Source organism: Rhinoraja longicauda, chromosome 6, assembly GCF_053455715.1.
Source record: "Rhinoraja longicauda isolate Sanriku21f chromosome 6, sRhiLon1.1, whole genome shotgun sequence".
Lineage (NCBI taxonomy): Eukaryota > Metazoa > Chordata > Chondrichthyes > Rajiformes > Arhynchobatidae > Rhinoraja > Rhinoraja longicauda.
The window spans coordinates 38,114,976-38,259,154 of NC_135958.1; the positions used below are offsets into that span (position 1 = coordinate 38,114,976).

The 144,179-nt window shown below is 44.0% G+C and overlaps 6 protein-coding genes across 9 annotated transcripts in view; 3 read left to right on the forward strand and 3 right to left on the reverse strand.

Annotated features, from left to right (window-relative positions):
* Positions 1–12,685: 12,685 nt before the first annotated feature.
* Positions 12,686–20,205, forward strand: cog8 (component of oligomeric golgi complex 8). The gene is made up of 4 exons (XM_078400815.1): positions 12,686–13,252; positions 15,006–15,824; positions 17,478–17,646; positions 18,723–20,205. The coding sequence occupies exons 1-4, from the start codon at positions 12,710–12,712 to the stop codon at positions 19,037–19,039; spliced, it is 1,848 nt and encodes a 615-aa protein (XP_078256941.1). The 5' UTR covers positions 12,686–12,709; the 3' UTR covers positions 19,040–20,205.
* Positions 20,206–23,256: 3,051 nt separating this feature from the next.
* On the reverse strand, positions 23,257–40,587 carry nob1 (NIN1 (RPN12) binding protein 1 homolog). Its single transcript, XM_078400816.1, has 9 exons — positions 40,476–40,587; positions 38,027–38,159; positions 35,281–35,414; positions 34,194–34,265; positions 29,874–30,074; positions 29,432–29,641; positions 29,152–29,249; positions 26,978–27,122; positions 23,257–26,239 (listed from the first exon to the last, which is right to left on the reverse strand). Exons 1-9 carry the CDS (start codon positions 40,533–40,535, stop codon positions 25,973–25,975), a joined length of 1,320 nt encoding a protein of 439 aa, XP_078256942.1. The 5' UTR covers positions 40,536–40,587; the 3' UTR covers positions 23,257–25,972.
* A 5,587-nt stretch (positions 40,588–46,174) lies between these two features.
* Positions 46,175–72,649, forward strand: LOC144594389 (ataxin-1-like). 2 transcript variants are annotated; one of them, XM_078400817.1, is made up of 4 exons: positions 46,175–46,300; positions 56,458–56,531; positions 62,812–64,679; positions 65,780–72,649. In XM_078400817.1, exons 3-4 carry the CDS (start codon positions 62,916–62,918, stop codon positions 66,278–66,280), a joined length of 2,265 nt encoding a protein of 754 aa, XP_078256943.1. In that variant the 5' UTR covers positions 46,175–46,300; positions 56,458–56,531; positions 62,812–62,915; the 3' UTR covers positions 66,281–72,649. The 2 variants fall into 2 exon arrangements, with proteins under 2 accessions (XP_078256943.1, XP_078256944.1); XM_078400818.1 differs by lacking the exon at positions 56,458–56,531.
* An 18,321-nt stretch (positions 72,650–90,970) lies between these two features.
* Positions 90,971–103,546, reverse strand: znf821 (zinc finger protein 821). Of its 3 annotated transcripts, none has more exons than XM_078400822.1 (5): positions 103,254–103,546; positions 97,464–97,609; positions 96,584–96,756; positions 94,028–94,194; positions 90,971–93,104 (listed from the first exon to the last, which is right to left on the reverse strand). In XM_078400822.1, the coding sequence occupies exons 2-5, from the start codon at positions 97,555–97,557 to the stop codon at positions 92,594–92,596; spliced, it is 945 nt and encodes a 314-aa protein (XP_078256948.1). In that variant the 5' UTR covers positions 97,558–97,609; positions 103,254–103,546; the 3' UTR covers positions 90,971–92,593. The 3 variants fall into 3 exon arrangements, with proteins under 3 accessions (XP_078256948.1, XP_078256947.1, XP_078256946.1); XM_078400821.1 differs by having other exon boundaries at positions 97,464–97,767; positions 103,260–103,545; XM_078400820.1 differs by having other exon boundaries at positions 97,464–97,767; positions 103,254–103,545.
* A 3,459-nt stretch (positions 103,547–107,005) lies between these two features.
* On the forward strand, positions 107,006–127,737 carry aprt (adenine phosphoribosyltransferase). Its single transcript, XM_078400823.1, has 5 exons — positions 107,006–107,173; positions 121,677–121,780; positions 125,235–125,368; positions 125,469–125,547; positions 127,179–127,737. The coding sequence occupies exons 1-5, from the start codon at positions 107,082–107,084 to the stop codon at positions 127,316–127,318; spliced, it is 549 nt and encodes a 182-aa protein (XP_078256949.1). The 5' UTR covers positions 107,006–107,081; the 3' UTR covers positions 127,319–127,737.
* A 1,659-nt stretch (positions 127,738–129,396) lies between these two features.
* cdt1 (chromatin licensing and DNA replication factor 1) overlaps positions 129,397–144,179 on the reverse strand; it is an 18,813-nt gene continuing 4,030 nt past the window's right edge. Inside the window, exons 2-10 of the mRNA XM_078400824.1 lie at positions 138,793–138,879; positions 138,373–138,593; positions 138,062–138,256; positions 137,430–137,575; positions 136,922–137,025; positions 132,814–133,002; positions 132,252–132,398; positions 131,559–131,760; positions 129,397–129,990 (exon numbers count right to left, since the gene is read on the reverse strand). Coding sequence (XP_078256950.1) covers positions 129,827–129,990; positions 131,559–131,760; positions 132,252–132,398; positions 132,814–133,002; positions 136,922–137,025; positions 137,430–137,575; positions 138,062–138,256; positions 138,373–138,593; positions 138,793–138,879 — 1,455 coding nt within the window. The 3' untranslated portion in view covers positions 129,397–129,826. The remainder of the gene's footprint in view (positions 129,991–131,558; positions 131,761–132,251; positions 132,399–132,813; positions 133,003–136,921; positions 137,026–137,429; positions 137,576–138,061; positions 138,257–138,372; positions 138,594–138,792; positions 138,880–144,179) is intronic.

Below are 144,179 nucleotides of genomic sequence, written 5' to 3' on the forward strand. Positions count from 1 at the left end.
CCTGGCCACACAGTCATGTGTGTACAATGAGTACAGTAGGGGACTAAGCACGCAACCCTGGGGGGATCCTGTGTTCAGGGTGAGGGGGTTAGATGTGTGTTCCCCCATCCTGACCACTTGGGGCCTGGCGGTGAGAAAGTCCAGGACCCAGGCACACAGGGGAGTGTTAAGCCCCAGTTTCAGCAGCTTCTCAGCAAGTCTGGTGGGGACTATTGTGTTGAAAGCTGAACTAAAAGAGAGAGACTGAGTAGCCAAGTGAGTATAAAGGACAAGGGATTGAGAGACTGAGCGAGTATAAGGAGCAGGGGTCTGGACGAGTGACCACAGCAGATTCCTGGATGAGTGCTGGAGTGCGATTCACAGGACAGCAGATAGGTGGGTATTGTTTCCCAGTCTCTTCTGATTGACCAAGAGATTTAAAGCAGAGATCAATAGTAGAGCTATAAAATGCATATTAAAAATAATTAAATCCAAACTAGCTACTTTGAACAGAGGCTGTCAAAGGATGTTGGAACTGGTCGATCCCATGGTAGATAGACACAAAATGCTGGAGTAACTCAGCGGGACAGATCTATTGTAGGTCATAGTGATATTAGCAGAGCGTGTTGGCTGCTTAAGACACTTTGGCTCCAGGTTTTGGCTTCAAAAACTGTGATACATCAGGAAAAGGGAGAGTTAGCTGGATGCCCTGTCCCAGGAGGAAGTCACACCCCTTGGATAAATCATTTAAAATTTAATCAGGGATGCAAAGTGTTACTACAAAAGAAGCAGGGAAAGGGATGCAGAGGATAGCTCTGGAGGAGTCTCTGCACTCACCTCGACTAACGGACATGATGTTCTTGCTCTGTGTTTGGATATGTGTAGGGGCTGTGGGGCTGATGTGCAAACTATCCATTGCACCTTTGCACAATGTGGCACTCGTGTTCAGTGAGATAAGAATAAAAAGTAGTGGCCATGAAGCTTAGGATAGTTAGGAGAACAGACATTGTTCTCTCCGCTGCAAAGCATGGTTCTTCGCTGCAAAGACGAAGTCCCAAAGGCTGTATTGTTTATCCAGGATTATGTACATCTCATTTGGGCAGCAAAGCTTGGAGTGGAAGCAGGAAGATTCAGTTGTTATGATCCATGTAGGCACCCATCACTTGATAAGATATAAGGGAAGAGGTTTTGCTGAGGGATTATGATCAGCACTGGGCAAAATAAGAGTGATGATAAAAAGATGATAATCTTTGAGTTATTATGTGTTCCAAATGCAAATTGGCAGAGGGTAAATAAGATTAGACAAGTAACCCGTTGGCTCAGTTTTTTCCTGGATGCAAGCACCAGTATATGGGGAAGAGAGAGAGATGTTCTATATGACCTGCTTTATTTGAATGATGCTCGGACCAGTCTCCTGGTGAATTATATAACCAAAACAACAGATAAGGTTTTAAAGTAATTGGGAGTGGGCTCAAATAACAGAAGTTTAATAAATCAAAAATAAATGAGAGAGCAATAGCACGATAGTGGTGGGATAAAATTTTTAAAAAATCTAACTAGAAGGGGCAAAATACACAAACAGAAGTATGCAGCAGAAATTGAATTCCAGAGTAAAAGTTGTAAACTCAAGATTCTTTATCTGAATGCATGCAACATTTATGAGAGCAAAAGTAGGAAAAAATAGTATTCTTTCATATCTATTCAGAGACATGGTTGTAGGGTAACCGGGACTGGGAAATCAATATTCCAGGTGTTCCAAAATAGGCAAAAAGAGATAGGGAATAGTTTGGAATTGTTCATCAGTGAATCTCGGAGTAGTGAGATGGATTTATTGGATTGTGATGTGGAATCAATTTGTGTGGTATTAGGGAATAGCAGTGGAAAAAAGATAGGTGAGTATGCCCTGTAGGCATGTTTTCTCATGATGGAACAAAGAATAATTGGGGAACTATCAAAGGCAAGTATGAAAGTATTTTAATCTGTATATTGAGTGGACTAATCAAACTAGTAAGAGTATTAGGAAAAGAGGAATTTGGAGACTGCATACGATACGATACGATAGCACTTTATTTATCCCAGGAGGGAAATGGGTCTGCCAACAGTCATAAAACCCAACAAGATAAATGAAACATGAAATTAAAATGACGAGTGGAAAATCCAGGATTGGGGACGTGCAAAGATTGGGGAAGGGGGGGTGGGGGGAGGGGAGTCAGTCTACCCCATGACAGAAGGAGAAGGAGTTGAACAGTTTGATAGCCACAGGGAAAAAGGATCTCATGTGGTGTTCTGTGCTGCATCTTGGTGGAACCAGTCTATTGCTGAAGGTGCTCCTCAGGTTGACCAGTGTGTTATGGAGGGGGTGAGCTGTATGGTCCACGATACTCTGCAGTTTGAGGAGCATCTTCCCCTCCAAGACCATCTCCAATGAATCCATCATCAGGAATTGTTTCTGAAAGCAATGTTATGGAACCATCCCAGGAAAAGGCCAATTATAGTTTAGGTTGTGTATAATGAGGTAGGATTAAAAAGGGATGTTGTAGGGACATACGGATTAGCGGGGGGGTCTCGAACCCTCGGTTGGGCTAACGAGGCACGAGATGCGGGAGCACGGGATATAGTTGTGTCTGGCGACCAGCTGGAAAGATGAGATTAGATTATTATACCTAGTTAAGTAGTGTGTGTCCAAAAGCTGCAGTCTGTTTGCAAATACCTTTGAATAAAGACTTTGAACAAAGACGCTCGTTGTGGACTCACTACATTGGTGACCCGAACACGAAGAAAACACGCAGAATGTCGCAGGTGGGAGCGAGCGCGGGCGAGGTGCACCTACCGCCGTTCTGGGCCCATCAGCCGCACCTGTGGTTTGTACAGGCGGAATCACAGTTCCACATTAAAAAGGTGGATAGCGAACTGGAGAAGTTCCACCACCTGGTGAGCTGTCTGCAGGCGGAGGTGGCGGCGAGGGTCAGTCAGTATCTGACCAGTCCACCCCAAACGGAGCAGTACGTGGGGCTCAAGAGGCTCCTACTGAAGAAATTCGGCTGGAGCCAGAACCAGCGGGCTCTGAGGCTGCTCCATCTACCAGCGCTGGGGCAGCGGCTGCCGTCCGAGTTGATGACGGAAATGCTGATCTTGGTGGGCGACCATCAGCCATGCATGATGTTCGAAGCGGCATTTCGAGAGAAGCTACCCCAGGACGTCAGGCTGGTGTTGGCCGACGTCTCGTTCGACGACCCGGAGACGTTCGCCGAGAAAGCCGACGTGCTCGTCAGGGAGCGGCACAACCGGGACGACTCGGTCAATCGTGTCTCGAGGCCCAGCGGCAGTCGGGGGAGCGGCCGGGAGAGCGACGGCTCGACCGCTATTTCGCAGTCTGCCAGGCAAGAAGGGGCTGCAGAACATGTTTATTGGTCGCGAGCACAACCAGCACGGCAGAATAAAAGCGGCTGGTGTTTCTTCCATCGGCGGTGGGGCAGTGATGCCCGAAGTTGCAGAGCCCCATGTACGTTTCCGGGAAATGCCTGGGCCGATCGAACGTAGAGGCAGTTTCGATTGGCCGTAATCGCCGCCTCTACGTGAGGGACCAAGAGACCGGGATCGTGTTTCTGGTGGATACGGGAGCGGTTGTGAGTATTGTGCCTCCCTACGGCTGTGAAGTTCAAGCGGGGGGGAAGGGGCCGCCCCTTATTACAGTGAACGGTAGCGCCATCCGCACTTACGGTAAGAGGACGATGTCCCTGTCCTTTGGGTCTAGGACCTACCGTTGGAATTTCATCGTGGCGGATGTGGGCCAGGCCATTTTGGGTGCAGACTTCCTATGGGCGTTTTCGTTGGTCGTAGACGTCCACGGTAGCGGCCTGCAGCCCTCGGCCGACGTACGGCCCCGAGGTACGGGGCCTGCGGCCCCTCCAAGCGCCGCCCCACCCAGTTCAGCGATCCAGGCCATCACCACGGCCCCCGGTCAGTTCGATGCGGTCCTAGCGGAGTTCCCGCAGCTCCTCGTTCAGAGTTTCGATGCACCTTCCGAGAAGCATGGGGTGGTGCATTTCATTCCGACCGAGGGCCCGCCGGTTTTTGCCCGGGCACGGCGCCTCCCTCCCGAAAAGCTGGCCATGGCTCGAGAGGAGTTCTTGAACTTGGAGAGGCTGGGAATTGTGCGGCCTTCAAGTAGTCCGTGGGCCTCACCCTTGCACATGGTTTCCAAAGCATCTGGGGGGTGGAGACCATGTGGGGATTTCCGACGACATAACGCGGCCACACGGCCGGACCGCTACCCGATTCCGCACATACAGGACTTCTCAGCTAGCCTGGAGGGGGCTACAATTTTTTCAAAGATCGATCTGGTGCGGGGGTATCATCAGATCCCGGTCCATCCGCCGGACATCCCAAAGATGGCTACCATTACTCCGTTCGGATTGTTTGAGTGGTTGCGCATGCCTTTCGGCCTTAAAAACGCAGCTCAGGCATTTCAGCATCTCATGGACCGTGTGGGTCGAGGGTTGCCGTTCGTGTTTATTTATCTCGATGACATTTTGATTGCCAGCGTTCGGTCCAGGAGCACTTAGTCCACCTCCGCACTATATTCCAGAGGCTGCAGGACCACGGCCTGATTCTGCACCCGGACAAATGCCAATTCGGCCTGTCGGTGGTAGATTTTTTGGGTCACCGGGTTACATCGGCCGGAGCCACCCCTTTGCCAGCTAAGGTGGAGGCAGTCCGCTCTTTTCCACGTCCTACTACCATCAAGGGATTGCAGGAATTCGTAGGCATGGTGAACTTTTATCACCGGTTCGTGCCTGCAGCAGCTCGGGTCATGCGCCCCCTTTTTCTATGCCTCGCGGGGGCCCCGCAGAGTTGGTATGGTCCGCATCTGCAGAGACGGCTTTTGTCGCGGTCAAACAGGCCCTCGCCAACGCCACCATGCTGGTGCACCCGCGCTCCTCCGCCCCCACGGCGCTGACGGTGGACGCCTCAGACGTGGCGGTGGGTGGGGTTTTGGAGCAGCAGGACGAAGGTCAATGGCAGCCCCTGGCGTTTTTCAGCTGGCAGCTCACGAGCCGAGCTCAAATATAGTGCGTTTGATAGGGAGCTCCTGGCCCTCTATTTAGCAGTCCGCCACGTCCGCTATTTTTTGGAAGGCCGTTCTTTTGTGGCCTACACGGATCACAAACCTCTGACATTCGCTTTTGCTAAGGTTTCTGATCCGTGGTCGGCTCGCCAGCAGCGGCACCTCACCCTAATTTCGGAGTTTACCACCGATGTCCGTCATATTGCGGGTAGGCTTAATACTGTTGCTGATGCCAAATCCCGGCCGGCCATTCCCTCCGTTGCCGTGGTAGGCGGACAGGTGGATTTCCAGGAGCTAGCGGAGGCTCAGCGCCTGGAAAAAACGGCCAAGGTGTACGCCTCCACAGCCTCGGGACTGCGTTTGGAGCAGGTGGCATATGGCCCCACAGGTACCAAGTTGTGGTGTGACGTTTCCCTTTCACGCCCTCGCCCGGTGGTGCCTGCCGCCCTGCGGCGTAAGGTTTTTGAGGCCATTCACGGCCTGGCACATCCGTCTATCAGGGCGACTTCGGCCATGGTGGCCGCCCGGTTTGTCTGGCACGGCCTGCGGAAGCAGGTGGCAGCCTGGGCACGGGCCTATATTCCGTGCCAAACCTCCAAAGTTCATCGCCATGTCCAGCCCCCATACCAGAGTTTCGAGGTTCCCCCAGTCCGTTTTTTCCACATCCACGTGGATTTGGTGGGTCCATTGCCTTATTCCAGGGGTTATACTCATCTGCTGACGGTGGTGGATCGGTTTACACGTTGGCCGGAGGCGCTCCTATTGTCGGACACCTCGGCGGCCTCCTGTGCACGGGCCCTGGCGTTGCATTGGGTGGCCCGTTTTGGCGTACCGGCTATCATCACCACAGATCGGGGAGCCCAGTTCACCTCCTCCCTCTGGGCCGCGCTGGCACAGTTGTATGGGTCTCGTTTACAGCAGACCACCACCTACCATCCCCAATCCAACGGGATGGTAGAGCGCTTCCATCGGCAGCTTAAGGCGTCCCTCTGTGCCCGGCTGACCGGCCATGATTGGGCTGACCAGCTGCCTTGGGTCCTCCTCGGCATTCGTACGGCCCCAAAGGCCGAGCTAGGCACATCCTCGGCCGAACTCGTCTACGGTTCGCCCCTGCGGGTACCAGGTGACATCCTGCCTTCCGCCCCCGCTTTGCCACCACCCGTTACGTCGGTGTTGGGTTCCCTCCGGGCACGGGTAGGTTCTCTGGCTCCAGTCCCGACCTCCTGGCACGGAAGCACGGCCGTCCACGTCCCGTCGGACTTGCGGGACTGTGATTTCGTGTTCCTGCGGAAAGATTCCCACCGCCCCCCTCTTCAGCCGGTTTATCAGGGCCCGTTTCTGGTACTTAAGAGAGGGGCTGTCACTTTTACCTTACAGGTGGGTAATCGCCAGGAACTCGTTTCCGTATCCCGACTCAAGCCGGCCCATTTGGACCAGTACCTCCCTGTGTCGGTGGCCCAGCCGCCGCGCAGGGGCCGGCCAATGGCCGCCCCCCTGGTGCCGCCAGCGGCGTCTTGGTTGCCACCCCTCAGCCCCCCGCCGCCTATGGTTGGGCCCGGGCCCCCGTTCCCGATCAAGCGCTCTCCGTCGCCTACGCCCTCCACATCCATGGCCCCTCCATCGCCTCCGGCGGTGGCGGCCTTCCCGCCTCCCGTCACATTGGCGGTATCGGGTTCCCCCCTCCGTACGCGTTCCGGGAGGGAGGTCCGGGCACCCGTGAGGTATGGTTTCGAGGGTTCTGGGGGGGGTCATGTAGGGACATACGGATTAGCGGGGGGGTCTCGAACCCTCGGTTGGGCTAACGAGGCACGAGATGCGGGAGCACGGGATATAGTTGTGTCTGGCGACCAGCTGGAAAGATGAGATTAGATTATTATACCTAGTTAAGTAGTGTGTGTCCAAAAGCTGCAGTCTGTTTGCAAATACCTTTGAATAAAGACTTTGAACAAAGACGCTCGTTGTGGACTCACTACAATGTAGTAGTTAGACAATAGACAATAGGTGCAGGAGTAGGCCATTCGGCCCTTTTAGCCAGCACCGCCATTCAATGTGATCATGGCTGATCATTCACAATCAGTACCCCGTTCCTGCCTTCTCCCCATATCCCTTGACTCCGCTATCTTTAAGAGCTCTATCTAGCTCTCTCTTGAAAGCATCCAGAGAATTGGCTTCCACTGCCTTCTGAGGCAGAGAATTCCACAGACTTACAACTCTCTGACTGAAAAAGTTTTTCCTCATCTCCATTCTAAATGGCCTACCCCTTATTCTTAAACTGTTAAGGATTACCATAGTTATTTTTCAGGCTGGGAGGATGTAATCAGTGCCCCAAAGAGCATTTTGTATTCCTCATTTATATATTATCTATATTAAGGATCTGGAAGAAGGGACAGATTGGAAGTTGTTTAAGATAATTTGATATGGATATTAATATTCATACCACTGGGTTGTCAGGTGCTCAAGCAAAATATGCATAGTGGTATGAATATTGATTTCTCTAACTTCAAGTAACCCCCGCATTCCTTCTCTCTCCATCTCTCCCCCACCCAAGTCGCACCAGTTTCTCGTTCTCACCTAGCAAACAGCTAACAATGGCCTGCTTCCTTTATCATCGTTACTTTTTTGCATATCTTTCATTCATTTGTTCTATATCTCTCTACATCACTGTCTATATCTCTTGTTTCCCTTTCCCCTGACTTTGAAGAAGGGTCTCGACCCGAAACGTCACCCAAACATTCTCTCCAGAGTTGGTCCCACTGAGTTACTCCAGCATTTTGTGTTCATCTACAAAAAGATCTTGATGTTTTTATGCAAAAAAACAAAATATAGTCAATAGTTAAGGAGGCTATTGCAATATTGGCCTTTATTGCCAGGGGAACTGGAGTTTAAAAACAGAAAAGAATTGTTACAATTGTACAAGTGAGGTTGCACCTGGAATTTGGAGTGAGGTTGCTTTGTGCAATTTTGGTCCCTTTATTTATACCAGAATTGGAAGCAGCGCAGAATAGATTCACAGGGCTACCTTTTTGGAGGAGAACGTTGTCCTATCACAACTTTAGACCTATATTCCAAAGAGAATAATCAGGAAAGATCTCAAATAAACATCCTAAAAGAGAGCTGCTGAGAAATGTTCACTAGTTGGAGATTATCAAATGATGGGACACAGTTACAAGAAGAGAGAGCCATCACTTCAAACTGAGGTACATACTGTAGGCATTTATTCTCACAAAAGGTTTAGTTTAGTATTGTTTAGTTTATTGTCCCGTGTACCGAGGTACAGTGAAAAGCTTTTGTTGCGTGCTAACCAATCAGCAGAAAGACAAAACATGATTACAATCGAGCCATTTACAGTGCATAGAGATTTAAGAGTGTGGAGCGATTGTAATATGTGATTATACTGTAGATCTCTTTGCACGCAAATAATCGCCTGGGTTGGGCGCCATCTTGGGGCGCCATCTTGGATGAATCTCTGGAATTCTATCAGCTCAGAGGATTGTGGAGGACAGATCACTGAAGGTAATTAAAAAAATGAATATATATTTTCAATGATTGGGAATTAAGGGCTATGGGAAACTGACACAGAAGAGGAGTTGAGGCCTGGAACATATCAGCCATGTTTATATTGAATGGTGGGGCAGGCTTGAGGGGCCGATTAGTCCATCCATGCCTTTGATTCTGATCGTCAAACTTTTAATTCTTCCATTAAAGCATCTGTGCCCTTCAAAACATATTATGTACTTCCAGGTCTAACAATCTTCTACTACTAAAGGTCCATATCAAATATAATACTAGACAGATATGTAGACATGTAAAATATTTCCCGCCCTATACTTCTACTATACCCTAAAGGAATACATTGTTGTAGATTGTTTCAAAGGTCATCTGTGTAAATTCTATGGTTAGTTTTAAGGACCGAGTATGTCAAATTGAACCCACCATTCCAAGTTTTCAAGATCTTGAAGATAGCCATCAGCCTAATGGATGGGGAACTCGTTGATACAGCTGCACCTATGATTTCAGTTGCCAATTATTATATTATAAAAGACAAATTGGAGACTCTGATAATGTTAATGTAAAATGTAAAAGACATGGGCTGAAATCTGGTGCTCCTTTATAATAACTAACTAGACCAAATGGACCTGTTGGGCCCATTCCTCGAAGAGGGGGGACAGGGAAGGGGAGAGGATGTCACTCACCTCGGTCCCGTGGTGCCAGCGCTGCAGCCAGAGTGAGCCGTGGACTCAAAGCCTCTCCTGTACTGGTGTAGGACCCTCACCCCCTCCACTCAATCCCCCTTATCCCCCCCTCCTCCCCCCACTCACCCACTCCATACCCCCTACCCCACCCCCTTTTCCCCTCCCCCCCACTCCCCCCACCCACTCCCCCTCCCTCCCTCCCATTCCCCTCCCCCCCACCCCCTTCCCCTCCACTCCCCCCACCCCCACTCCCCCATCCCCCTACCCCCCACAGCACTCCTCCCCACCCCCATCCCCCCATACCCCCACCTCCCTCCCGTCCCATAACCCAGGCATCAGTCAGACCCCCCACATTGCCCTCCCCTGCAAAAGATGAATATATATTGAAAGATATACAATATAACCCGGAGGGAAGCGCAGCGGCGGGAGGCGCGCACAAGATGGTGGATCCTGAGGAGGAGAAGGAGGAGAAGAAGGAGAGCGGCTGCCATTTTTGTTGCAGTGGTCGAAGTGGATGCTGGAGGAGAGGCCGGAGGAGGAGTAGAAGCTGCCCACAGGGAGTTGAAGTCCGGTGATGGTCCAGGGCACTGGGCCTGGGCAGGAACAGGGACTCGACGACACCGTCGGTTGAAGTGGCCGCTGGAGGAGACGGAGGCGAATGATGAGACGACGGGGACGGCGGCCATCTGCCTCGTGCTTGGAATCTCCCCCGGGGCCGGGTGCGGGCGAGGGGGAGAGGAAAGGGGAGAGGGAGCAACTCACCCCGGCCCCGGGCGACCAGCAGCAGGAGTGCGGCCATCCTGCCAGTGGCCATCTTCTTTCGCCTTCTCTCTGGCGCCACGCTGCACCACCGGGGGGAAGCTCAGGCGCGGGGCATGCTGGGACATGCGGCCGTTCTCCTGCTGATCATCCGGGGAGGGGGCGCATTTGTTAAAGTCAGTTTATTGTCCGCGACTCCCTGGCCCCCCTCCCTCATTGGCTGGCTCTCGTGCAGGTCCCAGTGTGACGTCACACGCTGAAGATCAGAATGAAATCGGTTTAAAAGGTAATTTTTAAACTTTAAAATCTCTCTAACTTTAAAAATATAACACCAATTTGAATGAAACTTGTTTTAAAGGGTCCCCAGGACAATGGTGAGTAAGGTGAGCCTAAAATTGTTGCGCTATCCTGCAGCATTTTGGCTGTGTAGAGGGCATGGTACACACATAAACATATACAAACAAACAGACCGAGAGTATTAGTAATATATAGATGGTTCTTATTAAATATAACACACATGCACTTTGACCGATCCCTGTAACTTCCCTTTATAAGGGCATGTTGACTGCTGCATTATGGCTTGATTCAGCAACTTGAATGCCCAGAAATGAAGGAGATTACAAAAAGTGATGGACATTGCCCGGTCCATCATGGCTACTGACCACTCCACCAGGGGAAGGGGAAGGCATAGGGTTGATAGCAAAACGCTTAACAGCATTGATATGCAGTGGTCTGGGGGTTCAAGGTGATCAGTCTGAAGAAGGGTCTCGACCCGAAAAGCCACCCACTCCCTCTCTCCTAGATGCTGCCTGACCTGCTGAGTTACTCCAGCATTTTGTGATACCTTGGGGGTTCAAGGCGACAGCTCCCTGAAAGTGGCATCACAATCAATGGCAAACAAGGCATATAGTATGGGGCAGGGCATTGTGTATCAGAGGAGATGTTACACAGCTCTATAAGACTTTGGTTGGCCACATTTGGAGTATAGGGTGCAATTCTAGTTGCCCCATTACAGGATGAATGTGGAGGCTCGGAGACCGTGCAGAAGAGGTTTACCAGAATGCTGTCTGGATCAGATAGTATTAACTACAAGGAGGGGATGGACAATCTGAGATTGATTTCTCTGGAACGACAGAGGTTGAGGAGAGACCTGGTAGAAGGATATAAAATTATGAGCTTCTGAACTTTTTTCCCAGATTGGAAATGCTCTACAAGACCAGAGGGCATAGTTTTAAGGTGAGAGGAACAGAGTTTAAAGGAGAAGTGCAGGGCAAGGTTTTTTATACGCAAAAGGTGGTGGGTGTCTGAACATGTTGCCAGGAGTGCTGGTGAAGGCAGATGATATAGCGGCATAAAAGAGGCTTTTAGATAGGTTCATGGATATGCTGGGAATGGAGAGATCTAGATCATGTGCAGGCAGAGGAGATTCGTTTATCTTGGCAGCATGTTTAGCACAGACATTGTAGGCCAAAGGACCTGTTCACGTTCTGTACTTTCCTATATTCTACCTCTAATCACTAACATTAAAAACTGTTAGATATTTTGAAAATTACCTGTAGATGTAAAAATTCTCATTGTGCTGACTGACGTAAATAAACCTTTTTTTATCTCTTTCCTCGACGGAGATGTGACTTTTTCCTTATCATATCTCCGTCTGCATTGCAGCCTAACATCGTGGAGCTGGTGGCCTCTTGCTGGGGATTGACCTCGGGAGCTCCAACCGCAGGAACCTGTGGATTTAACAACGTGGAGCTTGCAGACCCTTTGTCAGGGATCGACCTTGGAAGCTTCAACTGCGGGAGCCTGCGGACTTTAACATCGTGGAGCTCAAGGTCCCTGGTTAGAGACCGGCTTCGGGAGCTCCAAGCAGCAGGAGCTTCGACCGCCCCGGTCATGGGAGCTTCGATCGCCCCGACGTCGGAGCTTCGATCACCGGCTGCGGGAGTTTCATTCACCCCGACTGCGGATGGTTCGACTCCCCCAACCGCGGGAGGAAAAGGAAGAAAGAAGATAAGACTTTATTGCCTTCCATCACAGTGGGGAATGTGGAGGAGCCGCTGTGATGGATGTTTATGTCAAATTTTTATGTAGTTGCGTGTTTTTTCGCTTTTTTGGTATCATATCATATCATATCATATATATACAGCCGGAAACAGGCCTTTTCGGCCCTCCAAGTCCGTGCCGCCCAGCGATCCCCGTACATTAACACTATCCTACACCCACTAGGGACAATTTTTACATTTACCCAGCCAATTAACCTACATACCTGTACGTCTTTGGAGTGTGGGAGGAAACCGAAGATCTCGGAGAAAACCCACGCAGGTCACGGGGAGAACGTACAAACTCCTTACAGTGTAGCACCCGTAGTCAGGATCGAACCTGAGTCTCCGGCGCTGCATTCGCTGTAAAGCAGCAACTCTACCGCTGCGCTACCGTGCCGTGACTGTATGGCAAACCAAATTCCTCGTATGATTTACATACTTGTTTTATTTTCATACTTGGCTAATAAATTGAGGTTGCAATTACAAATCTCGGTTAAGTATCTTGCAAAATCTTGTGAATAAAGACAAAATCTTGTAACAACTGTTGGAACTGTGAGATTGTCTTGAGCTGGATGGCATGACGTTGCCTGGCAACAGCAGCCCTGAGGAGAAAGCAAACTGTTGATAAAGCTGTGTTGTTGAAACCGGAAGTTGTTGCGGCCACCAAGATGGCGGCTCTGGGGGTTGACGTGGAGGACGAGAGTATCCTGGCTTCGATTTTCAGGGACTCTTTCTCAGAGAACTGGAGGGAGAATCCGGATTTCACGCTGTATCTGTCGGAGCTCAGTACGTACGGAGTGGACAAGCTGAACCGCGAGCCCGAGCGCCTGGCGGAGGAGCGGGCCCAGATCCTGCAGCAGACTCAGGAACTCGCTTTCTGCAATTACAAAACCTTCATCAAAACGGCGGAATGCACCAAAGAAATCTACCGGGACTTCGGGCTGGTGGAGAAACACGTCTCCGCCGTGTTGGACAAACTGCCTGGGCTGAGCGAGAAATGCAAGCAGTTCATCATGGAGACGGAGGAGACCGGCGCCAGCAGACGAATGAACAGCTTGACCCTCAACCGCCACACCGAGATCCTGGAAATCCTGGAGATCCCGCAGCTCATGGATACCTGCGTTAGGAACAGCTACTACGAGGAGGCCCTTGAGTTAGCCTCTTACGTAAAGAGATTGGAGAAGAAGTACTCTTCTATTCCTGTCATACAGGTACTGCTCTCCTTTTTTTAAATCCCACTGACTCCGCAAAGCCACTGACTCCCACAGCTATCGAGACGACACTTCTTCCCACTCTGCTTCCTGCAAAGATTCTATCCACTACTCCCAATTCCTCCGTCTATGCCGCATCTGCGCCAAAGATGAGGTGTTCAATACCAGGACATCCGAAATGTTCTCATTCTTTAGGGAACAGGAGTTCCCCTCTCCTCATCATAGATGAGGCCCTTACACGTGTCCCCTTGGTGCACCCCCCTTGATCTTATCTTTCCTTGTCTTTCACCCCATTAGCATACAGCACATAATCTTGACATTTTTGCCGTCTCCAACGGGATCTCACCACTGGTCACATCTTCCCATCTTCACCCCTTTCTGCCTTCCGCAGAGACCGCTCCCTCTGCAACTCCCTGGTTAACTCATCCATTTCCATCCAAACCTCCCCCACCCCCTCCTCCCCTGGTACCTTCCCGTGCAATCGCAGGAGATGCAACACCTGTCCCCATACCTCCTCCCTCAACTCTGTCCAGGGACCCCGACAGTCCTTTCAGGTTAGGCAGAGGTTCACTTGCACCTCCTCCAACTTCATCTACTGTGCCCGTTGTTCAAGATGTAGACTCGTATATCGGTGAGACCAAACGTAGACTGAGCGATCGTTTCACTGAAAACCTTCACTTAGTCCGCCTGAACCTACCTGATCTCCCGGTTGCTAAACACTTTAATTCTCTGTCCCATTCCCACACTGACCTTTCTGTCATAGGCCTCCTCCATTATCAGAGTGAGGTTAAATGCAAATTGGAGGAATAACATCTCATATTTTGCTTGGGCAACATGCAACCCAGTGGTATGAATATTGATTTCTCTAACTTCATGTAACCCTGGCATTCCCTCTCTCTCCATCCCTCCCCACCTAAGTCGCACCAACTTCTCATTTTGACCCAACAAACAGCTAACAATGGCCTGTTTCCTTTATCATTATTACTTTTTTTACATATCTTTCATTCATAGTTCTATATCTCTCTACGTCATTGTCTATATCTTCCCTTTCCCGTGATTTTCAGTCTGAAGAAGGGTCTCAACCCGAAACATCACCCCTTCCTTCTCTGCAGAAATGTTGTCTGTCCTGCTGTTACTCCAGTTTTTTGTGTCTATCTTCGGTTTAAACCAGCATCTGCAGTTCCTTCCTACACATTTAGTCTCCTTTTAAACTTGGCTAAGAATAACAATTTGTTTTGCTTAGATGTAAGACTGGAACTGGATACAATCGAGTTGTTATGACACTTAAGATAGGTTTATTCGACCCCAGACCCATAAGCCCACTGTGCTGACCACCAACTACTCATTTACCCTAATGCATCCTCTTTTATTGTCCCCAAGATTCCCATTAACTCCTCCAGTTTGTACCACTCATCCATGCACAGCATGTGCAAGTTACAATAGGCAATTAACTTGCAAACCCACACATCTTTGTGATGTGGGAGAAAACCAAAGCACCCAGACAATGTTTGGGTGGTCACAGAGAATGTGCAAACTCCACACAGGACCTGAGGTCAAGATTGAACCAGGGTCTCTGATGCTGTGAGATAGCAACTACACCAGCTGTGCCAATGATTGGCATACTGCGCATTGAAAGCTTTATCCGTTGCAGTCTTTTTTGCTCTCTTTGGTTATTCAAATAAGATCATGTAAATAAATTTATTATAAAATGTTGCAAAATTGTAAAACATCTTTTATAACGTTTCTCACACAGGGAATAGTGAACGAAGTATGTTCCTCTGCACAGTTGATGTTAAACCAGCTCATCCAGCAACTACGCACCAACATCCAACTTCCAACTTGTCTCCGGGTCATTGGCTATTTGAGAAGAATGGATGTTTTCACTGAAGCAGAATTAAGAATAAAATTTCTTCAAGCACGAGATGCCTGGTTGAAATCCATACTTGGTTCCATATCAGACAGTGATCCTTATTTCCACATAACTAAGACAATTGAAGCTTGCCGAGTTCATCTGTTTGACATCATCACTCAGTATCGTGCCATTTTCTCAGACGAAGATCCACTGTTGCTTACCAGCAATCACATTGTGAACGAGAGTGCCATTTTTCATGGCTGGGTGGTGCAAAAGGTTTCTGAGTTTCTGGGAATCCTGGAAATGGATCTTGAGAAGGGAGTTGGTAGCCGCTTAGATTCATTACTAGGCCAATGTATGTATTTTGGACTTTCATTTAGTCGTGTGGGTGCAGATTTTCGTGGACAGCTTGCCCCGATGTTTCAAAAGGTTGCTATGAATACTTTTGTGAAAGCTGTTCAGGAAGCTATGGAGAAGTTTCAAGAAGACATGAATTTGTATACCTTAATCTCTCCTCCATCTATGTTGGGGAGCACCATCCATATGACTCTGCCAACTGAACAGCCAGGAACTCTGCAACCTCCAATGGTGCTTCTCGACTTCCCTCCATTGGCATGTTTTCTAAATAGCAATTTAGCAGCTTTTAATGATCTTCGGCTCTGCTGTCCTATAGCACTTGCACAGGAAGTAACAATCTGTTTGGAGGAAGCCCTTGTGAAGGTATTCCGTCTATCATTGCAAAAGCAGCAGACAAATACTAATGCAAAAATCTTTTAAGATAACGTGCTAATGAGTAGGTTTGGACACACAAATGTTGCTGTGTTCTCATGTCTGCACCGATCAGCAATCCCCGCATATTAACACTACCTGACACACACTTGTGAGAATTTTTACATTTATACCAAACCAATTAACCTACAAACCTTTACCTGCATGGGAGGAAACTGAAGATCTCAGAGAAAATCCACGCAGGTCACGGGGAGAAAGTACAAACTCCACACAGACAAACACCTCTAGTCAGGATCGAACCCGGGTCTCTGGCGCTCTATGGCAGTAGCTTCACCGCTATACCACTGTGCTGTCCAAAATGATGGAGCCAGTGCAGTGTTTTTCTTTAAATATCAAACAATGGTTTCACTGTACTTTTGAATGAATACTTTATTATCTCATGTGACAAGTCACAGTGAAATTCTTTGCTTGCATACCCAAGGTATGCAAATAGTCACCCATAACGGGCGCTTACAAAGTACCCACGCACCATGTCCCCCTTTGTTCTCCCCTCCCTCACGGCGACCCCCCCCCCCCCCCACGCCGGGTCCTCCTTTGTTCCTTCCCATGGTAGCGGCGTCCTCATTTCCACGTCTGTCCTCGCCTATCGGTCAGTGCCGTCATCGACCACCGCACCACTAATGCTGCCGCCGAGTCCCCTCCATGGCGTTGACCCAGGCCCCAGCCGTGGGCTCCGCAGACCGCGAGGCTCCACCTCCGGCCCGCGAGACTCCGGCCTCAACTTCTCAGCGGCCCTCCAGAATGCATCGTTTAGAATGCACCATCCAAGAAATGTCATAACTATTCCAATTTTCTTCCCTGAATATAATTAATTACTAATATAGAATCTGTTTTCATCTTCGCTTGATTTGGCCACCTGCATGCCCCTGCATATTCCTTCATAGTCCAATCACACCTCTATCATTCATTTCGTAGATCCATTCAATAGAGCTCTCAGATATGAATATCTTTGCAGGATAAGTTAAACACTGTTTCCCCCAGTTTTTTTAATATACTTCGGTGAACTGTTTCCTGCTAATTGCCATCGAGAGAACTTCATTATGTTTCAAATTTACTTTACCTGATCTAATCCTTGATTTTTACTTTCTTGAATTTGTCCATCACTGCCATTGAATTTTCAGACTTCCACAACTTTCTGATTATAAAACCTCTTGGAATTCAATTCTCTTTGAGCTGTTCTGTCCATGATTCATCTGCCGGAACAATCCCATTCTAGAGTATTTATTCTTTTTGGCATACGGGGTCATTGGAAAAGCCAGCCAGCATTTGTTGTCTAAAATCCTTTCAAAATATCCTTCAGGACAGTAATTAAAGGTGACTTGATCTTGGGAATGAATTCCTTGAAGTTAGCATATTGTACCGTAAAACTGATCTTTAAAATTTTTTGATAAAATTTGAAGGTTTGTATAATCATTATGAACTATTTTAAGGGAATGCAGCGAGGAGGGGAGATTGCATACCTGACCTGGGCTGTATGCTCTCTTAATCAGCTGTAGCAATTGGAGCCACATGGAGCTGCTTTCCTTCAGTGTAGAATTTGAACAGTTTGCAAAAATTATTTGCTAATTCCTTTTTCCTTCCTAGGTTACAAAGCTAATTCTTGCTTTTCACCGAGCAGAGGAAACTGCCTTCAGTGCAAAAGAACAGGAGCTGTTTGTCCAATTCTGTATTACGTTTACCGAAGATCTAGTCCCCTATTTGAACCGATGCTTACAGCTGCTTTTTCCACCAGCACAACTAGCACAGATTCTTGGTATGTTCTTTCCTTACTTTATCTATATATCTATATACTAAAACTCTCATTTGTTTGTTCCTGAACTACAGCCAAAACGGTACACGATAGCGCAACAATTTTAGGCCCACCTTACTCACCGTCGTCCCTTTGGTGCTAATGGAAGAAGTTTCATTGAAATCGGTTATATTTTTTAAGTTATTCACATTTTAAAGTTTAAATCTATCCTAGGGAGGGAGGGGGTAGAGGGAGAAGGAGGGAGGGGGGAGAGAGGACGATAAGGGGGGTTGAGGGGGATGGAGTAGGGGAGGAGGGGGAGGGAGGATGGGGGGGAGAGGAGAGGAGAGGGTGCTGCACCAATGCAGGAGAGGTTTGGGCTAGTATATATTACAAAAACTCGTGTGTTTGTTTGGACATACCCGAAATACAGCCAAAATGGTACACGATAGCGCAACAATTTTAGGCCCACCTTACTCACCATTGGCCTGCGGTTCAAATGGTTGTTATATTTTAAAAGTTGTTCACTTTTTAAACTTAAAAAAACACCTTTTAAACTTTAATAAATCCCTTTTCAACTTGCCCTGCCCATCAGCTGCGCCTGTGCAGTAATACCTCCGTGTTCGACTTCACAAGTAAAACCCAACAGGTTCGCGCCTGCACAGTTGGGGCCCATCGATCTAAATCTTACGTACGATGGCAGCTGGATCCGCGCATGCACAGTTAGGGGAAGGTTGCCGCTCAGAGGGGGGCGGGACCCGCCCGAGTGACGGGAGTGGCAGCCAATGAGGGGGGGGGTTCTCCTGCTGCTGGCCGCCCCGGGCCGGGGTGAGTGGCTTCCTCTCCCATTTCCTCGCCCCTGGCCCTGGGGGAGTTTTAAGGGGGTTGAGGGGGGATGGAGTGGGTGAGTGTCGTCAGTTGGGGGAGGGTTGCAGGAGACGTTTGCACGGAGGGTTGCCGGGCCCGCAGGAGAGGGTTGAACCCAACGGGTCCACACCTGACTAGTAATGTATAATATTTCAGTTATATTGCATCAATGTACAGTAGTTTAACCGCAGTCCTGCAACATACTGGTAATTGTATATCTTATGTATTGGCAGGTGTTCCTCCCACTCAGATTCATAAATATGATTCCATTGGTTGCATTAATAAAGGCGTTATTCTGGATCTGCTTGATTTTATTCTCCCCAAAAAAGAAATTATAATTCCACCCAAGAAAAGTCTTGATGAGGAACTGGAAAAGATCCTGACAGCAGAAAGCACATTGCACAGGCCTGGATTAGAGACAACAAATGAGGTTCTAAGTGAACAATACTCTCCAGTCATGTCTTCGGTCGAGCTGAGTGACAGAACAGAGGAAATAAAGCCCGGCTTGTCTGATGTGGATGGACAGAGAGCAGAAAATGCTTTGTCGTAATCTTTGTTGGTGTCTGTTTTGGTTAGAAATTGTGACTGGTTATACCAATGATTGGGGTCTGAGAACACTGGCTCATTAGAATGCCGAAACTGGGAAATAAAATATGTTGGTAGATAGCCACGGTGAGTTACGAACTTATTTTTTATTCAACACATCAGATTTATTATAAGTTCTTAGTTGATAAATATAATTTTACTAAGTAATGAAATTAGACTCTTTTATAATCATCATTTATAAGCATTCTGGTATCAGTAATTGCATAAAATGTAACTGATTTATTGTCAGATTTTTAAAAAGTTGGTCTGAATTGTCTGGTGGGTGACTGTGACAGTGTGTTATACTACTCCTCTCCATTAGTAGGCGACACAAATGGTAGAATTGCTGCCTGACTACTCCAGTAATATAGGTTCAGTCCTGATCTCTGGTGCTGTGTGGTTTTTGCATGTTCTCCCTGTGATCACACGGGTTCCGTCTCCCCCAGACATTCCTAATATGTGCGAGGTAGGTTAATTGGCCACTACAGATTGCTCTAGTATACATTTAAGTGCTTGAATCTGGGAGAATAAAATGGTATCAGTGCAGGATCACTGCAGACCTATTGGACTGAAAGGCCCGTTTCCATGCTGTATGACCCTATGAGTTCATATTGGAGCACAAATGGGCAGTTTCCAATGATCAATACTACAGAAATGTACAATCTTGTGCAGACACCATGAAATTCTACAGTTGTGGAGCCAAAAGCTGGCACTTCCCTGCAGGAAAGTTGATATTTGAACAGATATTTCAAGCCCTTTATTTTTCCTTATTTGGGTCCTTTTTTTAAAGTCCTGTTCTTCCTTTTATAATATTAAATCTAATGCTCATGATAAAATATTGAATAAACAATGTTTGTGTTTTACCTCATGAAATCATTATTTGGGGAAAAAAAGTATCAACATTAAATCTGATTTAGATAAGCAACTAGAATGACACTGCATCTTTTTAATAATTGGTTTTGTGAGATTAAATTTACAGGGCTTTCTTGGAGCTGTTCTAAAAGCATTTTACAAAAGGGGGCTGGGAATTCTGAAATAAGTGTTAATTGCTATTAAACAGTTATTGTATGTAAGTGTGATATGATATGCAGCAAGATTGACATGAGACTTAATAAATTATGTTACTTAAAATTCCAGAAGCAATTTTTTTTTCAGTATTTAAATGTAAGATGGAAGATGTATTGAGAAAGTAGAACTAAACTATTTAATCATGCTAAAGAAACAAGCAGTTAAAATCAAGTTTGAAGGGCCTTCACCCGAAACATCACCCATTCCTTCTCTCCCGAGATGCTGCGTGACCCGCTGAGTTACTCCAGCATTTTGTGCCTACCTTCGAGTTAAACTAATTAGTTCTTCACCCGATGCAATAAAGCTACAGATTTGAGTTTTATCAATTGAAAAGTTTTATCTAATCAGATTTTCTCTCTAAATGTACTGTAAATGTCAGTTGTTCAGCCTTAGAGCAAGTATGTTTCATTTGTAGTTAAGATGGCACAGACCTCTGCCACCTATGTTGTTTACAGTCGCAAGGCCTCAGTTTCTTATGCTTATCCTAAATAACACAGAGCCACAGTCAGACAACAGTTTAAAAACAGTGCGGCAGACGGGTCTGTGGAGTTGGGGAGTGCATGGGAGACCAGATGTCACTGTACAAGCTGAGGAATGGTGGCTGCCAACTGTGGCAGTTCCATTGCTAGATGATGAACTTGCTTCCAATATCTGGAAAAGCATGCACTGAGACCCTCTGACCTCCCTACAGAGCCCTGGGAGACAACAATCCAAATCAAAAAGTATTGGGGAAGAGTTAACAAGCAGCTGAAAGTTCTGGAGTTTCCAAAGGTTTGGCAGGTCTTGTTTAGGACGATGCCTGAGTGACATTACAGGTGGGATGGGGAATGGCTTTGAAGGTGTTTAAATTATGTTTTATTTTTAATTGTCTACTGTATATTGTGTTGTTATCCTTGCGAGCAAAGCGCCAAGGCAAAGTCCTTGTATGTATACATATTTGACTAATAAAATTTATTCCATTCAATTCAAATTAATGTTGGAAAGTGCAAGCAACTAACAGCTGGAAAGTGGCAGAATCAAGAGGAATATGACTAAAAGAGCTTAGAATGACCAGAGGAGGAGTGACTGAGAAAAGGTGATCAGGGTAGGTATGAGCTGAGGAAAAGGACATGCATCTGTGTGCTTGTTATATCCTAGTGATGCCTGGCCTCCAAACCAGGGGTCAGGCCAGTGGATAGGTTTTAGGCTGGAATATGAGTGCTGTGTGCTTATATTTCCCACTTTGAACTCTGTTCACTGGAAAATTTTAAGCCTGTTACATGGTAGTGAAATTGGTTATAGTATTAAAAGTAGCATTAAATCTGGAAAAAATCTGCTAGTCTAGCACTTTCAATGTCTGACAGTTGCTAAATATTGGAGTTTCACTCTACCTCCAATCTAGATACACTTTCCTGGCTTCAATTTTTGGAAGATTTGCTATACATTGTTATTTATCCTTTAACTAAACATAGCACAAAAAGTAAGGAAATTTGTGTTTGGTAGATTATTTCTTTGTTGTAACAATGCTTCTTGGCAATAAATCTTATACCGTTGGAAAGCCTGTTTATTTCCCTTTTAAATGGGGCCACATTTGTAAGGAACATGCATTTGTGGGATGAGCAGCAGAGCTGAGTATGTGGGTTGCGCCCATGAAAAATCTGCCAAATCTTCTCTGCCAATGCCAAACAGCTTATTCTGCCATTGACTCTTGTTCGGTGTTGTTTGGTGGATTGGATGATTGAAGTCTGAAGAAACAAGCCATATTGGCAATTTAACAATTTATTCATTTAATAAACAGGAGCCTCAGTAGCGTGTGGAAGAACCATACACAGCCACAACAGCCTGGCACCTCCTCCTCATGCTGGTCACCAGCCTGGTCACACACTGTTGTGGGATGGCATTCCATTCTTCAACCAGCATTTGTCGCAAGTCAGCCAACGTGGTTGTGTTGGTCACTCTGGCACGAACAGCACGCCCAAGCTGATCCCACAAGTGTTCAATGGGGTTGAGGTCAGGACTGCTGGCAGGCCATTCCATCCTCTCCACTCCCAAATTCTGGAGGTAGTCTCTGAGAAACCCTGCTCTGTGGGGGCGAGCATTGTCATCTTGGAGGATAGAGTTTGGTCCCAGACTGTGGAGATATGGGATTGCCACTGGTTGCAGAATCTCATCTCGGTATCTCTCTGCATTGAGATTGCCTCCAATGATGACAAGCCTCGTTTTTCCAGTGAGGGAGATGCCGCCCCACACCATCACACTGCCTCCACCAAAAGATGTTACTTTATCGGTGCAGCAATCAGCATAGCGTTCTCCGCGTCTTCTCCACACTTTGAACTTATGATCCAACTGCCGTAGGCAGAATCTGGACTCATCGCTGAACATAACGTTCCTCCACATGTTCAGGTTCCAGTGCACGTATTGCCGACACCAGCGCAAACGAGCCTGACGGTGAAGGGCAGCCATGGCAGGCCTCCTGGCAGCCCTATGAGACCGGAGATCGGCTGCGTGCAGTCTGTTCCGAATTGTCTGGGCAGAGAGCCGTCGGCCATCTCGTCCTGCAAACCTTGACTGCAAATCTGTAGAAGACAGCCTACGGTTCCTAAGTGCTGACAGGGTGAGGCAACGGTCTTCTTCGGGTGTCGTCTTCTTGGGACGCCCACTTCGCGGCCTGTCTCTGACATCCCCCGTTATATGGAACTTGGCCTTCACTTTGGAGATGGTACTAGGGCTCACTCCAAATAATGCCGCAACTTGGTTTTGCGGAACACCAGCTTGAAGTTGCCCTATCGCACGGGCCCTATCCAGATCAGTCAAACGTGGCATGCCGATTCATGGAGCAGACACCTACTGACCACTGTAGCAGGGCCCATGCTCACAGATGCTGCCAATCAGACACCCGATTGTCAGCACCTGGGGGTACCAGAAGCTCAAAACAAGAGTCAAAAGCAACAGCAGAATAAGCTGTTTGGCATTGGCAGAGAAGATTTGGCAAATTTTTCATGGGCGCAACCCATATACTCAGCTCTGCTGCTCATCCCACAAATGCATGTTCCTTACAAATGTGGCACCATTTAAAAGGGAAATAAACAGGCTTTCCAACGGTATAAGATTTATTGCCAAGAAGCATTGATACAACAAAGAAATAATCTACCGAACACAAATTTCCTTACTTTTTGTGCTATGTTTATATTTGTCTCAAGTCCACTGTGTGCGCACCCATGCAGCAGTCATTTTGAAAATCCAAGTACATGGCTTGGAATGTAAGCACATGTTCAAAATTGCAGTACTTGCAGTTAAGATGTTTCCACTGTTATACAAGTCAGTAGCCAGGGAGCACGAATTTAAGTTTATCAACACCCAATTTAACCTAGTATAGCACACAGATTTTAATATCAACATGCGAAGCCAACATAATAAGTATTACTAACTTGATTTTCTAAATAAGATCTTTATTCAAATGCGGAGAGAACTGTGTTTTAAACATTACAGAACTGTAATCTCAAATGTATCAACAAATACCAATTTGCACTCAAATCTTCACTCACTTTACAAATAAAGATGATTTAAATTAGTTAAATTAACAATTTTCCACTACATATTAATCACTACAATAACTTATAGTGCACTGTAAATTACCTTTATAATGCAAAATGCTATCCTTTTTAAATTGGATCAATTGAGGATGGAAACTTAAATCTAGTATAAAATGCACTTATCTTATCAGTACCCTGGGAAAATATGGAATTATGTGCAGTAAGAGCCAGGGCTGTGGAGTGGGAGTCGGAGCAATTTTGTTGCTGCTGGAGGCTGTCGGAGTCGGATACACAAGAAATCAAAGAGTCGGAGTCGGGTGTTTTGGGTATCGACTCCACAGCCCTGATAAGAACTGCTTATATGATTAGAGTTCAATATAACCATAAAGACAGTGAAGTATACAGATGCATTGACTTATCTGATGGGATAGGACTGCATGTCAGACCCATGGCATGTTCAACACTTAAAGTTAATCAAAAAGTTGTGTACAACATTTTGGATAACATGATTGTATCTTGTTTATTTAATTAGAGCTACATGGTGGACCATTTGTGTATAAATATTATAAACACTATTGTCGCAAGTTTAGATGTCAGCATTTGGAAGCCGAATATCCAGTCAGAATATGCGTTAATGGATCTAAAAAAGTTGATCCATTACCAAAGCCATGCTTATTATCCTGCTTAATCCCTGCCTTGCCAAATATAAATTAAAGCTGTCCCTCAGAAGTATTGATGAAACTCATTACCTTAAACATCAGAATAGCTCATTGTCTATCAGACAACAATTACCCTTGTATTCCTGTATGTTTCCAGGGCATGGCTACCTACATCATGCACCCCAAAGCATTGGATAGCAATCACCATCACTACAAAATCTTCCAAATCCGCTGGTAGGTCAAGTGTCGATGCAAGGAACCGCAACTGCTGGAATCTTGAGCAACATATGCGCTGGATAAACGCAGTGGGTGAGCTAGCATTAGTGGGGGGAATGGATAGGCAACATTTTGGGTCAGGATCCTTCTTCAGACTGAGTAGAGGGGAAAAAGCAGGAAAGGAAATGGGAGTAGGACAAAGTTTGGCTCTTTCCTTATCTGACACCCTTTTGTCTCCTACTCCACCCCTCTCCTCCCCTCACTTACCAAGCTTTGTCCCATCCCCACTTCTTTTCCAGCTTACTCCCTGCTACTAAAATAAATCTAAAAGGGTTTTGACCCAAAATGGCATGTATTCATTCCCTCCTCAGCTGCTGCCTAAGACAGAGTTCCATCAGCGTTTTATATTTTGTGGTAGGATAAATGTGCTCTCACAAGGGCAGTCCCAGCCAGAAGCTTTCTTCTTGTGCCTGACACCACACTTCCAAAAGACACATTTTATGTTCATCAGAGCATGATGTCACCAAGAGGACAGAAGAACTTATTCAAATATGTTCTCAAAGCCTCTTTGAAAAGGTGCAACATCCCCAGTACCTCATGGGATTCTTGGCTCAAGTCCACTCAAAATGGGAAGCGCATTGAGAGGGAATTGGGAATCACTAGTCCCTTTGTTTGCAGCATGCAGAAGTCCAGCAAAAATTGTGGAAGGAACTCTCCACCTGAAGAAGGGTCTCTATCCAAAATGTCACCTATTCCTTTTCTCCAGAGATGCTGTCTGACCCAATGGGTTACTCCAGCTTTTTGTGTCTATCTCCTCTAACTCTCCTGCTGACCATCATCAGGCACCTCCTATAGCCTTCTGAAGGCCCTATTCGCCCTCATCAGCTACCTCAGAACCCACAAAAACACATTATCTTTGATTGCAAGGGATTGCTTAAGAGAAGCTGTAAGCCAAAATATTGCTTTCTTGGTATATTAATGTGATAAGCATCATGCAGTTTTGGTCAGCTAAATCCTATGCCCTAGTAGTACAAGTATAAATATATCCTTTAGAAAACAGTCTCGCATAAGGGGTTTCTAGTTTATAACAGCTTGTGTAAATAATTAAAAGAACCATTATCTAAAAGCACATTCAATAATGAACACTTCAATAACTCCCGATGAATTTACATGATACACACATACTTTTATATTTTCATATTTATTTTCATATTTCAGATACAGTGCGGAAACAGGCCTTTTTGGCCCACCAAGTCCGCACCGTCCAGTGATCCCCGCACATTAACACTATCCTATACACACTAGGGACAATTTTTACATTTACCCAGTCAATTAACCTACATACCTGTACGTCTTTGGAATATTTTCATATAGTTGAAATGTTTAATCAAAACTCTAGTAAGATATTGAAAATTGGGATGACACAGCTGGGAAGAAAAATATTTATTTCTTAGTGAATTTTTTTGATGCAGCATTTGGGTTCAACCTCCTCCTCCCACCTCCTAATCTGCCGTCCCGAATGTTTAAGTTCGCAGCTCTGCTGTAGATATCATTCTCCACAAATGGGGACACCCCAGCAATGTAATCTGGGTCAAAGACATTTGTCTTCTGCCTCGCTTTCTTGGATAGTCGTTGCTGAGGGAAGTTCTGGTCCTCACTCAAGTGCGGATTACTGGCATGTTTCCCACCGTGTGGTAATGGCAGAGGGTGCTATTGGAGAGGGGGAAATATATAATTTCACTCAGAGAATTGTAAGTCCAGAAATGTAAATGGATCATGCTAACGAAATCACAATTATTTTCAAATTATGATCAACCATGATTTACCAAAGAAAAGATTAATCTTAAAAAGGAATAGCTCGTTTCATCAGATGCATGACACTTATTCCCTCAAATATTTTTAAACATCTTTTTCTATTTTCTATAAAGCTTTACTACATTCCACAATACCGTTTATACCACCACACTTCAAGAGTTATTGTATATAATGTTGCAATTTTCCTTTAAAGGAATTGTGCTGTTAAATAGTTCTCCATCATCTCCCCTCTCACCTCCTTAAATCACTCGCATTAAAGGCACAAAGTGGAGGAGGTGAAATTATCAATTATACCATTTAGTGCACTACTTCTTTTCCCATCGAGTTTAATGAATTAACTCCCCACCCCTAAACCACACTCATCTATGGCAGAACGCACCACTTTAAACTATATTGTAAAAACAATGTCTAATTGACCCAGTACAATGGAATGTTAAAAAATGAAATTATCAATCCTGAAATATTGTTTTAAGGCTGCAACTCAATATCCATGCATCACTTTTAAATATGCAAACTATAATCTTTTCAATTTTGTATAACAATGTTAAAAGTAATTAGAGAGATAAATACCAAAATTCATGCAACCTCTCAACATATTTCATACTAAATAGTACAAAGGAATAGTGATATTACCCGTAGACCTCGTGGATTTAGCACTTTGGGGTTTTTTGACAAGTGGAAGAGAAGACTGCCATCCTCGTTCACAGTGACTGCAACCTTTTTTAGCGTCTTGTTACCACAGTTTGGGCAGAATTTCTTATTCATATTAGTTGTGGTCCTAGTTAAACAAAAGCAGAGATAAGATTAGTGCACAACTCAGACATTCAATTATCTTCATTGTTCCTTCGTGTTTACTAATAAATTAATTGAGCATTATATTTCTCTATTGCATGATTTTCCATGTTGCTTTCTGGTTGTCTTATTAACTTAGTCACACAGACTGAAGATTTAGGCTAGATTCCAGAATGCAAATTTCAGCTGTGTGGGGTGTGCTACAATTAGCCTTAGCAACAATAGAATAATAAGATATTCTAATGTGACAGTGCACATTATGAAATGGATGAATATGTAAATGGGTGTTTCCGTAAATAAATACCGCACTCAGTAGTGAAACTGAAGGTCTCCAAACGTCCAGGTTATTTTCCTGTTTTTTATGAAATATTCCCATTGTTTCATATCCTGTATTTTAAGTAGTATAGATCATGGTGTATAGCCAAAATAATAAGATGAAGCAAAAATAAATCTGTTTTTATAAAGAAAAATATCAGATGTGTCCCTGTGTTTTCTTGCCTTTTTATGTGACATTTTAAGCAGGATTTCATCAAATCCTTAGGCTAATTTAAACCAGAAAGATTACATTAATTTTGCAATTAAATAACTCTATACAACCCAAATTCTGATTATGCTTATGATTTTTATCATTAAACACCCAATAAGATGGTTTTCTGATGCCCCGTTTTTGCACCAGAACATGCAATTTTGCACCAGTGTCCCTTTGGTCATGTGTGTAATGTGTGAATTAAAAGCAGAGTAACCATTTTTATATTTATTGTCTCTCTTTTATTGTTATATTTTGTGTTTAAGCTTTCCATTGAAATACTTAATAATGAATAAAACTTAAAATCATGAAATAAAAATCTAGTTTGCTCACCTATTTTAGCGATGTCTCATTCAGTAGTTCCTCCCATTGAGTAACGTTGTCAATGCAATTTCTAGCGCTGTAACGCGTTTTTTTTGCACTCAACGCAAATTATAATAACCCTGGTGTGAACTACGGACCTCGTGGTGGCTTAGGTGCCAACATTTTGTAAGGGAGCTTAGAAATCAGTAAGTGTCCCATATGTCTTATAAATTTTATTTTTTCCCCCGTTTTCCCCCCAAATTTTGACGGTATTAAATTTTGGTCGATTTTGATCACAAATTAGCTCAAAAATATCATAGGTAGGCCCATTTTTAATGCTGTGGTATTTCATTATGAATCAATAACTTTCAAATTTGGCCACCTTTGTCACAGGTTGGTACCCTTATTTACGGAAACACCCAAATATGAAAAGTCAGCAATAACATGTCTGATATGAAAAATGTAAAACAACACTGTGCTCTTTGGCTTGGAGCTTGAACACAATACAGGACCAATAACTGGTTTTGCAGTTATCTATGCTCGTTAATGCTCACTGGATACTGCCTCCGAGTCCCATGAGAATAGAATATTTTCCCCTTGCAAGGACGAGAATTACAACTCAATTAAATGGATGTGGGTAAACTGGACTGGTTGGTGCTCAAGGTCAGTATGCCATGTCAGAACACCATGCAGGCAGAGTAGTCTATAATACTGGTGTTGGATTCTTATCTCTTTCAGAGATGCTGAAGGTTACTGCATTCTATCAAATTAGTGTGCTTCCAATTCTATGCTCAGATTCTCAAATGTTTTGAAAATGTATTTGTTTTCTCATGTCTTGTATTACTACATACTAATATCACGTCGGCTACTTAATCAATTCTTTATTCTCACTGATGTAGCCTCTTATGTATCTTTTATCTTGCCTTTTAAAAAAATATATTAAATTGTTCCCAAGTTCTACACAGGGTTTGACACATAATAACGTAATGAAAGCAAGCATTTTATGTGGTAATCTCCAATTACTCCTTGATATCCCTGGTCATTTATGCATCCCGTTTTTAGTTTCAGATACCTCAAAATATCTACAATGTATATTAATACTCAAATAAAAACAGAAAATGCTGAAAACACAAATCAGCCAGCATCTATAAAAAGGGAAACCAACCCCTCAGTCATTAATACTCACTTGAAACATGCATGACAGCGCAGAATGTAGTTCCTTACTTGCTTTATAATCATTCCATTCAAAGAAATAACATGAAGCCCCATTTGAATAAGGACATTCTAAGAAAGTAAAGCAATCGCAATTAGCATTTTGCATTGATCTCAATCTCCGCGATTTGCAAGAAAGGCAAATGCAGCAGTCAATTTACATATTCCGTGTGATCAGAAAAAATAATGTGAAATAAATTAATGGATTTTAAGTGACAGATGATGGATTAGTAGACCCAGAATCCAGATGTTACCTGCATAGCAAAATCTGTGGTCATACAGCCAACTTTGACATCCACTGCTGTCTCAGAGCAGCCCATATCTCGATAAATCTGCTGAATGTTACTTGGCGTTATCCACCCTTCATTGTCATCATCGTCATCCTCCTCCTCCTCACTCCCAAGTGCTCCTTCTTGGTCCTGGTTCAATGATCTCTCTCTTGAAATGCAGATATTCTCTTTGTTCTGTCAGTTTGTGAAAAGCAGCAAAATGTTACAATTAGAATGCCCAGAATTATTTTCAGTGCCTTGAAATTAATCTGGTTGATAAAGTTGACCTATATTTACTCATCTTGTACATGCATTGCTTGTATATGATAGAGAAAAAGCACCCCATAAAAATACTCTGAATGCTCAAAATGTCAGAATAGAAATGTAGACGTTTCACATTAATAATCCAATAACCAATAAAACTTACGAGCAAATTACTTGCGAAAAAATCTTGGATATCATCTTCAATATTCGGTAGTGGGTTTCTCCAGAACCGAAAGGCACCAAATTCTGATAAATCAGCTTCTTGAGACTCACTAGAATGTCCTGTTCCAGTTGGATGACCCGGCTCCTCTGAACTTAAAGGACGTACACAATCTTCTTTTGTGACACCGCTCTCAGAATTCCGCTTCATAAAAATAACAATGATTTTAGATTTTTCTTACATTTGTTGCATTGGCACAAACTTACATGTGTTTCTGAATGATCAAATACCTTTAACCTGTAGGTAGCATTCAATAATAAAATCTTTACTTGACTTGCATTGACCTGCAAGGCATGTTAAATCACCGAGGTACACAATTCAACAGAAAGTCAAGACTTGTACATATTAACTTCATTCCAACGTACCTAATCCATCATTTCAGTGAGAGATTGAAGTTTCAGATGAAACTAATAGTTCAGATTAGAATAAGAATCTGAGCCATTTCCACTCTCCTCCCACCTTGACACCAGGCAACAAAAACTAAACACATGGGCCAGATCATACTGGCTGTTACCTGTGGTCCTAGAGAATCAAAAGCAAATAAAGACCAAGTCTTAAAAAACGACATGGGCAGCAAGACCACTGTGACGTTGCAACTCGGTTTCCTATGGCAGCACATACTTACTGACCCAAAGATGATTGACCAATGGTCCTGGTGACTACCGCATCCCAACAAAGGAGGAGTCAAGATGTAGGGGCAACTAAATGTGTAGGAAGGAACTGCACATGCTGGTTTAAACCAAAGATAGACACAAATGCAGGAGTAACTCAGCGGGTCAGACAGCATCTTTGGAGAAAAGATATAGGTGACGTTTCGGGTCAAGACCCTTCTTCAGACTGAGAGTCAGGGACTGAAGAAGAGTCTCGATCCAAAACGTCATCTATTCCATTTCTCCAGAGATGGTCGGATCCACTGAGTTACTCCAGCATTCCGTGTCAATCCTCTGTAGGAATGACTAGACTGATTGTGACGTTTTTTTTTTTTAGATTTAGATTTAGAGATACAGCGCGGAAACAGGCCCTTCGGCCCACCAAGTCCGCGCCGCCCAGCGATCCCCACACATTAACACTATCCTACACACACTAGGGACAATTTTTACATTTGCCCAGTCAATTAACATACATACCTGTACGTCTTTGGAGTGTGGGAGGAAACCGAAGATCTCGGAGAAAACCCACGCAGGTCACGGGGAGAACGTACAAACTCCGTACAGACGGCGCCCGTAGTCAGGATCGAACCAGAGTCTCCAGCGCTGCATTCGCTGTAAGGCAGCAACTCTACCGCTGCGCCACCGTGCCGCCCTTATATTATCTACATCCCTGGGATGGAGTATAGATCTTGCCGATTATGGTTCCCGGTCAGGACTCCTGTGAGACTCAAAACGTTAATAATACGGGCCGGGAGACCAGGAGCAGAACCTGGACGAAGGTTGGAAGAACATAACGACAGGGCTTAGAACCTGCAGCCGTCCTCATACCGACTGGAGAAAGATAGCGGCCTGCCAAAAGTGAACAACAGAAGATGTCTCAAAGTACAGTGAATGATTCAAGGCCGTTTGGCAAGAACACTGGGGGGTGGTCGTCAAATAGGATAAGATGGATGACTGCTCTTTCAGTCCCCTGAAATCAGCCAGTCAGCCATTGTGGCAGGACTAAAACTGGAACTGTCCAAAATGCCAAAGGTAGAGTAGCTCAACTGGGAGAAGAGGGATACGTACATGGACAAGAATACCGGCGCAAAACGTCTGGCTACGCAGGCGGGAGGTCAAGACAACATGAGACGAGGGTAAAGCCAGACAGGTGACCTAAAAAATGCTATTGTTGCAAGGAAGAGGGTTACTGGGCCAACTTGTACCAGGCAAGGTTGAAGGCCCAGGGTTTCTCCAGTGGAGTACTAGTTAGAGTCTCCCCTTCCCTCAGCTCCTCCTTCTGATGAATTCAAGGAATGGCAAAGATTTATGCAACTCAAACCCATAGAAAGGAAAGAGCTCCGAGGCTCTACAGAATCCTGACCTGATCCTTTTTACAGATGACTCTTCCTTTGTTGATAACAGCATCAGGAAACCAGGGTGGGCCATTGCAAACCTACATGAGATCAGGGCACATTGTTGTGTGCCCACAGGGACGTCATCCCAACTGGATGAGCCGAGGACTCTGTCGGAAGCTGCTATTCGGCACGAGTTGGCTCATATCTACACGGACTCGAGATATGCTTTCAGGGTGGCCCATGACTTTGGACAGCAATGGAGAACAAGAAGATTTCTTTCTGCCACTGACAGTTCAATTTGGAATGGAAAAGTCCAAGGCCTATTAGAAGCCATCTGCCTGCTGCGAGAAGTGGCTGTTTTGAAGAGGAAAGCCCATGATAAAGGATGGTATGTGGGAGGTGCAGGGGAATGCACTAGGGGAATGACAAGGCCACTAAGGAAGCAATGTCAAATGTTACTCGTGACTTGTTCCGCCATCACCACCCTCAATCCTTGGGTCAAGTGGAACATGCAAATCGAACCTTGAAACAAAGGTGAGCTAAATACCATCAAAGAGGAATGCCATGGTCTCAGGTACTGGCACTATTCATATGCAGCATTAGGGCAACACCAAGTAGACCTATGGACCAAAGTCCCTTTGAACTAATTACTGGCAGGCCCATGTCCCAGCTGCGAACTATTGATTTGCTAAAGGTTGATTGTCACCTGAAGAGTGGCGCATTAAAATATAGAAACATAGAAACATAGAAAATAGGTGCAGGAGTAGGCCATTCGGCCCTTCGAGCCTGCACCGCCATTCAATATGATCATGACTGATCATCCAGCTCAGTAGCCTGTACCTGCCTTCTCTCCATACCCCCTGATCCCTTTAGCAAAAAAGGGCCACATCTAACTCCCTCTTAAATATAGCCAATGAACTGGCCTCAAAATATTGTCAAGTTCTAACAAAAAGCTGTCAGTTTTGCTTCCCAACAGGTATTGGCAGCCTAGGGGGACACAACATTGTCCTCACTGTTTGGGTCTACATGAAGAAACTACAAAAAGAATCATTGGGTTTTGCGTGGGAAAGACTTTTCCAGGTGCTACTGACCGCCCATGCAGTAGTTAAGGTAAAAGGAAAGAAAACCTGGAAACATGCCTCCCACATGAAATGAGCTTGGTGAAGCTGTTACTTGGTGCACGGACAACTAATATTGTGTGCCAAAATGTCTCAAATGATTATAGCAGCTGACTTTCTTTTAAACCTGTAGAGCCCAGGGACAACAAACAGGCTATGGCCTTGGGTAAGGACCAGCCTAAACCAATGGAATTGATAAAACCAAGGCAGAATTTTGAACAACAAGCCCTTATTAGTATGAAGGTAATGAGATAATGCCAAGTATCAGGACAAAAAAGGAAGGGACACAATCTGGTTGATTGGTTTTAAGCCAGTAAGAAGCACTGTAGGGATTGCTAGCCCAAATATCTTCTATAAATAAGAAACAATGTTCAACTGTTTTCTGTAGGCTTTCAGCTGTGTTCTGCAGGTCTTTTAGCTTGCCTTAGTAGTTCTTTTAGCTTGCCTTGGAGGATTCATTCTCTCTCTCCTGGAAATGTAACAACTGCAAGCTGTGAAAAAAGAAAATCTACAACCAAAGTGTGATTCACAACCACGTTCAATCTCAATCACAACTTCATTCATCATCTAATGTCATCTCATTTGTTATTTGAAGAATCCTGTGTGTAAATAGATTGTCACATTTTATCACAAGAATGCATTCAAGAGAAAGCTGGATAGAGCTCTTAAGGATAGCGGAGTCAGGGGGTATGGGGAGAAGGCAGGAACGGGGTACTGATTGAGAATGATCAGCCATGATCACATTGAATGGCGGTGCTGGCTCGAAGGGCCGAATGGCCTCCTCCTGCACCTATTGTCTATTGACTACAGTTCTTTTCTGTTAGAAACTTTGGTAATGGAAAATACAAAAGCAATATTTATGAAGCTATCAACTGGTATTTCCACCCACACCCACTCACTCCCCTCAAAAGCCACAAAATACAACAGATGCTGCAAATACTCAGCCAATCAGGGAGCATCACTGGGAACAGAAATGTTGTTTCAGGCCAATGGCCTGAAGTGCTTGAAGAGAGATCATTGATCTGAAACGTAACATTTTTCCCCCATAGTTGCTGCTTGACCGTAGATTATTTGCAGCATTTTTTGTTTCATGTTGTTGCTCAAAATAGAACAAATTCTTTACAATGTTCTAAACCATGTATTTGTAATTTTGTTTACCTTAGATGGCAGATGAAAGCCTGCTAGGTTGATGAGTGACTCAGGGTGTCTTAAAGTGCTGCTCACTTCAACCTAAAAAAAAAGAAGCAAAATTTGATTTTTTTTCACAATGCTTGTATCTAATTACATAAAATAATCACTGGATTACTGATGAGATGTGCATATTTTGAGGAAATGTGTGTTTTAGGCAGGATACATTCCGTGAATGTATTACCTTGCAAATAACCAAATTTTATGTAACACCAGTGACTTCTATTTATCCTCATATGCACATTCAATAGGAGCAATTTTATTCAGGTTGGGACCATTCAGGGATATTGTTTGCCCTTGTCGCAATGTCTAGAGCCAGGGGTCACACTCGCAGATTAAGGGCTGACCACTCAGGACTGTGCCGAGAAAAAAAATCTTCATCTACCATGTAAATATTTGGAATAGACTACCCAAGAGGCTGCGAAGAAATAAAAGTGCTCCTATTGAGTGTGCATACAGGATAAATACAAGTCACTGGTGTAAAATAAAATTTGGTTGGGAGACAAATCTCCTTGAAAAGGTGGATAATGGAAGCCCATTTTTAGATTGTTCTCTTGTCACCAGAACAGATCTTCATGACAAAATGCAATTATATTCTATAAATATGGCTGAATTTCTGGGGCATTGAGGGGTATTGAACCCGGGTGCTTCTCATTTTGATCGTGCTGCCAAAGGTCAATGATGCGTGATCAGGTGTTCCTTTCTTTCGCTGGCATTTGAAGTAATATTGATTTTCACTTTTCAGCACAAGCTTGGATGCTGAATGGATGTTGGAGCAGGTGGGCAAGAACTGCTATACTGCATCACTAAATATTCAGGTGTTGTATACGTTCAAATTCCAGTGTTTAATGTTTCTGGTACAACCCTTACTAAATGTAGAAACCTTCCTTAATAATAAAAAAAAATCTGCCCTCGGGGAACTGAAACAGGATATCAACTTACCTACACAATGAAAAGTTAATCTACAGTCCTGCTGTACAGCCATGGGCATCTGATTAGTTGCTTTTCCGACATTAAAGAACCCAGTAAAAGAAATTGAAACTGATAAATTACTTACTTTTTGTGTGGGTTCTTTTTTCAAGTGGCCAGCTCCCACAAACTCAGTTTCAAGTTGACAGGTTAGTGCCAGAACTTTAATGTCAGTTGCTGACAGACTGGGGTAGTCGCCAGTTTTCTTTGAAAATTCAGACACTATGAAGAAGATAGTGAAAATAAAAAAATGTTTTAACTATCTTTAAAATTAGATTTATGAACAAACTTGTATTAATAAAGTACTTTAAACATCCTCAGTGCTAACCCATGAATGATTTTGAAATATTTTGAAATATTGGCAAAGCGACCAATCAATTCCCACAAGGAGGTTCCACAAACATAAATAAGACATTTGTTTTTGTCACATAACCCCAGGAGACCCCTCCTGTTTAAAGTCACATGGGATATTTTACATTTGCTGAAACGAGAGGTTGACTCTGCTCTACCTTGACAACCAAGAGTAGCCCTCAAATAATGCAGCACTGCCTCAATGTTACAATTTAATGTTTAGTATTTCAATATCTGAATTCACAGAGTTGACTCAAGGGGCAAGACATAAACCAATAGCCCACACCATTGCACATGTATTCTGTTATAATTTAATCTCGCTATTGTTCTGGGAAATCAACAATGCACTCCTTCCAAGGATGAGGAGTTGAACAGATCGCACTAGCGGTGGTATAACCATTGTTCCAGCAGTACCAATATGTTTCTGGTTCTCATTATAAAGGCGAGTATCTAATAGCCTTTTTCCTTTTTTTTCCTTGGCCCAAATATATAATAATATACATGGAGGCCCAAGTTGTTTCGAATTTAGATTTAGATTTAGAGATACAGCGCAATAACAGGCCCTTCGGGTCTGCGCCGCCCAGCGATCCCCGCACATTAACACTATCCTACACACACTAGGGACAATTTTTTACATTTGCCCAGCCAATTAACCTACATACCTGTACGTCTTTGGAGTGTGGGAGGAAACCGAGGATCTCGGAGAAAACCCACGTAGGTTACGGGGAGAACATACAAACTCCGTACAGACGGCGCCCGTAGTCAGGATCGAACCCGAGTCTCCGGCGCTGCATTCGCTGTAAGGCAGCAACTCTACTGCTGCGCCACCGTGCCGCCCTTTGCACTATTAGTAACTTCACACTCACCATCCCATTTATTACCCCCAAAAGATCTCATACTTTACTTTAACAGATTACAGTTTTCGTTTTTAGAAATATAGCGAGGAAACAGGCCCTTCAGCCCACCGAGTCCGTGCCGACCAGTAATACACTAGTTTTATCCTACGCACTGGGGACAGTTTACAAAAGCCAATTTACGTACGTCTTTGGAATATGGTAGGAAACCAGAGCACCCGGAGGAAACCCACGCGATCACAGGGAGAACATAAGAATTCCATACAGACAGCACCCGTAGTCAGGATCGAACCTGGGTCACTGGCGCTGTAAGGCAGCAACTTTACTACTGCGCCACTGAGTCGCCCTGATATCACAACCGTATCTATTTACATCATCCATTGATATTTCATGTTTTGCTAGCTAGGCCTATAATTTGTCTTCAATTCCACAAATTTATTTTTCATACAAGTAACATCCATAGACATGCTCCTGATCATTACTTACATCATTCTGAAGAAAAATACAACAAGCATTGTCATGCATAGATTACCCCTTTAGAAAGCCTCGCTAGCTCCATCTAGGAGTTTCAAAATATGAATCAAATCCATCTTTGAGCTTAAACACCAGTACTTTGCCAGCAATAGAAGTTTATCCTACATTAGTTTCCTCGCGCATGCAATCTATTCAAAATATTGACACGAAATAATTGTTCAGTTTTCTATTTTCAATAGAATATCACCATTATTAGTTTACAAGGAACTTGCATTGCACCCATTCACCCCGCTCTTCCCTGATATAGCCATTATTGATATCTCTTGGAAGTTTAGTTTAGAGATATAGCATGGAACAGGCCCTTTGCCCCACCAAGACCGTGCCGACCAGCGATCACCCCATACACTAGCACTATCCTTCCACACACTAGGATTTACAATCTTTAACAAACCCAATTAACCTACAAACCTGTACATCTCGCGGTCGGTCATGGGGAGAATGTACAAACTCCATACAACTCCGGATCAAACTCGGGTATCTGGTGCTGCGAGGCAGCAACTCTACCACTGCGCCATTGTGTCTTTTCATATTTTCTTTGAGTTCTTTCTGCAACCATATTCTTTCATGATCTCAGACTGCTTTTTGCAATTTGTATCATTTTGTTTAATGTTCTTTTATTTTGTCATTGACTTTTTGTCGTAAATAGAAATACTGTCCTTGGGAACGTAGCTGCTTTTATGACATTAAAGCAACACGCAATAATTTTCTGTTGTTTCACTTGCTGAAATATTTGGCTAGTTCACTGTCAATGGTATTGGTCACATTGGTGGAAGCCAGCTTATCAAAATGTGTTTGTTTCACATGGTCCATCTTGAACTGTCAGAGACTAACTGCATCACAGCTAGATTAAAAAATAGCCACTGTGCACATCAACACAACTGGCTCATTTCAAGGCAATTGAATACATGAAAAGCATTTAGGGAGACATCTGGAAATATGATTGCAAGTTAGTACTTCACAGAAATCAATTTTGTATAAAAAACATAAAATTAAAAAACAATTTAATGCCAGCTTTATAAGAAACTGATTAAAGTTCCATACACATTTTTTTAAAGCTTTAAGTCAAGTGAATCACTAGGGCGAAGTAAAACTTACCTTGTCTGATGTATTCAGGAAAAGGCTCTTTGAAATGAAGCCGGTATGGCAAAACTGCCAGCCTTTGTTTTGTTTCCTTATCCCTTATTTCATTTACAACTTCTTTTAATGTGTAAATATTTTTTCCAAACTCCTTTTGAAACAAAAAGAAATATTGTAATAAAATCTTAGCGATCACTGTTAACGTGATAAAATCCTGGCCCAGATTGAAAGAGACCAAGCTAGTAGAAAATCTTCATACCCCTATGTCCACACCTCAATGAATTCATGATGTTGAGATCTTCTTCCTTTGCCTCCTGGCCAATTTCTCTAACAAGGAGTCCTTGCCTCCCAGTGAAGAACCCTCCAACATTCTTCCTCCACCTGGACTCAACCTGCCTTTCACCATTTTTGGCCCTTTTTATTTCTGCTGCCGGTGCGACATCAACCATCTTGACTTCACCACTTCCCTTACCAACTTCAATCTCACCCCTCTGAATGCAGAGCCTATCCACTGCTCAGTAACAATCCCAATATTGTTATCAAACCTACTGACAAGGGAGGTGCTGTTGTAGTCCGCTTGGCTGCACTCTACTGTGGTGAGGGACAGCATCAGCTTTGGGACATTTCCTCATACCTACCCCTTGACCATGACCCTACAGACAAACACCAGGCCACAACATTACCAATCTCATCACCTCTGGTGATCTCTCCCCTACATCTCCAACCTTATAGTTCCCTATCCCTGCACTGCTCATTTCTACCTCCTTCCCAAAATACACTAGCAGATAGACCGTGGTAGATGCATCGCTTCTGCCTGCTCCTGCCACACCAAACTCATTTCTAAATACCTCAATTCTATGTAGCGCCCCACCCCCCTCCCCCATCCCATCCAGTTGCTTTAGACCTCCCATGCTCTTCAAAACGTCAGCAAAGTTAAATTATTCGAATCTCATCGCCTCATCTTTACCATACCAGTACCTTTACAACTTCATCCCCCACCAGCAAGGTCTCAGGACTCTCTGGTTCTTCCTTCAATGGAGACCCAATCAGTTCCCCTATATTAACACTCTCCTCCACCTGGCGGAACCTCACCGAATTCACTTTTGACTCCTCTCACTTTCTTCAAGTCAAAGTTGTAGCCATGAGTAATCGCATGGGCCCCAGCTATGTCGGCCTTTTTGTTGGTTACGTTGAACAGTCCTTGTTCCAAACATATCCACCAACCCTTTCTTCACATCGACAACTGCATTGGTGCTGCCTCCTGCACCCGTGCAGAAATCATTAATTTAGTCAACTTTTCTACTAAATTCCACCCAGCCCTCAAATTTCCTTGGACTGACACCTCTCTTCCCTTTCTCCGTCTCCATCACAGCGGACAGACTATCGACTAACGTCTACTACAAACCCCTGACTTCCACTGTTAACTTGATTACAGTTTTTCCCAATCCGCATTATGTACGGATCCTTTATGCTCAAGTTCTCTGACTCCATCGTATCTGCTCCCTATTTGAGGCTTTCCACTCTACGACATCCAAGATGTCATTTTTCTTCTGCAAATGTGGTATCCCTCCAGCAGCTGTGGATGGGTCTTCAGACTGAGTCTGAAGAAGGGTCTCAACCCGAAACATCACCCATTCCTTCTATCTAGAGATGCTGCCTGTCCCGCTGAGTTACTCCAACATTTCGCGTCTATCTTCGGTGTAAACCAGCATCTGCAGTTCCTTCCTACACATTAGATGCAACATCTGTCCCTACTCCTCTTCCCTCAACTTAATTTGGGGGCACCCTTCCAGGTGAGACATTCACATGCACCTCTTCAAACCCTTTATTGCATTCGATGCTCCCGATGTGGCCTCCTTTGCATCGTGAGACCAAGTGTCGACCAGGCGACCATTTTGCTGAACGCTTACGCTCTCTCATCACCAAGAGATCTGCTGGATCTCTCCCGGTTGGCAAGGTTTTTAAGCCCTCTATCCGTTCCCATACGAACATTTCTGCCCTCCCTGTGGGTAAATCGCTCCCACAGCCAAGACTAGGGCACGGGTAACACTCAGAGTAAACGACAGCCGTGAATAAAACACCAAAAGGCTGGAATAACTCAGCAGCTCAGACACATCTCTGGAGAACGTGGATGGATGACGTTTTGAGTCGGGACCTCTCAACAGTCTGAGGAAGGATCCCGACTGGAAACGCCACGTGTCCATGATCTCCAGGGATGTGTAGGGAGGAATCGAAGTCAAGATAGACACGAAATTCTCAGCGGGGCAGGCAGCATCCCTGGGGAGAAGGAATGGGTGACGGTTCGGGTCGAGACCCTTCTCCAGAGATGCCGCCGCGCCGAGCTACTCCCGCATTTTGTGTGCTTTACTGAAGGCCCGGGCGTCTGCAGTTCCTCCTTGCATCCCTGACAACCGAGAGCGCTTCTTCCAGAAATTAAAAAAACAACAGACGAAGATGTGGCACCGACATGCAGGGGAGCGTTTCTGAGGAAAGCTCCAGCGTCCGCTACGACATGGTTCGCCGCCATCTTCAACCGCTGCTGTTGCTGCCGTCCAACCGCGAGCAACGTTACATGACGCCGTTCACCAAAGGTACTAGAGGAGCAAGATAGACCACTCGACCCTAAAACCCGCAGTACGTCACGACGCCATTTTAGTAGGCAGAAACTTGCAGAAACATTTTAAAAGAAAAATAACAAAAATCTGTGAATTGATAGAGGAGATATATTTTGCATTTTTATGGTATCATCACACATACTGTTCCCCCACAACACTGACTACACTGCGAGAGGCATAGCGAACGGCGAGTTTTGCCTACTAAAATGGCCTTTGCGTACTACACTTCAGTGCGATTTCGACAGAGTGGTCCATCTTGTTCCTCTAGTATCTTTGCCGTTCTCTGCATAAACCCTGCTGCTGATTAGCCAATAGACAATAGGTGCAGGAGTCGGCCCTTCGAGCCAGCACTACCATGCAATGTGATCATGGCTGATCATTCTCAATCAGTACCCCGTTCTTGCCTTCTCCCCATACCCCCTGACTCCGCTATCCTTAAGAGCTCTATCTAGCTCTCTCTTGAATGCATTCAGAGAACTGGCCTCCACTGCCTTCTGAGGCAGAGAATTCCACAGATTTACAACTCTCTGAGTGAAAAAGTTTTTCCTCATCTCCGTTCTAAATGGCCTACCCCTTATTCTTAAACTGTGGCCTGTGGCGAGTCTGGAAGCGGACGTGTGTTGCAGACGGAGTTTATTGCATAGGCAAACCTCCGTGACAATCGCAACACTCAAAACTGTAGACAACCAACAAAACGTCTTCATCAGACGGAGTTCAACACTAGACTGCTTGTCCCTCCCGCGCTGGCCCACCTCGTGACGTCGCTAGCCAATCCGAGGGTTCGAACTCTCCCAGCCAATCCCTATGTCCCTACATTACCCCCCCAGAACCCTCGGTACGGTACCTAACGGGCACCCGGACCGCCCGACGTGAACGAGTACGGAGAGGGGAGGCCGGTACCCCCGGCGACGAAGGAGGCGGGGAGGGCCCTGCAGGTGGAGGCGATGGGGGCGCAGCTGGAGGGGGAGTCAGGGTGGGCTCTGCAGGTGGAAGCGATGGGGGCGCAGCTGGAGGGGGCAGAGGAAACACGACCGGGGGCAGCGGAGGCTCGAGCGGTGGGAGAAGAGACGCAGCTGGGAAACCAGGTGGACCGGCCAGAGGGCGGCCCCGGTGAGGAGGTTGACCCACCAGAATGGGACGGTCCTGGTCCAAGTGGGCAGGTTTAAGCCGGGAGACAGAGACAAGCTCCTGTCGGGTGCCCACTTGCAAAGTGAAGGTGACCGCCCCTCTTTTCAGCACCTGGAACGGGCCCTGGTAGACTGGCTGCAGAGGGGGGCGATGGGAATCCCGCCGGAGGAAAACAAACTCGCAGTCATGTAAGTCCGCCGGTACGTGCGCTGCGGTACTCCCGTGACGGGAGGCCGGGACTGGGGCCAGGGAACCTACCCGGGCCCGGAGAGAAGCCAAAACTGACGGCACGGAAGGCGGCAGGGCGGAGGATGGAGGAAAGATGTCACCCGGCACCCGCAGGGGAAGTACCCAGATCGGATTTAGGGGCCGTGCGAATGCCGAGGAGGACCCAAGGCAGCTGGTCAGCCCAGTCAGGGCCGGTCAGGCGGGCGCAGAGGGAAGCGTTCTACCATCCCGTTAGCCTGGGGATGATAGGCGGTAGTCTGCTGCAAGCGAGACCCATACAGCTGCGCAAGCGCGACCCACAGGGACGAGGTGAACTGGGCGCGCCGGTCGGTAGTGATGATGGCCGGGACGCCGAAACGGGCAACCCAATGTAACGCCAGGGTCCGTGCACAGGAGGCCGCCGAGGTGTCCGACAACAGAAAAGCCTCAGGCCAACGAGTAAAACGGTCGACCACCGTCAGGAGATGAGTGTAGCCCCTAGAGGAAGGCAATGGACCAACCAAATCCAAGTGAATGTGGAAAAAACGGACGGGCGGAACCACGAAATTCTGGAACGGAGGCTGGACGTGGCGGTGGACCTTGGAGGTCTGGCACGGGACACAGGCGCGGGCCCAGGTGGCCACCTGCTTCCGCAGGCCATGCCAGACAAATCGGGCGGCCACCATAGCCGAGGTCGCCCGAATGGACGGGTGTGCCAGGCCATGAATGGCCCACGTCGGCAACGATGAAATCCCAATGGTAGGTCTCGGACCCGAAGGACAGGGACATGGCCCTCTTGCCGTAGGTGCGGATGGGACTGCCGTTGACCGCAATGAGGGACGGACCTTTCCTACCTGCTCGAACTTCGCAGCCGTGGGGAGGCATGATGCTAACAACAGCTCCCGTATTGCGGCCGATCGAGACTGCCTCTATATTCGATCGGCCGAGGCATTTCCCGAAAAGGTACACGGGGCCCTGCAATTTCGGGCTTCACCGCCCCACCGCTTGTGGAAAAAACACCAGCCGCGCCTGTGCAACTCTGTTGCGTGGGCCCGCTGCAAAATGGCGGGCGCTGCAGCTCCGTCTTGGCAGGCCTCCGTTACGAGCGCGTCAGCCTTCTCCGCGAACGCCACCGAGTCTTCGAAGGAGACGTCCGCCAAAACTAACCTGACGTCCCGGGGTAATTTCTCTTGGAATGCCGCTTCGAACATCATCATCATATCATATCATATCATATACATACAGCCGGAAACAGGCCTTTTCGGCCCTCCAAGTCCGTGCCGCCCAGTGATCCCGCCCAGTGATCCCCGCACATTCATGCAAGGTTGGTGCTCACCGATCAAGGTTAACATTTCGGTCATCAGGACAGACGGTAGCCGATCCCCTAGCTCCGGTAAATGCAGGAGCTTCAGAGCTCGCTGGTTTTGGCTAAAACCAAAAGTCCTCAGCAGGAGCTTCTTGAGCCCCTCGTATTTCTCGGTTTGGGGGGGGCTGGTCAGGTACCGTCCCACCCGCGCGGCCACCTTGGGCTGTAGGCTGCTTACCAAGTGGTAGAACTTATCTTGATCCTCCGAGACTTTCTTGAGGTGAAACTGGGCCTCTGCCTGCACGAACCACAGGTGCGGTTGGTGGGCCCAGAACGGGGGCAGGTGAACGCCGACCGCGTTCGGCTGCCCACTGCTCATTCCTTCTTGCGACATGTTCTTGTGGTCGTTGATCACGTCGGGGTCACCAATGTGGCGGGTCTGGAAGCGGATGTGTGTTGCAGACAGAGTTTATTGCATGGGCAAACCTCCGTGACAATCGCAACACTCAAAACTGTAGACATCCAACAAAACGTCTTCATCAGACGGAGTTCAATACTAGACTGCTTGTCCCTCCCGCGCTGGCACACCTCGTGACGTCGCTAGCCAATCCGAAGGTTCGAACTCTCCCAGCCAATCCCTATGTCCCTACAGGCCCCTGGTTCTGGACTCCCCCAACATTGGGAACATGTTTCCTACCTCTAACGTGTCCAACCCCTTAATAATCTTATATGTTTCGATAAGATCCCCTCTCATCCTTCTAAATTCCAGTGTATACAAGCCTAGTCGCTCCAGTCTTTCAACATATGACAGTCTCGCCATTCCGGGAATTAACCTAGTAAACCTACGCTGCACGCCCTCAATAGCAAGAATATCCTTCCTCAAATTTGGAGACCAAAACTGCACACAGTACTCCAGGTGCGGTCTCACTAGGGCCCTGTACAACTGCAGAAGGACCTCTTTGCTCCTATACTCAACTCCTCTTGTTATGAAGGCCAACATTCCATTGGCTTTCTTCACTGCCTGCCGTACCTGCATGCTTCCTTTCAGTGACTGATGCACTAGGACACCCAGATCTCGTTGTACGTCCCCTTTTCCTAACTTGACACCATTCAGATAATAATCTGCATTCCTATTCTTACCACCAAAGTGGATAACCTCACACTTATCCAACACCGCACCCGGAGACCCCAATGTGCAGCGAACGCACACACAAAATGCTGGAGTAGCTCAGCAGGACAGGCAGCATCTCTGGAGAGAAAGAACGGGGGACATTTCTGGTCAAGACCCCTTCTTCAGACTGAGAGTCAGTGGAATGGGAAACTAGAGATCTCGACGATGATTTAGAGAGATTATGGAACAAATGAATGAAGGATTTGTAAAAAAAGTAACGATGGTCAAGGACCATTCTGGGCTCCACCTTTCCTTGATCATGGTTACTTTTTACATATCATTCACTCATTTGTTCTATATCTCCATATCACCCTCAAAATCTTTCCCCTGGCCTGACTTCCCTGACTAAAGAAGGGTCTCGTCCCAAATCGTCACCCATCCCTTCTCTCCTGAGATGCTGTCTGTTCCACTGAGTTACTCCAGCATTTTGTGTTTTCACTGACTTTCAGTCTGAAGAATGGTCTCAACCCAAATAGTTACCCATACTTCTCTCCAGAGATGCTGCCGCGGAGTTACTCCAGCATTTTGTGCCTATTTTTGGTGTAAAATCATTCGTGTCTCTCATTGGTCTGCAGTTCCTTCCGACCAATGTGCAGCAAACCTGTTGCAATCACAGCATCTCCATGTGATCCATGTTGGGAAGACAAAGCTGTGGACTTTACTGACAAAAGAACGTAAACAAATGCTTAAAAAAAGTTAGTAATATCTTTGATTTCCAGAAATTATAATCAAACGTATGATCTGTAAAAGAAAGACCTCTATTCACTTACAGCAAAGCGCTGCAGGTACTCAGCGGTTCAGGCAGCATATGAAAAACATTGCACGTTCATTTATATCCACAGATGCAGACTGACCCATGGAGTTACTCCAGCACTTTGTGTTTTGCTCAGAATTCCAGCATCTGCAGTTCCTTGCCTCTTGCATTCACATAACATGTTCATACTCTCAGGGTCTTCACAAGCTCTCGCTCACTAGCCATTTTAACCCTTCCAGTTCCCATATCAACCTGTCTGTCCTCGGCCTCCTCTGTCAAAGTAAGGACATATGCAAACTGGAAGACCACCTCATATGCACCTTAGGTACCCAATGGCATGAGCATTGTGAATTGTAATCATGTATATTCTTTCCGCTGACTGGTTGACACGCAATAAAAGCTTTTCACTGTACCTCAGTACACGTGACAATAAACTAAACTAAACTGATGAAGATAGCGATCTTTGGAGTAATGTGTAAGAAGGAACTGCAGATGCTGGTTCCAGCTTACTCCAGCTTTTTGTGGCTATCTCCAGAGTAAACCAGCGTCTGCAGTTCCTTCCTACACATTTTGAACTGAAGTGCTAACAGGCGCCAATGCAGGCCTGCGGAAAGAAGTTGTGCCTTTGCCGGCATAAAGTTAATGTAGACACAAAGAGCTGGAGTAACTCAGCGCGACAGGAGAGAAGGAATGGGTATCTGTCTTCAGTGTAAGCCAGCATATGCACTTCCTTCCCACACAGAAGTTTGTGGCTAAAGGGATCAGGGGGTATGGAGAAAAGGCAGGTACGGGATACTGAGTTGGATGATCAGCCATGATCATATTGAATGGCGGTGCAGGCTCGAAGAGCCGAATGGCCTACTCCTGCACCTATTTTCTATGTTTCTATGTGAGTGCGGTCCGCCCGTGCGGTTGGGGGCGCTGTGGCCGCAGCTCCCCAAGGCTGGGCCGCGGGTGACGCCATCAGCCTGCGCCCGGGTGTTTGTCGATGGAAAGTTTTTTTTCTCTGAGTTTCTAATTTGCGGGCGAAAGAAAATCAAAGGCTCGATCGCGGAGGGGGAAGAAACCAATGAATTCCCAGAAGCTCTTAGATGCAGGATGAGATTTGCAGGTAAAGAAAAAAAGTGCGACCACAACTGGGCTCTGACAGCCTGTTTGGTGAAGTGTAAAAATCTGAAAGTGGAATCCAATTTCCTGCTGGGCCTGTCGGCAACTTTGAGATTTGCAAAATGCTCCCCGTTCGGCCAGGTTTAGAGGGACAGTGTCTGTTCAGGGAACTAACTTTTAAAATAAACGAGTCAACTTTACGTATATACTAATTGGTTTTGAAGTTTGGTTTTGTTTGTAATGATGCAAACAATTTTAATGGAGCATGAAAGTAAAACATCAACAGTAGCTTCCCGGTGAATTGGTAACATAACGGGAATGTAGTCCCGAGTACAAACGCTAAAGACGTTAGGCCTGTGTTAAATTGGCTCTTGATAAAGAAGGTAGCAAAGAACTGGCCAGAAAATATTTAACCAGATTAGCATCCTTGACAGATTATAGGTGTGTATAAGTACATTGAAACCTTACTTAATCAATGTTGGAAGGCTGTTTCTCAAATCGTCAAATCTAACTTAGTCTGTTACATACCAGAGGAACTGCAGTTAAGGACATACTTTCCCACTGTATTTATTTCTAAAGTGAAACAATTATACGAGTGTGCTATTATTCAGAGATAAAGGATCAAAATTAACTAAGTGAGAAGCAAAGATCTGAACCTTGATTTTCACACTGTGTCATTGACAAAAAGTACTGACAATCTCACAATATGCATAACTTATTTTCTTGTTTCTGCATTGTTACTTCTGATATTCTCCAAGATTGCAAATTTTCAAGAGAACATGGATAGGTCACATTTAAGGTCAGGGCCCTTTTAATACAAATTAGGACCAGGATCAGACCATTTGACCCTTCAAGTCTAGAATACTGTTCTGTAAAATGGTGGCCAAGTAAACTCAATAGTAAGCTCAAAGTGACATTCCTGTACATCCATCTTTCACACCCCTTTTTCTGGAATCCAACAACCCCTGCCTTGTTCTTATCCAAGAGTTCTACTTCCACTGCCCTTCCAAATACCTGAGATTTAGGGAGATTAAAAAATGCCACAAGTTTGTCCCAAATAGATAACCTTATTTTTCATCAGTGACTCTTCATTCCAAATTCTCCCACCAATGAAAACCTCCAACCTGTATCCATTGTGATAAGATCCCTCGGGATTCACCGTTGGCTTAGCGGGTAATTTCTGCGGGTAGCATGTCATTTAGAAGCAGAAGGCCCTGTACTCTGCAGGAACCTCTGCTAAAGCTTCTGCTTGAATTAGAGATAGGTCTAGTGAGCAGGGAAATGAGTTCTACAAGTGGATTGCTAGGATATTACAAACCTATTCACACGTGCTTAATGTGTATACTGATATCATCAGTTGCACCTCTCATTACTTCAATTGGTCTATTTGTTTATTCTGATTGGTTACACTACTAGCCACATCTGGTCCATTTTGGTTGAAAAAGTTTTTGTAATTAAAATATTGAAGCCATTGTCTTCAGTATTTACCATAAAACTGTTCCATGGCCATTGGATGTTTTACCCTCCCTTATCAGTGCACATGGTCCAGACTACTTACAACCCAAGTGTTATTTTTCATCTTAGGGTGATCATTGTTGTAGATGGGTGGTTGATCAACAGTCTGTTTCCATGCTGTAGGACCCTATAATTTGCAGTGAAGGTAGACACAAAATGCTGGAGTAACACAGCGGGTCAGGCAACATCTCTGGAGAGAAGGAATGGGTGAAGTTTTGGGTCGAGACCCTTCTTCAGACTGATTTTAAACCAGCATCTGCAGTTTTTTTTCCTATAATTTAAAACCATCTTTTTCCTCCTCCATAACATTGATTGAAACCTTGCCTCGGTTATCTACTTAAAACATTAATAGTTCTTGTCAAACATGCCATTTCTCTGGCTTCTTTTTACCCACTGGAAATAACCTCGCTTCCTTCTGTAAATCTTGGCTCATTTAAGTTGCTCCTTAAAATATTTATTTTTCTACCATGTTTTTGATCACCTGCCCTTACATTTCTTCATTGCCAAATTTTGTTTGATAACACTACCTTTGGAAAATTAGTTTAAAGTTGCTAGTTTAAAGTTGCTTCATAAATTCAAATTATTGTTGCTTTGTTTAGTTTAGAGACACAGCGTGGAGACAGGCCCTTCCGCCCACTGAGTCCGCACCGACCAGCGATCCCCGCACACACTAACGCTATCCAACACACACTAGGGACAATTTACACTTATACCAAGCCAATTTACCTACAGACCTGTACGTCTTTGGAGTGTGGGAGAAAACCGAAGATCTTAGAGAAAACCCACATGGTCACGGGGAGAACGAACAAACACTGTAAAAACAGCATGCGTAGTCTGGATTGAACCCGGGTCTCTGGCGCTGTAAGGCAGCAACTCTACTGTTGCGCCACCGTGCCACAATAATTAATTATTATTGTTGTTGTACATAGAATTATGGCATAGAAGCAAGAATTTCAATCCAATATTTCCATATATTCAGTTTCATCCTGTGTCACGTACTCCTTCATCTCCTTCAGCTATATATATCCAACCTTGTCTTAAAGATGGAGATCATCTGTAATTCAGTCACTGACCCTGAAAACGAATTATCTCTTCACTTATCCATACATGGTCTCTTTTTAATTGTGTTCCCCTTTCTCTATATGCCCATATCACTGCAAAACAATATCATATCATATCATATCATATATATACAGCCGGAAACAGGCCTTTTCGGCCCTCCAAGTCCGTGCCGCCCAGCGATCCCCGCACATTAACACTATCCTACACCCACTAGGGACAATTTTTTTACATTTACCCAGCCAATTAACCTACCTGTACGTCTTTGGAGTGTGGGAGGAAACCGAAGATCTCAGAGAAAACCCACGCAGGTCACGGAGAGAACGTACAAACTCCTTACAGTGCAGCACCCGTAGTCAGGATCGAACCTGAGTCTCCGGCGCTGCATTCGCTGTAAAGCAGCAACTCTACCGCTGCGCTACCGTGCCGCCCTATATATTTTCATCTCTTTCTCAACATCCATTTTTGGGATATCCTCAGACTTGGAAGAACACTATTGCTTGTCCTCCACAAGTTCTTTGAGTGCATGGATGTCAATCATAAAGTGTGTGACAGGATTTGGGCCAGATCAGATGTTCCTGGCAGCTCGTGCAACATCTGTGGGGGGCAAAACAAATCTAATGTATCAGGTTGATGGGCTGTCAACAGATCTATTTCCATTTTTCTGTTTTAATTCAGATTTCCAGCATCTACATTTTTTAATTTTCAGCTTGTGATAAAATATTGAAGGAGTTGCCAACTCTTCCCTATCTCATTCCTTAATAGTTTTAAGGTGCTATCAAATTGCTTGAATACTCTTCCAAAAGCAAAGTATGGTGATAGTTCAAATCTTTTCAATATTTCAGGTTTGTACTTGTACACATTCGGCAGCATCTCTACTAGATCCTCTCTTATTGTCTTAATAAATCCGTGCTTTTTCTGGACAGAAAACTAAATTTCCCATCAAAAGTATAATTAAGCAAAATACGTGCTTCACATATAATGAAATGGAATTTAATTTGCTATTCATTCCTTTTCCATTGTCATGTCGGTGTACTATACTGATGTCCCTAGAATGATCCTTTTCACTTATGTATTTTGGTAGATATCTGTAAACTTTGCACCTCCCATAAGCTAAATGAGCATCCAAACATGTCTGTCCCCCTCTCCCTTTTGCTCTCTCTCTAAAAGTGATTTCTTTGGCTAATGTTTTTAATCAAGGTATTTTTAATTAATTAACTTAATGTATTTAATCAAGACTTCTCCCACCCTTAACGGACGGGTCTTTTAAATGGGTTACGTTGTTTTTTTAAACAATGACACTCGGCTCTTGATTCTCCCACGAGAGGAAGTCTCTGATTCTCCATTGAAAGGAAGTCTCTCTGCATCCACCCTGTCAAGTCCCTTCAGGATCTTGTATTTTTCAATGAAGTCCCCTCTCACTTTTCTAAACTCTATCAGATACAAGTCTAGCCTGTCCATCTTTTTCCCAATAAGACAACCTGCTAATTTCAGATATTAATATCGTCCTTCCTCCAGTATTACACGCAGTACTCTTGGTGTGGTCTCACCATTGCCCTACATTATGGCAGCAGACCTTCCTCCTTTTGAATTCAGTTCCCGTAGCAATAAACGACAACATTCAATTAACTTTCCTAATTACCTATTGGTCTTGCATGTTATCCTTTTATAAAACATGCAGTAGAATGTCTGAATGTGTAGGAGGGAACTGCAGATGCTGGTTTACACTGAAGGTAAACACAAAATGCTGGAGTAACTTGTCTGAAGAAGGGTCTTGACCCAAAACGTCACCCATTCCTTCTGTCCAGAGATGCTGCCTGTGCCTCTGATTTACTCCAGCATTTTGTGTCAATCTTCAGCAGAGTGTGCAGCTCCCTCTGTACCTCGGGACACTGAAGAATTTAGGTAATATACAGGTTTTTTTTAATGCCAAACTGGACAATAGCACACTTTCCTACATTACCTCTCCTTCTGTCCTCTTCACAATTTCCATTCCTATGTGCCAGAGGAAATTGAAGAGCCATATCCAGAAACAAAACACGAGAAGCCTAACGGGGCAAGCAGCATCTGTAGAGGAAAAAGTATAAGTTGACATTTGAGATCATTTTGCCTGTGGGGGAACAGGAAGGATTGCCAGCACATAATAGAATATAGGGGAGGGGGGCTGTTGGGATGAGATTGACACGGATAGCTGATAGAACTGGATGGGCTGATGGTGTCTAGTGGGTAGGGGTTTGGTGGTATATCTGGTTGCATTTAATTTTAATTTTCCTTCCCACTCCTACACTGACCTGTCTGTATCCTCTGTCTGCTCCGTTGCTACAGGGAGCCAAATGCAAATCGGAAGACGAACCTTCACGTTTTGCTTGGGTATCTTCCAACCCGGTGGCGTGTTTATTGAATTGTTTCAATTTCAGTCAACCCACACCTACACACACGCGCACGCGCGCGAATTTCTTCTCCCTTTGTTCATCTCTGCCATCCCTTCCTTCCACCTGGTCCCATCTGTCCATTATCCCTTCCCCATCTGGCTTCACCAATCAGCCTCTGTGTTTCATTTCCCTCCACCACCTGGTTCCAGCCGCCTGCCAGCCTTTATCCCCTTCTGCTTTACTTTGCTGTCTTTTCTGCTTGTGGGTATTTTCAGGCATATCGGCCCATCAAGTCTACTCTGCCATTCAATCATGGCTGATCCATCTCTCCCTCCTAACCCCATTCTCCAGCCTTCTCCCCATAACCTCTGACACCTGTACTAATCAAGAATCTATCTCTGCCTTACAAATATCCACTGACATGGCCTCGACAGCCTTCTGTGGCAAAGAATTCCACAGATTCACTACCCTCTGACTGAAGAAATTTCTCTTCGTCTCCTTCCTAAAAGAACGTCCTTTAATTCTGAGGCTATGACATCTAGTCCTAGACTCTCCCACCAGTGGAAACATCCTCTCCACATGCACTCTATCCAAGCCTTTCACTATTCGGTATGTTTCAATGAGGTCCCCCCCTTTATTCTTCTAAACTCCAGTGAGTGTAGGCCCAGTGCTGACAAATGCTCGTCATGGGTTAACCTACTAATTCCTGGGTTTCTTCTTGTAAACCTCCTCTGGACCCTCTCCAGAGCCAGCACATCCTTCCTCAGATACGGTGCCCAAAATTGCTCACAATATTCCAAATGCGGCCTTACCAGCGTCTTATAGAGCCTCAACAAATTGAAGGAACAGCATCTCATATTTTGTTTGGGCAGCTTGCATCCCAGTGGTATGAATATTGATTTCTCTCACTTCAGGTAGCCCCGGCATTCCCTCACTCTCCATCCCTCCCCCACCCAAGTCTCACTAGCTTCTCATTTTCACCCTACAAACAGCTTACAATGTCATGTTTCCTTTATCATCGTTACTTTTTTGCATATCTTTCATTCATTGTTCTTTATCTCTCCACATCACCATCTATATCTCTCATTTCCCTTATCCCTAACCAGTCTGAAGAAGGGTCTCGACCCGAAACATCACCCATTCCTTTGTGCCTGTCCTGCTGAGTTACTCCAGCTTTTTGTGTCTGTTCTCAGCATTACATCCCTGTTTTTGTATACAAGCTCTCTTGAAATAAATGCGGGCATTGTTTGCTTTCTTTACTACTGATTTGACTTGCAAATTAACATTTTGGGAATCCTGCACCAGCACTCCCAAGTCCCTTTGCACCTCCGATTTCTGGATTCTCTCCCCATTTAGCAAATTGTCTATGCCTTTATTCCTACCACCAAAATGCATGACTCCACACTTTGCTACACCATTGCCCGGTGGGGGCTTCAAAAAGTTGGGAGCCTCGATCACCTCGTGGCACCACGGGAGAAGAATGAGGAGGAGATAAGACTTTGCCTTCCATCACAGTGAGGGTGTGCCTAGAGCAATCACTGTGATGGCTGTTTGTGTAAAAATTATATCTGTGTGTCTTGTGCTTTTTGATGTCTACTGCCGGACCCTGACGTGAGAGGACGCTGGCGTTGTGTATTCGCCGCTTTTCCGTCAGGATAGTTTGTCTGTTTGTTTCTATGTTAATTGTTTTTGTAAAGCGCTTTGAGCACCCGATAAGGCGCTATATAAAATAAATGAATTATTATTATTATTATTACTACATCTACCACTTCTCTGCCCACTCTCCCAATCTGTCCAAGTGCCTCTGCAGTGTCCCTGCTTTCTCTACACCACCTGCCCTTTCACCTATATTCATATAATCCGCAAACTTGGCCACAAAGCCTTCAATTCCCTTGTCCAAATCATGAATGTACAACGTGAAGAGTAGAGGCCCCAGCAACGACCCCTGCGGAACTCCTAATTTGGACCTAGGTCAGGAAAGTTATGAAAAAGGATGACATTTGGAAATAATATACCTTTTTTGAAGATGCTGAATATCTTCGATAAATTGAATGACTAAATAAGTAAAATCTATGATAATGCTTAACAAATGAATATGTGCATTTCGGACTATATCCAAAAGCCAAAGCCAATCCAAAATTCACGCGTAAACCAAGTTCTGCTCACCCATTATCCCTGTGTTTCCTGGCCTATTTTAGCTTCTAGTTAAGTCATATATTCTTTTTAAATTCCCTGAGTTTTTGCTTTTCTCTATCTCTATAATTTCTTTCAGCCACACAGCTCTGTTAGGAAGCTGTGTTCTTATGGTTCTGGCCTCTTATCTTTCATTAATTTTCTTTTTTTACCTTTGTCATTTTGCCATCAGCTACCTCGGCCCTAAATTCTACACTCCTCCCGAAAGCTCCTTGACTCTGGACCACACTTTCCTCTTCTAGTAGACTATGTATAACGTATCTCATGGGCATTTGCCCTACAGAATAAGTCATTTCAAAGGTCTTTTATTGTCACATGTACCAATTAAGGTACGGTGATATGCGAATTACCATACAGCCATACGAAAAAAAGCAACAAGATACACAACTACATAATAGTTAACATAAACATCCACCACAGCAGATTCCCCACATTCCTCACTGTGATGGAAGGCAAAAAAGTCCAACCTTCTTCCTCTTTATTCTCCCGCGGTCGGGGCAGTCGAACCATCCGTCGGGGTGATCGAAGCTCCCACAGCCGGCAGTCGAAGCCCCCGCGTCGGGGTGATCGAAACTCCCGCGGCTTGGAGTTCCCGATGTCGGTCTCTAACCAGGCTTCCGATGTCGGTCTCTACCGGATGTTAAATCCGCAAGCACCCAGGGTTGAAACTCCGAGGTTGATCCCTGGCAAGGGGATCGCGGGCTCTGTGATGGTAAGTCCGCCAGCGACCGACGTGGAGCTCTCAAAATCGGTCTCCAGCAAAGGCCGCCAACTCCTCGATGTTAGGCCGCAGTGCGGACGGAGATACGATAAGGGAACAAATCGCATCTCCGTCGAGGTTAGAGATTAGAAAAAGTTTACCCCAACGTTGGGCGGTCACGGTGGCGCAGCAGTATAGTTGCTGCTTACAGCGAATGCAGCGCCGGAGACCCGGGTTCCATCCTGACTACGGGTGCTGTCTGCACAGAGTTTGTACATTCTCCCCGTGACCTGCGTGGGTTTTCTCCGAGATCCTCGGTTTCCTCCCACACTCCAAAGATGTATAGGTTTGTAGGCTAATTGGCTGGGTAAATGGAAAAATTGGCCCTAGTGGTAGGATAGTGTCATTGTGGGGATTGCTGGTTGGCGCGGACCCGGTGGGCCGAAGAGCTGTTTCCACGCTGTATCTCTAAACTAAACCCCCACCTCCCACATAAAACAAAGCTAAAGAAGACTAAAAACATACATTTAACATATACTATTAAACACTAAAGAAAGAAAAGACAGACAGACTGTTGGCGAGCCAGCCATTGCTGGCGCTATCCAATGGAAGTTGGCCCCTAAAAATTGAAAAAATCTAGTCTGAAGAATGGTTTCGATCCGAAACATGACCCATTCCTTCTCGCTAGAGATGCTGCCTGTCCCGCTGATTTACTCCAGCTTTTTGTGTTTATCCCCCAAAAATCTATGCTGGCTTCAAGTAGAGCAATCCCTGCACTTTCACCCATCCTGGCAAATTATTCCCTCTGAAGTGTTTTTCCAGTAGTTCTTCAAAGCATTGATTGAATTTACTTCCACCATCCTCTCAGGACGTGCGTTCCAGACTGTAACTATTGAGTTTAAATAATGATTTTTCACACAAGCCTCTTGCGTCATTTGGACAATTTTAAATTCTGTGTTAGACACAAAAAGCTGTGGTCACTCAGCGAGTCAGACAGCATCTCGAGAGAAAAGAAATAGGTGACATTTTGGGTCGAGACCGTCTTCACATCTGAAGAAGGGTCTTGACCCGAAACGTCACCTATTCAGATGTGAAGAGGGGTCTCAACCCAAAACGTCCACTATTCCTTTTCTCCAGAGATGCTGTCTGACCCGCTGAATTACTCCAGCTTTTTATGTCTGTCTTCGGTTTAAACCAGCATCTGCACATTAAATTCTGTGTTCCCTAATTCTTGTATCATCTGCTTCTCATTCTTCGCCCTATCTAAACCTGTCATAATCCTGCACACCTCAATCAAATCCCCTCGCAACCTTCTTTTTTCCAAGAAAACCTCCAGCTTTTGTTTTCAGTCCTATAGCTGAAATCACTCATGCCTGGAACAATTTTTGTAAACCTTTCCTTCACTCTCTCATGGACTGCCACATCCTTCCTAAACTGTGGCAAACAGAATTGAATTCAAATTTCCTTCATAACATTCCTATGAAGTGTCTCATGACATATTTGTTCCTTAAAGACTCTATATACATATTTTTGTTGTATAAATCTCTTCCTCTTTACCAAAAACCTCTGGCGATCATTCATTCACCTTTGTTGTTTACTTACACATATTATATTTGCATATGAAAGCAACAACTCTATATTTGCACTGATTTGTTTTTCCAGAAATCAAACTAAATTTTACGTTTTGTATGTTTTATTGAAATCTTTGCTGATAAAACATTGATCTAATACTGTCTATTATGATTCAACTTTCCTTTTCATTTTTACAACTATAGCAGAAATTGCTTTGTTGGGTTCTGTCATAGTTGATGAAAAGACTGGCATTATATTAAATATTCTTAAACAATTGAAGGTTTAATATGTGGTAATTCATGTTATAAGATTTAATATAGAACTATGAATGAAAAATGACGTGGTGCATTTGAAAATTCTGTTGCCTATCTATATACTAAAACTCTCGTTTATTTGTTTGTTTGTTCCTGAACTACAGCCAAAACGGTACATGATAGCACAACAATTTTAGGCCCATCTTACTCACCGTCGTCCCTTTGGTGCTAATGGAAGAAGTTTCATTGAAATCGGTGTTACATTTTTTAAGTTATTCACATTTTTAAGTTTAAATCTATCTCCTGGGGTGGGCGGAGGGAGGGGGGGAGGATCAGGGAGGTTGAGGAGGATGGAGTGGGGGGAGTGGAAGGAGGGGGAGGGGGGAGGAGAGGGTGCTGCACCAATGCAGGAGAGGTTTGGGCCCAACGGGTCCACTTGGTCTAGTCATTTATATTTATCAGAACTATATTTGAGCTTAATTTTTTTGTGCTCAAGGTGAAAGATGCCAAAGCTGGGAAACGCAACATTTCTGCGCTTTGGGCACTCAATGTTCTCAGACACTCTCATGGGTAAGTTATAACTGTCAATGTACTATGCATTTTTTGGGGGTACAATTAAAATTTGTGACATGTTTTTCCAGACTGTAGTAATTGTAATCAACATATAGTAATTGTAAGCATAATTGATACCGATGAATGGGTTAAAAATGTATAAAATGTTCTAACTTCAATCCCATCTCTCTCCTAGGCATCTGTAAGAAACAGAATAATCGTCTTGCAACCTCTTTCATTTTCAGACACAATTTCTATCTATGGAACGTTAGCAGATTCTGTTTCTGCTGCTGAAACTCTGTTCAAATACAGTCCTGGCCAGTGTCTCCCAATCATCACTCCCGAAACTTGAGGTCAACCATAAGTCACCTGCCATGTTACAAATAATGCCAAGCCATTTTTACCCATCACCACTAATGCTTATTGACCTTTTTTGGGTTTCAGATAAGTAATAGGCAGTGGGCAAGTCCTAAATGGGACTTGTACGGGAGTTTGACGACCCCGCCCCCACGATGTCTCCACTGTCTTGTGTGCATGCCACATGTACAGTCGGCAAGTCGTTGGTTCCAGCGGCTTTAGGGCTTGTCTACCTAGCGTGTGAAGCCTGGGTTCGGCGGATTGCGCGGAGGAAACCACCAGTAGGTTCAACGGGCAGAAAGATGATCCCAGCAAAGCGCCATGGAGCACAAACTGGGCAGAGTGAGATACGTAGGACACTTCTGACCATCCACTGCATCCTGACCTGTCCCCAGCCGTCCCGACTATGTCTTGCTGCTGGAACCCGATAGGCCAGGACGAGAGAGTGAGGCCGACCATCTGCGCAACTCCCCCTCACTTAAATCTAAGTCAAGCACATGACTCAATATAAAAATTGCTATTCTACTTTGGGTCCTGACTCGAATCATCACCTATTCTTATTCTCCAGAGATGTTGTCTGACCCGCTGAGTTACTCCATCACTTTGTGTCTTTTTTTTCTAAATGCCTCCATTGTTTCCTCCTGCACATATCTCCAATTCCTGTTTTTGAACTTGTGGGCCATCTGAAACACTAATTCTGGTCACATGATTCTCCTAAATGTAATCACTGCTTCATTCGCAGACGTATATTCAGTACCAAGGCAATATGGTTGACTTTAAATTGCCCTCCTGAGTGAACTAGCAGGCTATTCAGCTGTGTCAAGTCACACTCATCAGGAATATTACAACCGTATTCAAATAAAACAACACTAATTGGTATTATTGCCGAACACTTGCGCTCAGTCTGCCAAGGCCTGCTGAATCGCCCAGTTGCTAACCACTTTAATCCCCTTCCTATTCCCATACTGACCTTTATGTCCTGGGCCTCCTCCATTGCCAGAGTGAGGCCAAATGCAAATTGGAGGAACAGCATCTCATATTTAGCTTGGTTACCTTACAACCCAATGGTATGAACATTGAATTCTCCATTACCTCCCTTCCCGCTCCCCTTTCTCTCCCCCTTCCATTTTCCCCCCACTCCCTTCCCCGAAAAATTACCTGGCCTTGCACCAGTTCACTTCCCCCTTTGCCCCCCCCCCCCCCCCCCCCCCCCCCCACCTCACTAAAAATCTGTTAATTAGTTAATGGCACTATGTATGCCTCTTGGCTCACACCTATTTCTACCAACCAATCTGCCTATCATGGAACCTCCTCGTCTGAGGTCATCAGTTGCCAGCCCTGGTTTATCCTGGGGTTTTCTCCCGCTCTCCCAACTACAATTAGTCTGAAGAAGATTCCATCCCGAAATGTCACTTATTCGTTTTCTCCAGAGTTGTTGCCTGACCCGCTGAGTTTCTCATATCTATCTTTGTCATTAACCTGGGTCCCTGATTCAGATGTTACAAATGCACGGCAATACACTCTTTTTGAATATTTGGGCTCTAACTTGTGAAATCTGTAGGCTGCCTTTAGAACCAAGCCAAGAAATGAACCCTGGTTCAAATGAGGTGTATAGAGGAACAAGCCAGGAGTTGCACCAGGTACCCAAAAATTGAAGCTGCAGCACAGGCACATTAAAAAAGAGAAGTCATCTTCAACAGTAAAATTTGCACCCTGTTCTGAATAGTGATGGACAATTAAAAAGATGCATTTAAAAGGAGAAATAAGACTTTCCCATCTTCAGTGATGGCAGAGATTAGCACATGAGAACGAACGACAAAGCTGAAGCATTTAGACCATCTGCACCCATTAGCGCCAAGCAGATGGCCCATCTATTTCTTACTGAGACCCCATGCATACAGAAGCCAACCTCCAAACAATTGAATTCATTGCAAGTAACATCAAGAAATCGCTGCAAGTTTGGGGACAGTTTCGGCAACGGGTGCACTCAGAATCCTTACTGTAATTGAGGTTTTATGATCCAGAACTAGTCAGACTTCAGATGAAGATATTCCAATACCATAACAGCATTTGGGTCTACCCAAAAATGTAGAAAATTACTCGTGTGACCTGTTCACAAAAGTCAGGACAAATCCGAAGCAGCTATCGCCATAATGCTACCCTGTTATTATCAAAGAGATGAACGGCAACATAAACAAAGCCAAAAAGTGGCACTTAAATATAACCTGTTCATGAATGTCAAGTTTGCAGGGACCACATGGCCTTGGACCATTTCAACATTGATGCGCCATGGCCAAAAAAGTTTAATTCCAAGGGTGATGTCAGAGTGACTGTCCTCAATACCAAGCCAATATTTGACCCTGACATTCGGAAGCCCTGGTAAATTTGCTTGGGATTCGAATGGGGAAAACTACCCCTTGGGTAATGGTAGTGAATGATGGGGCGGATTTAAGTGGTCAGGTTTCCGACTCCTATTTCTCATGTTCTTCTGTTCACATAATGATAGCTGGTTGCAGTTATTGGAGACCATTAATCTCTGCCTCTTATAACAGTTACCACCTGAATAATGATTTGGGTGTGGGACTGCACAGACAGTCAAGGCAGAGCATGATTATCTCTTGGTGAATATCTCACCTGCTGATACCCCAGAACATTTCCACTCTTTGCAAGATGCCAGTTATATCTCGGCACATGTGACAATAATAAGCCACTACCAATCGTAGGTGCCAAGGTAGAGGTGGTTGAAAGCTTCAAGATCGTGGGAATAAATATTACCAGCAATATGTCCTGGACCGGTTATATTGAAGCAATTTCCAAGAAAGCACACCAATGCTTCTACTTCCTCAGAAGCCTTAGGAAGTTTGGCGTGTCCCCATTAACCCTCACCTACTTCTACAGATGTGGCATAGAAAGCATTTTATCAGGGTGCATCACAACATGGTTTGGGAACAGCTCCATGCAAGATTGCAAGAAATTGCACTGACAATCAAGCAAACCAGCCTCCATTCCATTGACTCCATTTACACCTCACGCTGCCTTGGGAAAGCCACCAGCAAAATCAAGGACCAATCTCATCTCTCTCTCTACTCCCTCTACTCCACTCTCCCATCAGGCAAGACGTACAGGTTTGAAAATGCATACCTCCAGATTCAGGGACCATTTCTTCCCAGCAATTGAACCGTCCTCTCACCAACTAGAGAGCAGTCCTGATCTCCCATCTACATCATTGGAGACATTGGAACTCTCTGTATTGGGCTTTATCTTGCACTAAACGTTATACCCGTTATCCTGTATCTGTACACTGTGAACGGCGTGATCATGTACAGTCTTTATGCTGACTGGATTGCACGCAATAAAAAAGCTTTTCACTGTACCTCAGTACATATGACCGTAATAAATTAAACTTAGTAATGCATTTGCAATCCTTATTTAGGGTCTCAACTGTAACATTGACTTCCATCTTTGTCTTCGCAGGTGCTGCTTGATCTGATTTCTCTCAGTATTCTGATTTTTGTTCCAGAGTCCAGAAGTTGTAATCTCTTTTGTCTTCCTTTATTTTACAATAATTCCCAAGCCGCCTACACTTCTTATCCAACAGGATTAGGATCTTGGATGTGGGAATGTGACCACCTGCAAGTTCCTTTCCAAGTCTCTTGCTGTTCTGACAAACAAAGAGGGAGAGTGGTAGTGAGCCAAATAAAAACAAAATGTAAAATTAGAATATATGTAAAAGGGCGACAGAACTGCAATAAAGAAGCTGTGCCATCCTCTGTATTAATTCTTAATTCCATTTCCAAACTAACCTCACTGGAACATTGAAGGCCAAAAAGAGGGTAGATCGGACGTCTTCCTGCCTTTAGAAAGATTACTTTACATCTCTGATCTGAAATGTGACTGTTAATGTCCAGGAGTGGATAGGTTGTTTACTGTTTCAATACGGTGTGAATTCAAAATGTTGGCCTGTGTTTCTTTCTCTTTGGACATCTGCCAATAATCCTATTGTCATATCTACTTCCTTGCAGCTGCATGTGTATTTAGCAGTGTTTCATTGTATACAGCATGAAAGGTCCAGAGGGTGAAATTATTCATTAATCAAGTCTGATATTAACCATTTTAGTAGTTACCATGTAAAAGAATGATTGTATTTTTATTAAGAAGGCAGGAAACTGTTAAATGCTGGAACTCAGAGTAATTTGTAGATCTTTGTTCTGTGATCACAAAGCTGAGATGCAGATACAACAATCATTTAGTAGTGTGAGTGTTAGATCATTCTTTATGTTAGGAGATTTAAGGTAGAAAAGTAAGGAGGATTTGATGGGCTCTGATATATCTGATGTACAGTTTAGCTGTCACTCCCTCAAGAAGGGAGGGACTGAAAAGATGTTTCACTAGATTGATTTCTGGGATATTAGGGGCTGAGCTTTGGGAGAAAAAAGGCCCATTTGTGTTTTTATGAAAAGTAGTTTTAAAAAAAGATTTTGCAAGGACAACGAGATTGGTGCTGAGGGACTGTTTCCCTGCTGGTGAAAATATAATCGTGTATTGAGGAACACAGCAGCTGGCCACGTAAAATTCAGCAGAAAGTTAGTGTTGTTAATCATTTGAAGTATCTACCACAGAGTGGTGTGTTATAAGAAAATAACAGCAGATGCTGGTACAATATCGAAGGTATTTATTCACAAAATGCTGGAGTAACTCAGCAGGTCAGGCAGCATCTCTGGAGAGAAGGAATGGGCGACGTTTCAGGTCGAGACCCTTCTTCAGACTGACCTATATCGAAGGTATTTATTCACAAAATGCTGGAGTAACTCAGCAGGTCCGGTAGCATCTCAGGAGAGAAGGAATGGGCGACGTTTCAGGTCGAGACCCTTCTTCAGACTGACCTTTATCGAAGGTATTTATTCACAAAATGCTGGAGTAACTCAGCAGGTCAGGCAGCATTTCGTGAGAGAAGGAATGGGCGACGTTTCGGGTCGAGACCCTTCTTCAGTCTGCAGAAGGGTCTTGACCCGAAACGTCGCCCATTCCTTCTCCCGAGATGCTGCCTGACCTGCTGAGTTACTCCAGCATTTTGTGAACAGAGTGGTGTGATAATCATTATCAAGACTATTATCGGTAGTCTTTTTCAGCGTTAAGGGAATGAAGGGATTTGGGGATTAGGCAGGAAAGTGAAGTTGATTTAGAAGTTCAGCTATAATATTATTGAATGGTGGAGTGGCTCAAAGCCTGACCAAAGCCTCAAAACGTGTACATAAAGATTGAAGCTGGAGCATTTCATTGAGGCGGTATAGAGTTTGGAAAAAGTTTGGTGCTCTGTAAAGGAAGGATCTGCAGTTGCTGTTTAAACCAAAGATAGACACAAAAAGCTGAAGCAAAACTCAGCGGGTCAGGCAGCATCTCTGGAGAAAAGGAATAGGATATGTTTCGGATCAAGACCCTTCAGACTGAGGGTCAAGGGAAAGGGAAACGAGAGATATAGACTGATATAGAGAGAGATAGAACAAATGAATGAAAGATATGCAAAAAGTAACATTGTGGGCTCTATCTTTCCTTGATCATCGTTACTTTTTGCATGTCTTTCATTCATTTGTTCTATATCTCTTTATATCATCGTATATATCTTTTGTTTCCTTTCCTCTGGCTCTCAGTCTGAAGAAGGGCTTGACCTGAAATGTCACCTATTCCTTTTCTCCAGAGATGCTGTCTGACCTGCTGAGTTATTCCAGCTTTTTGTGACTATCTTTGATACACACTCTGTTTACTAAAGTGATGACGTTTATTAATTTTGCCAATTATAATGATCAATTTGTTGAGTAGAACCAATTTGAAAAAGTATTGACTTTAATTTGAGAATGCATGTTTTTTTTAAATACAACCATTTTTTTTTCCTTTGCTGGTTTTATTCTCACTTACATACTTTTTCTCTCCATTGACTCATTAGGCTCCTGCCGGCAAGTGGTTTGAGGAGAGCTCCAGGATATCTTTGTCCTCCCACTGACTTTCCTTGGTGATATTTATAAGTATAATAATACTCCAGAGTACAATATGAAACCTGCTCATGAGCGAAATCAAGAATGCCTGCCACCAAAGAAACGAGAACTTCTGCAGAATAGCACTGGAGGTGAGGAGGTCTTAAAAAATAATACTTTGCCATCCAATATTACTACTGTGAGTGATGCTGATTGGGCGAAAAGTGCTGCTGAAGAGAACCAAACAACACTGAGATATGGAGTGAGAGCTGATAATGGTGAAAGCTCTCCAGGCGTGGCAGTGGACCAGTATAGTATGATGTACAAATTGGCTGTACCTTCTGCCAGCTATTCACTAAATGCTCAAAATTCATTGGTGAACATGGGGCATCTCTCACCAGGTTACAGCATTGCATCTCCACTTCTTCAGCACCATGGGGTTCCATATATGCCTGTTCATTACACCCAGCTACCCCATGCTTCACTGCAGTTTGTAGGAGCTCCATATACGATTCCATACGTGTCTCATGGGATTCTGCCAAATCCACTAATTTCTTCTACCATGGGCATTCCCACCTCTCATTTATCCCATCTTGTCTCGTATCCTTCCATGATGGCCGAGGCTGTTACTCCTCCTCCAATGGCGACTTCTCCTATAGAAACATATAGTAAAGCTACGGGTTCTCCTGCACAAAATTTGACTCCACAAGGACCACTGGCTCACTTCTCCACAGCAGAACTGCCGCAAGGTATGGCCCATGGTAGGGTTCATTTTCAACCCTCGCTGTTAACACCATCGTATACGTCATTTACTACAGCAGTACCGAATCTAGATACCTCTCATGAAAGTAGATATAGCTTTCAGGTGGCAAAAGACAAAGAAATTGCTGAAACTATGTTGGAAGTCTCAACAAACCGAGGTGAAGGAGCTTCAAACCATCAAAATTTTGAGAAATGGCCACGACAAGAAAGATTTATAGAACTTCAGGCACCCCATAATGTTGGCAGAAAAGAGGTGCAGTTATCTTCCTCGCCAAATGAGAGAGCGAGAGGCAGTCCCCATTTTCCTTTTCATAGAGAACCAAGGAATGAGGTGACCTCTCCAGCACAAAGGAGCACACCGGACACCGACCTAGAAGTCCAGCAAGTAGTTGGGAGTTTGAATGCACAAGGATTTCAGGGTCCTGTAGTTGTTAGAAAAGAACTCTTAAGTAATGTGAAAGTTTCACAGAATTCAGTCAGAAGTCAAGAGCAATTAAGACACCACTTGCAAATCATTCCAGGTAAGAACTTTGCAGAGTTTTGTTCTAGTGAAGAATTACCACAATCGACATATCTGCCTGCTCAACAGCATGTTACCACAGGACTCAAACGGCAAATGCTGGATGATCAGCGTGGGCACTTGCATAAAACAATGGTGTTAGCCAGTGGGCAGCCAGTATTAATGCCTGTTGATGCCCCTATTCTTGCAAATTCCTTGGTTAATGCTGCTGCTGTAACTACAGAACCCATAATTCACAGGCCTCTTGATGCGCAAACGAGTGTTTGTACAGTGGTTCCAGTTCCAGCATCACAGCCCACTGTACCAGTTCTTCAGCCTGTCCTTGTCCAGCAGTCCCCAACTACGCATATTCCATCACACTTTATGAAAGGTGCCATCATCCAGTTAGCAAATGGGGAACTGAAACGTGTAGAAGACTTGCAAGCACAGGACTTTGTGCATAGCGCAGAAATTAGCACTGGGTTAAAAATTGACTCCAGCACACTCATTGAAGTTGAGGCGAGCCAGCGAGCCGGCTATGTCATCCTCCATTTCTCTGTAGGAGAACCTAAAGCAAAGGTGAGTCCTCAGTATGTTGCAAGTAATCTCAATGATATACGTGTCACAAAATGCTGGAGTAACTCAGCAGGTCAGGCAGCATCTCAGCAGAGAAGGAATGGGTGACGTTTTGGGTCGAGACCCTTTTTCAGACTGAAACATCACCCATTCCTTCTCTCCTGAGATGCTGCCTGACCTGCTGAGTTACGCCAACATTTTGTGAAATAAATACCTTCGATTTGTACCAGCATCTGCAGTTATTTTCTTACTCAACGATATATGTGTTGGATTAAAAATAATAGTTACCAAGCAGGTCCATTTACACTTTGTTTTCATTAATGGGATGTTACTTTACTTGGAAGGCCAGCATTTATTGCCCAATACTAACTGAGAAGGTGGTTTGAACTGCCCTCTAAGTATGGCAGTCAGTCTTCTGCCATGCTTCTGGTAGAGAGTTTCATTATTTTAATCGAGTGACATATAAGACAAGATAGTATTTGGCTTGGAGCCAAATTGTAGGTGGAGGTAATCAGACTCACTTGCTGCTCTTGGCCTTCTAAGCAGTGAGTTTGTGACTAAAACCCATATGATTACCAGACACCATACAGAGAGACAAGGTGTTTGGTTTGCCCATTCGAATGGATGATACAATAAAGTTTAGCTTTTTTTTGTTTAAACATTTATGAGTGGCGCAGCGGTCGAGTTGCTGCCGTACGGAGCCAGAGATCGGGTTGGATTGTGACCAGGGGTGTTGCCTGTACGGAGTTTGTATGTTTTCCCTGTGACCTGCACGGGTTTTGTCCGGGGGCTCCAGTTTCCTCCCACACTCCAAAGACGTACAGGTTTGCAGGCTCTTTGGCTTCGGTAAAGATTGTAAATTGTCCCTTGTGTGTGAAGGACAGTGTTAGTGTGCGGGGATCACTGGTTGGCGTGGACACGGTGGGCTGAAGGGCCTGTTTTCACGCTGTATCTCTAAACTAATCTAAATGCAGCTTGGAAAGCTTAGTAATAGTAAAGATAAAGTGTGGGTGGTTAACAAGGGGAAATAACATTTATTTTATTTCATGACTGAAATTGACTGTGGGAGTGAGAGATTGTGATATTTTTTTCCTGTGTTATAGGTGAGTGTAGAGGTCCCTCCAGAGCACCCATTCTTTGTATTTGGCCAGGGTTGGTCCTCTTGTAACCCAGACCGCACTGCACACCTCTTTGGACTCTCATGTCAAAGGCTTACAGTGGGTAATATTTGTATATCACTCAGCGCGCAATCTTCTGGCAGGAGCTCTACCCGGCCAGCATCTTCAATCAATGCCATTTCACCTTTTGAGTCAAGGACCATGGTAACATCTGAGGTTGTCTTAACTCCTCCCGAGGTTTCAGTCCACATACGTAGAAACTCTGAGATTAGAAATTATTCTAAGGACTCGTCCACGCAGCATTTGCACACGGATTCTGAAAGCGCCGGAGTTCCCAGCCACCCAAATTACCAGGGCCGCTGGATCTCTCCGGTGTTCCAAAGAGAGAGTTTCCAGTCAGAGGAGACAAAAATGTCCACCCGACCATCCTTCATATCACAGGAAGTCAAGCTTTCAATAGAAGGACGTTCAAACGCCGGCAAGTAACTATGAACCCTGCGGAATATAAATGAAGGCACCGCCTTTTGACAGTGTTTGACCAGTTATGTTAATGTATTGAAATGTACTTAAGAAATTTTATGCAAATAACTTGCAGCATAAGAGAGCTTGGATCAGGCTCTGAAGCATTAGTAGCAAGGATGGCAGGATGATTTTTTTTAAATAATGAGGATGCTCTTAGCAGCTCATATTTTTGAAGAGCAGTTGGGTTGATCTGAGGCTGCAAAGCTTTTATAAATTGAAAGATATCCAGTAAATTCTGTATTATGTTCCATGCAGTGCATGTTTTTTTTTCTGCATTTGGTGATCCTGTATGAAAGAATGAAAAATTAATCTCTTGAAGTACCTGCAATAACAAATTGTACATAAGCCTGATATATATTAAATAATACAAATTAATTTTCATTTCCCCAATTGAGAAACTTGGTTTTTTTCTTCATTCTCAACAAAGCAAATTTAATATTACATTAAGTATAATATTGATTTGATGTTATCAGTTAAAGACATTTGTTAATGTCATTTCAAGAAGGACAGTTATTTGTGTAGAAGGCAGACAGTATTTGGGGTCATGCAATCGTGATTGCAGAAGCCAAGAATTGATTAAAAGGTGTGGTGGTTAGCAAATGAAAAGGTCCATTCACTAACAAGAGGTTTGACTTTGTATTTATTGGTCATCGTAATTTTCATACAAGTTTGTTTCAATGCCTTTTTTTCGTGCCTAGTTAAAACATAAATGTTATTCATTATGTTAAAAACTCAAAGGACCATTACTATTCTCTATAGTGAGGGCTGTCCCAGTTATTTAAGTGAGTGAACAAAAGATTTGCCGTGTGTGGTCTGGTTTTTCATTAAAGTCCGGTGGTTAAATTTTAATTTTCACAAAACAGGAAGTTGACTTGTGCAACCTGTTTTTTAACACTTGTGGTCAAATGTATGGATTTTCTAGTTAAATTTAAGATATTTAAAGTAATTTAATGATTATGGTGCACAAGCATAATCAAAAAGGTAAGTAAATATTAAGAACATTATTTTGCAAGTGTTAAAAGAGGATCAAACTATTGAATACCTATGTTTTAAGGTGTTTGTGTGTTTTTGTACTAAATTAGTCTGATTTACAGCCTAAATAGAGTAGCTCAAACATTTATTATGTGAGCACCAAAAGCTGAATTATTCTGCTGTGTATTGTTGCTGATATTTAGAGATGCTCCTAAATGAGAGTGGTGGCTGTAGACGCTTTATGTTATGATGTCCTGTGGTAGCCATTGAAAAGTTTTAAATCCATATATACTTCTAAAGAGTGTACACAAGTTGAACCTGCATATAATAGGATTTTAAATTCCATTTAACAGAATGCTCTTGAGGTGCAACAATAGTGAGATTGTATTGCTTTGAGCAGACATGAGGAATTGAGAAAAGTTGAATAGGATTGCATGCAAAAAGGGATTGGGTGTGTGATGTTGCTCCACGAGTGACATATTATTGCTACATCTTTTACATAAAGTGTATAGCTAATGTAATCCTTCCCAATATTTGATTCATTGATATATGTTGTACTGATTAGATAAAGACTGATTGAATTGTACCATAGTGTGTTCTTGATATACTGCTTCCCTTGCTGCATGATGCTCAAGTTCTATACATGCATTTGTTTTAGAAAAGTATTTAATCTTCAAATTTTTTTTCTGCCTAGTTCTGTTTCATGGTTTATTAAAAACAATTGTTACAGTCTTTGGATAAGCCAGCTGAACCGAAATGGCTGACATTCAATTGTAGTGAGGACAAACTTTAAAGTTGTATTGTTTTTTGCAACAGCTGTTTATAGGTTTGTGCCATTGGAAAAACAAAGTAGGACGTTGCAACTAATAGATGAAGTGTAAAATAATTTTATTTTTGAAATGATGGATAAAAAGATATTGAGAAAAAGATGAAAAGTGACTGAGGGATTATGGAGTCTTCTATTTCTGAGAATAGTCGGTGCACTACTATGAAAATTAGTTTATCCTGTTGGTGATCGAGGACCCCAGAGCATAAGACTAATCACACATGTTTATGAAGGTAATATGAAAGAATATTAGAATTAGAACTAGTGCTAAAATATGTTTGTGTTTACCTTAGTTTGCCTCTATTTTGTATTAAACATTTTGTCACCTAGCACTTTTTTATATAATTGACAGTGCTGATGCCGTAAGCATTATTCCTTACCAGCTTCTTAACTAAACTGCCCAGTGTATTCCTGATGTTGTTGTGCATACCGATGATCTTTCTGCTTGATGTTCACATGTGTTTATGCACTTTGAGTTTAAATGTAAAATGTAATCTCCCATGACCTTAACTTAAACTAACATCAGTTTTGCTGAAATTTTCACAAGGAAAGAAATAGTAGAACAGATTTTAAAATATAATATTGCGAAACCTATGCACAATACATTTCATGTTCATCTGATTAAATGTGGTTATTTTACTCATTTTATGAAGTGCTATTTGATAAGTGGCATCAGAAATGGAGTGAGCTCTGTATCCATGTTGCTGTGTTAAATCATTAATATTTGCACTCCTGATTGGACATGAGTTGGCTTTTGAATTTCAAATTAACTGTCGCATCTTCAGTAATCTTAACGTGTGCTTTCCCTCTCCCTCGCTCACCAAATTCCCAATCAAGTTATAACGCAGCATAATCTGAACCATGAGTGTTTTAGCACATTTATTTATTCAAAATCATTCACGTTTGTGAAAGGCTGCAGTCTTTTTTGCAGCAAAAGCATCTTTAAATCCAAGATGTGGCATGTTTACTAGCACACCAGTAATTGAGTCTAATTATGCTCATGAAGGAAAGTAAGCCCTCTGCCAACTGTGATACTTGGAGTCACTTTTTGAACATTTTAATGTTAGTGTTGTCACTGGAAGTAAATGATTGCCCGAATCATGCAGTATTTGTATCTGAAACCACATTACCCATTTACACATGTGCTAGAAACTGACATGAGGAAGATGATAAAAGGGAAATGTAAAAGTTTAAGAATTATACCAAAGTTAAAGATTTAAGCAGTTATGGTCTAGTAAATTTTGCAGTTTTACTTGTGTAAACCACCATTGGATGCAAATGTAAAAGAACTGCTGTAACCAAATCTTGCATGAAAAAATTCCTATATGTCTACATTAGAATCTACATCTTTTATATTGTTCACAGCAGCAAATTTAATATTTTAGAAACTATCAGCCCTTGCTAATATATAACATTAATTCTGACTGCCTTTATTTTTTTTAATTAAAAAATTTCAAAATAAAATTATTTTGCAAATTTGTATTATTTTCATTTGATATTACAATCATTCAGAATTGATTTCTTGACTGTTGGCTTGATTTTTTTTGACCCTTTGAACTCCATTTGATAAGATGTATTCTAATCAAGACATAGGGGATTTTAATTTGTTTTGCAACTCATTCCCTGGAAAGGTGCATTTTCTTTCTGCAGGTTATTTACATTCAAATGCACAGAAAGTTCTTTAATGCTATAACATTACTCAAAGTATCAAAAGTGCAAATTGAAACAATTGGTAAGATTTACCTCCTTAATAACATTCTGTTGGTTGTATAATGTATTTTAATGTTTGAAAAATGATAGTTTTCTATGTTCACGCTATAGGAATTGTTTGATGCATGGAAGTTTCCTTTCGGCCTATTTGATAAAGGAGATAATCCTATTGAACTCCCAGAGTGGGGAACTTTGTTGCTACCTTCTGTTAGTATCTGTTTGTCAGGATGGTCAGCATTCACATTTGAAGTTGACAGCATCCCTTTTGAAGAGACAGGCTTGCAGAATTCCAGAATTACCAATTTGAAAGTTTGTAGCATTTACTGACATTTACAGTAAATACTGTCTACCTTTTTAAAAATATGTTTTTTTAAATGTGTACGATAGTTTACAACAGGAAACATCAGTCCAATTATTACATATAACATTTTAAGACTATAATAATTATCTAATGGATCACAAAGTGCTGGAGTAACTCAGCAGGTCGGGCAGCATCTCGGGAGAGAAGGAATGGGTGACGTTTCGGGTCGAGACCCTTCTTCAGACTGACCGACCTGCTGCGTTACTCCAGCACTTTGTGAATAAATACCTTCGATTTGTACCAGCATTTGCAGTTATTTTCTTATATATCTAATGGATCATAACAGGTAGTTTATTAAATTTGTTCCCTTTGGAAAACTGGTTATCTGTTTCCTGGTACATCATGACAATTTATTTTAATGTGTAAAGAAGATAAAGAAAACACTAAACTATTTTTGGTTTCAAATTCCTCAGAAGGGATGCTGACAGGTTTTATTTTTTGCAGTTTTCAACCTGTGTGTAGGTCAACAGAAGGAAAATTCTGTAAATCATAAATTAAACTAGCTTGAAATATTATGATCAGCTTGGAACATTGTCAATGTGCATACGTGCAGCGGAGTTAAATGATTGCAATTCTTTGTGGATGTTTCTCTGGAATGTAATTGGCTGAGACGACCCATCCATGTAGACAATGTAACGTATCTTGAGATGGGAGGAAGGATGGCATTTTTTAAATTCAAAGACAATTAGGTTGACCAATAGCCTTAGTATTCCTCAAAATCTGAGATTTGTGCTTATTATTCACTGTTACCGTTCGCATCTTCCAAGATTTGCACATTTTCTGTTCTCCAATATCTACAGTTGTCAAGTGTGATTATTAAACACTGTAGAGGTTGCAATTATGTTCACTACTATTGGTGAAATTATTTTTATTAAAGTCCTGAGTAGGTCATAAAAATAGAAAAATAATTACCAGGTCGACAGCTTTGTGGGGAGAGAAACATATTTTAAAAGGAAAATACTGAAGATGCTGGAAATCTTAAATAAAACAGGAACTGTGAAAAAAATCTCAACAGGTCAGGCAGATCCCGATGAAAGGCCATCGGCCTGAAATGCTAAATCTGTTTCTCCCTCCATGGATACTGTTTGACTTGCTAAACATTTTCATTGTTATTTGTTTTTTTTCAGCTTTCCATCATCTTCCATATTATGCTCTTCATAATTAACTTACATCCCATAAACAACCCATTCGTTCAGACAACAGCATTTCATATGTTTTATTAATATCAAGATAAAATGTAAAAATTTTCTGCTAAACAACCAGAGTTTCATTTAATCATTTTAATCACATTCATGTTCATACTGATGCCTCAGGCAATATCGCAAATGTACAAATAGTGATAGATATCAGTCTAAATTTCACAATATAGAATCTGCCTCCACTTTATCAATTTATTCACTGATGTTCACAAGGTCATAAGTGATAGGAGCAGAAATAGGCCATTTGGTCCATCAGGTCTACTCTGCCATTCAATCATGGGTGATTTATCTCTCCTTCCTAACCCAATTCTCCTGCCTTCTCCCCATAACTCCTGACACCCTTGAATAAACTTTGTAATTTGAATGCTCTTTTCTGGTTGTACGATTTAACCAATACCTGTATCAAAAGTGGTATCAATGTAATTACTTTTCAAGTAATCACCCACACAGTGATATGTATACTAACAAGACATTCCTTCCATTAATTATGCTTTTGAGTATTACAGTAATTGATATAATTAATATTAACTTACAATGCAAACGAGGGAGATGGTACAAATGTCAAACTCTAATGTAAATGTAATCAATTTTAATTAACTGTTTCACGCAGACATTTCATAGGCATTTAAATTAGTGGTGTCATTGTAGAAGCTTTGAAAATTTTTAGCCCCTTCCTAAATCTGATATTTATTTTTTCTGTTAGACTATCCAAAACCAATTAATGAATAAACATTACCTTGCTTATAAAATTAATATTTGGAAAAGAAAATTTGGCCAGTGATTTTCTTACATCATTTTGCATCAGTTTTATCTTTAGAAATGGTCAGGGTGAAAGATTTGCAAAAGCCAATAAATAAAGCTTCAGTCTCAGGATTGGAATATTACTCTCACTACATAGGTATTGGTCAAATCTCGATGTTGGAATCTCTGTGTTTCCATCAGCAACCTTGAAAGCATTAATCTATATTTTGTTGTGTTTTTGTAACCATTTTTTCTAGAGAAAAGACTAAAACTTTTAGATTTGTATATTTGTATTTTTGTGATCTTTTATGCTGTTTACTGTTAATTTTGTGTACTGCGAAAGAATTGTATTTTTTATGTCGAGTCTAACTGTATTGCATTAATTTGTTGGTATGTAAACACTGCATAATATAAACTCTACATTTTACTTTTGTCTCAGGATGATTATTCAGTGGCTCAATAATGGCACACAATCATTACTTATGACATTAATATCCTGTACATTCTTTTAAATAAAATTTGTCCTTCTGCCATAATCAATGTCTTCATCATGGGCGTCAAATGAGTCATTTTTTAAATATTTGTACATCTCTTTTCCTTTCCACCATAATTTGCATTACCATGCTGTAATGATGCAAGAAGGCTTTTGAAAATTTGCATCAGTGATGGGAAAAAGCTCATTTCAGGGTTACAAAACTGAAACCCCGTTTTTATACAGTAAAATGCAGGAAAAAAGTAAAGCAACAAATTTCTTACTCCTCTTCTTGGCAAGTCTTCACTGATACAAGTGGTGGACGGTAGCAATTAGTCTCATGGCCTTGTATCCATCCTGTTTACGAAGGCTGGTCTGGAAAACTTGAGAGTCCTGGCACCGTTCTGAATCTGTCCCAGACAAAGCCCAGTGAGCTTGTACTTGTGTACTCAATAAGCCCCTGCTTCTTCCCCAATCTGCAAGCAAGAGTCAACTTAAAATAAAAAAAAACCCTATCCTTTTTATTAATAGGAACAGGGGTTATTATATCAGGATTGAGCTAATCTCAGATGATTCTGGGACGGAAGGTTTGCCTTGTATTACTACTGTGTGTCTCTGAGGCTGCATGATCTGAGGCTTTGTGATCTACTAGTTCTTCCAAGTGAGCCCAATTATTATTTTTTATGATCAGTTCACTGGTGAACAATTTGTTGACTATGATTATTTTCCGAACACCAGTTAAAGGAGGAATATCAGGAAGTTTTATGGGCACAAAATGGTGCATATCTTGATTCAATCATTCAATCAACAAAAGGAAAGAACATAGAAAATAGAAACATAGAAAATAGGTGCAGGAACAGCCATGAACATATCGATCATAAACATGTGCCATAACTACCATCCATGGTTTATCTGTAAAACATATCTGTTCTTATTTTCAATTACATATCTGCACTGCATAGGTTTTCCTGAATCTAAACGAACAGGCTGCTCAAAAACGTGTTTGCTGAGGTTAATTTGGGTAGTGCACCTTCCCGCTCTTACACACTGGAAAGCAGAGCACAAGTGGGAATAGGCTTAGTATTGTTAGAGTTGAACATCTGTATTGACAATCTGCCCAACAGTTGTGCAGAGCACGAGACAAAACAAATCAACATCCTTTAATAGTATGGTTGAAGAGCTTAACCCATTGTTTAAGCTGAACATTCATTTTCTCAATCAGGCCTGACCCTTGGGGTCAGTAGGGAATGTGGGGCAACCAATGCACACCATTGTCGCATGTCCATTCCTGTACCTGCTGTCCTGAAAAATGGAACCCACTATCAGGCTGCATTTCAAGAGAGTCTCCAGTAGGGTATGAGTCTGCTCTGCCAGTCTGCTTTTACAGAGGGGATGGTCATCAAAAGACCAGAGCAGATGTTGACTATGGTTAAAAGATATTGGTATTTTTGTTGCAGGGGAAGTGGCCCAATGTAGTCAACCTGCCAAACCTGTGCAGGCCCGCTCTCAAGCTCAGTGTGCAAAAGGCCATTTAAATAACAGTCGATTCTTCATTATTTATTCACAAAATGCTGGAGTAACTCAGCAGGTCAGGCAGCATCTCAGAAGAGAAGGAATGGGTGACGTTTTGGGTCAAGACCCTTCTTCAGACTGATGTCAGGGGGGCGGGACAAAGGAAGGATATAGGTGGAGACGGGAAGATAGAGGGAGAACTGGGAAGGGGAGGGGAAGAGAGGGACAGAGGAACTATCTAAAGTTGGAGAAGTCAATGTTCATACCGCTGGGCTGCAAGCTGCCCAAGTGAAATATGAGGTGCTGTTCCTCCAATTTCTGGTGGACCTCACTATGGCACAGGAGGAGGCCCATGACAGAAAGGTCAGACTGGGAGTGGGAGTCGATTCTTCATTTGTTGGCAGACTGAAGTTAGATGCACAATCAAACCTTGTCAAAGGGGAATGAAAGGCCATGATAGCCCATTCTGCAATGCCTTGAATTCCCAAATGTCTTGAGGTCTCATGTGCCCATTGTTCACGGGGGGTGGGGGGGTGGTTGCTGCTGTTCTTCAATAGCTTCCGGTCTATGGTTGCACAATCTGATCCTTGGTGTCATTGTGCAGCGTCATGTCAGATTCAGCTTTCATGTGTGCGTCCAATTACAATTAAAACACAAAATATTTGTGCTATAGCACCAGGATAAGCGCTCAACCAAGAAAACCAAGCCCAAAGACAAAAAGTACCATCTAACTACTTATGCCAAGGACAATAACTAACTCCATATGCATTAAACAGCTACCTACATGTTAACAAGCTCATTTAAAGAAACTGATTATGTAGATACACAGTAATGGTCATGTGTATCGACAGGAACTAAAATGGCCTTTTAGTTTAGTTTGTTTAGTTTACTTTCATGTGTACCAAGATACAGTGAAAAGCTTTTGTTGCGTGCTAAGCTGTCAGTGGAAAGGCAATACATCATTACAATTGAGCCATTCACAGTGTACAGGTACATGATAAAGGGAATCATGTTTAGTGCAAGATAAAGCCAGTAAAAGCCAAAGATAGTCCGGGGGTCGCCAATGAGGTAGATAGTAGATCAGGGTTGCTCTCTAGTTGTGGTATGATGGTTCAGTTGCCTGATAAGGAAGAAACTGTCCCTGAATCTGGAGATGTGCATTTTCACACTTCTATGCCTTTTGCTCAATGGGCTACCTTTTTCAACCCTGCTACTACCCCTGTGTGCTGTCACTGAAAAGGAAGCATGTTTTGAATGGGCCCCAAAACAGCAAAGGGCCTCTGAGACTGCCAGGGAAGCTGTCCCTCAGGCTTTGCTGTTGTCCAACGTCTGCTTGGCACTTCATTTGAACTGCAAGCCTCAGTAACGTCTGACGTTGCTGTCTGACAAAACAGCCGCACAGTTCTTCTGGGCTTTTGGTCACGCAAGCTTCCAGATGCTACACACCTTTTGAAAGCTACAGCTGCTCTCCTACTGTTGGGTGCTGGTAGGAACAGACGTACAGATAGGACACAACAATCCTACTGTGACCAGACCTTCCTGTCATGACATGGATCCTTTAGGAGACCCCCATCCATCAAGTGGGGAGAGCACAGCAGAGCTCTGATGCCAAGTGGAAATGGTGCATTGCTGAAAGGGCTGCCACCTTCTGGCTAAAGAAATTCCTCCTCATCTCCATTCCGAAGGCACGTACCTCTATTCTGAGGCTGTACCCTCTGATTCTAGACTCTCCCATTACTGGAAACATCCTTTCCACATCCACTCTATCTAAACCTTTCATTATTCGGTAGCTTCCCCCGCATTATTCTGGTATCATGCAGTCTCCTTTAACTCACTGAGGACCCACTGAAATTGAACAGTTTGACTGGGATCCTGCACCTTGGCAGGGTTAATCTCTGTGTGACTAGCGGGGTGCCGCAAGGCTTGGTGCTCGGACCCCAGTTATTTACAATATATATTAACAATTTAAACGAGGGAATTAAATGTGACATCTCCAAGTTTGCGGATGACACAAAGCTGGGTGGAGGTGTGAGCTGCGAGGAGGATGCTATGAGGCTGCAGGGGGATTTGGATAGGTTGGGTGAGTGGGCAGATGCATGGCAGATGCAGTAATAATGTGGATAAATGTGAGGTTATCCACTTTGGTGGCAAGAACAGGAAGGCAGATTATTATATGAATGGTGTCAGATTAGGAAAAGGGAGGTGCAACGAGACCTGGGCGTGCTTGTACATCAGCCACTGAAAGTAAGCAGGCAGTGAAGAAAGCTAATGGCATGTTGGCCTTCATTGCGAGAGGATCTGAGTTTAGAAGCAAGGAGGTCCTACTGCAGTTGTACAGGGCCCTGGTGAGACCGCACAGAGTACAGAGCCTTTATTTGTCATTCGGTACCGAGGTACCGAACAAAATTACGTTACCAGCAGTCACACAAAAAAAGAAACACAAGACATAACCCCAACACAAACACCCATCACAGTGACTCCAAACACCCCCTCAATGTGATGGAGGCAACAAAACTTCCGCTCTCTTCCCCACGCCCAAGTCCCCGCGGCCGAGCCGCGCCGCACCGGGCGCTGAAACATCCCACGGCCGAGCCGGGCGATGGAAGGCCCCGCGGGCGATGGAAGGCCCCGCGTTTTTTTCACCAGCGCAAACGGAGATACGACCCGGAAAGGGTCGCATCTCCGTTGAGGAAGAGATTTTTAAAGGTTTCCTCCACCCCCCCACCATATACACAGCTAAAGATAGACTATTTCATACATCTAACATTAACAAATAGACAAGAAAAGAAGAAAGACAAACAGACTGCCGGCGAGCCGCAGCTGCAGGGCAGCGCCGCCACTTATTGCACCTGGAGTATTGTGTGCAATTTTGGTCTCCTAATTTGAGGAAGGACATTATTGCTATTGAGGGAGTGCAGTGAAGGTTCACCAGGTTAATTCCCGGGATGGCGGGACTGACATATGATGAAAGAATGGGTCGACTGGGCTTGTATTCACTGGAATTTAGAAGGATGAGAGGGGATCTTATAGAAACATATAAAATTCTTAAGGGATTGGACTATGCAGGAAAAATTTTCCCGATGTTGGGAGTGCCAAGAACCAGGGGTCACCGTTCAAGAATAAGGGGTAGGCCATTTAGGACCGAGATGAGGAACATTTTTTATTCACCCATAGAGTTGTGAATCTGTGGAATTCTCTGCCAAAGAAGACAGTGAAGGCCAATTCATTTGGGTGTTTTCAAGAGAGAGTTAGATTTAGCTCTGAGGGCTAAAGGAATCGAGGGATATGGGGGAAAACAGGAATGGGGTACTGATATTGGATGATCAGCCATGATCATATTGAATGGTGGTGCTGGCTTGAAGGGCCGAATGGTCTACTCCTGCACCTATTCTTCTATGTTTCTCACCCTCAACAATGAGACGAGAGCTTCTGAGATAATTTTCCCAGTCAGTCCTTGTAACAACATGTTGTCAATGCGCTGAGCCACCTCACCGTCAGGGGAAGGGAACACTTGCCTTGGTCTCTAGCCACTTTGCCATGGCACAATGTGGAGCTGAAGGTAAAGGCAAACTGGTCTGGGGATTCTTCAGCAAAGCCAGCAATTTTGGATAGATCGGGTAGACGCACAGAGGCTCTTGCCCAGAGTAGGGGAATCGAGGACCAGAGGACATAGGTTTGATGTGAGGGAGGAAAGATTTAACAGGAACCTGAGGGGTAAATTTTCCACGCAAAGGTTGGTAGGTGTACGGAACGAGCTGCCAGAGGCAGGGACTATCACAATGTTTAAGAAACATTTAGACTGGCACATGGATAGGATAGGTTTAGAGGGATACTAGACCAAGTGGACCCATTGGGCCCAAACCTCTCCTGCATTGGTGCAGCACCCTCTCCTCCCCCTCTCCCCTCCTCTCTCCCCCTCCCCCTCCCCCTCCCTCCTCCCTCCCCATCCCTCCCCTCCCCCTCCTCCCTTCCACTCCCCCCCAATCCCCCTTATCCTCCCCCCTCCCTGGGAGATAGATTTAAACTTTCAAATGCAAATAACTTAAAAAATATAACACCGATTTCAATGAAACTTCTTCCATTGGTACCAAAGGGACGATGGTGATTAAGGTGGGCCTAAAATTGTTGCGCTATTGTGGACCGTTTTGGCTGTAGTTCAGGAACAAACAAACAAAAAGAGTTTTAGTATTTGGAGGGGCCAAATGCAGGCAGGTGGGACTAGTGTAGATGGGACATGTTGGCTGGTGTGGGCAAATTGGGCTGAAGGACCTGTTTTCACACTGTAAGACTAGCACTCTATATCATGGCCCAATCCTAGTTGAAAGGTACCCAAGTAAAATAGCAACATCAGGCACCGCAGTTGTTAATGTGGACGCATGCTTATTTAACTTGCGATAGTTAATTGTCATTCGCCTGCTGCTACCAGCTTTCTCAACGAGCCAGACAGGACTATTCTACATGGAAACAGCAGGTCAGATGATTCCTGCCTGTAGGAGCCTGTGTATAGTTTCTCCAATATCTCTCTGGGCACGGAATTGCCAGATTGCTTTGCAGATATGATACGAATGGGTTAATAAATTGGCAAGTGATAGGAGCAGAATTAGGCCATTCCGCCCATCAAGTCTACTCCTTCATTCAATCATGGCTGATCTATCTCTCCCTCCTAACCCCATTCTCCTGCCTTCTCCCCATAACCCCTGACACCCATTCTAATCAAGAATCCATCTATCTCTACCTTTAAAAATATTCATTGACTTGGCCTCCGCATCCTTCTGTGGCAATGAATTCCACAGATTCACCACCCTCTGACTGAAGAAATTCCTCCTCATCTCCTTCCTAAAGCAATGAGTGGGTGTCAGACTCGGGACAGGTTCCCATTGAGTATTGCCCATCACCAATGTCATTCCCCATATCCCAACAGAGGATTTTCCCAAAGGGGTCTGTATCATGAATGCCCTCAACAGATCCATGCCCATTATGGTTTTAAGTACATCTGAGATTAAAACGGGGACAGTGTGTTGTATAGAACCATTTGCTGAATCCATCAGGAAGGACGAGAGTATGAGGAGTGACGTTGCCAGGTAGCGGGGGACGGGGGACGGGACATGCGTCAACACCTCCCTGTACATGAATGATGTTGCCGTCTTTTCCTCGGATCCAGAGTTGTGTCCGCAGGTTGATTAGCATCTGCGACCAGTGTGAGTCGGCATCGGAAGCCAGAATCAACTCCAGGAAGAGCGAGGTTGTGCTTTTTGGCAACTGGGCTGACCGACCGTCCGTCCCGTTCACCATCAAGTCCGACTTCTTGAAGGTGCTGGCGATTTGGTTCAGGAGGGGCTGAGGCCTGTGACAAGAATTGGCTGGAACAGAGATAGCCAAGGTCAGAATAAAAATGGGTCTGTGGAAGCAATGTTCCCTCTCTATAACGGGGAAAGATTTGGTCATCAGCTGTGAGGTTCCCTTGTGGCTGCCAAGCTTGAGTGGCCCGTCCCTTGCTCCTACGCCATAGCGTTTCCTTGGGCCATCTTCCAACGGTCATAGATGGATCGCATCCGACAGGTCACAATGCACAAGTCGGCAGAAACGGGAAAAAGTGTGCCAACATTGCCCTCACCCTGAGAGCCACCTTCATGTGTGGCCGCATCAGGCTGTCTGTGGAGCAAAAGCACGTGGGCACCAAGTGGGCACATTGGCACTACCCGATGAGATTCTACCCATCCCCAGTGTTGCGTAGGATGGACCTGGCACCGATGCCGTGCAGTGTGCCAGTTAGCTGAACATTGCCGCCTCACTTGACCTTTGTTCTTCCTGACCAACACCTTTGACCACGTCCATCAGGCAGTGGCCAGCATGGAACATCCTATGGGCACTGCAGGAAAATTACTCTTTGGATCCTGTGGCGTGGTTCCCAGAGCAGACTGCCCAGGTGGAATGGCTCATTGCCAGAACTCACCGACAAGCACCAAGACCTGGCTTGGCTGGTGGTGAGGGGAGCCCTGCCAGTTAAATCCTCCCTGTACTGTCAGAACCTCACTACCAGCACAAGCTGCCCTCGAGACAATTGCCCACCTCTTTGCAGGGTATGGATTTGCAAAGAGAGTCTGGAGAAGGATGCAAGGACCCTTGTGATGATTTATCCCGAACAGCTTTGTAACAGAGGACTCTGTTTTACGGACTGTTCCCAGGGACACATTTGGAGATGGCGTCATGTGCTGTTGGAAGGTCATCAACTCGGTGAAAGATGCTCTTTGGTCTGCCCAAAACCTGTTGACCTGCCTGCAGAGCGAGATGTCCAGCAGGGAATGTTGTCGACTGGCCCGCTCCAACCTGCAGGAGTACGTGCTGAGGGACGCATTGAAGTTTGGTGCAGCCACCGGCAAGCTACCCCTTATTCTTGAACGGAGAGCACCAAGCATCCCTTTGTGGGGGAGAACCACAGTTTAGGGTCCTTCGGCTGCTGGACATGGGGGGGGGGGGGGGGGGGGGAAGAGGGTCAGGTGGATTCGCCTCTCGAACAGGAAATAGCATCCCAGGGGGCCATGAGTGACAAGGATGCCAGGTATAAAGATATTTCTGTGAACACTACCAAATACAATGCTAATTAATGTTTGTATAGGTGTTGAGAATGTCGGAAGAATTTTTTGCAATTCTTGTTTAGTATATATTTTTAAATTCTGAATAAAAGTTGTTATGTTTAAGAAACAGGGATGCTCTGTGGTGCACTGCTAGTGATGGACAATTAAACAATGGTCCGCATCGCGAGAGCATCTCCCAGACACTCAGTAACCTGTAAATCAATCAGGATTGCCATGCATAAGTATAGCCTTTGCACTGGTATCTACCAGTGGGGAGGACCTCATTGAAACTTACTGAATAGTGAAAGGCTTGGACAGAGTGGACGTAGAGAGGATGTTTCCACTAGTCTAGGACCAGAGGTCATGGCCTCAGAAATAAAGGACGTTCCTTTAGGAAGGAGATGAGGAGGAATTTCTTTAGTCAGAGGGTGGTGAATCTGTGGAATTCCTTGCCAAAGACTGTGGAGGCCAAGTCAATGGATATTTTTAGTGGATAGATTCTTGATCAGTACGGATGTCAGGGTTTATGGGGAGAAAGCAGGAGAATGGGGTTAGGAAGAAGAGATAGATCCATCATGATTGAATGGCAGAGTAGACTTGATGGGCCGAATGGCCTAATTCTGCTCCTATCACTTATGACCAGTCCTTTCGGTATATTACCCCCTCTGCACATTAAAGTTGTCAGAACATGTGGCCTCAGGTCTCCAGGTGATACTCCAGTGAAAGGGATTACTCGCACCTGAGCTCTGGAATGCTGGTCCCATCCCCAGTCCAAAGGGTGGCTGAGGTGCCACGTAAATGTAGAAGGATTAGCTAGTAGGTTTGTAGGCAACACTAACATTTATGGAGTTGTGGGCCATGAGGAAGGCTGTCAAAAGTATAGAGTGGGGTATAGATCAGCTACAGAAATGGGCCATGAAAGCAAATGGAGTTTAATCCGAGCAAGTGACTGTATGAGGTTTTTTGATCGAAAGAAACAGCAATGGAAACAGGCCCTTTGGCACGCCAGGTCCATGCTAACCATCAATCGCCCGTTCACACTACTTTTACATTATCCCACTTTCGCAACCATTGCCCGTACACTAGGGGGCAATTTGCATAGACCAATTACTTCACAAACACGCACATCTTTAGGACGTGGGAGGAGACCCACGTGGTCACATCGAGAACGTTAAAATCTCCACAGACATCACTCGAGGTCAGGATGGAACCCGGGTCTCTGGCACTGTGAAGCAGCAGCTCTACTACCAGTTGTGCCTCTGTATCGCCCTATGTGGTGCACTTGGGGGGGAGGGGATTGAGAGCAGAACTATGGACATAGAGGAGACACGTGCGAGGGGCCCACCTATGACAGAAAGGGGAATCCCACGTTCCTTGAAGAATGAGGACATCTCACATGTGGGGGTGGATGCGGCAGACAGGAACTGAGAGTAGGGAATAGCATCGTTGCATGGGGCAGGGTGAGAAGTGTCGGCCAGATAACTGGGCGTCGGTAGGTTTGCAATAGACATCCATCGATAGTCTGTCTCCTGTGATGGAGACAAAGAGAGATCAAGAAAGGGCAGAAACGTCTGAGATAGTCCAGGTGAATGAGGGCAGAGTGCAAGTTAATAAAGTCCATGAGTTCTGCATGGGTGCAGGAGATATCCCTGATGTAGTCATCAATGTAGCAGAGAAAGAGGTGGGGGATAGGGCCAATATACGCCTGGAATATGGACCATTCGACGTACCCAACAAAAAGGCAGGCAGAGCTGGGGCCCACGTGAATGCCCATGGCTACGCCTTTGATTTGGAGAAAGTGGGAGGAGTTAATGAAGAAGTTGTACCCACTTTCTCCAAATCAAAGGTGGTGCCCACCACAGACACTGTCACCACCGCCCCTTCCCCACACATCGGCCGCCCGTGGGCCGTGACCAATGACTCGGCCATTTCTCGCCTCTCGCCCAGCCGCCAGCAAGCTGGGGTCGTCAACTCCCCAGGATTCCAGGCACAGTTCCAGATCAAGAGTTTAAAAAAGGCTCCCGACCCAAAACATCACATATCCATGTTCTCCAGGGGGCTGCTTGACTTGTTGAGTTACTTCAGCACTTGGTGTCCTTTTGTGTATAAATCAGCAACTGCAGTTATTTGTTTCTACTACTGGTAAAACGATAATACCTTTTATCTACACCTTATCGATAGTGTAGGAGACCGAGGTTTGATCTTATAAAGATGTACAAGTTAATGTGAGTAGTAGACAGGGCGAATGAACTGAATCCTTTTCCAAGGGGAGGGGAATCAAGAACTAGAGGACATCAATTTAAAGGTGAGAGCGAAAGGATTTAATAGAAAACTGCGGGGTAACTTCTTCACACAGAGGTTAGTGGGTATATGGAACGAGCTGCCAGAAGTAGTTGAGGTAGGTACAATAACGGTTAAAAGACATTTGGACATGGACATGTACATCATTTTGACAAAGTTTTGAAGGACAGTGCCCAATGTGGGCAGATGGGACGAGCTTAGATTGCATCTTGGTCAGCATGGATGAGTTGGGCGTAAGGGCTTGTTTCTGTGCTGTTTGACTCTGCAGCAGGTCTGCATTGTCTGACAGGTTCCCTTGATCGGCTTCCATATAAAAGTGAAAAAGGGAAGAGCAGATGTAGTTAAAACCTTTAATGTTGATCAGTTACAAGTACCTCTTCATTGTATCAACAAAAAGTCTATAAATTCACAAGAAGAAATTTGCACAAAATAGTTCTGAAATAACTTAAGTGTACATAGTTCTACTTTGTATTCAACTTTTCAAATGCATCTTTTGATTTATACCCAAAAAGCTGGAGTAACTCAGCAGGTCAGGCAGCATCTCAGGAGAGAAGGAATGGGTGACGTTTCAGGTCGAGACCCTTCTTCAGACTGATTTTTGATCAGAATTTGATTTATACCATTCCAAATAAATCAAATCATGATTGAAAGACAAGTGCTTTTGGCCAGCTCCTGCCTCACTTCTTTATTCTGCGCTGCCCCCTTTACACACTCACTCCTGATGCTGGTTACTGAGCTGAAACTTTGCCAATGTTGCCCGATTCACTGAATACTTTCGGCAGCTTGTTTTTTAAAAAACTTCAGATTTTAGCGTCTGCAGTCGCTTTTGTCTATAAATAATGTTGGTGTCAGTATTACATGTTATATTAATTAGAATTAAATATCTCCTCTGATTTCCAGCTGCGCTACATTTCTTTTTCCAAAACCATTCCACAATTAAGCTCGTAATCGTAATTAATTTATTAGCCTAGTATGTTTTGCAACGTGCAAAGAATTTGATTTTGCCACAGTCATACCAAAAAAAAGCAACAGGACACACAACTACATAAAATGTAACATAAACATCCCCCCACATTCCCCACTGTGATGGAAGATTGCAGCATCCTGAGAATAGAAAGGTTTAGGATTTGATTGTTAAAATTATATTTGTTCATTAGTTACATCTTAAATACAACCTAGAACATAGAACCAGTACAGAACAGAATCCACGATATCTGTGTCGAACATGATGCCAAATTAAATTCATGCCTTCAGCCTGCAGATGATCCATTTCCCTCCATTCCCCGCATAATCACACGTATACACCGATCAGCCAAAACATTACGACCACTGACAGGTGAAGTGAATAACATTGATTATCTTGTTATAATGGCACCTGTCAAGGGGTGGGATATATTAGGCAGCAAGTGAACAGTCAGTTCTTGAAGTTGACGTGTTGGATGCAGGAGAAAAGGGCAGGAGTAAGGACCTGCTTCGACAAGGGCAAATTGTTATGGTCAGAGCATCACTGAAACGGCAAGGCTTGTGGGGTGCTCCCGGTCAGCAGTGATGAGTACCTACCGACGGTGGTCCGAGGAGGGACAAAACACAATCCGGCGTCAGGGTGTTGGGTGCCCAAGGCTCACCCTGCTGCGTATGGGGCAGCACATGGAGGACCAACACCAGGTGGTCATAATGTTTTGGCTCATCAGGTCATAATGATTTGGCTGATCGGTGTATCTGAAAGCCTCTTAAATACCATTCCCATATCTGCTTCCACCACCTCCCCTGGCAGTGCATTCCAGGCACCGATCACACACGGTCTCATCTCCAGTATTTGACAATTCCACCTCGAGAGGAAAATTCTGACTGTCTATCCAATCTATGCCTCCCATCATTTTATAAACTTCTATCAGGTCTCCCCTTGCACTAGAGAAAATAACCCAAGTTTATCCAGCCTCTCCTTAAAGATAACACTCTTTAATACAGACAGGTAGCATCCTGGTAAACCTCTACCTAAACCTCCACATCCTACCCATAATGGGGCAACCAGAACTACACACATCATTCCAAATGCAGCCCAACTAAAGTCCCATAAAACTGAAACATGACTTCCTGACTCCCATGTGCTGACTGATCCGGGCAACTATGCCATATGCTTTCTTTACCACCCTGTCCACTTGTAGTGATACTTTGAGGAATCTGTGGACCTAGATTTAAGATCGCTTTGTACATCAACACGGTTAAGCCTCCTACCATTATACTGCATTAATTTGAAATATTGCGAGCAATTTTGGGCACCATATCTGAAGAGAGATGTGCTGGCACCGGAGAGGGTCGAGAGGAGGTTTACACGAATGATCCCAGGAATGACTAGGTTAACCTGTGATGAGCATTTATCAGCACTGGGCCTGTACTCGCTGGAGTTTTGAAGAACGAGGGGGGGACCTCATTGAAACAATAGTGAAAGGCTTGAATAGTGTGGAGAGGGCGTTTCCACTAGTGGGTCTAGGACTAGAGGACTTTAGAGAATGAAAGGACTTTTTTTTAGGAAGGAGATGAGGAGAAATGGTTACATATTCTGTTGTGCTGCAGCAAGAATTTCATTGGTCTATCTGGGACATTTATGACAATAAAACACTCTTGACTTGACTCTTGACATTTCTTTAGTCAGAGAGTAGTGAATCTGTGGAATTCTTTCCTACAGAAGGCTTTGGAGGCCAAGTCAGTGGATATTTTTAAGGCAAGTTAATGAAGAATGGGTGATTTAGAAATAGCCCTATCAATTGTTAAAATTGGCAGGTCATACCTGTAAGGATATTCCACAGTTTAGTTCATTCATTTACAGGATGTGGACATTTCTGACACAAATTGCCCTTGGGATGGCGAAGGTGAGCAGTCAGCTGTATTCTGTTTGTTAGGAAGTTCCAGAACATAGATTTTGCAATCGTGAAGGACAACGGGTTATATATTTCGATGTCAAGCTGGCTGTACCTTGGGGTGCCTGCAGGTGGTGATGTTCCCACATACCCGCATACCTGTTCTCTTTTGTGGGGAAGTCTCGGGTGTTAGAAAGTGAGTCATTTGCCACACGATATCCAGCCATGGTATTTATAAGAGTCAGACCAGGGGCAGTTTTTTGGTTAATGGTGACTCCCCCAACATATTCGTGGTGGAGGTCTTGGCAAAGCGATTGGATGTCAAATGGTTGATTGTTAGTCTCTCTTGTTACTGCCTGGCACTTTAGTTTAGTTTTTAGTTTACAGATACAGCACGGAAACAGGCCCTTCAGCCCATCGAGTTCGCGCCGACCAGCGATCCCCACACATTAACACAAGCCTACACACATTAAGGACAATTTACACTTATACCAAGTATACAAACCCAAGCCAATTAACCTACAAACCTGTACGTCTTTGGAGTGTGGGAGGAAACCGAAGATCTCAGAGAAAACGCACACAGTCACGGGGAAGAACGTACAATCTTCATACAGACAACACCCACGGTCGGGATCGAACCCGGGTCTCCGGCGCTGCAAGGCAGCAATTCTACCGCTACGCCAACATGCCGCCCTTACATCTGGGTACAAATGGTTCTTGTCAGTTATCAGCCCATGCCTGAATGTTGTCAAGATCTTGCTGCAAACTTTTCTGCACCAACATCAAAATTTCTTTGTACTAGTACTCATTTAATAATTGTACCATTGTATTTGATTTGTGTATCTTCAGCACACCAAAATCCACAACCTCTTGCCCTTTGTGGATATGGTTTTATCCACCATGCGACCATTTGAGAGGAAGCGGAGAATTCAGATAATTTTCCCTGCAGTCAACAGCCATTCTCCCATAACGGAAACTAACTCATCATGGGACCAGCCCATGCATGACTTATTTAGTTTCACATTTCCACATCTGCAGTAGACCTTTCAGGCCTATATGGCTCTATATCAAATTCAAAAATATATTTGATGATATTCCCCAAGAAGCGTTGCTTTCAGAGGAACCTCCGAGAGTTGGGAACAAGAGCAGAGAGACAGAGGGGTATAAAGTGAGGGTAGAAACAATAGGTAACAAGGTGAAAAGTAAAAGTGGCAGGCAGACAGATCCAGGGCAAAGATCAAAAAGGACCACTTTGCAACATAATTATAAAAGGGGCAAGAGTGTTATAAAAACAAGCCTGAAGGCGTTGTGTCTCAATGCAAGGAGCATTCGGAATAAGGTGGATGAATTAAATGTGGAGATAGTTATTAATGATTATGATATAGTTGGGATTACGGAGACATGGCTCCAGGGTGACCAAGGCTGGGAGCTCAACATCCAGGGATATTCTATATTCAGGCGGGATAGACAGAAAGGAAAAGGAGGTGGGGTAGCGTTGCTGGTTAGAGAGGAGATTAACGCAATGGAAAGGAAGGACATTAGCTCGGAGGATGTGGAATCGATATGGGTAGAGCTGCGAAACACTAAGGGGCAGAAAACGCTAGTGGGAGTTGTGTACAGGCCACCTAACAGCAGTAGTGAGGTTGGGGATGGCATCAAGCAGGAAATTAGAAATGCATGCACCAAAGGTGCAGCAGTTATAATGGGTGACTTCAATCTACATATAGATTGGGTGAACCAAACTGGCAGGGGTGCTGAGGAAGAGGATTTCTTGGAATGTTTGCGAGATGGTTTTCTAAACCAACATGTCGAGGAACCAACGAGAGAGCAGGCCATTCTAGACTGGGTATTGAGTAATGAGGAAGGGTTAGTTAGCAGTCTGGTTGTGCGAGGCCCCTTGGGCAAGAGTGATCATAATATGGTGGAGTTCTTCATTAGGATGGAGAGTGACAAAGTCAATACAGAAACAAGTGTTTTGAACTTAAAGAAAGGTAACTTTGAGGGTATGAGGCGTGAATTGTCCAAGATAGACTGGCAATTGATGCTGAAAGGGTTGACGGTGGACATGCAATGGAAGGCATTTAAAGGTCGCATGGATGAACTACAGCAAGTGTTCATCCCAGTTTGGCAAAAGAACAAACCAGGAAAGGTAGTGCATCCGTGGCTAACAAGGGAAATCAAGGATAGTATTAAAACAAAAGATGAAGCATACAGATTAGCCAAAAAAAGTAGCATACCAGAGGACTGGGAGAAATTCAGAGTCCAGCAGAGCAGGACAAAGGGCTTAATTAGGAAAGGGAAAATAAATTATGAGGGAAAACTGGCAAGGAACATAAAAACTGACTTCAAAAGCTTTTATAGATATGTGAAGAGAAAAAGATTAGTTAAGACAAATGTAGGTCCCTTGCAGTCGGAAACAGGTGAATTGATCATAGGGAACAAGGAGATGGCAGACCAATTGAACAAATACTTTGGTTCTGTCTTCACTAAGGAAGACATAAACAGTCTGCCGGAAATAGCGGGGGACCAGGGGTCTAATGAGATGGAGGAACTGAGGGAAATCCAGGTTAGTCGGGAAGTGGTGTTGGGTAAATTAAATGGATTAAAGACAGATAAATCCCCAGGGCCAGATAGGCTGCATCCCAGAGTGCTTAAGGAAGTAGCCTCAGAAATAGTGGATGCATTAGTGATAATTTTTCAAAACTCTTTAGATTCTGGAGTAGTTTCTGAGGACTGGAGGGTAGCTAATGTAACCCCACTTTTTAAAAAGGGAAGAGAGAGAAAACGGGGAATTATAGACCAGTTAGCCTAACATCGGTAGTGGGGAGTCAGTTATTAAAGATGTGATAGCATCACATTTGGAGAGTGGTGAAATCATCGGACAAAGTCAGCATGGATTTACAAAAGGCAAATCATGTCTGACGAATCTTATAGAATTTTTCGAGGATGTAACTAGTAGAGTGGATAAGGGAGAACCAGTCGATGTGTTGTATCTGGACTTTCAGAAGGCCTTCCACAAGGTCCCACATAGGAGATTGGTGTACAAACTTAAAGCACACGGTATTGAGGGTTCAGTGTTGAGGTGGATAGAAAATTGGTTGGCAGACAGGAAACAAAGAGTAGGAATAAACGGGTCCTTTTCGGAATGGCAGGTAGTGACTAGTGGGGTACCGCAAGGCTCAGTGCTGGGACCCCAGTTATTTACAGTGTATATTAATGATTTGGACGAGGGAATTGAATGCAACATCTCTAAGTTTGCGGATGACACGAAGCTGGGTGGCAGTGTTAGCTGCGAGGAGGATGCTAGGAGGCTGCAGAGTGACTTGGATAGATTAGGCGAGTGGGCAAATGCATGGCAGATGCAATATAATGTGGATAAATGTGAGGTTATCCACTTTGGCGACAAGAACAGGAAAGCAGAGTATTACCTGAATGGTGACCGATTAGGAGAAGGGGAGATGCAACGTGACCTGGGTGTCATGGTGCACCAGTCATTGAAAGCAAGCGTACAGGTGCAGCAGGCAGTGAAGAAAGCGAATGGTATGTTGGCATTCATAGCAAGAGGATTTGAGTTTAGGAGCAAGGAGGTTCTACTGCAGTTGTACAGGGCATTGGTGAGACCGCACCTGGAGTATAGTGTGCAGTTTTGGTCTCCTAATCTGAGGAAAGACGTTCTTGCCTTAGAGGGAGTACAGAGAAGGTTCACCAGATTGATCCCTGGGATGGCGGGACTTTCATATGAAGAAAGACTGGATAGACTAGGCTTGTACTCGCTGGAATTTAGAAGACTGAGGGGGGATCTTATAGAAACATATAAAATTCTTAAGGGGTTGGAGGGGCTAGATGCGGGAAGATTGTTCCCGATGTTGGGGGAGTCCAGAACCAGGGGTCATAGCTTAAGGATAAGGGGGAAGTCTTTTAGGACCGAGATGAGAAAACATTTCTTCACACAGAGAGTGGTGAGTCTGTGGAATTCTCTGCCACAGAAGGTAGTTGAGGCCAGTTCATTGGCTATATTTAAGAGGGAGTTAGATGTGGCCCTTGTGGCTAAAGGGATCAGGGGGTATGGAGAGAAGGCAGGTACAGGTTACTGAGCTGGATGATCAGCCATGATCATATTGAATGGCGGTGCAGGCTCGAAGGGCCGAATGGCCTACTCCTGCACCTATTTTCTATGTTTCTATGTTTCTCTGAGTTTACGATTATGAATACATTTGAGTGGCAAACAACTTTCTTCACATGGATTACAATGTGCCACTTAAGGAAGTCAAAATGGTTAGTAACCTGCTGTTCTAATACCATACAAATCTTACACTAAATACAGTATATGTAAAAAATATTCTTCTAATATGGAAATCCAAATCTAATAGGAAAGAAACATTAGATTTTTTTTCAATTTAAATTGTAACATTGATTGAAATTGGAGATCTTAAGTTTTAAAAATCTAGAAGTTTTTTGCAAATTACCTTTCTATTATATTTGTATTTATATATTTGTATTTTTGCAGGTTATTACAATTGAGAAAGCTTCCTTCATTCTCTTGCTAGCTGCGGGAGCGGCTGCGACTCGCCTTAGGCTCGGGCCGCTGCGGACCGTCCGGCGCGGCCTGCAACCACAACAGCCTGACTGCGGGAGAGGACAGCAGGAGAAGGGAAAAGACATTGTGGCCTTCCATCACAGTGAGGAGAGGACTGGAGGAGACTCACTGTGATGGATGTTTTCTTGATGGATGTTTCTTTTGTGTGTTTTGGGGGTTGTGTAATTTTAATGCCTATTTTGATGCTTTTGTTGTTGGACTGTGGGTGACTGAATTTCGTCCAATTTGGATGACAATAAAGTTATCTTGAATCTTGAATCTTGAATCAAGATAGACTTTCATCTTATATTAGAATCTTTCTAATAATGCATCTGTGCCCTCAGGGATCAATTTTGTGAGTATCGTCTCATAGAAAAGACCAATGTGATTAGCAAAAGTAGTAATAAGAGTTTGGCCAATATAACTTTCATAACTGACTTTCTGGAGGAACTACCTTTTTAAAGTGTATACCAAAAATTATTAATAAATGATAGTATTCAGTATGCACATTTTAGTGCAAGATGAAATGGAATACATTTCTTCTGGAAAAATACTTTGTAAAGAACAAGTCACAGGTTTTTCAACCTACTTGTGCATTTACTAAAATGTTTATCTCTCTCTCTCTCTATATATCTAGAGGAGAGCAAGAGAGACAGACACGTGAAGAAATGTACTTTAAATATTACCATTCATTATGCTAGCCTTATGATAGCTGTAATTTGTTTTATTGGTAGTTTGTGTTCAATACATCAATGCTGATGCCGCTGGGAGAACATTGCAAACAAAATAAAGCCTTAAGTGCACTGTCCCTAAAGGAAATAAATTCCATTACTGCATTTTACATGTTTAGGGCAACTTTTGGAATCAAAAGCATTTCCAGCAGCCTTTAACTTGCATGGTAATTTTTTTTTGGCGACGTGTGGTGAAGTATGCATGTACCAAGCCAAATGAATGAATTTTCCTATTCCAAAGTGATTCGTAAAATTTGATGCGTGTGGATATATTTGGACACAGTACCAGCCATTCTATATTAATAAGAACACTACTGGATTCGATTTTTTGAAGTAAACCACAGTATTACAAATATTACTCAATGAGTAAATTAAGTCCAATACTTTTAAACACTTTGAAATTAACATTTACAAAGATATTACTGGACAATATAATTATTTTTGTTTAATGAGGAGCTCAACCTGTCAATACCATGATTAAGCATCAAATATCAAACCCTTTTGGCCATATTTTTTCAGGCCAAGAAATAAGTTTCATGTCCAGGATCAAGAAACCCAGGATCCACAAAATAAAATTTAACCTTGTGAATTAGTGCATATGATTACAAGTATGGTACGCAGAATGAATATTAAGATGTAATAAAAAAGAACTGCGGCATGCTGCCTGACTCGCTGTTACTCCAGCATTTTATGTATATTATTATGAATATTAAGATGATGCTTCCACAAACACTTGGATTGTTTTTCATAAACACTTTATCAAATTGAAAGCATTATTAATACCAGCAGAGATTGAGCAAACCTGTCCAGATTTTGATTGTCAGTAAATTACAGTGGTCCATTGCAAGAAAATGGTACTTCGGGTATGAGGATATCCATTGCTTGCTTCAAAAGGGAAATCTTATTTGCCCAAAAGAAGAGAAAAAATGTTTGAAAAGTGCAGCAACATTGCTGGATTCAGAAGTAGATAATATTTTGGATCAATAACTTCATCTTGTTTGTGATCTTAAAAAAAATCTAGCCAAAGACCAAATAACGGAAGAATTCAGCTCAACATTAATTTTAAAGTGCACTGAAATAACCACACGCGAAGAATGGTTCACATAATTCCAGTCTTTAGAATTAAACAAAGTTACAGGACCACTGAACTTGAGATCACCATCTCAAAAGTGTATTTTAAAGTTTTATGCAATTATGTCAATTTACCATTATGGAAATTATCTTAATTTTGTGCCCTTTACTTTATTTCCATTCTGTATCTATATTGCCGTCCATCCGACCCAAATGGCATGATGTTTCGGGCAGTTATTGACCTGAAGGAACGTATTCTAGATGGATCATTTCAGAGAAAATATAAAGGCCCAGTTTCACATCTTTATCTTCATTTTCCATATCAGGAAGAGGTACATGAAACTGGAAGGAACTGAGATCTGATGTGGGCCACTAAGAAATATGAACTGAAAGATCAGGATCTATTTTCTGTAAATTTCGTTTGATCCGTTTTGCTTCCCTTTCTCGCACAAGTCGTGCCTGTCGTTTTTCTGAAGTCTCATTAGCTCTTTTCATTCTCGTAGCCTCCCGGTCACGTTGTAACCTTCTTGCCCTCTGGTCTTCAGACTCATGCATTCTCTGAAGACGTTTAGCCTCTCGATCTCTCAGTCTCCGTATTTCTCTTTCACCTGCAGATTCATTCGCTCGTTTATATCTTTTTGCAGTCCTTTCACGCTCCAGTCTTTGCAAACGAGCATGCAAAGGCTCATTTTGTCTACGGACCATCCACTGATGAACCGAGGTCTCTTGAGCTTCAATAAGGTTTCCATACGTTACACAGGTTTCACAGACAAACAGCATGCCTGCAACAACCATAGTATTCCAAAATGATTCCGGTTCTTCAGAAATAAAACGTCTCTCAATGTTATCTTTTATTACTGATTTTCCATCAGGTAACTTCAGACTGTAAATTTAAGATCAGAAACTGAAATCAGTGAGAATGTGGCAGCTTGTCCTGTACACATGCACCGCGAACGTTCATAAACATTTGAAACACCTAACCTAGGTTAAGTTACTTCACAAACCAACAGGAAGACCATGATCACAGGGAGAAGATAATTGAGGATAAAAGTTGTAAAATCACAACCTGAAACCACAGTTGGGTGGATTCTTCAGCCAAGGAAAGAAAGGAGCATATTTGAAGCTTGGGCGTGGAAGCGAGAAACATTGGGAAGGATGTGTTGAAGAACTGGGAACTTTACACAAAGCAGCACAGAAAAATCACCAACATTGGTGCAGGTTACCTTGGGTTTCTAGAATTTGGTGAACAGCCAGTGCCATAAATAGAGAGAACGAAATCAAGCAATAGAGGAATGAACGGCCAGGAAAGGGGCTTAAGAAACAGACGTGAAAGGTATAAACAACTTGAAGTGTCATTCTGGGGAGTGTTCAGCAAAACAGTGAGGCTAATGGTTAGTGGTTTTCCACCACTCTCATTCAATATCCCCACAGCGAGCAAGGATGAATTCTTACAAAAGAAAAGCTTAAGGGACCTCCAAGCTCTCCACACTTCCAGAATAACAAAGGGATGCCCATCCAATAGCAATGAAAAACAGGCAACTGCAATCTTAACGGACAGGAAAATATCCTCAAGCAAAGGAATTTAGAATTATATAAAATATACATGGCAGGACCTGACATTTAAAAACAATCAGGGATTCCAAAACAATTCAAAATATAAAACTTCAAATATTTAAAAATCAGAACACCTAAAAGCAATCGAATAAATCAAAAAACTAAATAAATAAGCAATGCTAACGTCCAAATAATGATGCTATCATTCTAGATCATATTTTTAATGGACTGATATTGAAATAGATAACTAACCTGTCTAGGTTGTCCTTCGTTGTGAATAACTGGCCACACACTGCACAGTGGTATGGCTTTTCACCATCATGGATCAACATGTGCTTATCCAATGAACTAATGCAACTCAATGTGCTGCCACAGGCACTGCAAATGAAACCTTTGGTATCTCCAACCTTGGCATGTTGCTAGAATTATCAAAGCAAGAATTTATAAATAACGTTTTGTTTTAGCTTCGACTCGTAAATTTTATATTTTAACAATTCTTAACTTTTAAAACATTCTAAGTTCCTTAACAGTTCCCAAGATATAGACTTTTGCAAACCCACCCTAAATGTAAACATGTGTTGGAAGGAACTGCCGATGCTGGTTTACACCGAAGATAGACACAAAATGCTGGAGTAACTCAGCATGACAGGCAGCATTCTGGACAATGTTATATATACATACTGTATATCAAAATTCAAATTAAACCCAACAATTATCTTATTCTTCATCTGATTACTTGCAAAATAAATATTGGTTTTTAAACATAAATACTTCCCATGGCAGTTTTGACAATGATTTTTAAATAAGATTTGATATCAAGCAACTTGAGAGAATAGGACCAAAAGCAACATCTTAAGGAGGGAAGAGGGAGAGAAGCAGAGAGTTTGTGGACAAATTTCAGAGCTGTCGCCACAGGCAACAGATAACCTGGCTTTCAACAGTGAACCAATAAAAATAATATAGAAGCCATATCTTTCAAGAGTCAAGAGTGTTTTATTGTGATATGTTCATGAAAGTTAAGTGTAGGGATACAAGACATTTGCAGGCTGGTGACACAGAAGGGAAGGCAATTTGAAAATAAGAAGTGAGTTTTTAAAAAAATCAACAAGTTGCCCAAATCTAAATCAGTGCAGCTGCACAAACAGAGATGCACAAACTAGGTGGTGTAATATCAGCCAGGTCAGCATAGATGAATCCATGGCAACAAACATGTGAGAAAACCTATACCATTCTCTTTCTTGATTTCTGTCTTGATCACAGGGGACAGACTATCGACAGACATCTACTACAAACCTAGACTCCCAGAATTATCTGGACTACACTTCCTCCCGCCCTGCACCTTACAAAGATGCTATCCCCTACTCTCAATTCCTCCGTCTGCATCGTATCTGCTCCCAAGATAAGGCTTTCCATTTGAGGTCATCCAAGATGTCTTCATTGTTTAGTGAACATGGTCCTCCTCCCCTCCATCTGTCATAGATGGATCCCTCATCATGTCTCCTCTTTTTCCTGTAGTTCTGCTCTCGCTCCCTCTGCTCCCACATGCAACGAGGATAGAGTTCCCCTGGTCCTCACCTTTAACACCACCAGCCTCCGCTTCCAACACATCATCCTCTGGCATTTCAGGCACCTTCAACATGAACCCACCACGAGTCACATCTTCCCATCTTCACCCTTATCGCCTCCCCACACAAATCACTACCTCTACAACTCCTTGGTTCGCTCATCCCTTCCCAGCCAAACCACCCCCTCGCCAGGTACATTCCCCTGCAAGCAAAGGAGATGGAACGCCTGTCCCTATATCATCTCCCTCGCCTCCATACAGGGACCCCAGCAGTCCTTCCAGGTGAGACATGCACCTCCTCTAACCTCATCTACTACATCCAGTGTCCCCAATTGGCTAATATAGAAAAGTAGGCAGTTCATAAAAACCTGGTCTTTCAGCCCATCACTCCATCCATACTTCAATACAATTGTTCAAATTCCGTACCATGTTCCTATCTCATTTGCCCTGATTTATTTCAAATGCTCCTCGAATATACATTGATTTCACTTCAACCACTTTCCACAGGTGGCAGCAGAAATGTTACCTTATCTCAATCTTAAATGGATTATCTTGTATTCTGAGGTTGCGACTTCCCCTCATTGGAAACATCTTTCCTGCATCTGGTCTTTCCAGATCCGTAAGGATTTTATAAGTTTCAGTTAAGTTTCTTCTCATTTTCCTAAATTTAGTGAACAAATGCTCAGTCATCCCAATCTCTCTCCATGCATCGCTCCTACGATCTCAGGAATCAGTTCAAAACTTCACTGTACCTCTTCATTAGCTAGTACACGAAGAGGCAAAATACCCAAGGCCGTAACAATTGTAACACGACATCCCTGTTCCTGTACCCAATTTTTCTTGCTATGAAGCCCACCATATAATTTGCCTTCGTAACCACCTGCTTTATCTGCATGCTTACTTTCATCATTTGGTGTAGAAAGTCACCAGGCCCCATTGCATCTCCTTTGGCCTAATCTGTTACCATTTAGAATAAATGCTTTCCGGTTTGTGTCACCAAATTGGATAAACTCACATTTACTCACATTCTACTCTATGGGCCATCCATTTGTTTACTCACCCAAAATGACCAAGACGTTTGGTGACATTTGTTACTCAGGTTAAAACTGCAGGTTAAACACTACTCTTGACGGCAGAACTATATGCAAACCAACTGAATGATGTTATGACGATGAAAAAGGGTGTGGAGAGGAGAAAGAGCGCATAAAATATTTGTTTACAAAATTCTGAAGTGTAAAATTTACCTGGCTATCCTCAGACCGTGTAAAATTGCCACCCACTACTGGTAGGTTTAGGTTATTTTCAGCCTTGCCTTTATTTAGTGCTGTCACCAATCTACTAGTGGGTGAAAGGTGATCTTTTGATTCTTTAGGCAACAATTCTTCTTCTGAATACTGTGCTGCAGCACTACAATTCACTTGAAAGAAATATGAAAATTAAAAACTGGTATGAAGATTTTATGCAAAATATATTTTCCAAAAAAACTATTTGACAAAATATTATTTTAAAAATGTTCATTATGATTGAAATTGCATGATCATTTCAAAAGTCAAAATCCAACAGAACAAAAATGAAAGACACAAACTTCTGAAGGAAATCAGCGGGTTAGGGAGCATCTCTGGAGAACATGGATAGGTAACGATTCGGGTCTGGACCCTTCTTCAGATCCGTATTGTCACCTGTCCATATTCTCCAGAGATGCTGCCTAACTGGTTGAGTTATTCCAGCACTTTTTTTTTTTTTTTTTTTTTTTGCAAACCAGCTTTGCAATTTCTTGTTTCTAGCTTCTAGAATAAAAATGACACCGGCATGACATTTTTATTTTTCCACATAAAATATATATCTATATTTATCTAAACAGCATATAAAATTTTGCTGGGTAGTGATTTAGCTTCCCCATTGCTAATTAGCCAAACTGTATGAGATCCTGGCGAATGTCAGTGGCCTAAATGAATGGGAAAATAGCACTGCCAATTTTGTATGCCCATCTGTATTTTATTGCCAAAAAAAAACTGCAGGGGGAACTCAACCAGTTGAGCAGGATGCTGCTCGATCTACAGTTTGTCCAGCTGTTGTCCAGGAATCTCTGTTCCCATTACTTCTGTATTTTAAAAATGAACTTACCACTTACGTCACCAAAGTCCTCTTCATTTCCTTGACAACTAGTGGATTTTGTCACATCAACTTCAGCTTCATCTTTGTTCACACACTCCTCCATTCCTATAGATTGAAGCACCACTGCACAAACACTTCTCAATTCATAGGATCTCCTGAAGAACCGAAAATGACAACTCTTGCATTTTGATGATGCTTTCTAAACTGTTGAGTTAGTTATTCAATATTCTTCAAGTTTAAGAAAGGAAAACCTTTAAACAATCAAATCACAAAATGGTTGTTCTGTACCAATCCTTCAGTTTCACGGCATCGCCTGTGGTAGAAAGCAGAAAAAGAGAGAAATCTATGGAAAGTATATTTTCTTATATCCTCCCCACCACCCCAAACTGCGAAAAAAGTACAATTAGACCAAAAAATGCAGATGCACAAGTTATCCATGTTAACTTCAAAACCACTAGCCAAACACAATTTTTGGTACATTGGACCAATTTGACTGCAACCAGATTCCTACAGTTTTCACTATGCAATCTTAACTATCTGAGCTGTTAACTCCAACAAACATAGCATCCGGAAGTGGCGGCGCCTAACGGCAGCGGCTGACTAGCAGTCTGTTCGTCTTTTTTCCTCTTTTTTTTTGTTGTGTGTCGGTGTTGGGATGGTTTTTATATATTTTTTTGGTTGTGTATGTGTGGGAGGGGGTGGTGGTGTGGGGGGGGGGGACGGACTTTTCTCTTCCTCACGGCGCGGGGTGCGGCTCGGCTGCGGGGCCTAACATCGCCCGGTGCGGCTTGGCCGCTGGACTTTACATCGCCCGGTGCGGCTTGGCCACTGGACTTAACAGTGCCCGGTGCAGCTCGGCCGCGGGACTTTACATCGCTGGTGCGGCTCGACTGCGGGACTTAATATCGCCCGGTGCAGCTCGGCTGCGGGACTTAACATCGCCCGGTGCGGCTCGGCTGCGGATCTTTTCATCGCTGGTGCGGCTCGACTGCGGGACTTAACATCGCCCGGTGCGGCTCGGCCACGGGACTTTACATCGCTGGTGCGGCTCGACCACGGGACTTTACATCGCCCGGTGCGGCTCGGCCACTGGACTTAGCTGCGCAAGGCTTGGTCGCGGGCCTTTCATCGCCCGGTTCGGCCGCGGGACGTTTCAGCGCCCGGTGCGGGGACTGTGCAGGTCGGTCGGGGACGAGCTGTCTGTCCGTGGGCGTGGGGAAGAGAGTGGAAGTTTTGTTGCCTCCATCACAGTGAGGGGGTGTTTGCAGTCACTGTGATGGACGTTTGTGTTGGGGTTATGTGTCTTGTGTTCTTTTTTTCTATGACTGCTATGTAGTTTCGTTCGGTACTTCGGTGCCGAACGACAAATAAAGCTCCGTTATACCTGTTATGTTTCGTCAGATACTATATTACTGAGCTGTTAATTTTATCCCAAATATTTGTCAATAAGGCTTTCCTGTCATTTGAGTTGCAATGTGTAAGAAGGAACTGCAGATGCTGGTTTAAACCGAAGATAGACACAAAAAGCTGGAGTAACTCAGCGGGACAGGCAGCATCTCTGGTGAGAAGGAATGGGTGACGTTTCGGGTTGAGACCCTTCTTCAGACTGGCGTGATAGGCATGGTATGATGAAAATATTCATCTAAACACTCACCAAGCTAGTTTGTTAATATTTTCTTATTTTCTCACTTTTCGGCTCTCTCAACCCTTGGTACTAACAGACAGTGGGATTTATCCCACTGCAGTTTTCCTGAGTAATCAAGTTAAGGTTATGGATTGATGCAGGACATTACTCTTCAGATAGATTAGCATACATTCATAATCTCATATGATAGTTTTCAATATGTTCATTAAAACTGTTGATGAAAATTCCATGTAACAAATTTATTAAGCAGTAAAACCCTCACTAATTCACTGTCCACTGTTCAAAACCCTCACTAATTCACTGTCCACTGTTCAAAACCCTCACTAATCCAGACCGTTCAAAAATTCCAATGGTTTGGCATATGTTTGCCTTGCACCCATTCTAAGTCACAAAAGCACCAGTATCACCGCTCCTTCCCAACTCGCTGAGGCCCTGGTTCCTATACTCTCCCAAACATATTAGATTCACTAGGAAATTTATTATAAGAATTTGTAACATGTAAAAAGAAAGCTAATTAAAATGTTTTGAGGTACTGTAGCAAAATTCTTACAATCTGCCTCACGGCTATTTGGAAATCCCAATGGTTCAGCATCTGGCTCATCAAGTAAGGGTTCCTGCCAACCCATCCCACCCGAGTCTCACTAGGTCCTCACTTCCCATGCTCCCAAAAACTCTGACTGGGATCGAAGCAGAATTTATTATCGACAATAGACAATAGGTGCAGGAGTAGGCCATTCGGCCCTTCGAGCCAGCACCACCATTCAATGTGATCGCGGCTGATCATTCTCAATCAGTACCCTGTTCCTGCCTTCTCCCCATACCTCCTGACTCCGCTATCCTTAAGAGCACTATCTAGCTCTCTCTTGAAAGCATTCAGAGAATTGGCCTCCACTGCCTTCTAAGGCAGAGAATTCCACAGATTTACAACTCTCTGACTGAAAAAGTTTTTCCTCATCTCTGTTCTAAATGGCCTACCCCTTATTCTTAAACTGTGGCCCCTGGTTCTGGACTCCTCCAACATTGGGAACATGTTTCCAGCCTCTAACGTGTCCAACCCCTTAATAATCTTATATGTTTCAATAAGATCCCCTCTCATCCTTCTAAATTCCAGTGTATACAAGCCTAGTCGCTCCAGTCTTTCAACATATGACAGTCCCGCCATTCCCGGGAATTAACCTAGTAAACCTACGCTGCACGCCCTCAATAGCAAGAATATCCTTCCTCAAATTTGGAGACCAAAACTGCACATAGTACTCCAGGTGCGGTCTCACTAGGGCCCTGTACAACTGCAGAAGGACCTCTTTGCTCCTATACTCAACTCCTCTTGTTATGAAGGCCAACATTCCATTGGCTTTCTTCACTGCCTGCTGTACCCGCATGCTTCCTTTCAGTGACTGATGCACTAGGACACCCAGATCTCGTTGTATGTCTGCTTTTCCTAACTTGACACCATACAGATAATAATCTGCCTTCCTATTCTTACCACCAAAGTGGATAACCTCACACTTATCCACATTAAACTGCATCTGCCATGCATCCGCCCACTCACACAACCTGTCCAAGTCACCCTGCAACCTCATAGCATCTTCCTCAGTTCACACTGCCACCCAGCTTTGTGTCATCTGCAAATTTGCTAATGTTACTTTTAATCCCTTCATCCAAGTCATTAATGTATATTGTAAATAGCTGCGGTCCCAGCACCGAGCCTTGCGGTACCCCACTAGTCACTGCCTGCCATTCTGAAAGGGACCCATTTATCCCCACTCTTTGCTTTCTGTCTGCCAAACAATTTTCTATCCATGTCAGTACCCTACCCCCAATACCATGTGCTCAAATTTTGCCCACTAATCTCCTATGTGGGACCTTGTCGAAAGCTTTCTGAAAGTCAAGGTACACTATATCCACCGGCTCTCCCCTGTCCATTTTCCAAGTTACATCCTCAAAAAATTCCAGTATAATACTCAGTGACGTCATAAAAAGTGTTCGGGATTTAACCAAACATCCAACAGTCTGCAAAATCTACTAGTCCAGCACCACAGTTCCAAGTTTGCTGTATTGTCAGAGTTTTACTGTATATAGTTTGATATCTCAATAGTTCAAAATAAATATGTCACTTTGTACGGTGAAACAAAAACCACCCATAACAAGTAAAGATACCTGTATAAGAAAGGCATGGATCTTCAGCTTTTGAAGGTCAGTATAATTCTCAGGGAGAAAAAGGATCTGATCTCATTCTGTTGATAATATTCTATACCTGCATAGTCTTGGATCTGATGAGCTGCTGCAGATAATTATCCAATTTCATGGCAAGCATTTTTATCCTTGCCTATGCAAGTTCCACATATTATGCACTTGCAATCAGATATTGATCCTCCCCAGATTTCGAATGCTCAACTTCTGCACACCTAGACACATGAATAAATGTTTGCATCTGCAGGGATGGATTTCCCAGCTGCTATGAGGCTGCAGGCGTCTTCTGCTGGGCGAGTACAGAGCATGTTCTCATGGCTTCTCTCCCCACTCACTCCCCACCAACCACCCTCCCACCAAGGAGCAACAAACAAAGGTTTCATTGTCATTCATGTGTCAGTTTTAAACAAACTATTCATGAAAACCACAAAAATAATAGGAAATTAAATTAAATCTATTCAACCAGAACTTATATCATATGTTGACAACTATCTTATGTCCTAAACTTGTTCTTTCTTGCTTTATCGCTCATTTACCTAGCACGCATTCGTTTCTTTTCACCTCCATTTGAAAGAAACCAAGCACCATAACACTATTTAAAAAAAATTAAATACACCTACAGTTAAAGCAGTGGAGCACACTTTTCGACAGAGTATAATTTAAATGGGAATTAAATCTTGAAGTGATAATTGGGAGACATTAAAGGCGAGTCGAATCTCGCTTGTGTCTGGTGTTTGAAGCATCATTGGAGATGCAAAAACTGCATTCTCATGTGAGCTCTATTTTTTAAATCATAAATGTAATCGATATTCCTCAGTTGTAGACAAATCAAATCGAGAGGATGTCGTAGAAGTTTGAAACGTTAATGTTACCCCAGTTCCTGAATTGCTCTCTCACTCCAATGAAAACTGGGGCCCCAGACTGTCTCTGCTACACAACCGGCATTGTATTTTCTTGCATTCACTGCCCAGAATCAGAGTGCTGACCCTCCCTTTCAACCAGGGCTAGGATAACTTTAGCCTCCCTGACAACCAGGTCCCGTTTTAGTTGCATCTGTGACTCTCTGGGAGCTGAGGCTTGATGAGGGGGAGCAGACCCTTGATGAGGGGAGCAGAGGCTTGATGAGGGGAGCAGAGGCTGGATGAGGGGGAGCAGACCCTTGATGAGGGGAGCAGAGGCTGGATGAGGGGAGCAGAGGCTGGATGAGGGGAGCAGAGGCTGGATGATGGGAGCAGAGGCTGGATGAGGGGGAGCAGACCCTTGATGAGGGGAGCAGAGGCTGGATGAGGGGAGCAGAGGCTGGATGAGGGGAGCAGAGGCTGGATGATGGGAGCAGAGGCTGGATGATGGGAGCAGAGGCTGGATGAGGGGAGCAGAGGCTGGATGATGGGAGCAGAGGCTGGATGAGGGGAGCAGACCCTTGATGAGGGGAGCAGAGGCTGGATGATGGGAGCAGAGGCTGGATGAGGGGAGCAGAGGCTGGATGAGGGGAGCAGAGGCTGGATGAGGGGAGCAGAGGCTGGATGATGGGAGCAGAGGCTGGATGATGGGAGCAGAGGCTGGATGATGGGAGCAGAGGCTTGATGAGGGGAGCAGAGGCTGGATGATGGGAGCAGAGGCTGGATGATGGGAGCAGAGGCTTGATGAGGGGAGCAGAGGCTGGATGATGGGAGCAGAGGCTGGATGATGGGAGCAGAGGCTGGATGAGGGGAGCAGAGGCTGTCCCCGGCCGGGCCTGCCCACGGCGGGGGAACCATCCCCCAGCGCAGCCAGCGGATCCCCGCCCTGGCGACCCGTTCCGCCCGCCTCCCTCCCTCAGCAGCCCTGACTCCCGGCCGGCCATCCCTCTCCCTCAGCACCCCCGGCCATCCCTCTCCCTCAGCACCCCCGGCCATCCCTCTCCCTCAGCACCCCTGACTCCCGGCCCAGCCATCCCTCTCCCTCTCCCTTCCCCACACACTCACACTCACGCTCCGCTCGGCACGGCCTCGGCTCCGTGCGCCGCCTCACCGCCCGTTCTTCCCGCTTCATCGTCGCCCTCGGCTGGAAGATGGCGGCCCCACGTGATCCCCGGCTGTGTAGAAGGGTCTCGACCCCAAACGTCACCCATCCCATCCCCTCTCTCCACAGATGCTGTCCGTCCCCGTTGAGTTACTCCAGCTTTTCGTGTCCATCCTCGGTGTAAACCAGCGTCTGCAGTCCCTTCCTGCACACTCCCCATCCCCATTCCCATCCCAGATGATTTACCTGTGGTCAGAGACTAGTGAGGCCCAACGCAAATTGGAGGAACAGCGCCTCATATTTCGCTTGGGCAGCTTACAGCCCAGCGGTATGAACATTGACATCTCCAACTTCAAGTAACCCTTGCATCTCCTCACTCTCTGTCCATCTCCCATCCTTGTTCTCTGACTAGTTTCACTGTCCTCCTGATTAGTTTTATCATTGGTATGCCTCATTGTCAGCTTCCCCTCAGCCAACAATGACCCATTCTACATTTCCTTGATTGTCAGTTTTGATCTGTCGTTTTCACGCCTTACCCAACCATTTCTCTAGTCTCGACCTAAAACGTCACCTATTCCTTCTCTCCAGATTGAATTGAATACTTTGTCACATGTGACAAGTCACAATGAAATTCTTTGCTTGCATACCATGCCAATTTATGCAAATAGTCGGCCATAAAGGGCGCTTACAAAGTTACAAATTCCCCCCCTCCCCGCCAGGTCCTCCTTTGTTCTTCCCCCCCCCCCCCTCCTCCCTCATAGCGGTCCCCCCACGCAGGTCCTCCATTGTCCATCCCCCTCCCTCATGGCGGTCCCTCTCCACTATCGCTGCCGGGTCCCCTCCGGACGCCTCCGTGGTGCCGACCCAGGCATCGATGGCCGCTGGCTTTGTCAACCCACAAGGCTCTATCTCCGACCCGTGAGGCTCCGGGCTTGTCTTCTCAGCGGCACCTGCGGAAGGTGTGTTGATAACCCTTTCTCACCATATTTCTGGAACAGTCCGTACTCATGCTCTTGTCATTTGATCATTGACCTAATTAACCATTTCGAAACCAGAAAACAGGAATGGAAGAGAGTCATTCTCAATTCCAAATGAATGATTAAGAAAAAGTTGAACTCATCTTTACGATTAATGGGTAAACTTTGAAACCACATCACCTCAACTTTGGTCATCAAGCTTCTACATGTAGATGGTATTAAAGGCTAGCTATTAGCATGGATAGAAAATTGGCTGACTGGCAGAAGGGAAAGAGTGGGAATAAAGGGGTCTTTTTCTGGTTAGCTGCCTATGACCGGTGGTGTTCCACAGGGGTCAGTGTTGGGTCTGCTACTTTTCACATTTTATGTTTGTGATCTGGATGAAGAAATTGATGGCTTTGTGGCCAAATTTGCAGACGATATCGAGATAGATGGAGGGGTAGGTAGTGTTGAGGAAAAAAGTAGGCAAAGAATGGCAAATTAAATACACCGTAGCATAATGTATGGCCGTGCACTTTGGGAGAAGGAATAAAGGTGCAGACTGCTTTCTAAATGGTGAGAGGATTGAGAAATCGAAGATGCAAAGGGTCTTGGGAGTGTTGGTGCAGGATTCCGAAAAGGTTAAGTTTTTAAGTTTAGACACTGGTAAGGAAGACAAATGCAATATTGGCATTCATTTTGAAAGGACTAGAATATAAAAGCAAGGATGTTATACTGGGGCTTTTTCAGGCACTGGTGAGGCCACGTTTGGAATATTGTGAGCAGTTTTGGGCCCCATTTCTGAGGAAGGAATGTGCTGGCTTTGGAGAGAGTCCAGAGAAGGTATATAAAAATAATCTTGGGGATGATTGGGTTAACGTATGAGGAGTGTTTGAAGGCTCTGGGCCTGTACTCATCGGCATTTAGAAAGATGAAGGGGGATTTCACCCAAAATTACACCCCGACCTGCATTCTGACCTGCTGTGAGGTTTCCAGCAACTTTTGCGTTTCATTGTTTCCAGCCTTTGTACTGTTTGAAACTTTGAATTTGTAAGTCTCCAATTCTAGACTCATTTCTTTTAGATTTAAATGCTTCACTAATGATGCAGGCGAGATTCTGAACACCTGAAATCATGGCCCCAAATTTCTTTGACTACAATTATATCCATTGAAACATTCCTAAAAACCCTATTCTTTTACCAAACATTTATCTACCCAAATAAGCACTCGCATGGCTTGGTGTCATTCTTTGTACCACTAAAATATTGTGGAACCTTTTGCAGCATTAATCTGCATTTCTGTTGCTGCTGAGGCTGGAGACTGCAACATTAAAGATGTCAAAGTCAGGTAAATACAAATGTCTCTGTATATAGCCGGTGTGTAAGAATCACTTGGTTGGATATGTCGTTGTAGAACGGCTGAAAAGGGGTCCTGACCCGAAACGTTGCCCATGTATATCCTCCAGAAGTGCCATCATTGAGTTACTTCAACACTTTGTGTTATATGCAAGATTCAACATTTGTATCGGAAGGAACTGCAGATGCTGGAAGATATTCGCCAAATGTTGGAGTATCACAAAATGCTGGAGTAACTCAGCAGGTCAGGCAGCATCTAGGAGAGAGGGAATGGGTGACGTTTCAGGTTGAGACCCTTCTTCAGACTCCAAATATTCCAAATGTTGGAGTATCACAAAATGTTGGAGTAACTCAGCGGGACAGGCAGCATCCATCTCTAGCTAGCAATATTTGCAGTTCCTTGTGTCTACATTGCATAACGGCTTACTACAGGTATTTTACCAAAAGTATCAACACCAACCTTGGGTGCTCATGGCACCAGGCACTGACCTTGATGGAGACTGCTCCAATCAGTCTGAAGAAGCGACTCGACCCAAAACATCACCCATTCCTTCACTCCAGAGATGCTGCCTTGCCCCTGCTGAGTTACTCCAGCATTTTGTGTCTATCTTCAGTTTAAACCAGCATCTGTAGTTCCTTCCTACACATTTCGACGGCTCTAAAGTTGGCTTGTGGGCCTGGTTCGGCACCTAATGATGACCTCCTGTTGGAGGAGACTGCTCCAAAGTTGACTTGTGGGCCTGGTTCAGCACCTAATGACCTCCCTGTTGGTGGAGACTGCTCCAAAGTTGACCTGTGTGGCCTGGTTCAACACCTGATGATGACCTCCCTGTTGGTGGGGACTGCTCCAAAGATGACCTGTGTGGGCCTGGTTCAGTACCTGATGACCTCCCTGTTGGTGGAGACTGCTCCAAAGTTGACTTGGCCTGGTTCAGCGCCTGATGACCTCATTGTTGGTGGATTTATTCACAAAATGTTGGAGTAACTCAGCAGGTCAGGCAGCATCTCGGGAGAGAAGGAATGGGTGACGTTTCGGGTCGAGATCCTTCTTCAGAGACCCTTCTCCCGAGATGCTGCCTGACCTGCTGAGTTACTCCAGCATTTTGTGAATAAATCGATTTGTACCAGCATCTGCAGTTATTTTCTTATACTCATTGTTGGTGGGGGCTGCTCCAAAGTTGACTTGTGGGCCTGGTTCAGTACCTGATGATGACCTCCCTGTTGGTGGAGACTGCTCCAGCTCCAAAGATGACCTGTGTGGGCCTGGTTCAGTACCTGATGATGACCTCCCTGTTGGTGGGGACTGCTCCAAAGTTGGCTTGTGGGCCTGGCTCGGCACCCGCCCCCTCAGCAGCGAGAGAGGAACGCTCCACCTCCCAATGGGCCGGCCGGCCGGCGGGTTGCAGGGGGCGCCAGTGAGCGATCCCGCTTATCTTCGCTCAGACAGTGCTGGCGAGGAAGCGGCGGCGGCGGCGGGAGGATGAGCGCGGAGCAGCTGGAGGAGAAGCTGCGGCGGGTGCGGTGCAGCATCAGCGCCTACCCCGACTTCCCCAAGCAGGGCATCATGTTTCGGTGAGTGTCCCGCCGGTGGGCGAGGCCGTCCCCAGCTCAGGTGGCGGTGGTGGAGTCGGGGATCTCCGCCGCCTGGGATGGGGCTACAGACTCGCCAGAGGCGGTGGCTGGCGATGGTTTTGGAGGCGATGTGCTCCGATTGCCGCGTACACCGGGCTCCTGCTTGATGCCCGGGGTGCGGTCCTGAATACGACTCCATTTTGTGGGCCAAGAGATCACACCAGGTTTCCAGAACACCCCTAAATACTCTGTACGGTGCAGCGAGTAACCTCTTCCCGTGGTAGAGTTTGTCTGGGAGTCTGGCGTTGGGACATGGCCCGAGTGGCAGTGTTGGGAATATTGCCAGTGGATTTGGAGACCTGTTGCAGAGAGAGCGTTCGTTGGTGATATTGCCCCAGCAGTGCCTTGAGGTGCTGCACTGTCTAATAATGTTCTCTGGTGTGCGGGGTATGACTGCTGGAGGAGATTGTTCAGGCATTTGCCTCATGCTTAAGAATAAGAATAGTTTAAGAATAAGGGGTAGGCCATTTAGAACAGAGATGAGGAAAAACTTTTTCAGTCAGAGAGTTGTGAATCTGTGGAATTCACTGCCTCAGAAGGCAGTGGAGGACAACTCTCTGAATGCATCCAAGAGACAGTTAGATAGAGCTCTTGGGGATAGCGGAGTCAGGGGGTATGGGGAGAAGGCAGGAACGGGGTACTGATTGAGAATGATCAGCCATGATCACATTGAATGGCGGTGCTGGCTCGAAGGGCCGAATGGCCTCCTCCCGCACCTATTGTCTGCTCCTGAGGGTTGGCACGTAGTCTTTTTTTTCAGCGTAGGAAAGGAAAGTGGGATGTTTTTAAAAGTGTTCCGACGAGTTCAGGACATGCACATCCGCAAGAGCAAAAGGGCAAGGCAGGCAAATTTAAGGAAGCCTGGGTGACGAGGGAAATTGAGGCTTTGCTTTGGTCAAGGGTAAGAAGGAGGCATCGGACGGGTACAGGCAGCCGGGATCAAGTGTGTCCCTGGGGGAGTTTCGCTAAAAAAAGGAAATCAGAAGGGCAATAAGGGGACAGGAGATAGCTCTGACAGATAGCATGAAGGATAATCCCAAGAGTTTTTATGTACATAAAAGGAAAAAGGGTAACTAGAGGGAGTGTGGGACCCCTCAGGAATCAAGGCAGACAATTCTGTGTGGAACCACAGGAGACGGGCTAGGTCCTCAAAGAATATTTCTCCTGTTTTTACCGTGGAGAAAGACAGGAGGAGGGAGGAACTTGGGGTAATCACTGGAAGTGTCTTGAGAACTAGAGAGGAAATTGCAGCAGCCCTGGCTGTGATTTATGAGCCGTCATTAAATACAGGTGAGGTGCTGGACTGGAGGCAAATATTGTGGTGGCAAACGTGTCTTTATTCAAGAAGGGCTGCAGGGAAAAGGCTGAGAACTTGCAGGTCAGTGAGTCTAACATTTGTGGTTAGAACGTTACTAGAGAGTATTGTGAGTGATAGGATATACATTCATCACAGGAATAAAAACTGCCACCTGCTCTCTGGACCCCATCCCCTCCAGCTTTGTCAAGGCCTGCCTCCCTGCTCTCTCTCCACTTATCACTGCAATAATAAACTCCTCCCTGTCCACTGGCATCGTCCCACCATCCCTCAAAATCGCTGCTGTCACCCCCATTCTGAAAAAACCTGGTCTCAACCCTGACACCCCAAACAACTTCAGACCAATCTCCAACCTACCATTTCTGTCCAAAGTTTTGGAACGTGCTGTAGCTTCCCAACTCAAATACCACCTCTCTACCAATAACCTGTATGAAACTTTCCAATCCGGATTCCGCTCCAACCACTGTACTGAAACTGCGCTCCTCAAAATCACAAACGACCTTTTCCTCTCCTCCGACGCTGGCAACCTCAACATCCTCATCCTACTTGACCTCAGCGCCGCCTTTGACACCATAAATCACTCCATTCTCCTCACCCGACTTGAAACCTCCTTTAACATCACCGGCACAGCCCAATCCTGGTTCAAATCTTACCTCTCTGACAGGCACCAGTTCATCTCCATTAACAACTGTAAATCCCCCACCGCTCCCCTCCCCCAAGGTGTCCCCCAAGGCTCAGTCCTTGGCCCCCTCCTCTTCATCCTCTACCTGTTCCCCCTTGGTCAATTAATCCGCCGTCATGGTCTCAACTTCCACTGCTTCGCCGATGATATCCAGCTCCTCATCTCCACCAAGTCAATCTCCACCACCACACACTCTACACTGACAAACTGCATCTCTCAAATAAAATCTTGGCTTCAATCAAATTTCCTCAAACTCAACTGCAACAAATCTGAAATCATCATCATTGGTCCAAAAACGCTCACCAAATCCACCCAAAACTTCATCCTCAATATTGATGGTCTCCCAGTATCCACCTCCCCTCACATCCGGAATCTTGGAATCATCTTTGATCAAACCCTCTCCTTCGACAAACACATCACAAAGACAGCCTTCTTCCACCTCAAAAACATTGCCCGTCTCCGTCCATCCCTCTCCTTCACAGCTGCAGAAACCCTCATCCACGCCTTCATCACCTCCCGTCTGGACTACTGCAACAGCCTCCTCTATGGCTCACCCTCAAAAATCATCAGTAAACTTCAATACATTCAAAACTCCGCTGCCCGTCTACTCACCCACTCCCCGATCCGTGACCATATCACCCCCGTCCTTTACAAACTCCACTGGCTCCCCATCCCCCAGAGAATCCAATACAAAATCCTCCTCATGACCTACAAAGCCCTCCATAACCTGGCCCCATCCTACCTGACTGACCTCCTCCACAGGCACACTCCCACCTGCACCCTCCGCTCTGCTGCTGCCAATCTCCTGTCCCCCCCCATCCGGACCAAACTCAGATCCTGGGGGGACAGGGCTTTCTCCATCGCTGCTCCCACCCTATGGAACTCACTACCCCAAACCGTCAGAGACTCCTCCTCACTCACCACATTCAAAACATCACTGAAGTCTCACCTCTTCAGCACTGCCTTCAACCACTGAAGGTCACCTCACCTTCTGTCTCCTTTCTCTGTTCGTTTACTTATTTATCTATTTATTCACTTCTCTATGTTCTAGAAATCCCTGTAAAGCGTCTTTGAGTGTTTGAAAAGCGCTATATAAATGTAATGCATTATTATTATTATTATACATGCATTTAGATGGATAAGGGCTGATTTGGGGTAATCAGCATGGTTTCGTACGTGGGCGGTCGTGTCTCATGAATCTGAGTTTTTTGAGGATGTGATCAAAAAGGTAGACAAAGATAAAGCTGGAGACGTAGACATGGGTTTCAGTAAGGCATTCAACAAGGTTCTGCATGGTAGGCTGCTCTGGAAGGATAGATTCCAAAGGATTCAAGAAGAGATAACTGAATGGATAGAAAATTGGCTTCATGGAAGGAAGCAGAGGGTGATGATAAAAGGTTGCTTTTCAGACTGGTGACCTGTGACTAGTGGTGTGCCTCACGGTTTGGTGCTGGGCCCATTACTATTTGTCCATATTAATGATTTGGGTGAGAACGTACATTACATGATTAGCAGGTTTGCAGATAACACAAAAGTGGGTAGTATTTTAGATCGTGAAGATGGTTGTCAAAAATTGCAGCAGAATCTTGATCGGTTGGGCAGGTGAGCCAAGGAATGGTGGATGGAATTTAATACAGAGAAATGTGAGGTGTTGCATTTTGAGTGCATTACGTGGGCACAACCTACACAGTGAATGGTAGAGCTCCGGGGAGCGTTGTAGAGCAGAGGGATCTAGGAGTGCGGGTAGATAGAATCAAAAAGCTGGAGTAACTCAGCAGGACAGGCAGCACCTCTGGAGAGAAGGAATGGGTGATGTTTCCGGTCGAGACCCTTCTTCGGACTGGTTAGGGATAAGGGAAACGAGAGATATAAACAGTGATGTGAAGATACAAAGAACAATGAATGAAAGATATGCAAAAAAGTAATGATGATAAAGGTAACAGGCCATTCATTGTTAGCTGTTTGTAGGGTGAAAATGAGAAGCTAGTGTGACTTGGGTGGGGGAGGGATAGAGAGAGAGAGGGAATGCCCGGGCTACCTGAAGTGAGAGAAATCAATATTCATACCACTGGGCTGAAAGCTGCCCAAGTGAAATGTGAGATGCTGTTCCTCCAATTTGCGTTTAGCCTCACTCTGACAATGGAGGAGACCTAGCACAGAAAGGTCTGTGTGAATGGGAAGGAGAATTAAAGCGTCCAGCAACCTGGAGATCAGGTAGGTTCAGGCGAAACGATCGCCCAGTCTGCATTTGGTCTCGCTGCAGACAGTTGTATAAAAGTCCACATCTTGAGCAACGGATTCGGTAGATGAGGAGTTAAATAGTTTGTTGAAAGTAGCATCACAGATAGAAAGATTGGTCAAAAAAGCTTTTGACCTTCATCAGTCAGAGTATTGAATATAGAAGTTGCCGTTGTATAAGATGTTGTTGATGCCACATTTAGAGTATTGTGTTCAATTTTGGGCACCATTTTATGGGAAATATGTTGTCAAGCTAGAAAGAATGTGGAGAAGATTTATGAGATTATTGCCAGGACTTGAGGGCCTGAGCAAGAGGGAGAGAGATTGAGCACGCTGGGACTCTATTCCCTGGAGTGCAGGAAAATGAGGGATAATCTTCGGGGCAGCACGGTGGCACAGCGGTAGAGTTGCTGCCTTACAACTCCAGAAACCCGGGTTCGATCCCGACTACGGTTGCTGTCTGTACAGAGTTTGTACGTTCTCCCCGTGACCACATGGGTTTTCTTCAAGATCTCCGGTTTCTTCCCAAACTCCAAAGATGGACAGGTTTGTAGGTTAATTCGTTTGGTATAAATGTAAATTGTTCCTCGTGTTTGTAGGATAGCATTAGTGTGGATTCGTTAGGCCGAGGGGCCTGTTTCTGCACTGTATCTCTAAACTAAACTAAACTAATCCTATAGAGATGTACAAAATCATGAAATGAATAAATCGGGTAGACGTATAGTGTCTCTTGCCCAGAGCAGGGGAATCATGAACCAGAGGACATGGGTTTAAGGTGAGGGGGGAAAGATTTAATAAGAACCTGGTTGGTGTATGGAACGAGCTGCCGGAGGAGGTAGTTGAGGCAGGTACTAGCACAATGTTTAAGAAATATTTAGACAGATACATGGATGGGACAGGTTTAGAGGGATATGGACCAAATGCAGGCAGGTGTGACTGGTATAGATGGGACATGTTGGCCGGTGTGGGCAAGTTGGGCCAAAGGGCCTGTTTCCACACCCTTGCTATGCAACTATGTAACTTAGAGGGCATAGGTGTGAGGCAAGACTAATTTTGGGGGTTGGTGTGAAGGGTGGGGAGAAAACTAGAAGAGAACTTCAGAGTAACTGGCTTGTTGCCTTTTCATTATGCCCATTCTCAGACAAGGAAATCAGGAAATCTTCTCTTTGGATAAACATTTAAAGTCAGTGAAAAACAAAATATGAGTGGAAGTTAGCATGCCAGGCAACATCTGTGGAAGGAACGGCACAGGTAATGTTCAGTTTGAAGAAGGGTCCTGACCTGAAATGTTATCTGTTCACTTCCCTCCACAGATGCTGCCTGGCCTGCTGAGATCCCCAGCACTTTGTTTTCGTGCAAGACTTTCTTGTGACTGCAGTCTCCTGTGTTTCCATTTAAAGTCACAAAATTGGCTGCATGTCTGTTGAAGTGAAAGGCTTTGGAAGGGTAGGATTGGGTTAGAGATGTTGGCATAGAGAGGTGACCATATGAGAATATATGAAATCAAGTCAGACCTGCATCTGAGAAGCTGCATTAATCCTCTTGCCTCTGCCCTTTGTTTAGCTGGTGTTGACCAGGGCCATTACTGATTGCGGGAAATTAATTAAGTTGATTTATGTTGATAGCTTATAGTCATATGTCAGGTTGAGTTTTGAATCCTACTGGGCAGCCACACAACATACTTGTGCTGGCGAGACAAGGTTCTAGTTCGGTTACACACAATCTCTTATTTACTTTAGCAACTTTGCATTTACTTTATGCATCTCAATAGATACTGTACTATGTTAAGTAATATTTTTAGTTAGTCATTCAAAACCCGCTATTTACTTTCACCACCCGTACATTTAGTTCCTTCTGCAGGCAGTTCCTTTGAAAAGTTTTAATGCTGGACAATTGGAAATAAATTGTCTGTTTATATTCAGCTGTACAGTGGTAACTGCTTTTTAAATAAAATTAATTGGCTGTTAACATATTTGGAATGTACTAAGATCAGAAAGTAAGCTACTTAAATGGAAGTTTGTTTTCTTAATTGACTTTGCAATGAAATAAAAATGATTGATGCAATAGATGAACACGTGCACCAGTAATTTCTTCAGACCTGTACAGTGATAGATCAGTGGAAATAATGGAGAGGTGGTATAAATGATCATTGAGACTGCATGTTTGGAACTAAATTCTGTCTCAATATAAAATGATTTTCTGTGACATTATTCTTATCAATGACGGCTCAAATGTCACTTGGCCCAAAGTGCTTCAGAGTAAATGAATGATGAAAATATTGCAATTTTAAAATAATGTCTCAAGTGATAATTGTAAATTTGTGATCAAATTATATTTTTGTAACTTCAATAATTCATTCATTTATTATATTCCAGAAAAACGGCTGTATTTTGGCACCCTCAAGTCTTTGCTGATGCCATTCTAACAGAGTTTCTGGAGTATTGGATGTTACTCCTATTAATACCCCAACACACTTTTTGGATAATCACGCTAGCATAATAATGCAGTCAAACCATGAGTTCAAAGGGAGCAGGAAACTGAGCCCCCATAGTGTGAGGAAACATAGTCTGGTGAATTTTAGCTTGTTCTTTCAACTTGTCAGAACCAAGTGAAATATACAACCAGACGGGACCAATTTTGTAGAGCAGCTAGAGTCATAAACGTACCCATGTTCCTGACCCCTGATGTTCCTGAACTCGCCACCACTTCTGGCTGCACAACCAGCTTGCACTCCTGACACCTAGCTCATCCTAATTTTTGGAAAGACGGATAGCAGATTATCAGAGCTTTACTCTGATTGCACTCCTGACACCTAGCTCATCCTAATTTTTGGAAAGATGGATAGCAGATTATCAGAGCTTTACTCTGATTAGATTACAATTGGATAGAAATGAAAAGCAGAAGTCTGTTTTAACTGCTCTGTGGTTACAAAGGGCTGATCTCTGAAGCAATCTCTGAAGCAGTAAACATAAAATGGCGATATTCTACTATCTGATGAGTTCCTAAAATGGACCTTGCCAAATTCACAGTAACACTCTGTGTCCTTTCATGTGAATCATATGCCTTTCTCCCATTGAAGGCACCCATTTCCCAGAGAAATCTCTCTTTGGCTGCTTCCTGTCTCGACGTTATGCTGCCCCTTCAAGTCAAGTCAAGTTTATTTGTCACATACACGATGTGCAGTGAAATGAAAGTGGCAATGCCTGCGGATTGTGCAATTTTTTTAAACAATTGTAGCATATAAATTAAAATTAATACATAAAAGAAAATTTAGTCCCTGGAGTCTGTGGGAATGTGTACATGGCCTGTGGGAAGAAACTCCGTCACATCCTCTCTGTTTTCACAGCATAACTGTGGAGGCGTTTGCCTGACCGTAGCAGCTGGAACAGTCCGTTGCTGGGGTGGTAGGGGTCCCTCATAATCTTGCTTGCTCTGGATCTGCACCTCCTGATGTATAGGTCCTGCAGGGGGGCGAGTGTAGTTCCCATGGTGCGTTCTGCCGAATGCACTACTCTCTGCAGGGCCTTCCTGCCCTGGGCAGAGCTGTTCCCAAACCAGACTGTGATGTTGCCGGACAGGATGCTCTCTACAGCCCCAGAGTAGATGCCCCTTGACATTGTTAGCCAAATTTTACCTATAGTCCCTCTACTTCATAACCTAAATTGAATCTAAATTAACAATGCCTCAATTAAAAAAATCTTATTTTCAAATTCCCCTCTACTTGATAACCTAAATTGAATCTAAATGAACAATGCCTCAATTTAAAAATTCTTATTTTCAAATTCCCCATCCAGACCATGCCTCCAAATGCTACGGAATAATGAAAATTAGAATTGAATTGAATTGAATTTATTTGTCATTCAAAAACAAATTTGAATGAAATGTCGTTACCGTACAGTCATAACAATAAAAAGCAAACAAAACACACAATTACATAAATTTGACATGAACATCCATCACAGTGACTCTCCTCACTGTGATGGAAGGTAAAAAAAAGGTCTTCCTTGCTTCTTCTCCCGCGGTCAGGCAGTCAAACTGCTGCGTCAATGCGATCGAGGCTCCCGATATTGAAGCTCCCGCCGGGCGATGGAAGATCCCGTGGCCGAGCCGCGCCGGGCGATGAAAGGTCCTGCGGCCGAGAGAGAGTTAGATTTAGCTCTTGGGGCTAAGGGAATCAAGGGACATGGGGAAAAGCCCGAATGGGGTTCTGATTTTGGATGAACAGCCATGATCATATTGAATGGTGGTGATGGCTCAAAGGGCTGAATGGCCTACTCCTACACTTATTTTCTATGTTTCTATGGTGAATTTTCTTCACTCTTGCCGAGCATTTTGATGCGTGACAAGGTTTAAAAAAATGCTGCATCAGTAACAGTTGTTATCGCTGAAAATAATGGCAGCAGAAATATAAACTATCAAGTTATCATTTTCAAGAATCAATACACTCATGTTTGCATAACTTGTTTTCGTGGCCCATTACTTTGTTATTTGGAAACACTTCAGTGTCAATGCCCTGAAGGTTATGCAGTTTTGAGTTTAGATATCAATCCTCTTCTGATCCTTTTCCAAAATCTTTTCTCTGTCATGAAATGAATTGCATTTGGGCATTGAGGATAAAACAGACTTATCACCATTGAAAAATATTTATTTGTACTGGCGCAACAGTAATAGCAGTGAATCTTTTATAAATTCATGCCTTGCAGTGCAAAGTACATTGTTTTTGTTTAAATGAACGTGGATCTCTGCATAACCACAGCAAATTTTAAAAAAGTTATTTTTTCACAACTTCATAATGGCTCAAACCATGTAATGCCTGGTAAATCATTCATGAAGGGTGTTAGCCTTTTAGGTCATGTTCATCGGTATTTGGAAATCAGTGACTGATAAGTTAGCAAGATCTGACTCAATCAAACTAAAGAAGGGTCCCCGACCAAAATGTCGCCTATCCAATCCCTCCACAATGCTACATGCTGAATTACTCCACCACTTTGTGTTTTACTCAAGATTACAGCATCTGCTCTTCCTTCTGTCTTTACTAAACCATTTCAATACTCTTTGAAATGCCTCAATGACTATCGAGTGTTGGCCCTAACATTCGTGCCTTTTTCTATGGGAAGGAGCCACCAACCACCCACTGATGACCCCTCCTGGGATAGATAAAGTTCTATCATATCGTATGAAACATTAGAGATTTAAGACATAATTAGAAGTCTTCATTGAAATGTGAAAGGTTCATCTCCCTGGTGAAACATTAATCAATGTAGTTGAATAAGCTTCATTCAAAAAAGAATATTGAAATAACCTGTGATAGCCATTGAAAATACTGAAGTTTTCACTGTAGAGTACTTATCTCGTTTACTTGTTTTTTACAAAGTAGCAGAGTGGATTCCAAGTAGATACACTTGTTTTCTAGTAAGTGTTTTTCTCATTTCAGATATTAGTATCATACTTGTTAGGTTTCTTTTACAAATATTCCATTAGTTTGCAATGGCAATGATGGCCTGAAATTGGTTTCATGTGTACTTTACATGAAAATGATCGCTAGATTTTTGAAATGTAGCATTTGAGGATATATTCAGTTATATATTATTGATTTCTAAAATTTCAGTGAATAGAGATGTTTCTTTAAACTTGAATTATCCCAAGGGTGCTGGTGGGGATATTTCAGCCATTTGGTAGCTTGGAAATGAAAGCTTTTCACCATTGCATTTGTAGAACAATTCTGGCAGTTTTTATACTGCTGTTTGGTGTCAACTCATAAAAGAACAAAAACGATTGAATTGTTCATTTCTCCCAGTGGGATAATGGGCTGCATCTGGCTTGATCTGGCCAGGCGCCTCTCTTCAGGATGGACAGAGGTGAACATGCCGGTCTCAATATACCTTGTTGCTGGGACTGTCCTGTAAGATACCCAAACTGTGAGTACAGACGAGGCTTTACTCTGCTCAAACCAAGGCCCTGGCTCAGCTGGTGCCATCTGAAGGCCTCTCCCACCGTCTCCAAATGTTTCTCATGATCAAAAATACTTGGAAGCAGTCAAAATGCATTTAAACACGTTAAAAAATAAGTTATTTAAAATGTATTTAAAAAGACGTTAATAAAAATATTAAAGTTAATTACAATAAAGTGGAAGACACAAACTAATTAGCTTTATTTGCCTTTTTCGTATGCCAGCAATGTCTGAAGTTGAGGGACCAGGAACAAAGTACATTCAACCCATCAACTTAGCAGGATTGGGAACAACCATGCATTTGGGTCCACAGGATGAGATCAGAAGTTGCCATCTGCTGGTTGCAACACATTCATGTTTCAGCACGATGTTACGCAGGCACAGAAGTTTGCAATGCACTGAGACCTGCACTGCAGATTGCTAATGGTTCTCTATGAAATCCATAGTTTGCTATTAGTGCGATTTAGCCCTCTGCGTTTCCATTTTCTGGGTTGATAGTAAACATTGTACGTCCACCTTTCATTGCTGGTACTGTCCTTGTGAATCTTTTCCTTTTTTGATTTAGAGATACAGCGCGGAAACAGGCCCTTCGGCCCACCGAGTCCGCACCACCCAGCGATCCCCGCACATTAACACTATCCTACACACACTAGGGACAATTTTTACATTTACCCAGTCAATTAACCTACATACCTGCACGTCTTTGGAGTGTGGGAGGAAACCGAAGATCTCGGAGAAAACCCACGCAGGTCACGGGGAGAACGTACAAACTCCGTACAGACGGCGCCCGTAGTCAGGATCGAACCCGAGTCTCCGGTGCTGCATTCGCTGTAAGGCAGCAACTCTACCGCTGCGCCACCGTGCCGCATTTATAGGATGCCGTTGTTGCTGGCAAGGACAGCTTTCGATTGCCAGTCTTCAGTTGCTCTCGAGAAGTTTGTGTTGAATTACTGCTTTGAATTGCGGTGGTCATTTTGTGGAAAGTACGGCCACGTGTTTGTATGTGGGGCGTTTCCAGTATTTAATGCCAGTGATGATGAGAGAATGGCAAAACAATTCCAATGAGGATGAACTGTTACTTGGGAGGGAAAACCTGTACTTCCCCATGTGCCTACCTCTCTTATCTTTGTGATAATGATTGAGGATTTTGTTGCTGGAATAACTTGAACAAGTAAAGTGCAGTACATTTTTGCAGCTATTGTATCATTTCTATAAGCAAATCGTGGGAAAGGGGCATTTTGTGAATGCCCTCTGGAGAATGCTGCTGCCTGTGATCCTCCAATTATTTTTCAAAATTCATGGTAAGGATAGAGATTGTCCTTGTGCTTCTTTAAATATGTTTGCATTAACCATCCAATCTTCTCCAGGAGATATGTGGGTTTGCAGTCATTTCCAAACCACAAATTGCTCTCTATTATCTTTATCGTACAGGTGCCTGACATCAGATGACCTGGTTGATCATAGCTATTATCATTGTGTAAGAATCATAGCTATTATCATTGTTTAAGAAAATAACTGCAGATGCTGGTACAAATCGAAGGTATTTATTCACAAAATGCTGGAGTAACTCAACAGGTCAGGCAGCATTCAGGAGAGAAGGAATTGGTGACGTTTCGGGTCGAGACCCTTCTTCAGACTGAAGAAGAGTCTCGACCCGAAACGTCACCCATTCCTTCTCTCCTGAGATGCTGCCTGACCTGCTGAGTTACTCCAGCGTTTTGTGAATAAATAGCTATTATCATTAGTCCTAAGACAAACCCCATTGCCCTGTCTCTCCACATCTTTCACATCCTTTATTAAACAACGCCGTAGTTAATTTCCTAACTATACAAACCACCTACTGGAGAAGGGTCTCGACCCGAAACATCGCCCATCTCTTCTCTCTATACAAACCACCTACTGGAGGGACTCAGTGCGTCAAGCAGATGAAGGGTCCTGGCCCAAAACATCGACTGTCCACTTGCCTTCACAGATCTGCTCAACCGGCTGAGTTCCTTCAGCAGATTGTTTGTTGTCCAGATTCCAACATCTGCAGTGTCTTCTGTTCCACCTTGTAATGTTACCATGTTATCTGTTAATTAATTAAGCTCCTTAGCTGCTCATTCTTGATCCAATTCAGAACTTCCCATCTATTCCAATTTCTCCTTCAGTTGCTCTACAATGACTCCTCACGACCCCTTGCCACAGCAGAGAAAAAACCCTCAAGGTTACGGGGATTTGGGAGAAATTTGATTTGATAGTTCTTGCTTTTTCTAGGGCGTCATAGTGGCATGGTGGTAGAGTTGCCGCCTTATGGCACCAGGAACCCGGGTTCGATCCTGACTACGGGTGCTTTCTGTACAGAGTTTGTTCGTTCTCCACGTGACCACGTGGGTGATTCAGTTTCCTGCCAAATTCCAAAGACTTGCAAGTTTGTAGATGAATTGGCTTTTGTAATTTGTCGCTAGCATGTAGGATGGTGCTCGTGTACGGGGTAATCGCTGGTCGGCGCGGACTCGGTGGGCCGAAGGGCCCGTTTCCAAGCTGTATCTCTAAAGATAGCTACATTATGAACACATTTAGACATGATGGATAATTGGTTTACTTCTATGTTAACATTTCTGTGGATTGAAAAAAAGGCATTTACTGTTGAGATGTTTCTACCTCCAGATGCAGATGACTACTAGACTTCACCAAAACCAGCTTTTTGGTGAATAAGGGATCTTAAATTGCATCTGAATATGGAACTCAGAGTATTCTCTGGTCATGTCTAGTTTTGTGATTTTGATTAATAATTAGAATAAAATAGTTGCATAATGCTTTGACATTAATGCCTCATTTATATCTGTAATATTTCAGTTTTGTATGGGAAGTAGAATTGGTTGCCAGCTGAAGGCAAATTTAACTTTAACATGTTGCAATATTTAACATTTGCAAGTTACTGAAATGTCACAGAAGCTAGGTGTAAAATTACATAATTGGCCTACCACCAGACTTTGTGAAAACAGCTCCATCTTAATATATGTTTTTATATCTTTGATATTAATAATAATTTGGATGAAGGAAATGCATTTACCAGGTTCATAACTGCATCCCTAATTAGACTTGTGTTTTGCTCTGTATTGCCTGCCTACAATATTGTTAAATTCTTAAACCATGTATCTGTGATCATGGCCTTTCCAACCAAATACGGCCTTGTTTATTGTCACGTGTACCGAGGTACAATTAAAAGCTTTTGTTGTGTCCTATCCAGTCAGCGGTAAGACAATACATGATTATAATCGAGCCATTTACCATGTTTAGATACATGATAAGGGAATAACATTTAGTGCAAGGTAAACCTAGCAAAGTCCGAACAAGGATAGTCCGAGGGTCACCAATGAGGAAGATAGTAGTTCATGACTGCTCTCTGGTTGTGGTAGGATGATAACAGCTGGGAAGAAACTGTCCCTGAATCTGGAGGTGTGCCTTTTGCCTGATGTGAGAGGGGAGAAGAGGGAGTGGCCAGGGTACGACTGGTCCTTGATTATGCTGCTGGCCTTGCCGAGGCAGCATGAGGTGTAAATGGAGTCAATGGAAGGGAGGTTGGTGTGTGTGATGGTCTGGGCTGCGTTTGCAATTCGCTGCAATTTCTCAAATATTGTCAAATAGAAGTGCGCAGTCCAAATCTACAAATGTACAAAAAAAATCTTATTTTAATTAAAGTGCATGTTTATAGTTGATGCCAAAGTACATCTGCAGATGCTGGAAGTGTTGAAACAAGAACAACGTCCAGCAAGCCAACCGTCCGTGTTGACATGAACAAGTGTGCTCGTATGACCAAAGATACTAGAGGAGCAAGATGGACCACTCCGTTGAAATCGCATATACTGAAGTGTAGCACGCAAAGGAGCGGAACGGCCTCCGTTTTAGTAGGCAAAACCCACTGTTCGCTCCGCCTCTCGAGCGTAATTAGTGTTTTGGGGGAACAGTATGTGTGATGATACCATTAAAATGCAGAATATATCTCATCTATCAATTCGCAGATTTTTGTTATTTTTCTTTTTAAATGTTTCTGCCTACTAAAATGGTGCCGTGACATACTACGGTTTTTAGGGTCGAGTGGTCTATCTTGCTCTGCTCTATTATCTTTGTGTATGACCCTTTACAGAACCTGAAATTCATGTCTGCAGAGCAGAAATCTTACTTACACCACCAATATGATATCTTGTTCTCTCCACTGATGGGATTTCCAATACTTTATGCTGTTGCATTTAACTTGCCACCTATTTTTTTCCAGAGACATCAGTCCCATTTTGAAAGATCCCATAGCCTTTGCTACAGTTATTGACCTGTTTGAAGATCATTTGAGAAAGAAGTCTCCACAACCGGAATTAATTGTGGGTAAGTCAGATTATTTCAAAAGAGTGCTTGTTGAAGTGACTTTGGGAGAACCTTCAAGAGTGTGACATGAAAATAGACCCTAAGTCACAGGAGCAGGATGAGACCATTTGGCCCATCAAGTCTGCTCCGCCGTTCGATCATGGCTGATCTATCTTTCCCTCTCAACCCCAATCTCCTGCCTTCTCCCTGTAATCTTTGACGCCAGTACTAATTAATCAAGAACCTATCAATCTCGCCTTAAAAATAAAGCCAAAGACTTGGCCTCCACAGCCGTCGTGGAAAGGAATTCCGCAGTTTCACCAGCCTCTGGCTAAAACAAAATCCTCCTCATCTCTGTTCTAAAGGTACGTCCTTTTATTTTGAGGCTGTGCCTTCTGGTCCGAGACTACCACTAGTGGAAGCATCGTCTGCACATCCACTCTTTCTAGGCCTTTCGTTATTTGGTAGGTTTCAATGGGATCCCCCTCATCCTTCTAAATTCCAGTGAGTACAGGTCTAGAGCCATCGAACTATCCTTATACATTAACCCAATCATCCCTGGGCCCATTCTCGTGAAGCTCCTCAGGACCTCCTCCAATGCCTGCACGTCCTTCCTCAGATACGGAGCTCCAAAACTACTCACAATACTCCAAACATGTCCTAACCTGCGCCTTACAAAGCCTCAACATTACATCCGTACAATTTTATATTTTAGTTCTCTGGAAATGAATGTTAACATTGCATTTGCCTTCCTTACTACTGATGCAACCTGCAAATGAACCCTTTGGGAATCCTGCACCAGCACTCCCAAGTCCCTTTTCTGAATACTCTCCCCATTTAAAAACTAGACTACATCTTAATTCCTTCTACCAGGGAGTCTGGTTTGCTGGCACAGATTCTGATGACTGTCTCTCTTAACAAGTCTCCTTTCACTATTAATCTTGGGAGCTCACTCTTCCCCGCTGCACTGCAGAGTCAGGCCACCACTACTGATCTCATAGCTGCTCTCCCAGGACCAGTCACCCCCGCCCCCCCCAACAGTATCCACAGGAGCAGACCTGCTGTCGAGCAGAGTGACCCCAAAGGGGATTGCTGCACTCTCTTTCCTGGTGGTCACCAAAATACTTTCAGCCTGTACCCTAAGTGCGACCACCTCACTGACTCCTATGCGATTTCCTCAGACTCCCAGATAACCTTGAAGTCATCCAGCTGCTGCTCCAGTTCCATAACGTAGTCTGTAAGGAGCAGCTGCTTGGCATACAGGACTGGTGCTCAGGGACTCTGGAGGTCTCATCGACTTCCCACATCCTGCAGGAGGAGCATGCCACTGTCCTTTCAGCCATCTCTACTGCACTGGCCAGGAAGATTTACAATTGTAAAAAAACGGTACCGTATTGTACCATCACCCTCTTCACCAAAGCCTTTCGAGCCTCCACAAAGCCTCCCGGGTCATAGCCTCACTCCACCGAGCCTCTCGAGCCAAAGCCTCGGAACTTTCCCACCACAAAGCACTTCACCTCCATATAGTGGCTCCCAACAAGCCACTCCACCAGCGTCTGCTTCCTTTTTTAAATGTGCACTCGGAACTGTTGCGCCAGGGTGCTAACTGCTTTCAGCTGCAAAATTAAATCGGCCTGTTCCTAACTTGACACCATTCAGATAATACTCTGCCTTCCTATTCTTACCACCAAAGTGGATAACCTCGCACTTATCCACATTAAACTGCATCTGCCATGCATCCGCCCACTCACACAACCTGTCCAAGTCACCCTGCAACCTCATAGCATCTTCCTCACAGTTCACACTACCACCCAGCTTTGTATCAACTGCAAATTTGCTAATGGTACTTTTAATCCCTTGATCCAAGTCATTAATGTATATTGTAAATAGCTGCGGTCCCAGCACCGAGCCTTGCGGTACTCCACTAGTTACTGCCTGCCATTCTGAAAGGGACCCATTTATCCCCACTCTTTGCTTTCTGTCTGTCAACCAATTTTCTATCCATGTCAGTACCCTACCTCCAATACCATGTGCTCTAATTTTGCCCACTGATCTCCTATGAGGAACCTTGTCAAAGGCTTTCTGAAAGTCAAGGTACACCACATCCACCGGCTCTCCCCTGTCAATTTTCCTGGTTACATCCTCAAAGAATTCCAGAAGATTAGTCAAGCATGATTTCCCCTTCGTAAATCTATGCTGACTCGGAACAATCCTGTTACTACTATCCAAATGCTCCGCAATTTTGTCTTTTATAATTGACTCCAGCATCTTCCCCACCACTGATGTCAGACTAACTGGTCTATAATTTCCTGTTTTCTCTCTCCCTCCTTTCTTAAAAAGTGGGACAACATTAGCTACCCTCCAATCCGCAGGAACTGATCCTGAATCTATAGAACATTGGAAAATGATCACCAATGCGTCCACAATTTCTAGCGCCACTTCCTTAAGTACTCTGGGATGCAGACCATCAGGCCCTGGGGATTTATCAGCCTTCAGTCCCATCAGTCTACCCAACACCATTTCCTGCCTAATGTGGATTTCCTTCAGTTCCTCCGTCACCCTAGGATCTCTGCCCACTAGAACATCTGGGAGATTGCTTGTATCTTCCTTAGTGAAGACAGATCCAAAGTACCGGTTCAACTCATCTGTCATTTCCTTGTTTCCCATAATAAATTCCCCCGCTTCTGTCTTCAAGGGACCCACATTTGCCTTGACTATTTTTTTCCTCTTTACATACCTAAAAAAGCTTTTACTATCCTCCTTTATATTATTGGCACACCCCACCACAATCAGTCTGGAGAAGGATCCGGGCCCAAATATCACATATTCATTGTTCTCCAGAGACGCTGCCTGCCCTGCTGAGTTACTCCAACATTTTGTGCCTTTTTTTTGTAAACCAGCATCTGCAGTCTCTTGTATCTCCAGCTATAAGCAGAAGTTGGACTAAGTTAGATCATGTTCCCTTGAGCATCGGAGGCTTAGGGGAAACACTTTAGAAGTATATAAAATTATGAGAGGCATAGATGGGGAAGTACTACTTCCAAGATGCCTAACCCTGGCGACCTAACACCGAACCCTGGCGACTATTTGCTTGCTCGCCACAGAAGCAGATCTACAATCACATATTACAAATGTTCCACCAGGGGTGAAAATGTTAAAGTCCATAGGGCATGTTTTAAGATCAAAGGGATAAAGTTTAAATGAGATGTGTGGGCCAAGTATTTTTTTTCCAGAGCTTGCGACGCACTGTCACGAGGTGCTGGTGGAATCAGATATGGCAGAGGTGTTCAAGAGGCTTTTAGATAAGAAAATAAAAATATTAGAAATGGAGGAATATGGAGCACATGAGGGCAGTGGAGTCCGTTTAACTTGGCTTCATGTGTGGTCCAAAGGGCCTGTTCCAGTACAGTTCTATGCTCTATATTACACATTGCTCAATTCCATTCTGCAGTAACACTGTTTTTGTGTCCCCAAGGTTTGGACGCACGTGGATTTCTATTTGGTCCTCCTTTGGCACAAAGACTTGGAATTGGCTTTGTACCAATAAGAAAGAAAGGGAAGCTTCCGGGTAAGATTTCTTCTGTGAGCTACCGTCTGGAATATGGAGAGGTAATCCTTTGTGCATTTTCTCAACAAAAGGGCAAATATCTTCTTTTACTATTATGACTCTTGTCTTTATGCATTAATATTCTGAAATTCTCTTTCCTAGGCTGAAATCGAGATGCAAACTGAGAATGTGCAACCACAGCAGAAAGTTGTCGTCGTTGATGATTTACTTGCTACTGGAGGTACAAGATATGGTTAACTTTCTACATTGCAATTACATTCATTTGGGCCTTGAACCTGCCCTATAAGTTGATCTGAACATTTACGTTTTTTCTTCAATTATGGGCAGTTCTGTAACATGATACTGGTATCCCTAAGAAACATTGTTATAAAGACAATTGTCAATGGGGGAAAAGTACACCGATCAGCCAAAACATTATGACCACCTGCCTAATATGCTGTTGATCCTCCGTGTGCAGTCCCATATGCAGCAGGGTGCGATGCACTGTGTATTGTGACACATTCCTCCCGTGACCACCATTAAAATTTTCTGTGACTTGTGCCAGTCGACCTTCTGTCGGTTCAGACCTGACAGGATAGCCTTCGTTGCCCTCGCGCATCGATGAGCCTTGGGCGCCCAACACCCTGTCACTGGTTTGTGGTTTGTTCATCCTCGGACCATTGTCGGTCGGTACTCGCCACTGCTGACCGGGAGCACCCCACAAGCCTTGCCGTTTCAGAGATGCTCTGACACAGTCGTCTGGCCATAACCATTTGGTCCTTGTCAAAGTCGCTCAGGTCTTTACTCCTGCCCATTTCTCCTGCATCCAACACATCAACTTCAAGAACTGACTGTTCACTTGCTACTTAATATATCCCACCCCTTGACAGGTGCCTTTGTAACAAGATAATCAATGTTATTGACTTCACCTGTCAATGGTCGTAATGTTCTGGCTGATTGGTGTATGAAGGGCTAGAGTTTTAGACTTTAATAACAAACGATTTTCCTCAGGATTTTCAAAATTATAGGTATTTTCAATAGCAATAAGTTTCTTTTTGCTACTTCAAGCTAAAAAAATCAGAAGACTACATTACATTGTTTAATAGAGTATTGTTGCACAAATGGCAATAGAAGCTATTGCCTGTCAACTTCAGTGGGCAGCCAGATGTAAAGTAGCAGCACTGTTGTTGAGAGACAATGGTGTGAGATTACTGTGGGTCACGGAAATAGGCTTGTCCCCATGTATGGTTTATAATCAGGACATTTTTCTGTTTGTCAACTTCCAGAGTAACTTAAGTGGTTTTCTAATTCCCAATCTAAATAGCATTATAATCGATTCATCCCACGTAAGGGGGGGGGCACAGTAGATCATGTGGTAGAACTGCTTCCATACAACGCCAGAGGCCTTGGGTGCTGTCTGTGTGGGGTATTCAAGTTCTCATATGGGTTTCCCTCCCATGTGCCAAAGATGTGCATGTTTGTAGCAGAACCTGCCTCTAGCTTGCCCCTAATGTGTAGGGAGTGGATGAAATAACTGGTGTGATCGGAGGATCAATGGTTGGCGTGGAATGAAAAGTCTGTTTCCATGCTTTACTTCTAAACTAAAATAAATAACGTTCCCCAATTCATCTCTCATTACATCCAGTTTGTGTCATAGCAGACCACCGGCACATCACTGACCATATTGCAAATCGGCTGGCCATTCCATCTGTGCAGTTTAACATCCTTTAATTTTGTAAGCAAATTCTAGGATGTTATGTTTAAAGAACAGTACAATGATTGAATAAAATGTTGTATTTTAAATTCACAAGTAGGTATAATGTTCCTGATAAAACAAAATGATTGAATGTGATTCATTTGTTTGTGGTGCAGGTACACTGGCGGCTGCCTGCAGCTTGCTGACACAAGTGAAAGCTGATATTCTTGAATGCTTGGTAGTGGTGGAACTTAAGGATCTGAATGGAATCGAGAAACTGAATTGTGTGCCCCTCTATTCACTCGTGCAGTTCTAAGCACCGCTGTCTTTCAGAATCAGAACTGCCTCAAATTACGTGAAATGTTGTCTTCCAATCATCGGTAGCAGCGTGGTGAAGAATGTGCCAACTTTGATCTTTACCGATCATTTTGCAACCCCTGCACCAATTGAAGCAGTTTATAAACCATGAACCTGGTGAAAACCACCATGCCTGAACTGGAGACTCCGCCAAGTCCTGGTTAAACTCTTCACTTGGGAAACCTGCGAGATTGTCGTTTCCAGACCAGGACTTGTCTCTAGTGTTCAGTTGCCTGCTTTTGAGATCAGGTGTCAAACTGACTGATGATGCTGAATACACGGCCAAATTTGATTGCAGGCCTTAATTGTGTGAGGCCTCACTCACTGCTCACTTTAAGACCCATGCATTTATCAATAAAGCTGATATAATATTTTAAACTGAGGCGAGAAAAGCTTTTTCCACCCAGAGTTGTGAATTTGTGGAATTCTCTGCCACAGAGGGCAGTGGAAGCCAAATCACTGGATGGATTTAAGAGAGAGTTAGATAGAGCTCTAGGGGCTAGTGGAATCGAGGGATATGGGGAGAAGGCAGGCACGGGGTATTGATTGGAGCCGATCAGCCACAATCACAATGAATGGCGGTGCTAGCTCAAAGGGCTGAATGGCCTCCTCCTGCACCAATTTTCTATGTAATATGGAAACAAGAAACCAATGTTGCTGGAATCTGCAGAAAATCACAAGTTGCTGGTGGGACGCAGTGGATTGAGCAGCATTTTTTTTGGGGGGGGGGAAGAAGAAAGCAGAATTGTTAATGTTCCTGTTTAAGAGTCTGTGCCAGGACTGAATGGAGAAGGGAAAGGGCCAGTCGAGGGGTAGGGGAAGAGACAGGACCTGTAGGTGGAAGCAGACAAGGGAAATAAAGGGCGTGAGGAATGGTGCAAATGACAACAAGAAACAGCAAGGGAGAGGAAGATCACAGAAGAGAATGTGTGGATGAAACTACATGGGGGAGGGAAAAGTAAGATGAACGGAGGTGCTTTGGGAAAAGGGGAGAATAGGCAACATAGAAGGCATGGGTTTATGAAATTGGGAAATACAATGTTCATTTCAGCCAGCTAGTTTCCCCACACTCTCCTTGGTCTGCTCATCCCTGACCATTGCTACGTTTCCCAGCAAAAGCAGAAGGTGCCACACTTGTTCTCTATCCTCCGTCACTACCATCCAGAAACCTACATGTTCCTTCCAGGTTAGACGAAGATTCACATGCACATTTCCAACATCCTCCACCCGTTACATGATGGACCAGTCTTCTTCCAGCTTTAACATCTGTTCCAATATTCTGAATCACACAATAGCAATTTTTCCTTGTTGCCCACATTACAGCCACTTGCAGGAGGGTGTTGTATCAGAGAACATTTGTTCCAGGACCCCTCCCTTTCCAGATCATTTCAGCATCTGCAATGGGTGGGTCTCCCCACCTAGAGATACGTTAAGCTCCCTTCCAGTCAGAGAGAGTGATTCTTGTCCTTTCCACTTAATAGGCTGTACTTGCTGCTCCTGCTCTCCAAGTTTTAGTCTTGTCAGTTAGAGCATTTTTGTTCCGTTACCTCAGGAATAGCTATGTTTTATTCACTTCAAAAGATTAATAACATTGCATTTGCGTTAAGAGGGCATAGTGAGTGAGGACAAATTATAATGATTACACGTGGTTCTGGCTAAGGTATCAATTAAGTTCTGATTTCAGAATATCCAAATGTTACTGTCATTTTGTTTCCCATGCAACAAGTATATACTGCAGTTAAACCAAAGAACAGTTGAGGGAACTGGTGACAAGATCCTAGAAATCCTGTCAATATTTTAACGTGGAACAATAAAACAGTGCTGACCAAGGATAATGACTCCTATCACAATTACTACTATCAGAAATACAAGCTGCAGCACGTTGGCAAAGAAAAACTGCAAGGCCTGAACTTGTGTTCATTTCAGTTGCTTTCTGTTCAAAGTGGCAATGCAAATTATAAAATTCTACATTCTAACCGGTTCATAGATTTAACATAAAAATCAGTCAAAGTGTAAAACATTTAATCAAATTGTTCCCTAAAATCACCCCCCCCATACACATATTTGATTTTCAGTTTAACATTAATGGTTCTCAATAGATATTCGAAGTACAAATTTTGAACAATTTTGTGTTACTGTTTGAAGCCAAAGAAACCACTGCTCCTGGAAGGCTATTTGAATACTACACAGATCTCATTTTATTCTTTGAAACTGCAGAGCAAGAGGGATTCATTCCCCTTACCTCTAATTTGACAATTAGTAATCCCAATAAAAAGCAGAGTATTCAATTTCACAAAATAGTGCTTAATTGTCAAGAAAACATACCAGGAAAAATATTGATCGGTAAATCTACAATCTGTCTCATTCAAGTTTCCAGATTTGTCTCCCATCCAATATACAGATACACATTTTTACATTAAACATTCAGGTTCAGTGCAGGACTTGTTTAAAAGCGTTCAAAAAAAAATCATGCCCTTTCCTCGTCCTTTATCTTTTTTTCGATTTTCTCCACAACTGTACACAACTCCACGTTCTTGATCAGCTTCAGGTACACCTCCTTCCTGATTATGTGTATACTCAGCCAGTCAGGGACAATGTTGGCCAGTAATCGCACATGTTTCTCCATGTCACCTGAAATTTAAAAAGCTACTTAGTTATCACTTACTCCAATCTTACTGTACAATGAACAAGTGACCCTGCAGATTAAAATGTTATTCAAATATTTACTGAATATAGTTACAAAATCTCTAAAAATGACTTCAGCATGCCTAACCTTTTGCAACTGTGGCGTATCTCAAAGTTATTTCTTTCCCTAGATGTTTTACCAAAACCTCTTTTACCAAAAGGGTTGTCTATTCCTGACACTCATGCTATTTATTGAAGCAAAATTGCTTGATGACCTAAATCTATCTTCAGTTCATAGCCATCTTCGACAACAAACCATTCCTTCACTTCTCAATTTCCTTTCATGGCTGTCCTTTAGACTTTAGAGATACAGCGTGGAAACAGGCCATTCGGCCCAAACCTGTGACAACCAGCATCTCCCACTACACTAACCTACACACACTAGGGACAAGTTTACCACTTACCAAACAAAGCCAATTAACCTACAAGCCTGCACATCTTTGGAGTGTGAGAGGAAACAGGAGCACCTGGAGAAAACCCATACGGTCAACGGGAGAATTTACAAACTCCATATAGTCAGCAGTCATAGTCAGGATCGAACCTGGGTCTCTGGCACTGTAAAGCAGCAACTCTACCGCTGTGGCATTGTGCCGTCCGTGGTGAACGCTCTCCTGTAATTCACTGACATCTGCTGAGTCTTTAAAATGGTTTAAAGACTGGGCAGGTGAGGCAGAAGAACATGGACAGGTGACATTTTGGGTCTGAAACATCACCTGTCCATGTTCTCCTAAGATGCTGCCCGTGCTGCTGATCTACTCCAGCACTGTCTCTCTTCTAAACCAGCATCAGCAGGTCCTTGATTCTACTTCTCTCTTGGCTTCACACGCTTCTCCCCATTGACAGTGACATTTTGAATCATGAATCTGATCAACCAAACCTTATGTCCATATATGATGGCCTAGTCTCCATTACCATCACTTGCCCTGGTTCCCCCTGGTAAATCTTCACCTCCATGTCCTGAAGACAAAGGGAGTGAATGTGGCAGAATTACTGGCCATTCACTTGACTAACCTGACTGCACCTGAAACCACAGCCATGCCTTACTCTTGTCCAAAAAAACTGCTCGAGGCCAGGACCACCCTGAACCGCAAAGATAACAGAAGTCTTTCCTCCATTACAAACAGTTCTCTTGAGTCACACTCGCATGGGTTTCTGCACTTGTTGGCAAAGATTTATCCAGCAAGATTCTATCTAATAAAGTGAGTTTGCAGTTTCCTTCAATTCAGACCAAACCTCCAAATGTCATCTTTCGAATGTGCACATTCCCTCAAATTCAATCCAGTGCACAAGGATCGATCATGCCGACCATTTAACTTCGTCCTGCGGTTCTTATCTGATGTAAGAGAGCAGGAGACTGGTGTCCCAGTTTGCAGCAAACTCTGTTCACCCATCACCCCAGCACTTACTCTCCCAAACTGATTTGGATTTCAAAGTTTGCAACACTTAAGTATGAAATAGCTAAATGCTTTGTCTAGTAAATTATCCGCATTTGAAGTAATTCTTCGTGCATTTACCCAGGTGCATGGAAGACCGATAGCTGTCAACCACTTTGTTGCATGCCACTGCAATATTCAAAGCTGCTTTCTTCTCTGCCACAAAGACATTGCGCAAAATTCTTGTTATCTCAGGGAGTCTCGTCATCATTCGAAGACGCTCGGTTTGCGCAGGATTCCTCGTCATCGCGGCCTGAATGTTCTGTGCTTCTTTGGTACGGATCTGCAAAGGAGTTGAATATTAACATTCATGTTTCTGATGTACACTGTACCTTCTACATTCAACAAAATCAATTTTAGTTTAGTTTAAGAGATACAGCACGGAAGCAGGCCCTTCGGCCCACCGAGTCTGCACCGACCAGCGATCCCCGCACATCAACACTACCCTACACACACTAGGGACAATTTTACATTCATATCAAGCCAATTAATCTACAAACCTGTACGTCTTTGGAGTGTGGGTGGAAAGCAAAGATCTCAAAGAAAGCCGACTCAGCTCACGGGGAGAACGTGCAACCAAGCACCCGTTGTCAGGATAGAACCCAGGTCTGAACCCAGATAGAACCTGACTATAGGTACTTGTCTGGCGCTGTAAGGCAGTAGCTCTACCGCTGTGCCACCGTGCTGCCCAATTAGAAATTCTGCATTGGGCAGATGCAAATATGGGACCATAAATCAAAATTCTTTAAAAAAATCTCTGGTGGACAAGCTTACCCTTTCGAGCAGGCTCTGTGAGACCCCTTTCAGTGCACTGGAAGGACTCGGGTGTGGGCTCACAACATTTAGCTCCTTTTGTTCAATTGTAGCAGCCATGGCCGTTTCCACAGATTTCAGGGCCATGTTAGCAAGAGCTTTCTCCATCTGAAAACATAGAAGTCACAAGAACAAAATTCAGACCCATGCAGGTACCACTCCATGCAGGCAAGCTCTACATTACTTGTGATCCTCAAAACAGCCTCTCACCATCTTCCATAATGTGAAGCTAGCTGGATCATCTGCAAATGCACCAAGAAATTAGGGTTCAATAAATATTTATTTAGAATAAGAGCAAATTTGATTCTGTATCCCAAATGTTTGTTTGGCAAGTGATTTGTAAATTCTGTCAGCACAAATTTCTGTTGTATCAATGGCTGTAACGCGAGGGTCACCTTTAGTAAGGGACCTTACGGAAGCTTTTCCCCACTCACGCCACTTCACAAAGGCCTGACGTGCTCTAGCCCCATTAACATCCACTAGGATGAGTTTTTAAAACCATTAGATGGTGGTGTATCAATACCTTTGGTGTCATCATGCTGCGAGCTTTATCCAGTACTTCTTGAGCAGTTGTCAGCTTTTCAAAATCTGGCGGCAGGGGAAGTTCAGCAGCAACGACATCTGGAACCTCGTCCACGTTAAATCGTGGGTGCCATCGTGTCAGCTTGTTGTCCGGGACATGCATCGGAGGGTGAAGAGAAGCCAAAAATGCCTTTAGGGATAAAAAAAAAATTAAACGTTATTGTCCAATAAGTTTTTTAAAAAGTTTGTCAGGTTCACATTTTTATCTAAGAATCTTTCAAAGTTTCACAGCTCTGGACTTAATAAAATATAATTTCTACATCATGGAGTTCAAAAAGCAAGAACGGTTGTCGTACTGTGACATGAAACTGGAATGAGCTGGAGATGGCAAACACCAAGGGTGGCACGGTGGCCCAGTGGTAGAGTTATTGCCTTACATCGCTAGAGACCCTGGTTCGATCCTGACTATAGGTACTTGTCTGTGCGTTTGTACGTTCCCCCCGTGACCTGCATTGGTTTTCTTCAGGATCTGTGGTTTCCTCCCACACTCGAAAGACATACAGGTTTGTAGGTTAATTAGCTTTGTACAATTATAAGTTGTCCCCAGTATATAGGATGGTGTATAATGTGCGGGGATCGCTGGGCGGCGTGGACTCGGTGGGCCGAAGGGCCTGTTTCCATGCTATATCTCTAAACTAAACCCCCTTTCCCACTAGAGGAGTTAAGATTCAACTTAAAAGCTATTCAGGGAACCTAATAGTACAAAAAGAATAAACGCAGCAAGATCTACAAGTATTGCTCACTGATGTTGAAAGACTGGAGCGTCTAGGCTTGTATACACTGGAATTTAGATGAATGAGAGGGGATCTTATCGAAACATGTAAGATTATTAAGGGGTTGGACACGTTAGAGGCAGGAAACATGTTCCCAATGTTGGGGAGTCCAGAACCAGGGGCCACAGTTTAAGAATAAGGGGTAGGCCATTTAGAACAGAGATGAGGAAAAACATTTTCTGTCTGAGAGTTGTAAATCTGTGGAATTCACTGCCTCAGAAGGCAGTGGAGGCCAAGTCTCTGAATGCATTCAAGAGAGAGCTAGATAGAGCTCTTAAGGATAGCGGAGTCAGGGGGTATGGGGAGAAGGCAGGAATGGGGTACTGATTGAGAATGATCAGCCATGATCACATTGAATGGTGGTGCTGGCTCGAATGTCCGAAACCAAGGCAGAAATTCTTAAAACACGGCAAATTGGAAAACACAGACAGGTATAATCCACTGGCATGGCCGGCTTTTATTGTCCACCCTTCCTGCTTTTGAGACCCATGTGTAAAGTGTAAAGGAGAACGTGTGGAGGAGAAAATAAGAGCAGAACTTATGACACCACTGTCAGGGAATTATGTACCTACACTCCTACATCCCTCTGCCTTACAACACTCCCCAGGGCCCTGCCATTTACTGTGATGGTACTGCACTGCACTGTACCTTAATTGGTACATGTGACAATAAAAGACCTTTGAAATGCAACACCTCTCTGCATTAAACTCCATTAAACATTCGTCAGCCCACTTTGCCCAACAGCGCAAGATTTTTTGACAACCATCTTTGCTTTTTATGATGGTGCCCACGTTAGTGTCATCTTCAAACGTACTCGTATGCCGTGTACATTCTCACCCAAATGATAAACCCCAAACTGCAGTGGGCCAGCACCGACACACCTCACAAGTTGCAGGTCTCCAGTCTGAAGAACAACCTTCCACATCACCTCCTTCTGTCAAGCCAATTCTCCATTCAGTTGGTTAGCTCCCTCGTGCAATCTGACCCTCCAGAGCAACTTTACCATGTGGACCATTATCAAATTCCTTGCTGAAGTCCCTGCAGACAACATCTTTGTCGCCCTTTTTGGTTACTTCTTGAAAAATTTCAGATTTCAGATTATGGAATGGACAGTATGGTTTTGTACAAGACACAATCTCTCATGTACAAAACCATACTGCCCATTCCCTAATTAGCCCGTCTATTCAAATACATACACAGCATCCCTCAGAACCCTCTCCAGTAACTTGCCTACCACTGATGTTAGGCTCATTGGGCCACAGTTCCCAGGCTTATCCTTGCAGCCATTCTTAAATAAGGGCACAAAAATAAGCAGCCCGCCAGTACTACTGACTGGAGGTTAGACACCTGCCAAGCTGAGACACTGCTCTGAGGAAACCCCAGCAAGAGAGTATAAGAAACTCTAATGAAAAAATTATCCATCCGAAACCTGAACTCTATTTCTCTGCATTTCCAGCATCCGGTTTATAATCCATGCCAAATTGTTAATGGTGTCATTCACCAAGTGTTTAATGGTGGCGTGGCGTTGTGGCGCCGCCTGGGGGTCAAACCACTTACTATATGTAGGTTAATTGGCTGGGTAGATGTAAAAAATTGTCCCTAGTGGGTGTAGGATAGTGTTAATGTACGGGGATCACTGGGCGGCACGGACTTGGAGGGCCGAAAAGGCCTGTTTCCGGCTGTATATATATGATATGATATGATATGATATGATATCATATATATACAGCCGGAAACAGGCCTTTTCGGCCCTCCAAGTCCGTGCCGCCCAGTGATCCCCGTACATTAACACTATCCTACACCCACTAGGGACAATTTTTACATTTACCCAGCCAATTAACCTACATACCTATCGAACCTTCGTCATCAGAACTGGAACGATCACGTCGGGGGTCACCAACGTAGTAAACCAAGCGCTGCGAATCAAATGGGTTTATTAACGAAACAGTGGTTGAACACACGAGCGCTTAGTTAGGAGAACAGTTAGATGCTTGTTGCTGTTGAGAGGAGCACCACATGTCTGTTCACTCGTGGGCTCGAGCTGAGCTTCTCATCTCCAACTGTCAATTGCCATCACAGTTGACAGTTGTAGATGACAGTTGAAAGTTGGAGATGCGAAGCTCAGCTCAAGCCCACGAGTGAACAGACGTGTGGTGCTCCTCTCAACAGCAACAAGCACCTAACCGTTCTCCTAACTAAGCGTGCGTGTGTTCACCACTGTTTCGTTAATAAAACCCGTTTGATTCACAATGCTTGGTTTACTGTAGCATTTTCATTGGATTGGTAGATAAGAGTTACGTGTTAGATTATGGACCTCAAGTAATGGATTCAAGGAATGGGAGAGTTACAGTGGTAAAACATTTCGCACTCTCGGCCCAAAGGGCTGGTGAAGATAGAAAACAAGTCACTGCTTTAAAAAGTAAACTGGATGTATACCTGAAGAGTCACAGCATGTTTATGAGCAAGAGCAACACAATGGGGTCCTGGCACAGTTAGTTCTCCACTGGGCAGCACAAACACGACGAGCTCAATTCCAATTCAACATACTTCATTCAATAAAAGTTTACCTTTCCATCGAGTCCCCATTCACTCGGTGACAAGCAGTTAACAAGATTAAAAAACGATTCTCTTCAGATTTATATTTGTCGATGTCAATGGGAGACGAAAGTAAATGAACAGTTTGAAAAAAAAAATTATACAAAAGAAATTCTATTGTTAGATTCAAACCAATCAAAAAAATTTTTTTTTTTTTAAATCACACCACAATCGACCCGACATTTCCTTCATAAAACTTGTCAAAAAGGTGCTCTTGTGTTTAGGCCAATTCTTAATCTGCTCTTTTAAAAAATGCCATCTAATGCTGATTTACTCAACCACCTTCACCCCAAAATTTCATTTACAGCCATCACTTTGGCCATGGGGCCCACAGATCAGCAGGGGTCAGAGAGTTGAGTCATACAACACGACAACAGGCCCTGCGGCCCAACTCATCCCTGCTGACCAATATGCTCCATCTAAGCTGAACACATGTCTGAAACAGCAAACCCCTGGAATGCTGGATTGCCAGTCCCTTTTGTCCACATTTGGAACATATTCCTCAAAATCTTTCCTATTGCTTCCAGGATTAACACAAACCGTCCTTAAGCAGACCAGAAGTGGCAAAAACTAGCAACTCGCAGAAACTAGCAACAACACCAGTGTGCTGCCAACACAGATCACTGATCCACAGGGATGCAATGGCCAGAATCAACCGGAAGACAAGGCACAACAGCTTACCTTGTGGTGTTGCTTTACCAAGTTGGTAAGGTTTCGGCTGAAAATCTGACGGCGTAGAAGCAAGCGAGAGGCTGTCAGGTGCGTCTGCCCTTCAGAATTCTCCTCTTGGAAAGGAGAGGAAAATGGCATTTAAAAATAAAACATTTAAAAAGATCTCATTCAGCTACTTGCCCTCTACTCTTTCACTCTAGATGAAAGGTCTCAACCGGAGACTGTCTATTTCTCTCAGTAGATGCGGCCTGACTGCTTGCCCTTTCTTTGCTACACATTCCAGCAAATGCAGTCTCTTGTGCCTCTAAAATAACAGGAATGATTCAACTGCTGCTCTGATTCAGGTTATTTTCATAACCTCACCTGCAGTCTACAAAACAGGACAAGACACAGACTCAATTTACTTTTTAATCGAGAAGACAATATGACTGAAGTTACAGCGATTAAGTGGTCAACCTCTTCATAAAGCCGGGAAATTCCCAACATAATTCCCACTCTTGGCACCACGAGCATTTACCTCCTTCAAAAACAGGATCGATGGTGAGCTGGTAGATGGATTTCTTCACAGCGTCACTCCACGTCGGAATTCCCTTCTCCTGTCGGAACTTATACGCAGATGGGTAAACTGTCTTAATTTGCCCAATATTTTGCTGTTCAAATCGTCTACAAAAAATATTCCAAGGTTAATTGCTCGTAGGCTAATATAATAAACAATTGCTCGTAAGGTAATATAATAATTAATTATTCGTTTTGTGAGCATTTGATATATTGCTGCAATATTATCCAGGTGACACAATGAAGGAAGCATCTTAAACAACTTGCATCTGAACTTAAGATTTCAATGCTTCCTCTTGTTAGTTTTTAAAATTTCAATGTAAATAACCACTTTCAAGAAATTGTTGTCAAGTATCAACTTAGTAACCACAAAGCTTCCAAATTGTCATTTTTACAAAGTGATTCTCAATTTACAATGTAAAATAAATTAAAGCTTTCTTTTAAAAGTATTTACTGTAAAGAAGCATTACAGCAGTTCGGTGAGCAATTTATTTTCAATGATTCCCCTGTGATGGCTAAGGACTCAAGTCGAGGAACCAGCAGCAGACAAATCTCTTGAACTCACACTGGCTGCTAATTTCGGCACATACTCACTTCCGCATCATGTCCTGAGCACCCTGTTTCACTTTAGCAAAGGTAACGGTCTCGGAGCGGTTGAACAACATGCTCACAACGGTGTCCATGCTCCGGAACATCTCCGCCAGCACCTTGTATTTGAAAGGCAGGGTCAACCCTGGTGGAACATCCTGCGCTAGGTTGTGGAAGCGCTGGTAAGCTGGTGCCTTCACCCTGAAAGGAAATGAAGAATGGAGACTGCTGCGTTCAACTATCCAGCAACCAGGGGCCGTTAAGATGCTCGTCAGTATTGCATGTTTATGCTGTTCCATTAAGGATTTTTCCCTCACCTCTCACCCACGCTTGATTCCTCGTCCGGCCCAGCTGTCCTTTTACATTCTTTGTTTTCTTGCACTTTCAATCCCAGTTCCCGAACCCGTTTGAGGCGACTCTTGGCATCAGTGCTCAATGCAGCAGGAGCAAGTGAAGTTGCTGCTTGGTTGAGATTCCGAATTCTTTGTAACCGGCTTTTTAATGACAAAAGACTCTCCTTTCCAGGCGTTGTCTCTGTCTATGGAACAAACATGTTGTAGGTGAGTTTTTACATCATAAATTCCTTTAATACTTAGTTTTTGAAAATATGGCACTAAATTAGTAATCTGTTGGGCTTTCCATATCTGCTCATTATTCATCAGACCAGTGACGTTGCTTCAGAATGCAGAACAAGGTTAGGTGCCTCAAACTTAAGGTTGTGTGGTTGAATCTCTTACCTGTTGGCTTCTCTTGCTCGAATCTTCCAAACTAGGACATTTGGAAATCCGTTTCCGTGTGATTGTTGCCCCATGAGCAGACGCATCCTAAAGGTGGCACCAAGATGCATTAGTATCACCAAACTCAAGTGTATGAAATCACGCGGGGCAAAGATGAATGCCTTCTTTATCACGGAAAGAGAATCAAAAAGTCACCAGAGATAGGAATAAGGTGAAAGATTTAAAAGGGTCGCGAGAGGAAAGATTTACACTATTATGGTCGTGGGTACATGGAATGAGGTGCCAGAGAAAGTGGACAAAGCGGGTCATAACATTTAAAAAGCCGTTTGTTTAGGTGCAATGGATAGGAAAGGTTTAAAGGATACAGGCCAGGCCACTGCAAATGGAAGCTTTAGACAGGCACCTTCGACGAGTTGGGCCCAAGGATACTGAAAATCTGCACAATGCAATACTGTGGAGACACACAAAATGCTGGAGTAACTCATCGGGACAGGCAGCATCTCTGGATAGAAGGAATGGGTGACGTTTTCACCCCACACCCTTCCATATCTCTAGGTCTCCCTCTCCCCTGATTCTCAGTTTGAAGAAGGGTCTCGACCCAAAATGTCACTTCTCTCCATTCCTTCTCTCCCGAGATGCTGCCTGTCCCGCTGAGTTACTCCAGCATCTTGCGACTATCTTCGGTGTAAACCATCATCTGCAGTTCCTTCCTACACGATACAATACTGTGCCAGGAGCCATCATAATGGCCATGACTGCCCTGCCACACGCAGAACAACAATGCCATGCACACATCGTGTGAAAAGCAGCAATATTATTATTTTTTGGTAATACTCAATAAACCAGACAGCTCTGATGGAAGTACAAATGTTAACTGTTTATTGAACACAAGAGTTGGGAGCAGAAATAAGCCCAGAGCTCAACCTATCAATGAGATTGTGGCTGAATGATGGATCACCTTCGATCCTGTTTTTAAAGCAGGTAAATGCTCGGCGTGCTGCGAGTGTGAATTATGTCGGGAATTTTCTGACTTATGAAGAGATTGACCACTTAATACTACAAAAGACACAAGGTGCTCGAGTTACCCAGTGAGGCAGACAGCATCTGTGGAGAACATGGATAGGTGAAGTTTCGAGTCTGGACCCTTCTTCAGACTGATTGTTTGTGGGGGGAGGGGGAAGAAATCTAGAAGAGAGGAGGGGCATGACAAAGACGGGCAGGTAACAGGTGGGCACGGGCGACGGAGGTTTTTGACAGGCAGGTGGTCGGACAAAGCCCAGAGACGAAAAGACACAAGGCAGACGAGGAAAGATGACACAAAATCTGAAGCCAGATGAAGTGATCTAGGGGGAAGGGGCAGGAATGGTGAAGGGGTAGAGGAGACACAGGTGAAAAATCCTTTTGACTCAAAGCTTTTGGCACCAGCTATGCCTGGCTTGTTGGCCACACTGAACAGTCCTTCTTCCAAACCTACACCAGCACCACCACCCCCCCCCCCCAACTCTTTCTCCACAGCGATGATGGCATCAGGACTACCTCCTGCACCCGCGCAGAACTCACCGATTTCAACAACCTCACCACTAACCACCCTGCCCCCAAATTCACTCAGACTGTCTGACATCTCTCTCCCGTCTTGATCTGTCTCATAACAAGAGGAGTTGAGTATAGGAGCAAAGAGGTCCTTCTGCAGTTGTACAGGGCCCTAGTGAGACCGTACCTGGAGTACTGTGTGCAGTTTTGGTCTCCAAATTTGAGGAAGGATATTCTTGCTCTTGCTATTGAGGGCGTGCAGCGTAGGTTTACTAGGTTCATTCCCGGAATGGCGGGACTATCATATGTTGAAAGACTGGAGCGACTAGGCTTGTATACACTGGAATTTAGAAGGATGAGAGGAGATCTTATCGAAACGTATAAGATTATTGGACACGTTAGAGGCAGGAAACATGTTCCCAATGTTGGGGGAGTCCAGAACAAGGGGCCACAGTTTAAGAATAAGGGGTAGGCCATTTAGAACTGAGATGAGGAAAAAAATTTCAGTCGGAGAGTTGTGAATCTGTGGAATTCTCTGCCTCAGAAGGCAGTGGAGGCCAATTCTCTGAATGCATTCAAGAGAGAGCTGGATAGAGCTCTTAAGGATAGCGGAGTCAGGGGGTGTGGGGAGAAGGCAGGAACGGGGTACTGATTAAGAATGATCAGCCATGATCACATTGAATGGCGGTGCTGGCTCGAAGGACCGAATGGCCTTCTCCTGCACCTATTGTCTATTGTCTCCAGCACAGCGGACAGATTATCGACTGTCGAACAAACGCACCGCCTCCCAATTATCTGGACTTATCTGGGATTGTCCTCCCACCTGCCTCTTCCAAAGATGCAGCCCCCCCCCCCCCCCCCCCCCCCACTCTCAATGTCTGTCTCCGCCTCATCTGCTCACAAGTGGAGGCTTTCCACTCTAGGACATCTTTCTTTGGTAACACAGATTCATTCCTGTTCTCATGGACGGATCCCTCATGTGCATCTCTTCTCTGTCCCATAGTTCCGTTCTCGCTCCCTCTCTCCTTAGACGGAACAAGAATAGAGTTCCGCCAGCCTCCAAACCCAACGTGTCATTCTCCGACACTTCTGCCACCTTCAGCAATGAGCCCACCACCAGTCACATCTTCCCAATGCCCACCCCTTCCTGCAAGAGTCTTCCGAGACCACTGCCTCCATAATTCCTTGCTTCATTCATCCCTACCCACCCAAGCCACCTCCGTTGCATATACCTTCATCTGCAACTGCAGGAGATGCAACACCTGTCTCGATACCTCCTCCCTCACATCCACCTAGGGACCCCAGCAGCCCATCCAGGTGAGACAGGGGTTCACTCCATTCAGTGTTACCGATGTGGCCTGTACTTTGGCAAGACCAAACGTAGACTAGGTGACAGTATTGCAGGACACCGATGCTCGGTCCATCGAGGCTTGCTGGATCTCCCGGTTGCTAACTATTTCAACTCCCCATACTAAACTTTCTGTCCTGGGCCTCCTCCATTTCCAGAATGGGAGGACACTGAATTCTCCCATTTTGGGTAACTAAATAACTACAAACTCCAGTACATTCAGCCCATTTATCTAAATAATCAATAAAGATCATAAATAGTACTTGACTAATTATTGATGGAACATTTTCAGAACAATATATCCCAAGTCCGCCTAGGCCTACCTGATCTCTCGGTTGCCAAACACTTTAACTCCCATTCCCATGACCTTTCTGTCCTGAGGCTCCTCCACTGTCAGAGTGAGGCCCAATGCAAATTGCAAGAACAGCACCTCATATTTCACTTGGGCAGCTTACACCCCAGCGGTATGAATATTGACATCGCTAACTTCAAGTAACCCTTGTTTTCCCCGTCTCCATCCCTCCCCCATCCTAGTTCTCCGACCAGTCTGACTGACCTCCTGATTACATTTTACATTGTATGCAGTTATCTTCCCCAAGTTAACAATGATCTATTCTACATTTTCCTTGAACTTTGTCCCCTTTGATCTCTTGTTTTCACACCTTACCTTTCCATATATCATTTCCCTCTCCTCGGACTCTCAAGATGCTGTCTGACCCACTGAGTTACTCCAGCATTTTGTGTCTCTCTTTGGTGTAAACCAGCATCTACAGATCTTCTTAAACCAACTCTGCTTTCTGTAAGCAAGCTACTCCCCATCTGTCACCCCTGTGCAGTCTTGTCTTGTGCCTTTTACGTGGTACCTACTGGATTCCTTCTGGAAGTTCAAATATATTCTAAATACTTCTTCCAGCTCCCCTCTATGGATAACCCTGGTCACATCCTTGAAGTCTAGAGATGTCCCTTCCGTGAAACCACCATAACAATGCTTCACCGTCTTATTATGTTACAATCATTGTGCCATTTACATCTTTCAGAAATAGACCAGCACTTTTTGATATGGATGATACGACATTTTGTATCGTATGTTTTCTGAAACTATGGGCCAGAGTGCTGGTTTGTGTCTTGCTCATTCACGTCTGTGCTGCAGGCATTATTTATTGCAATCTAGCAAGATAGAAATCAGGGAATTCTGTTAAAGTACATCTGTAGAAGCTGTCTATTTACTTTAGTTTATTATTGTCACATGTACTAAGGTACAGTGAAAAGCTTTTTTTGTTGCATGTTATCCAGGCAGCAAAAAGACTAGACATGATTATAATCAAGCTGCCCACAGTGTAGATACTTGATAAGGGAATAACGCTTAGCGCAAGATAAAGCAAAGTCCGATAAAAGATAGACCCAGGGTTCTCCAATGAGGTGATGGTAGGTCAGGGCCACTCTCTAGTCGGCGATAGGATAGTTCAGTTGCCTGATAACAGAACCTGCCCCCAAATCTGGAGGCATGCGACTTCACACTTCTCTGTACCTCTTGCCAGATGGGAGAGGAGGGTGTGACTTGTCCTTAATTATGCTGGTGGACTTGCTGAGGCATTGTGACGTGTAGATTGAGTCAATGGAACTGGAGGTGGTCTGCGTGATGGTCTGAGCCATGTCTACAACTCTCTGCAATTTCGTGCAGTCTTGGAAGGAGCTATTCACAGCTTTATAAAAAGTATTTAGACTCTTCTGGTCTATTACAAACCTGTAAAGTTCTCTGAAGAAGAGTCTTGACCTGAAACGTCACCTATCCATGTTCGTCAGAGATGCTGCCTGACCTGCTGAGTTACTCCAGCACTTTGTGTCCTTTTGTGTATTAAGCAGTCTCTGCAGTTCTTTGTTTCTACTACAAACCATCACATTTTCTGTAGGAAGGAATCTAAATGTTCCTTGATCAACATCCCCTTTCATGTCTCGTTTACCCTTCCTTATCTCTGTGCCTCCCTCTCAGTCTAAGAACGGCCTCACCCAGAAACTTCACTCATTCCTCCTCTCCAGAGATGCTGAGTTACAACAGCATTTTGTTTCTACATTCACATTTTCTTTCAGCTTGACTTCCTCAGTTAACCATGATGGGGGGGGGGCTTCCTTATCAAAAGACATTTTCTCTTTAATAGAATACAATATACCTTTCCTGAAATTTATGAAATGTCCACCTTTGCCTATTTACCTTCTGATCCTTTATTCTAAATTCAGACCACGTTTCTCACCCTCAAATTCCACCATGGTCATTTGTCAATGCCATGGACCTGACCTGCTGGGCACACCTGGCATTCTCTGAAGAGTATATTATCATATTGTCTGGCAAATAGTAATACTAGTTTGAATATTTGTTCTACACCCTCAGACTGCCACAACGTGCAAATGTTTGTGTTGGTGCCTTGCAGCTTCAGGCATCCTGGTTAGATCCTGACCTTGGGTGCTGTCTGTGCATACAGAGGTCAAGTCAGTGGATATTCTTAATCCACCT

Excerpts from the sequence above, each read along its gene's own strand:
- znf821 (XM_078400822.1), bottom strand. The coding sequence starts at position 97,557 with ATGGAGGAGTGTGTGAACAAAGATGAAGCTGAAGTTGATGTGACAAAA. Across the intron at positions 96,757-97,463 it reads GGACTTTGGTGACGTAAGTG|TGAATTGTAGTGCTGCAGCA; the intron begins GTAAGTTCATTT and ends ATTTCTTTCAAG. Across the intron at positions 94,195-96,583 it reads CACGGTCTGAGGATAGCCAG|CAACATGCCAAGGTTGGAGA; the intron begins GTAAATTTTACA and ends TGATAATTCTAG.
- aprt (XM_078400823.1), top strand. The coding sequence starts at position 107,082 with ATGAGCGCGGAGCAGCTGGAGGAGAAGCTGCGGCGGGTGCGGTGCAGC. Across the intron at positions 121,781-125,234 it reads ACAACCGGAATTAATTGTGG|GTTTGGACGCACGTGGATTT; the intron begins GTAAGTCAGATT and ends TGTGTCCCCAAG. Across the intron at positions 125,369-125,468 it reads ACCGTCTGGAATATGGAGAG|GCTGAAATCGAGATGCAAAC; the intron begins GTAATCCTTTGT and ends TCTCTTTCCTAG.
- cog8 (XM_078400815.1), top strand. The coding sequence starts at position 12,710 with ATGGCGGCTCTGGGGGTTGACGTGGAGGACGAGAGTATCCTGGCTTCG. Across the intron at positions 13,253-15,005 it reads CTTCTATTCCTGTCATACAG|GGAATAGTGAACGAAGTATG; the intron begins GTACTGCTCTCC and ends TTTCTCACACAG. Across the intron at positions 15,825-17,477 it reads TGGAGGAAGCCCTTGTGAAG|GTTACAAAGCTAATTCTTGC; the intron begins GTATTCCGTCTA and ends TTTCCTTCCTAG.
- nob1 (XM_078400816.1), bottom strand. The coding sequence starts at position 40,535 with ATGGCGGCGAACCATGTCGTAGCGGACGCTGGAGCTTTCCTCAGAAAC. Across the intron at positions 38,160-40,475 it reads TCAGAAACGCTCCCCTGCAT|GAGTTTGGAAAAAATATTTA; the intron begins GTCGGTGCCACA and ends TTGTTTCAAAAG. Across the intron at positions 30,075-34,193 it reads GCTTTCATCTGCCATCTAAG|CGGAATTCTGAGAGCGGTGT; the intron begins GTAAACAAAATT and ends ATTTTTATGAAG.
- LOC144594389 (XM_078400817.1), top strand. The coding sequence starts at position 62,916 with ATGAAACCTGCTCATGAGCGAAATCAAGAATGCCTGCCACCAAAGAAA. Across the intron at positions 64,680-65,779 it reads TAGGAGAACCTAAAGCAAAG|GTGAGTGTAGAGGTCCCTCC; the intron begins GTGAGTCCTCAG and ends CCTGTGTTATAG.